Genomic DNA, 144,179 nt, shown 5'->3' on the forward strand with positions numbered 1-144,179 from the left:
TTCAGCCGATAGTTCTTATTTTATAAAATAAACTGTAAAAACATGTATTTGAGAGCATTTTAGTAAGTTTTTGAAGTTTTGACACCTCCAGATTTCATTCAGGTCTGACAACAGGCTGCTGCTGCCAAAAGGGCAGTAATGTCAAAACTCCTCCTCAATGTAGAAAATGTAACGTTTACTTGTGTTTGAACGAAGATTTAATTGTTTTAAATTATTCCCCACTGGAAAATAGAACATTTGATCATGTACATATGTATATTCACATGCATTGAGGTAATTTTTCTTTTTTGTAAGTAGTGAAGTAAGTCCTGACACGCACAATTGTGCGGGTGCTTTTTTTCAGATGTTAATTTTTATTTTGTAGAATAAACTAAAAATATATGTATTTAAGAGCATTTTAGTCAGTTTTTGACGTACAAACAAAAATTCACACCGCCAGTTTTCTTTCAGGTCTGAAAGGGATAAACAAAAAACATCGGACAGCCTTACGGAATGGGCAAACAAGAATTCCTTGAAGATTAACGAAACGAAAACGAAGGTTATGAAGTTCAGAAAAGGAGGAAAATTCCCACAAAGGTACAATTTTTACATGCGAGAGCTTTGTTAGAAATAGTGTCTAGCTTCAAATGTCTAGGAGAAAAACGCGCTAGACCACTGAATCAACATTCACTATGCATATGACAGAAAAAACAGCTGCAGAAAAAAAATCATATTTGATATCGCGAAACTACAGTAGGATCAGCGGTGGCTGTCTTCAAAGTAGTCTTAGTTGCAACCCACAAAATACAACTAATTTGACATAAACTCGCTGTACCTAACCTAAGCCAGATACAAAGCCTAAAAGCGAAATACTTAAAGCACATCGTAATCTCCAAATTTTCTGAAAACGGGCAATAACACCTTTTAACTAAATAAACTTTCTTTTTTCCAGGACATAAAGCAGCCTTCCGACTAGAAGAAATACCTGCTTCCCCCCACCGTCATCGAGGAAAAGATAGAGAAAGCGAAACAAGTAAAACGGGAAATCTCCGACACAGAAACTCTAAAGACAGGCATATGGAAGAATTCCAACTTCAAGTTATGACTTACCTACCTGCTGTCCATAGTTTCCATGGAAATAACTGAACGACTGGTAGATACAATAATATACCAGGAGACATCTGCAAATGCCAACTGTCCGACTTCAAGTGAATACAAAACTTTTCCAAATAAAGACAATTTCCCTTATTGAATACGCTAAGGACTGGTAATAACACTTCCTGTGCACATTGGACTTCGTAATACGTAATTAAATTCAGTCATGCTTGCAATCTGTTCCCATATTTTCAACAAATGCTGACAGATAGAAGTACATTACCAAAAACAGAAGTGATGAATTCATATAACGCATTTCAAAAGATTTGATGAATTGGAAATAATACCATGAATCTGTGTATATTATATTGGACACTGGTTGTGAATGGATGAAATATTAATTAATTCATCTCTAACTTGAATTTAGTGATGTAGTTTAGGTGACAGATTCCCTATCAATGATTTACTTTTTTTTGTTGCTTTTTGCTTTACGTCGCACCGACAAAGATAGGCCTTATGGTGACGATGGGACAGGAAAGGCCTAGGAATTTGAAGGAAGCGGTCGTGGCCTTAAGTCCCAGTATTTGCCTGGCGTGAAAATGGAAAACCACGGGAAACCATCATCAGGGCTGCCGACAGTGAGGTTCGAACCCACTGTCTCCTGGCTGCGAGCTCACAGCTGCGCGGCCCTAACCGCACGGCCAACTCGCCCGGTAATGATTTCCTTAAACTTTTGTTTACATGATTTCAAAGGAGTTAGAAATTTATTGAACATCTCTCTAGGTAAATTATTTCAATCCCTAATTTCTCTTCCTATAGAATAATCTTATTCTTCCTAGCGTTTTACCGCTTGTGTGGGGTCCGCTGTTTTAATCTTGGCTCAGCATTTTATACGATCGTGGCCATCATCAGGTCTTAAGTTGAGAAGTTTTCATATCAGCATTCACTGTCATGCTAGCGCTGCTTTGGACGTCAACGTGGTCGTTGCCCATTACTTGCAAAGGAGTGGATGAAATTGGCAACTGTTCTACGTGCAGCACGCAGGACATGACCATACCATTGGAGACGATTTTCCCGTGATCGGTGCAATGCCCATTTGCTGGCGGATGGTGTCGTTTATGACATGATGGAGTGTGATGCACATCGACCAACGGAGCATCTGCATTTCTATGGTTTGTAATTGACGCGCTGTAGCTTTGTCAGCTGGTCGACATTCAACTCCGTATAAAGCAACAGGCAGCACTATCATGCGATATATTTTGGACTTACGATGTAGTGACATCTCTCTGTCGCGGAGTTCGCCTGTGACCACCCTCCATCTCATCCATGCTGTCTTTATCGTACTTTTCACTTCATTACCTATCCCACTATCAGTCTGTCGACGAGATCCTAGATATATGCAGCTTACGGTCTTCGTCAAGGCCTCTTCATCGATTTGGATAGAGCCGTTGCTTGGGATAGTTTCGAGGTGTTCGCTCTTCCTATAAAATAATATTTGCTATAATTTATCCTTTTCAATGATGATCTTTCTTTAAAAAAATTATATTCAAATTTATTCGTCTACTAATGTACTTACACGTCATGTTTCGATATTGTGACACTTGTAAATGAAACACTGAATTTACTAGCTAATAAGCTGCTTCTTGGGATCAGTAGCAGAGTGTTGGGTACAAACCCGGCAGGAGTAGTCTGATTATTGAAGGATAGAAGAATGTACATTCAACACTTTGTCGTACAATGTTGGCATGCATAAGATCATTTGTTTCTTCTTTCTAGACTTTTTACAATTACTGGGGTCAGCAATAGATGTGGATTTACCCAGTTAATTGGCTATGCAGTTCGAAAAACGTTAGTGAAAGGTTCGAACCTCACAGTCGGTAGCCCTGAAGAGGTTTTCCGTGGTTTCCCATTTTCACATCTGGCAAGTGGTAGAGTTGTACCCATCATATTCTTGTAAAACTGTCACGAAATATTTCAGTACGTATAAGAATCAAAAATTAATATGCATTCTGATGATCATCTAAATATTACTATATTTTTCTCCTTACTGATGAACAGGAAAGACACTGTGGACGACCTGGAAAATATCGAAAGACGTATCCTCCGGAAAATTCATGGGCGAAGAGTGCTTCCGGATGGAACCTAGCGACTAAAAGCGAACTCTGAACTGTACCATCAGTGGGGAAACGGCGAATACTAGCATGCGATGTAGGCGGCTGAAGTTTTACGAGCACCTTCTGAGAATGGACAAAGGCAGGCTTACGAAGATGATCTTCTCACTCCTCAAAAGTTACAAGAGTGGAAAAGCATGTAGCTCAATAATTAAAATTAAAAAAAAAACTTAGGTTCTACTGGGATTTCTGATACTGATGTGTCAGACCGCCCCAAATTTTGTCAAATGGTAAACTTGTGGTCTCCTCTACCAAAGGTTGTTAAAAAAAAAAAAAAATAATAATAATAATTTTGAACAGGAAAACTGATCTAGAAAATATTCAGAAAAAGGAACGCAAGATCATTAGAAAAAATTTAGGCCCAAAACTCGTAAATGAACAGTACCGCCTTAGAGGGAAACAGGAAATCAAACAATTTTCTAACATTCACAGCGACATCAGAAAACGCAGATTAAGATTCTTTGGACATATAAAAAGGATGAACCCAGATAGACTTACCAAGCAAATAGTTGAATTTTATGAAAACCGAAGTAAAGCTAAAACGGACACAATAAAATGGATTGGCGAAATTAGAACAGATCTCAAACTGGCAGGAATTACACCTGAAGACATCCAAAGCCGGGTTATCTTCAGAACCAAAGTTCATAAGTGGCAAGTTGACCAAGAGGAAAAACCAAAGAAGAAGACCGGAACAACATGGTCTCAAGAGAGAAAAGAAGCACACAGCAAACGAATGAAGGAAGTGTAGGCACAAAGAAAGGCAAATGCCTGTCTCTAAGTACTTTGCGTAGTCCTAATGGGCTCATTCGCAATATATAATAATAATAATAATAATAATAATAATAATAATAATAATAATAATAATAATAATAAACTACATTCTTTGAAATATCGGAAGAAAGACAACAATGAAAATGTTTACCTGGTGCATTGGTTGTCTAACAACATAACACAGAGTAACAATTAATTTTGTATGTGTTCGGGACGAGCTATCCAAAATTAAACTTCAAAAAGGGGGAAAAAGTGATGCAAGGAGCGTTTTCCTTGTTTCTTGGAAAAATTCAATAAAAAGTCCGACTCGTTGGCTGAACGGTCAGCGTACTGGCCTTCGGTTCAGAGGGTCCCGGGTTCGATTCCCGGCCGGGTCGGGGATTTTAACCTTAATTGGTTAATTCCACTGGCACAGGGGCTGGGTGTATGTGTTGTCTTCATCCTCATTTCATCCTCATCACGACGCGCAGGTCGCCTACGGGGGTAAAATTGAAAGACCTGCACCTGGCGAGCCGAACCCGTCCTGGGATATTCCCGCACTAAAAGCCATACGACATTTTATTTCATTTTCATTCAATAAAAATATCTACAGGTGAAAGATAGATTACGGAGTGAGTTGGCCGTACGGTTAGGGGCGTGCAGCTGTGAGCTTGCATTCGGGAGACAGTGGGTTCGGCAGCCCTGAAGATGGTTTCCCGTGGTTTTCCATATTCAAACCTTAATCAAAGCCACTGCACCTTCCTTCCCACTCCTAGATCTTTCCTATCCCATAAGACCTGTGTGTGTCGGTGCGACATAAAGCCACTTTAAAAAAATACATTGATCAATATTCTCAAACATTTCTGTGCTGATTTTTTATAAGGCAATAGCTAGAAAACTGTAGTAGTTCACTATTTATACTCCACGCGGCTTTACTTCTAAATTGACGTTTCGCAAAACAAAAGAGCATCGCCTTACCTCTGTTGCCAGCGCGCTCCCACCACGAGAACGGCTGATGCAGTACGACCGCGGAAAACAGCCCTCGTAAAATATCATATCGCACCCAGAAAAGCTATTTAATCGGGATTGAAAATAAATTTACAAAAGCTACACTTACTAACAACATTCAACTCTAAAAAGAGAATACATTATGAAGAATAAAAGAGAATGTGGAAATAACACATCACTCACCGCTAATGGCTGGCCTAGGAAGGAGGTTATGGCCTACAAAGGGAACACTCCACTGATCTCAGTCACTTTCTTGCCACTTGTCTTTCCCGAACTACACTGAGAAATGCTAAACACGCACTAAGTGCACTAACCAATACATGGATGTAAATAAAACTACAGCTAGTTTTATACACTGACTTTTAAATCTGTATTGTGTCGGTGCGACGTAAAGCACATAGCAAAAAAAAAAAAAAAAAAAAAAAAAAAATCTGTATTGTACTAACTTTTGCTATGCTAAACTGTAAACTTTTTTTTTGCTAGGGGCTTTACGTCGCACCGACACAGATAGGTCTTATGGCGACGATGGGATAGGAAAGGCTTAGGAGTTGGAAGGAAGCGGCCGTGGCCTTAATTAAGGTACAGCCCCAGCATTTGCCTGGTGTGAAAATGGGAAACCACGGAAAACCATTTTCAGGGCTGCCGATAGTGGGATTCGAACCTACTATCTCCCGGATGCAAGCTCACAGCCACGCGCCTCTACGCGCACGGCCAACTCGCCCGGTAAACTGTAAACTACGCTATACTGTACTACTGTAGGCCTATACTAGAGAGATGAAGACTAATATGAAAAACACGAATTACCGAAGAAAAATGCAAAAGGTGTGAATGTAATGACAATTTAAAATTCCAAAATTCGTCGAAACCACGGAAAACTTACGGCGACGATGGACAGGACAGGGCTAAGAGTGGGAAGGAAGCTTCCGTGCCCTCGTTAAGGTACAGATCAACGGCCCCTCAGAATGGTGCTAATTGCTGGTACAGTAGAACCGTTGTATTTCTCATATAGCGTTACTAATCGAAAGTAACAGACTCACGGTGTTGCTCACATAGTGGTATTACTAACTGGCAACATCTAGACCTGTGGTGTTCCTCACACAGTGGTACTAAAAAATGAAATGGCGTATGACATTTAGTGCCGCGAATGTCCGAGGACAAGTTCGGCTCGCCAGATGCAGGTCTCCCGTAGGTGACCTGCACGTCGGATGAAGACGACACGTACACCCAGCCCCCGTGTCAGCGAAATTAACCAAATATGGTTAAAATCATTTTCCTTTCAACAAACAAGCAATATATTTATTGGTCATGGGATCATGCTATTTTTTTGTTTGAAATGCCCGAGCTAGTCATATGGACAAGGATATTGACAATTCACAGACATAGCACTCCCATTCGTTGGTGCTAGCCCTGGACCTCCAAAAAGAAACAAAAGACGGCACGAGCAGCGGAATACAACATATAGGAGTCCTGCACCTCGGAGAATAATGGACTCTGTCATGGAGGGTAAGAGAAGTGTAAGGAGACCAGGATGACGACGGTTAGACTCAGTTTCTAACGATTTAAAGATAAGGGGTATGGAACTAAAATAGGCCGCAGAGTTATTTTGCAAGTAGAGAATTGCGGATGCGTTCAGTTTATTCTCAGTGGCTTACAGACTAAATGCTGAAAGACATAAGAATCGAGAACGAAGATATATATGTACTAAAATATGCCAGGCTGGTAGGGCTGAGAGAATAAAGCTTTTAAAATAACGTATCTATTTTATTTATCACAAATTGAGATACTTAGTATTTTTTACATTTTTATTTTCTTATATAAAACATAATATATTATAAATAGGCTATATAAACATTTTATTCAACTATCTGGTATATTTGTGTACTTAGTAAAGTGCTCTGTCAGTATCTAAATATAGTGCTATATCATGTAACAATACATATACTATCATTGTCAAATAGGAATGAGATGAAAACGAAAGAAATATCAGGAATTCGAAGCTAGAGCGTCACGGTTTCAAGACATATTCCATGGTCATTTCTCTGTACCATCCATTAATGCGAGAACTGGGACTAGTGAGTGCCACAGGTATACTAAGGCCCACGAGAGTTGGAGTCTGACGTTGAGCGCTACCATGGAGAAAAACTTGACAAACGCTGCTCGAAAATTGTTTGTTTCCATGGTAACGATCCGAGCGATGTCACATTTTAAGGATGCTACCGTCACGTGCCTTGTCTTATGCCCGGGTGCACCATTCTCGGTAAATATCAGGCGTTACGAAACCGTGGTAAAACTCTTATCGTGGTATTTGTCACTAACCTGTTGCACCACTGCTAATCCTTGGTTTTGAAACCGCGGTTTCTTGACACTCGTTTTTTGCTATTATTCTCCTCGGAAGTAATTCAAAGTAGCATTCAGGAGGAAGTGATGTTTCGACAGTCACTTGTCTTTAATTTATTCAGAAGGCAGTGATATTCAGTTATGTGTCTCTAATTTATCCAGTTCCCAGTTGTTTACATTTTGTCTGGAATCGTCAGGTGTCTTTATTTCTAGGACGAATATTATTTTGTATAAACAAGTTTTATAATCATTTTTCTCGTTGTCCGCATCATTGTATGTCTTTTCACGAGAGTTTAATCCTGATGTAAACATGGTATGTCCACGCCTCCGCCAAAGAAAGAGTTGTGATTCGCTGAGCGTGTAGTACTGACTTCCAGCCCGTCCACATCTAGTGTTCGGACGTACAGGGCTGCGCATCGCATACGACAGTGCGAAGATCTGAACTTCTGAATAAACGACTAAACCTGGATTCTGTTCACTTAGTTTATTAAACACATTCACAATGCACTGTCTATGGTCACTTCTGAGCGGTTTTCCTCCTTTGTGCTTCACTACACGCGATGGTTCTACCTCTTGCTCCATTTCTCTAGCTATGAATACTGACACTGACTGCTGCTGCAAGATGCAACACCTTATCTCCACCCTGTACAGCTTGGGACTTCCCCCCACTACGAGAAGACTTCCTGTATTACACCACGCCTTGTGCCTTCATTTCTCGTTACTTAATCACTATTATATAAAACATATATATCGGCATAATGACAACCATTTGATTACATACTCTTCCAAACTCTGTAAATTAATCAATTAAAATAAAGTAAAATTAATGCCACGTACTACTTTCCTTCGAGCTCGCATACAGTCGAGTGAGTGCGACTGTTGCTTCTCCAATCAACTACGTCTATGTCCACATGCAAAGGCAACGTGCTCCGCCTATTTGTTTACATCACGATTAAACTTTCGTGAAAAGACATATAGTCGTTTTTATCACAGCTTCTATTACAGCCCATTATTCCTTAGATGAATTAATTATGTTTCGTTAGGTTAGTTTAGGTTAGGTTATCATCAGCCGATATGGAAAAGGAAGGGCGGACGAGAACGCAAAATTTTAGTTCATTTGAAACTGAAATGCTCACTTAGATTACTTCTTGGAGAAACAGGGTTATTTCTATGAGGTGGAAACACGAGCTGGTCACCTATTAATTGTAATTTCTTTTAATCACCCTCAAGATATTGTAGAAATACGATATGTGGTGTCAAATACATTTTAACGATAATATCACCGGCACTTAGGATGCATACAATGTGAGGTTATATAGCTCATTCACGACCGGTAAACATTTAAATCGGATCACGATATTTTTGACGCACTTAATATACAACTCACTCGTGAGGTTATGTAGTGTACATAGGCCTTAAATCCTCGGTTAAGCTGCTTAACCGCTCACTCACGCCGGTTAATTTTTAACCGCGGTAAAACGTGAGAAATTTCAAGACCCAGGCTTGATGCAACAGAAATTCGACTTAATCATGGTAAGATGACGCACCCGGGCATTAGCTTGGCTTACTCACAGCTGCTTTTGTCATATTACTGGTATTGGTACTGTGTTAGTTTTATTACTTTACGTGTTTGTTTTCCGAATAATTGCTTTTTGTTTATAAATCAGCGCTTAGTTTACAATGTTTCATAGTTTTATTCTTGAAGTGTGCCGTTACAAATCGGTGTTAAATAAGTTAATGAAAGTATCAGTGTGCGTGGTGTTATATTGTGTAAACATACGGGAAGTTCCTTATGACTGGCTGATCGATAGAAGACAGTGGTTCTCAAACTGTGTTGGAAGAACCAAACCCCATGGCATAACAGCCCCGAAGGGCTATGGCCTACCAAGCGACCGCTGCTCAGCCCTAAGGCGTGCAGATTACGAGGTGTCGTGTGGTCAGAACGACGGAACCTCTTGGCCGTTATTCTTGGCTTTATAGACCTGGGCCGCCACCTCACCGTCAGATAGCTCCTGAATTGTAATCACGAAGGCTGAATGGACTTCGAACTAGCCCTCAGATGCAGGTAAAACTCCCTGACCTGGCCGGGAATCGAACCCGGGCCATTCGGGTAAGAGGCAGGCAACCTACCTCTACAGCGCGGGGTCGGCCTTCAAGGGAATAAATGAAGAAAATTTGAAATATGAAAATAAATACAAGGAAAGTTGAATATGGATAAATGGAGCCGCGTTTCGCTTGAAAATTTCACCTGGACTACGACACGTCAGAAAAGTGTCACGGCATGCAGGCACACACATCCTATTGAAATTTTGATAGTTCACAATGTCTGAATTCCAAAATTAAGATCGGAAAATTTTCGTCCTTATTAATTAATTTGATATTCAGACTAAAATATCCCGGCCGGGTCGGGGATTTTAATCGCCTCTGATTAATTCTTCTGGCCCGGGGACTGGGTGTTTGTGTTTGTCCCAACACTTTCCTCTTCACATTCAGACAACACACTACACTACTAACCACTACAGAAAAACGCAGGAAAAAACGCGTCAGGAAGGGCATATGGCCTTAAAACAGGGCCAAATCCACATGTGTGACAGAGTTCGCACCCGCAACCCAACAGGTATTGGGAAAGCGGTAGAAAAAGAAGAATTTTGAGGCTAAAATCTGATGACATAAATTTCTTGTGGTGTGTTACAAAATTTCGCAATCTCGTTTTATTTACGATGTGTATTTAAAAGAATGGTTTAAAGTCAATTAAAAATGCCTTAATAATTAGACGGTTATTCATATTTTAAAACCTATTCTTTGGGGATATTTTCGTGGCGTTACATTGAGCCATGAGTGAGGGGTACAATTCTTATAAGTTATACGTTTTGCATTTGTTGATGATAATTATCAGCAGTTAATTATTTTGTTACTGATTGTGATATCTCATACTTATCGGCTATGCCGCGTTATGTCTTAGATCTTGAAATTATTAGCACGAGGTTAGCAACGGGTCAAAGTTTTTTGTATTCCATTAAGCCTACATATTTTATTAAGTATGGCAACGCAGTGCGTCTCGTAGTTACGTATTTCGCCGTTCATTGTCAAGACTCCAACCCCTATAGGTGCAACATAGATCAACAGAGTATTTGCCTTGAACTAGTCTTTGTTATCAATGTTTCCAAGAGTTCTGATTCCTGTTATGATAAGGTTCATTTTCATTTCATTCCTCTCTATATATTCTTATCCACTAGTAACATAAATATTATTCTCTGAAGATATACGAATTAAAATTGACACCCATTCAGAGTGCCAAGCAAATTTTTCAGATGCCAACCTTCGTTGCTCTGAAGTTCAGCACCTGTCATAATTAAGATATAAAGTGCATATTTTAAAACTGTTCACAGCATATATCCTAGTTTATAAGTACAGTAGGAACTCGTTTTCTTATGATGTATACATTACAACCTCTTACAAACTAATTAGGTCTATACAACTGATGTAAAATTGATCGATGAAAGAAAAATACGAATAACAACATTTACGCACAAGTAGAATGAATCAAATTAAAGTATGGTCGCTGCTGTGCCAAAACCGCGAATGTGGCAATTCTCTTCGTACAGACTACTTTCCTTAAGACTGGTCACGCCTCCCAGTCCATCAGAACACTTTTTTTCTTTCTTTCTTAATCCGTTTACTTTCCAGGGTTGGTTTTTTCCTCGGACTTAACGAGTGATCCAACCTCTACTGCCTCAAGGGCAGTGTGTCCTGGAGCGTGAGACTTTGGGTCGGGGATACAACTGGAGAGGAGGGCCAGTACCTCATCCAGGCGGTCTCACCTGCTATGCTGAACAGGGGCCTTGTAGGGGGATGGGAAGATTGGAAGGGGTAGACAAGGAAGAGGAAGGAAGCGGCCGTGGCCTTAAGTTAGGTACCATCGTGGCATTTGCCTGGAGAAGTGGGAAACCACGGAAAACCAATTCGAGGATGGCTGAGGTGGGAATTGAACCAGTTGATCTCCTGAGACTGAGTGGACCCCGTTCCAGCCCTCGTACCACTTTTCAAAAAGTTTCTGGCAGAGCCGGGAATCAAACCCGGACCCCCGGTGGGTAGCAGCTAATCACATTATTCACTACACCATAGAGGCGGACCATAACAATTTTCATTGAGTTCATTTTCCTACGCGCCTGTGTAAAGGAAAACGAACCTTACTGTACCGTGACATATTTACCCGCTCCTAGAGTACGATGTATTTAAGGTTCATTTTCCTTTACAGATCAGCAGGTAGGTAAGGGTTATTCTGCCCGAAGGCGAGTCCGAACCTCCGCAGAGGTGTTCCTGAGCCGGAGTTTACGTGCGGTAGGGTGGCCAGTTCCTTTCCGCTCCACCATTCCCTTATCCCCCACCAACAGCGCGTGGCAACCCATCCAACTCCTGACCACGCCCAATGTTGCTTAACTTCGGAGATCTCACGGGATCCGGTGTTTCAACACGGCTACGGCCGTTGGCACAGATCAGCATAGGAAAATGAACTCAGTGAAACTTTAATTCATTCTTTAGCCATAACTTTTTAGTTTTTAAATGAACATTACTTTGATGTTTTAGAACCTTATGTTTTCTGAAAACACTTCTCAGAAATTTGGGGGTCTTACTTTGATGTTTTAGAACCTTATGTTTTCTGAAAACACTTCTCAGAAATTTGGGGGTCAAATTCTGTGTAAAACAATGTTTTGTAAATTTTATAAATAGGCAAAGATATAAAATTTATAAAAAATAATTCAATGAAACTTGTTCTGATGGACTACATATCAAGATGTGGCTGGAAGGCGTGATCAGTCTTAAGGGAAATAATGGATAGGAAGAGCATTGTCACATTCGCGGTTTAGGCACAACAACGACGATATCTTATACTCGGTTATCCGGAATAACTGGTACCTACTAGGGGCCGTCCGGATAAGCGAACATCTGGCTAATCTAATACACAAATTTTATGGAATAAAATAAACATGCAATGGGTATATGGGAAACATTTATGGACAACTGAAGAAAGAAAATGGATAAGGGTTTGTTTGTTCGAAATCAGCTGAAAGGACCACAAAGTTGCTCAGGTGTTAATAGCTTCTTGTCTAACATTCATTGTCACTTCACAATATCCTCATTCGTATTGGTTTAAAAGGAAACTTTCCCTTCGAAACGATCTGACTTCATCCTGTGAATTAACTTCGGTAATATCATGGTCATGTCTGTAACGTTCAGATCTAAAATGGCGCTATTTCTTGACGTGAGCTATCAGTAGATTATAGTGCGCGGTGATTTTCCCGCTCGCAGGCTCGTTGTTGTTGTTATTATCATCATTAGGTTCCACTCCTGTAGCTAATTTCAGTTTGTGGATCTCACACAGGCTGTCCATCAGGAAGTCGTCTTGAAGGTTCAATGGGACTCTGTCCAGAAACGGGTTCACTGCCTTTAAGGATTCTGTGGACAAAAATAATTGATACAATTTTAGTTTATGAATCAAACATTCTATAACAATTTGAATGCTTTAATGTCCACCATGCAACATTATTTATATAGAATAGACGGTAAAGGAAATCAAAGAAGAATTTGGAAAGGGAATCACAATCCAAGGAGAGGAAATCAAAACTTTGAGATTTACCAATAACATTAATTTATGTGAGTCTGCAGAAGATTTGCAGCAATTGCTAAATGATATGGAGACAGTCTTGAGAAGAAGTACAAGATGAAAATAAATGTGTAAAACAAAAGTAACGGAGTGCAGTGGAATGAAGCCGAGTGATGCAGGAAATATTAGGTTAGGAAATGGGAAGTAGATAAATACTGTTACTTGTGTTAGAGAGTGACTACCGGTGGCAGAAATAATGAGGACATCAAATGCAGACCTAGCACAAGCAAGGGCAGCTTTCTTAAGGAAAGATATTTGCTCACTTTGAATATTGATAAAGGAATTAGAAATATGCTTCTAAAGACTTTCGTCCCAGGCGTGGCATTGTGCGTATGTGAAATGTGGACAATAACTAGTTCAGAAAGGAAGAAAATATACATTTTTGAAATGTGGTGTTTCATAAGAATGCTGAAGTTGAGATGGATGGATCGATTCTCGAATGGAGAGGTACAGAGTCGACTTGGTGAGAGGAAAACGATTTGGCAAAATTTAACCAGAAGAAGAGATAGAATGATAGGCCACGTCTTAAGACACCCACTACGTGTTCAGTTCGTTTGTGAGGGAACAGTAGATGGTAAGAACGGTAGGGGTGGGCCAAGGCATGAATATGACAGAGTCAAGTAGATGTAGGATGTATTAGTTAAGAAAAAATGAACATGTTAGCACAGCATAGGGAGGCGTGGAGGGCTGCATCAAATTAGTCTATGGACTGATGAACCAAATATCATGCAACATTCACAATCATTATACCAAGATATCTCCACCTCTTTATTTGTGTCATTATAGTCATCTGAACTTTTCAACCTGTGTTAGTTCCTGTAATGCCGAACTGAGTGGCTCAGACGATTGAGGCGCTGGCCTACTGATCCTAACTTGCTAAGTTCGATCCTGGCTCAGCCTGGTGGTATTTGAAGGTGCTCAAATACGTCAGCTTCTTGTCGATAGACTTACTAACATGTAAAAGAACTTCCGCTGGACAAAATTTCCGCACCTCGGCTTCTCCGAAAACTGTCAAAAGAGTAGTTAGTGGGACGTAAGAACAATCACATTAAAAACAATAGTTTCTATAAATCAGATCTAAGTTTGATGAAAATGATAGTCTTGTTCGAGAAATAAAACTCCCACCAGCCCTGCGATATAGGGGCTAGCGTGTTTGATTCTTACCTGCAGGACCCGTGTTCGATTTCCGCCGAGTCTAATGGTTTTTTATTCTGGACTAACGGATGGATCAGGATTCATTAAGCCTCGTGAGAGCACTTGAGAAGCTATTGATACGAGAGGAAGTCGACGCGGTCACGGAAGTCAAGCAATACGATTGAAGATTTCGTTACTCTGAGCACGTGGTGGTAGAATATTTGCAGCTGGGCAATAGTTGCGATATGCCTTACGTAAAATAAAAATCCTTGTCATATAAAGAACTTACCGAGCACCGGTTCAGTTTCTGTATGCATGTTTGTTTGGCGGGCTAAGTGGCTCAGAAGGCTGAGGCGCTGGCCTTTTGACCCCAACTTGGCAGGTTTGATCCTGGCTCAGTTCGGTCGTATTCGAAGGCGTTCAAATACGGCAGCCTCATGTCTATGGATCTACTCGCACGTAAAAGTATTCCTTCGGTGAAAAATTCCGGCCCGTCAGCAACTCCAAAACCAATTAAATTGTGTTAGTGCCACGCAAAACAATAACGTACTCTGTCCGTAGAGGGTCTACTATACCACAAAGTACTGCGCACGCAATTCTGTCCTTAATCAATCAATCAATCAATCAATACTGATCTGCATTTAGGGCAGTCGCCCAGGTGGCAGATTCCCTATCTGTTGCTTTCCTAGCCTTATCCGAAATGATTTCAAAGAAATTGGAAATTTATTGAACATCTCCCTTGGTAAGTTATTCCAATCCCTAACTCCCCTTCCTATAAATGAATATTTGCCCCAGTTTGTCCTCTTGAATTCCAACTTTATCTTCATATTGTGATCTTTCCTACTTTTATAGACGCCATTCAAACCTATTCGTCTACTAATGTCATTCCACGCCATCTCTCCGCTGACAGCTCGGAACATACCACTTAGTCGAGCAGCTCTTCTTCTTTCTCTCAATTCTTCCCAACCCAAACATTGCAACATTTTTGTAACGCTACTCTTTTGTCGGAAATCACCCAGAACAAATCGAGCTGCTTTTCTTTGGATTTTTTCCAGTTCTTGAATCAGGTAATCCTGGTGAGGGTCCCATACACTAGAACCATACTCTAGTTGGGGTCTTACCAGAGACTTATATGCACTCTCCTTTACATCCTTACTACAACTCCTAAACACCCTCATAACCATGTGCAGAGATCGGTACCCTTTATTTACAATCCCATTTATGTGATTACTCCAGTGAAGATCTTTCCTTATATTAACACCTAGAGACATAAGAAAACGCACACACAAACGTGCAAATCATACAGTGCACAGAAAACTAAAAGGAAAAAATATCGAGAAAAATATTACTTCAGTGTGGTGTTTCTTGGGTTGTGCTAAGTTATACATAAAATAATCAAATTACCTTTATTTCTTCCCACAACCCATGTAAAGTATTTTTGTGAATTTGTCCCACAAGGAGTTCTTTTAAATAATAATAATAATAATAATAATAATAATAATAATAATAATTTTACGTTCCACTACTGTTTTTGCGGTTTTCGGAAACGCTGAGGTGCCACAATTTGGTCCCGCAGGAGTTCTTTAACGTGCCAGTAAATATACGGACACGAGACTGACGTATTTGAGCACCTTCAAACCGGACTGAGCCAGGATCGAACCTGCCAAGTAGGACTCAGAAGATCAGCGCTCTACCATTTGAGCTACTCAGCTTGGCGCCAGTAAATATACTGACACAAGAGTGGCATATTTGAAAAGCTTAAAATACCACCGGACTGAAGTGGGATCGAACACGCGAACGCGTGCTTAGAAGGCCAGTGTTCTCTACCAACAGAGCTAGTCAGTCCGGCACGAAAAAAAGTGTATTATAATTTCAGTACAAGTAAATTTTTCTAAATAAACAATTTCAAAACTTGGGAGGAACTGCCTCGAACCTGGTCTACGCTGTCAGTATTAAAATCCATTCCTGAACGTGATGATAAACACTTCCTTAATGAATGTCCAGAACATAGCATCTAATTCCTTTACTCGGTCTTCTCGGACCGAGCTCGATAGCTGCAGTCGCTTAAATGCGGCAGTAGGTTCGAACCCCACTGTCGGCAGCCCTGAAAATGGTTTTCCGTGGTTTCCCATTTTCATACCAAGCAAATCCTGGGGCTGTACCTTAATTAAGGCCACGGCTGCTTCCTTCCCAGTCCTAGCCCCTTCCTGTCCCATCGTCGCCGTAAGACCTATCAGTGTCAGTGCGACGTAAAACAACTAGCAAAAAAAAAAAAAAAAAAAACTTTCTCGGATGTATTTGTCTAACTAGGAACTTGTAATGTGTGAAATATTTACTTACTACGAGTGTCGATAATAACGCTTCCTCCAAGTGCTAATCACACAGATGAGGAACTTTTAAAGTAATTCTGCTAATGTGTTGAAGTTGTTTGTTTTCCTAGCTTGCTAATGTTACACGTTATTCATTTCAACTGGAGACTCTCAAGTTACTGTTATAACAGTTAAAGAAATGAGCATCTACTAATTTGTTTCTCCTCCAACGTTATTTGCAAAACTATTACGTTACTGTCGCACTTGGTGAACTCCTCCTCGTCGACCTCCGGGTCTGTACGGGACAGTATTACAGGGTTATTCGAAATGATTGTCGGGGTTTCGTGAATTCTTTTTTGAAAACGTGGAACACGTATCATTTTTATTGTTGCAGTAACGGTTAGACAAACTCTCAAAAGTTTTGTTTTGCATCAACTGTAGGACATAAGTTACCACCAGATGGCAGTAATAGTAGTGTTTAACAAAATGGCGGTTAGCGATAAGGAGAAAGCTTTTTGTACTCTTGAATTTCATCAACACCGATCCGTTACCAGAGTCCAGTGCCATTTTCGGACAAAATACGGGAAGGAGCCTCCTTCCGACAACTTTGTTCGCAGATGGTACACGCAATTTGTGGATACAGGTTGTTTGTGGAAAGGGAAAAGCAGTGGGCGTCCCGCTGCCCGAAGCGGGCGTTACCGTTAGGTGCCTTCGTAACACACGCCATACTGTGGTTTGAGGAACATGCAGTTTCCTGCTACATCTCGTAGTTGATTTCTTAGGACTATCGAGATAAACGCCCTTAATCTGATTCACATCCGCTTCTGACACAGCGGGACGCCCACTGCTTTTCCCTTTCCACAAACAACCTGTATCCACAAATTGCGTGTACCATCTGCGAATAGAGTTGTCGGAAGGAGGCTCCTTCCCGTATTTTGTCCGAAAATGGCGCTGGACTCTGGTAACGGATCGGTGTTGATGAAATTCAAGAGTACAAAAAGCTTTCTCCTTATCGCTAACCGCCATTTTGTTAAACACTGCTATTGCTGCCATCTGGTGGTAACTTACGTACTACAGTTGATGCAAAACAAAACTTTGAGAGTTTGTCTAACCGGAACTGCAACAATAAAAATGATACGTTTTCCACGTTTTCAAAAAAGAATTCACGGAACCCCGACAATCATTTAGAATAACCCTGTATTATACAGTAAAACGTGCTCAAAGCGGAACTTGAATAAAGCGGAAACTTGTCCAGTATGGAATGCTTTCTCGGTCCCGGCGAACCTTACGACGTTATAATGTACTTTTGTACAATGCCGAATCTCCTCAACGTGAAAACGAAATATGAAAGACTTTTAAAAAATCTACTTGTACAATGTGGAAAATATTAGGAACTGATCTAGTTCTGCGTATATATTTGTATATTTCTGGTGCTGGTATGATCAATGTCGTTGTTTGGATAAATTGACGCACGCGTTTGGGGAGAGTGATAATACGGATGGTTGAAACGAATGAAGTGCTTGAAAACGCGCCGGCGATATCCAACGTGTGCCAAACAACAATCATTCCCTGCGAGGCAGAGAGCTTCATTCGAAGTGATGAACAACTTACGGCACACCACATTTTCGAATCAGCTACAGCTTTTCTAGCAATGAGAAAGGCCGAGAAAGAGGAGGAGACGGAAAAAAGAGGAGACGAACAAGATGATCAAGATCAAAACAAGATTCGAACCCATCAACAGGCCCACAGTGCTTTTGTGACGTAAAGCACCCTGCCATTACATGTAACTCTTCCACTCATCTTGAACTAATGTACTCAGCAAAGGACAGTATTCAGAAAGACACGATTAGAAAGAAGAAGAAACAAGTTTGTTTGATTTGTGGAAGAAAGCTTAGTGTTGTGAAGTAGTGTAATGCAGTGTTGTGATAGTGCCAAAATGATGTAAACCAAACCCCATGGCACTACAGCCCTTGAAGGGCCTTGGCCTGCCAAGCGACCGCTGCTCAGCCCGAAGGCCTGCAGTTACGAGGTGTCGTGTGGTCAGCACGACGAATCCTCTCGGCCATTATTCTTGGCTTTCTAGATCGGGCCGCCATCTCACCGTCAGATAGTTCCTCAATTCTAATCACGTAGGCTGAGTGGACCTCGAACCAGCCCTCAGGTCCAGGTAAAAATCCCTGACCTGGCCGGGAATCGAACCCGGGGCCTCCGGGTAAGAGGCAGGCACGCTACCCGTACACCACGGGGCCGGCTGCCACAATGATGTACTGTGTAATAATAATGAGCAGTAATAATGATGTATGTATGTTGAGTCCGTCAGCGATTCCGCTGGTTGTATCCTCAACAGCTCTGCCATCAGCTGTCATAGATGGCCTCGGCATCACTGAAGAGACGTACTAGGGAAATGAGGAGTGAGGTAGTTTCCCGTTGCTTTACTCACTGAGCTAGATGTTGCTATTACATATCAGTCTGCCAAGCCCACTGAAATGCATGCACCAACCGACCCTATGAGCAACATTTTCACACCATTCATAACAGGGACTGGCTACATAAGGAATGGCATTACTAGCATCGCTCATACCTCAGTCACTTTCATATCGTCAAAGCCAAGGATAAGATAGAAACAGATCAATGAAAGTAACAAAATTGCTCTAGCCCATACCAGAAGACATAGTGCACTGTAAACACTAGGTCCTGTCAGCAAAGGTAATAATAATAATAATAATAATAATAATAATAATAATAATAATAATAATAATAATAATAAATCAATATACTACAGTACTACGTACATCCATCTGAATAGCTGAGCGTCATGCGTAAGCTCAAAATAATATTTAAAATTCTCTATACTATTTCATGTTTTGTGTAACGGTGGTGGTGATTGGTGTTTTAAGAAAAATACGCTGTGTTGTTAATGGGGAAACTTGTCTAATTCGGAGAAATCTTTCGGTCCCTTGTGCTTCCGCTTTGAGCAAGTTTTACTGTATGTACCCGTCGGTCATTTCGCTAAGTCTTTTTAACATGGATGGGAGGTCTATCTGGAATTAAGTCATCATTTCCCCGACACTACTGTAACCGTGACAACCAGTGTTCGTCTATGTATACGAGGTCAGTAGCGTCATCTTCTCACTGTGCGCTTTCTTCCTGTAACTAAGAGCTTGAGTATCAAGTGAATACAGTTGTACTCCTCAGTTCAGAATTAAAATCCTTGAACTGACCTAAAACGAACCCAGGGCCTTGGGATAAGAGACAGGCACGCTACCCCGTCATCACAGGGCTGTCTAATGATAATTAGATTAATAACGGATGGGAAAAATGAGACTGGTTCGGAAAATATTTATGAGACTAACGGAGAATTGATCCTCGTTAATGATCAAAAGAACTGCTGTCACAGGAAATGCTGGAAACCGCGATTTCGAAGCACCAATCGGTTGCTGCCACGTGTCTGCGCGTGCGCATCTCCCGAGTATGTCGCTGTCTCATTACTAGACCAGGGTCCGACTCGTTGGCTGAACGGTCAGCGTACTGGCCTTCGGTTCAGAGGGTCCCGGGTTCGATTCCCGGCCGGGTCGGGGATTTTAACCTTAATTGGTTAATTCCAATGGCACGGGGGCTGGGTGTATGTGTTGTCTTCATCATCATTCCATCCTCATCACGACGCGCAGGTCGCCTACGGGAGTCAACTCGAAAGACCTGCACCTGGCGAGCCGAACATGTCTTCGGACACTCCCGGCACTAAAAGCCATACGCCATTTCATTTCATTACTAGACCAGGGATTTTAAGACAAATGCTTATTTTGTTCCTTAAGAAATAACATGAGATGTTTAAATATGTTGACAATTCATGTTAAATCTCTTAGATTTACAGAATTTTATAGTGCCCTAAAATGATTTGGACCGTTAGAGCCTATTTTAATATTGTAGTGCCTAAATGCCTATAATGGAAGCAAAATTTTCAACTCAACTAATGAAAATCGTAAGTTTAACATGACTGAAGTATTTATAAACTTCAGTGTTCAATAGGTAGGGGATAAAATATGGAGAAGTGGGCTAGTCTACTGCAGAAGAATCTAGATTATTCAGTGCTGAAAAGGGAAAAAGCAATGGATGGGGAAAAAGTAGACTTACTTAGCAGTTCCAGTAGTTTGTAATACGAAACCCAGGTATTTGAAGTTGGATACGAATTCTAAATGTTCTTCTCCGCATTTTAGTTGGTCCATATTAGATATTTTGCTGTTATATCTGTTAAGAATAAGTAGACCAAGTTTCTTGAAGTAAAAGAGAGATAACGTTACAGTTTAATTATATTGTAATATTTTAAAGTCTATTTTCTCTCTATTACACATTTTTAAAGCATATTTTAAGTGCCTATTTTCTCATTTAAAAGCCTATTTACTTGTTTTAAAATCCTATTTTAGGTGCCTTAAACTACATTTTTAGAGCCTAAAATCACAGGTCTACGCATTACGTATGAGTGAGTGAGAGTAGCAGACGAGTTCAATAACAAGTAGAATACAATACAAAATGGTGATGGTTTGGTAAAACCTCCAGCAAAGTGTGCAATGCAAAACTTTGTGGCAAATTGGCGTGAAAGGGATTCTGTAGCGAATAAAAACTCTAACTATCCGAAAAGAGTTCGAACATCAGAAAATATTGCTCGAGTGAAGGAAAGCCTGAAACGATGTCCGACGAAATCTCAGCGCCGTTTATCTGTGCAAAGTGGGAATTAAGAGATCTTCGTGTTGTCGAAAGATTATCAGAAAGGGACCTGCATTTGTGTCCTTACAAATTGACTGTTGTGTCTGCCTTAAACCGTCCAGACGAATCTTCGCGAGTTCAGTTCTGCTGGTGATTTCTGATTCAGGTAGAGTCAGGACTTTTGGATCCTCAGTTTTTAATTTCTTCAGATGAGGCCCTTTCCAGCATCTTCTGTGATGTTCATTAATATGGGTCAATTCTATTAAAATATTTTCCGGGACATTCCGTGGGTTTTCCATTTTCACACCAGGCACCAGGTCACGGCCACTTCCTTCCCACTTCTAACCCTTTCCTATCCCATCGTCGCCATATTTAGGTTAACTTCATGGACATCGCATTGAATTGCGAATCTCTACCGGCTGCAATCTAAAAAGGTGCCAGCTATTTAATCACATCTCCACGTACCGTCCTTGAGTCAACCATTGACAGTTTCCAACAGAGGAACTTTTCAGCGTTTTCCAAGATATTTTAACCGGAAGTACTAATGAATTTAAATGATGCAACGGATCTAAGGATTTTAGAGCCTTAATTTAATTTCATCATATATTTTACGTGTTGTGCACAGGTGCTTTTAATACCTTTTAAACCGAGCTCGATAGCTGCAGTCGCTTAAGTGCGGCCAGTGTCCAGTATTCGGGAGATAGTAGGTTCGAACCCCACTGTCGGCAGCCCTAAAAATGGTTTTCCGTGGTTTCCCATTTTCACACCAGGCAAATGCTGGGGCTGTACCTTAATTAAGGCCACGGCCGCTTCCTTCCCACTCCTAGCCCTCTCCTGTCCCATCGTCGCCATAAGACCTATCTGTGTCGGTGCGACGTAAAGCAACTAGCAAAAAAAAAAAAAAAAAACCTTTTAATGTCATTTGTGTATGTCTGTACATTGGTTTTAGTCATTAGGTGTGTTTGTACAGTTTTGTACAGTGTTATGTCTGATGATGGCCAACCAAGGCCGAAACTAGTTCCTAGATTAAAAATGTAAAATAAACATTGTATAATATAGTATTGAAAAGGTGAACCATTACGACATAAGTTTAGTTATTATTGTAATCACAATTCAATATGGATCAAAACCTTGAAGTTTATACCCTGTGAAGACACTTCTATGTACACAAAATATATTTCGGTACTCTGTCGACCATTCACGTGTTACTGACAAACGGTGCGCACTTCCGAACATGGTGCATGATGTTAGAAATGAACTGACTTCAAAGTAATATATGTCCTATACGTTGATGTTAATAGTCGATTACGGATAGTGGTAAAACGGCTAATGTAATAGGTTAGAGAAGATCTTCAAGTGCGAGTGAGTTTCATTACACTGAGAGATGGCAGGCTGGTAAATATTGATCTTAGCCTGGCGAGTACTCTTGACTGAGACTTGCTAGCACTTGCGAGCCCGTTTAACATAACGCAATTACTAATTACTATTACCACTCAGGGCACTGCCAACTTCCAGTACAGTCTCGTCCAAGACTCTCTCCGGTATACGACTGCTTCCCCAGTTACAAATAAACCTACTATAGTATTTTGTTATTTCCTTTTGTGGTCAACAAGTGTGTTTTCTTCCAATGAAAATTAAAATCCACAGCCTGTTTCTAGTCCTTCGACCGAGTCAGGGATGGAACGAATGAAGCTCCATCTAGCGGCGAGGATAGGAATTGTTCCGGCTCCTGAAGCCTGTCGCACTCCTCTGGGGCAATGATTAATGACTGAAAGAGGGAAGTGAAATGATACTGGAGATTATTGCTGGAATGAATGATGGCAGGGAAAACCGGAGTACCCGGAGAAAAACCTGTCGCACCTCCACTTTGTCCAGCACAAATCACACATGGAGTGGCCGGGGTTTTCCTAATAGACGAATTAATCCTATAGTGTCCTACGTGACGTATTTGTTATAAAGTTATTAAAAGTTATTGGATCATAAGTGGAATCTGATACAATATGAAGATTTTTTTTGCAAAAAAACTTACGAAAATTGATTTGGAAGAAAATAAAATAAAATGAAAATATAAAGAAAGAACTGAAAATAAAGTCGTTAACATTTATTTATTTTTGTACTTATTTATTTACCGGTATTTGGGAATTCAAAAACAGAGAAAAGCCGAATTACAGAGTACCCAGTGAGAAATATATTTACAATAAATTAGCATAATGGAAACTAAAAAAAATAATAAGAAAAATCAACTAATGACAAACGTATCGAAGAAAATTAAAAACTAACAAGATAACTGTAGGGAAACAACAATTAACAATAAAACTAACGGAAAATGAAAGGAACGAGGAAAATTAAAGATTGAAAGTAAAACTAAGAGAAGAACTGTAAAATAGATGATGGTAAAATATATATATCCCTAACTAGTTTGAATCAGGTGTACATAAATTTTAAAAATAGACTTTCATAGAATACAAAAATGGAAAGTTGTTGATCTAATGATGGGCGCCAGAGGTTGTAGATCTCTTCATGGTTATGAGAGATTTAAGTAAGGACGTAATGGAGGCGGCATATAAGTTTCTAGTAATACCCCTATTAGAGTAGGATTCTAGTGTGATTTTTCATTTTATATTATCTGAGGTCATATGTACATTGTAAATAAATACAACTGTTGTTTGATATGATAACTTAGTATATATATATATATATATACATATATATATATATATATATATGTATGGATGGATGGAAGGCCGGTTGAATCTTCAACAGCTCAACCATCAGCTGTCATAGATAGCTTAGGCATCTCTGAACAGGCGTACTAGGGAAATGAGGAGTGAGTTTGTTTTCCGTTGCTTTCCTCGTTGAGCCAGAAGTTGCTATTACACTTCAATCTGCCAAGCCCACTGAAATGCATGCACCAACCGACGCCTATGAGCAACATTTTCACACCATTCATAACAGGGACTGGCTGCATAAGGAATGCCATTAATAGCATCGACCATAGATCAGTCTCTTTCATATTGTCAAAGCCAAGGATAAGACTAAAGACACCGAGCTCGATAGCTGTAGTCGCTTAAGTGCGGCCAGTATCCAGTATTCGGGAGATAGTAGGTTCGAACCCCACTGTCGGCAGCCCTGAAAATGGTTTTCCGTAGTTTTCCATTTTCACGCCAGGCAAATGCTGGGGCTGTACCTTAATTAAGGCCACGGCCACTTCCTTCCCACTCCTAGCCCCTCCCTGTCCCATTGTCGCCATAAGACCTATCTGTGTCGGAGCGACGTAAAGCAACTAGCAAAAAAGACTAAAGACAGACAGATCAATGAAAGTAACAAAATTGCTCTAGCCTATATTAGAACCCACAGCGCACTTTAAATGCTAGGTATCGCCAGCGAAGGCACACTTAGTATATAGACACATCAATAATATATCAATAGTCATCCATAATTAGAAATTCACTTGGGTGTAGAAAATGTATATATCTAAAAATGAGTGTTCCGCAGACAATATAGGTGTGTGTAGGTTAGCAACTCTGACAAGATACTCCTGAAAATACAAGAAACTTGAAGATAACGGAACGCACCTACCGGTGAGATTATCTATAGAGTCGAATTCGTGACAGCTCTCCCGGATCTTGCAGTCGACGCTAGTAAAGCCCACATCGTGGAGTAAGGTAGCAAATTCCTCCGCGGGGTCTTCGGAGTGCTGATACGGAGAAACGAACCTGGATACATCCTGAAAATATAACATTAGAAATCATTGTATTGTGTGGAGATTTATATGTACTATACATGTTCAAAATATGTACGTACAGGGTGATCCCAAACATGTGGGAAGTACTCGGGGGGGGTGGGCTGGTTAACACAGCCATGAACAACACAAAGTCCCTACGAACATATGCCCTACAGTTAGGAGTTAATGTAAGACATGATCTTCATTGGGTTAATCATATTAACGAGGTTGTTAAGAAAGGTTACAAACCTCTTCACATGGTTATGAGAGTATTTAGGGATTGTAGTAAGGCTGTAAAGGATAGGGTGTGTAAATCTCTGAAAAGACCCTACTTAGAGTATGGTTCCAGTATATGGAATCCTCGCCAGGACTGTTTGATATGAGAACTGCAAAAGATTCAAAGGAAAGCAGGATGATTTCTTCTGGGTGATTTCCGACAAAGGAGCCAAACCAAACCAAACCCCACGGCACTTACCGCCCTTGAAAGGGCCTTGGGCTTCCCAGCGACCGCTGCTCAGCCCGAAGGCCTGCAGATTGCGAGGGGTCGTGTGGTCAGCACGACGCATTCTCTCGGCTGTTATTCTGGGCTATCGAGATCGGGGCCGCCATCTCACCGTCAGATAGCTCCTCAGTTCTAATCACGTACGCTGAGTGGCTCTCGAACCAGTCCTCAGATCGAGAGAAAAATCCCTGACCTGGCCGGGAATCGAGCCCGGGGCCTCCGGGCAAGAGGCTACCCCTACACCACGGGGCCGGCCGACAAAGGAGCAGTGTTACAAAAACGTATCAAACTTTGGACTGGGAAGACTTGGGAGTAAGGAGACGAGATTCTCGAACTATGTGGTATGTTTCGAGTTGCGAGTGGAAAGAAAGTGTGGAATGACATTGTGCGGATCATTTAAAAGTAGGAAAGATCATGATATGAAGATAAAGTCGGAATTCAAGAGGACACATTGGGGCAAATATTCATTTATTAGACGGAGGTAAGGGATTGAAATAAATTATATCAAGGGAAATGTTCGGTAAATTTTCAAGTTCTTTGGAAACAACTAGGTAATCAATTGGTAGGTTAATCTGCCACCTGGAAGACAGCCCTAAATGCTGATTATTGATGATTAATTACGAGTCACAGAATGTCCATCTCTGTACGGAAAGTATTGGTAATAGCTGGCAAAATCCACGTCGAGTAGCTGTTGCCATGTTGGCATACCAGCAAGGATACTGCACTCTAATATAAGAAGGGCTTAAAACGTCCACCATGCGGCTGGATACACCTCATTGACTGTCGGACATGTTCGAACACTCCAGGCATTGCATGTATTCAATGGCAACTTCGTTCCACACGCTGTTAAAGTACCGGTACTACAATGTCGGGAACGTCAAGCCTGAGTCCAGACTTAATCCTGAATACGAGCTGTTCCCTCATTCTAGCTAATAACTAAAAGAGGCGCAGATTGCAAAAATATAGCTTTAACCATCAAAACTCCTCTTTTTTACTTTGTAGGATCAACAAAAGTGGCTCAAATTACTGAATTAATTAATGTTTTTATTTTTTATTTCGTGTGGCTATTTCTAGCCTGGTGCAGCCCTTGTAAGGCAGACCCTCCGATGAGGGTGGGCAGCATCTGCCATATGTAGGTAACTGCGTGTTATTGTGGTGGAGGATAGTGTTATGTTTGGTGTGCGAGTTGCAGGGATGTTAGGGACAGCACAAACACCCAGCCCCCGAGCCATTAGAATTAACCAAATTCCCGACCTGGCCGGGAATCGAGCCCGGTACCCTCTGAACCGAAGGCCAGTACGCTGACCATTCAGCCAACGAGTCGGACATGGTAATTAACATTACCTTTTAATTTTGCTCTCATTTTTCCTCCGGTTCTTAATTCAGTCTGCTACTGAAGCAGTATGCCACAGAGTGATTTATACTGGCTGAAGCTACATTATAAATCACATGAGGCGTTAAGCACTTATTTAAAATTCACTATTTTGTCATGAGTTCCATCGGATTCTACGGTAGTTGAACATTTGATTTACCGGTACCACTTATTATCACACTAACTTTACAAAATTACCCAAAGCTTGGCTTTAAATAGCGCATCCTCTACTTTCATTTTAATGAGACTAGGTAACTTACTTTCAGGTACAGTAAGTAATCTGAGATTGATATTTTGGAGTCCTTGAATTGTTTTTAACCCTTTGCACTCGTATCGGATACGTTGCGACGTATGTTTAATCCCGGAACAGCACAAGTTAACGGCATCATTTAAGCTTTTAACAACTCATGGATGTATCGCATCTGTAAGTACAGTTTACTGTCTGTGAAATGTATCTTTTCAGTCAAGATGAGGAGTAATGAACGGAAAGCCACACTTCACCTAGACTTACAGTCAGAATATTACAAAAGGGCTGTGGTAAGAGCAAGAATAGACAGAACAAAGGAAGGGGAAGATAAACCCACTTCTTTAAAATCTTTGCAATGACTACACGACTTTATCGAGATGTTCCTTTCGAGATGTGGTATGCAGAAGGTAAAAGTGAGTAACGAAAGTATGCCTACAAATTCTTCAGATTTATGTAACCATATAGAGAACTTAGTTTCAATATCTGGGTTTTTCTTTCCAATGGAAAGTTTCATGATTCATCTTAGGGAACTAACTGTTTGTTTCAGCAATACGATGAAAAGCATCGCAGAACGTGTTAACTGTATAATTTTTGAAAAAAAAAATCTTCACCATAGATTTGTGACTGCAGTTTTCATTAATTAGTTAGTCGAGCCAGGGGATCTTAATTTGGGAGCGTGGATTGGCGACCACGGGGCCCTTGGCTGAGCCCTGGCATTATTTTCGCTCTTCACTTTCATTTATCCTATCCAACCTCCCGTGATCAACTCTTGTTATTTTCCGACCCTGACGGTATTACGCACCGAGGGCTAGGGAGTCTTTCATTTTCACGCCCTTCGTGGCCCTTGTCTTTCTTTGTCCGATATCTTCGTTTTTCGAAGTGTCGGATACCTTCCACTTGTTCCCTCTGTTTATTGTTATACAGAGGATGGTTGCCTCGTTGAACTCTCTCTTAAAACAATAATCACCTCCACCACCACCACTTCCCTCAGTGGATCAGTGGTAAAGTGTCGGCTTCCGATTCTCAAGATCGTGGGTTCAGACCCGACAGATTTTTGAAGGGCGGAAGATAGTCCATTCGACACTCCACAACGTACACTCTCAGCTCGTACAAGATATCTGGTGTCACATTACCAGGAGATATTCGGTTTACTTTGCCATATGCTAGTAAAACAGAAGTCCAAATTGAGGAGCACACAGCCAGATGGCGTCAAAATAAAATGATTACACACGGTAGCTGGGGGTCATACGATTATTATTATTATTATTATTATTATTATTATTATTATTATTATTATTATTATTATTATTATTATTCATTTTCGTATCCACCAAGCGAATTGTCCGTGCGGTTTAGGGTCGCGCAGCTGTGAGTCTGCAATCGGGAGATAGTGGATTCGAACCCCGCTGTTGGTAGCCCTGAAGATGATTTTCCGTGGTTTTTCATTTTCGCACCAGGAGCTGTACCTTAATTAAGGCCACGGTCGGTTCCTTCCCACTACTAGCCATTTCCTATCCCATCGTCGTCATAAGATATAGCCTATCTGTGACGATGCAACGTGAAGCTAGGTGTATTTAAAAAAGTCCGTGTCCGAATCAAATAAAATTTTTCCAGCGTGCAGCAAACGGTTGTAGATGTGGTATTTGTGACCATTACTGTACTTTTTCCGGAAGGATGACTGATCCGGAACGCAGTGGGCTGTATATTTCTCTAGAAACTGTTGGAATGCTGGACCCTTGACTTTCAAAAGAGGCATATCTGATACGATGAAACCACAACAAAGGTCAGTGTTGAATTCAACTTATTTGTTGGTACCAGTCGATTGGAATGCAAGAGTTATGTGTATGATATTTCTTTTCTTGCCAGCTTAGTGCTTAGCTGTAGAGAAGTGCTAATTAATAATAAAATTATCTATGACTTACTTTGACATGTATTGCAGGATAACACTGCCGCACCTGTTGCAAAATCTTTAACTTCACCATCATAATTTTTAATTTGACAACTATTATAGATCTGCTGTAGCTTCTGTAGGCAATTAGAAGCTAGCAACCTCCCGGGACAAGAGCGGAGGACCGACTGACAGGTATGGTTGATGCTTCGCAGTTAAGTGCGATTGTAGTGCTAGTGGCCTTCTATTGCTGGCTCAACGGGATGTTGTTTGCAACTATTCAAGTCACAGCCACTTTTACATCTCTTTGTCTTCTCAAAGATTTCACCTTCAGAAACTATTTTTGTATATGGCTATAAATTCTATCAGCATTGCTATAGATTTTGTCACTGAAAATGAAATGCAGAAGAAAACAAATGTCTATGAATATTGCATTGAAACTTCTAAATATGGAATAATATTTTTTCTGCATATGAATATGTGCTAAACCGAGAAATACTGTATGTAAAAATATGCACAATTACTTTTTGTAATTTGTATTACAAATAACATAACTGATAAAGATAAGTTAAGAATACACGACTATCTTTGTAACCCATCAGGTGTCAAGTCTATGTGGTCTGACACCGTGGTTAGCCGGTTCGAGTCCCATCGGTGGAAACAATTTTCTCTATTAGAATGTTGGACGGCAGGGTAGGAGAGATGGTGGCATACAATTTCTAATCACAAGATTGCATGTTAAAAGCCTGGATTACATTTCAAACCTTTCAACTGTGTTCGGGTTGAGTGAGAACATATGACGCTGTTGACGGTGATTCATCCGTCGGAGCCTAGAGCAGACCCCTTGTCGATATTTGACAGAACCGATCAAGTGTCTGCGTGGTTTGGGTCACTTAGCTGTAAGCTTGCATAGAGGGTTCGAACCCTACTGTCGGCAGCACTGAAGATGGTTTTACGTGGTTTCCAATTTTCATATCAGGCAAATGCTGGGACTGTACCTTAATTAAAGCCACGGTCGCTTCCTTTCCACTTCTATCCCCTTCCTATTCCATCGTCCCGTAAGACCTATGTGTGTTGGTGCGACGTAAAGCAAACTGTAAAAATAAAATAAAATGTATATACATTCGGCAGGAGTAGGCTATGTGCCCATACAGGGTTTCACCCTCTCGCCCACGGCCATCAGATAGAAAGACTTGCACCTGGCTAACACCAGCCGAACAACTCCATACGCTAACAACATGACTACAAGAGAAACAATTATTTACATTTAAATCCTAGCCCTGTTCTATCAAAGATGCCTCTGTGGATCAGTGGAAGAGTGTCGGCACCCGGATCCCAAGATAGCGGGTTCAAACCCGACAGAGGTAGTCGGATTTTTGAAGGGCAGGAAAAAGTCCATTCGACACTCCAAGTCGAACAGTGTCGGCATGTAGAAGGTCTCTGGTGACACATTTGGTGTTTACCCGACAAAATTCATTAAATCTCAGCCATAGACGCCCAAGAAATTGACGAGCAGACAGCCAGATGCCATCAAATCGAAATGATGTCTACACACGGTAGATGAGGCCATACGATTATTATTATTATTATTATTATTATTATTATTATTATTATTATTATTATTATTATTATTGTCCGCCTCCGTAGCGTAACGGTTAGTGTTATTAGCTGCCGTCCTCCGGGGCCTGGGTTCGATTCCCGGTACTGCCAGAAATTTAAAACTGGCAGGAGGGCTGGTATGTGGTTGAAATGGTACACGCAGCTCACCTCCAATGGGACACGAGTTTACTTATTATTATTATTATTATTATTATTATTATTATTATTATTATTATTATTCCATAAAGTACCGAAAAATAGACTTTGCTCCTTTAGTTACAGTACGTGTGGGAAAAAGTATTTATCGTTTTCATAGTTAATAGTGTTTTTTCAAATGCATTGAAGTTAAAAATTCCATGATACTTTTTTACAGGAGTATAGATCGAGTATAGAATGAAAGGAAAACATTTTTGCCGGAACAGTTGTTTCCTTAGACTTGATAACCTGCCTGGAGCATAGCTTGCAGAATAGAGAAAAATGAAATGATGTATGGCTTTTAGTACCGGGAGTGTCCGAGGACATGTTTGGCTCGCCAGGTGCAGGTTTTTTGATTTGACTCCCGTAGGTGACCTGCGCGTCGTGATGACGATGAAATGATGATGAAAACAACACATACACCCATCCTCCGTGCCAGTGAAATTAATCAATGATGGTTAAAATTCCCGGCCCTACAGGGAATCGAACCCGGGACCCCTGTGACCAAAGGCCAGTACACTAACCATTTAGCCATGGAGCCGGGCAGAATAGATAAGAATGTTTCAGACAACTCTTCATTCGTAGAGCTCCAATTGAAGATCTCCCCCGAATAAGGATGTAACAAACAAAACTAGTAGAGAGGAAAAATATTTGCGGGATCTATTTCATGGTATACACTAAACTTTAAACTTTCTTCAGCTTATCCTAGTTATTTCTGAGGTCGCCGGACCCTCCCAGGCTCATTTTGGTTCTGCCCCGGGGTTTTCCCTTCCTGACGCCACGTGATCTTTGAGATGAAAATCTCAACCCAAGATCGATCGGGATTCGAACCTCGGCCTTCTGGATGGGAAGCTAACAGCTAATCAAGCCCCCTTCCCATTCCACCACCATTTCATGGTATAGAGTACTTGAACCAATGTATATGCAAGTGTACACATGACTTCATCTATTAAAAACAATACTTTATTGTTATAACTTACGGTTTTAAAAATAATGTATGGATTGGAAGTGATGCAATCGAAAATAATCTTCAAGTACGTCTAACGTTTGTATAAAACAGAAGAGAAATCCTGACTATGCACTTGGAACACAAATGATAGCAAATAATATTAGTGTAATAATACAAACATCAAGAATAAAATATCAAGAAAATATTTCAAAATTCAAATTTCTAAATGATTTTTTAAACCTGATGATAAATCAAAACAAGCACTGTCCGTCATATCCCCTGTGGGTGGGGTAAGCAGATGAAGAATACACCCACGGTATCCCACGCCTGTCGTAAGAGGCGACTAAAAGGGGCGACCAAGGGATGATTGTATTAGAACCATGAAACTACTTGTTATTAGCACCATCACGCGGGGAAAACCATGGCTCGCTTTTACTTGCGAGCAGTACCACCATGTCAGGTACACAATAGGTTTGTGATTAGTAGCAATAGTGGATGGGTCACTATGGGTTTACAGTACCCGTGATTAGTACCACTATTTGAGCGACACTGTGGATCTGCGTTGCCTGTGATTAGTATCCACTATATGAGGTACATCACGGGAATACCGACGCCCGTGATTAGTACAACTAGGTGAGGAACACCATGGGTTTGGGTTGCCTACGAGTGGCGCCATTAGGTGAGGAACACCATGGTCCTGCCTTGCCTATGATTAGTACTCACTATGTGAGGAACACTACGGGATAGTGCGAGTCCCTATGATTAGAACACCTATATGAGGAACACCATGGGTTTGCGTTGGCTACGAATGGTGCCATTATGTGAGAAACACCATAGGTCTGCGTTACCTGTGCGACGTACAATACTTGCGATTACTACCATAACGTTTGGAACACCGTGAGTCTACGCTACTCTTGATTAGTACCGCAACTTGATAAATACCATGGCTCTACTTTGCTAGCGATAAGTACCATTATGAGGGGCCGTTGACCTGGATTTTAGACCCCTTTGGACAACAAGAATCATAGATTGAGTTGTGCTTTGTAAGCAGCCCCTTGGTCAGCAATACTAATTTCGATATTGTTTCTGGAAAGGTGACGCATTGCGGGTCGGATCTACCGATTGGTTTAAGTTCATAACCATTGTTCACAGTCGTTTTTTAATGCTAGCCAGTGGATCGATTTTGTTATTGCTTTTAACTTTCAGTATTTTGAGTTGGACCCACTTATTCTTTTAAATTCATATTTATCCTTTCATTCTTCATTATCACGTTTTGAATTCTAGTCAGTGGATGAATTTTGGACTTTTAAATTTCATTGCATTTCGTCTCATTTCGTACCATTAGGGGCCATGCGCCTCTAACTACACGACCAACTCACCCGGTGACCTAGATATTAGGCTCCTTTAAACAACAAGCATCATCATCACGGAGGTCAAAGTTCTGCTGGGGGTAAACCAGCTGGTGGAAGTTCAAACGTAAGATACAAGATGGCACCACAGCAGAGGCGTAATGATGCACCCTATTTTTACTGAAAACTCACTTTTTAAAAATTCGTTGATTAAATCCTTATTCCGAGGAGATCTTCTATTATTTCGGAACTTATCTAAAATGACTTAAATTATTAATTTTCTATTTCTGTTCCTAGGTGATGGGTTCATGTCTTGTTGATAATCCTTAATAAGTGAAGACTAACTTGTATATAAACATCGAGTGAAATGGCAATGGGTGAAGATTCATTCTATGCATGAACCGTGAGCAGGACAGACGTGTTTCTGGACCGTGCAAACTTTCATGATATTCTCACTTCCTTTTGCTGCCTGGAAGCCCCGCATTAGAACCTGAGTGTTCGCCCGCACTGCTGGGTCACTGGGTGAGGAGACTAGACCCTGAGAGGTCGCTTGCCTCTTCTTTTACATGCAATTTGGCTTTTGGAACCAGTCCTTCTAACCGTTGCCCCTGCAAGACCCGCTACCAGCACCAACAACTTCAGCATTGTTGGCAGAGACTGCGCTTCCCGTATTGTCACGGGAGAATCCACCTCGCTCCAGGCTCCGAGGAAATCAATCAACTTCTCAAGTTCTATCACCCACGCGGCGCGCTGTTTCGGGCCTTGTCGTGGGGACACCACTTCTAAAAACGATACCTGGCCCGACACAGCGCCCAGCTCGTGGCTTAGGGCCACCCGAGGCGCGGCGGCGCTGCCGTTGCTGTATCACAGTCTAACTCAATTTACACCTTACTGTTAAAAGATCACACAACATGGCTAAATGCGGCAATCAAGCCCCAGCAGGAAAAATCCCGCCAATACAAATCAGATCCGATAAAAGGTGGAGGGACCTAAGTTCCTTCATCCAGAAAAATGTCACCAACCAAAACTATGAAATTTCACCCACTAGAGAAGGTGCTCACGTAGTACTAAAAACACTAGAAGACCATAGCAAGCTCACAGCTGCTCTAGATGCACACAATATAAATTACTTTACCTATGCCACCAAAAAACGCATCGCTCACAAGCAAAGAGTCATTAGGGGATTACCCATAGATATGACCCCTGAAGAGATCATTGAAGATCTCAAGGATAAGGGCTTCACACCCACGCACGTTGCACAAATGCACAAGATAATCCCCCAAAGCGAGGGCAAACCAAAGAAAGTGTACATGCCACTATTCATTGTCACTTACCCAGACACTCAAGACAACGCTGACCTACCAAACTTGTCACACATAATGAAAATACCCATACGCACCGCAGAAAGGCTCCCCCCTACAGAGGCCAATAGGGTCGTACAATGCTACAATTGTCAGGGGTTTGGCCACTCACGAACAGGGTGTCAAATGACCCCGAAATGCGTGAAGTGCGCCGGCCCCCACAAACCTAAGGACTGCACAATAAGCAAACCAGAAGAATTATTGTGCGCCAACTGCGGGGGACAGGGCCACCCTACCTCACACAGACAGTGCCCTGAATACATCAAGTATGTTAACAAACGATTCCCTGCCAAACCGCAGAATATTGAAAAATCAGAAACAGTCTCCCAGGACACTAACACTAAACCAAGAAGGAACTCTACCTCATCTACATGCTCAATCTCCACCTCAAACAGATACTCTGCACTAGAAACCGATGACAATACCTGCTCAGAAGAACCTGTTAACACAAACTGGAAAAACATGCACCTTTCAGAACACGATTTCCCGGCACTCCCCGGCCAATCCAACACCACATCTCAGGCCAATACCACGTCTCTAAACTTCAGCAAAGTACTCAACCAGCCCACTAAACGAGACAAACGAACAAAGTCCCAACCTAACACCAGTAGCAAACAAGACAAACCTCCTCATACCGACCCTCCTACCATTACTACCATCACACATACAGACAATAATGCACTAACCACCTCCCCAGCCCCCAAACGCACACCTAACGCCACAACTACACCTGCCCACTCAGCTGCACCAACTATCACGAACCAATTCACAAAGTTAAAACTGCCCCTTAACACCCCTGAAGACATCAGATACTTTATAGAAGAAGCACAAGCGCTCGTGAACATACTAATCTCCACCACAGTAACAGCCATACAGTCCATTCTCAATACACTCTTACAGCTCTCAAACACAATTATAAACAAGCTCCATGGCTAGACAACCACTCAGGATAACTACATGGAACGCTAACGGCCTGAATAACCCTGCAAAGAAGACCGAACTCAAACAATACATCGCAGAACACGACATAGACATACTACTAATACAAGAGACAAACGATTCTCTATTCCACAATACATTACATACCGAACAGACAGAGATGGAGATGGCGGTGGCACCTTAATTGTATTGTGTATCTACAGGTGAAAATTTCTCTTCATGGCAATCTGTAGAGACTGGAATACAACAGGGGTCAGTGCTAGCGCCACTCCTATTTTCGATCTTCATTTCAGGACTAACACAAGTAATTAAACATTGTCAATATCATGTGTACGCAGACGACATACAGATATATACACATGCACACCCTCGTGACTTACCGACTGCAATAAATAATATGAACGACGACCTAGGAAGAATATGTAGGTGGACCGATGACCATGCACTAAAAATCAATGCCCAAAAATCACAGTGTATTCTTTTAGCTACCCAAAAAACCCACGCACGACTTACAGACATCCATACCCACTCAGTAACATTAAGAGGCACTCAGTTACAATTCAAAGACACAGTTAAAAACTTAGGGATGATAATGGATAAAAACCTTAGTTGGAACGATCATGTAACAGGTATATGTCAGCGAGTGTTTTATTCCTTACATTCCCTTATAAAACTCAGAGATCTACTCCCCCAAAATGTAAGAAAACTGCTTATCCGAAGTATGGTAATGCCAATATTCGACTACTGTGACGTAGTATACAGTAACCTGAATGCCTCACTTTCCATCAAGCTCCAAAAGGCACATAACGCATGCGTTCGATTTATTTCAGATATACCAAAGTTTAGCCATATTTCTCCCGCATTTGGTAGGCTTTCATGGCTACGCTTAAGAGAGCGACGAAATTTACACACTCTTTCCCTGTTACATCGTATACTGAACCTTAACACACCTGAATACCTTGCCACACAATTCCATTACCTAGCATCACCTTCTAGTATTCCTACCAGATCATCATCCACCACAGTACTAAGCATTCCCATTCACCGCTCAACTGGCTACAGCAGATCATTTATAGTCGCCGCCAGCCGAATTTGGAATTCCCTACCTGCTGAAATTAGGAGCGTGTCAAACCACCTCCGCTTTAAGAAACTCTGTCAAACCTGGTTAATAAATAATAATGATTTCTTATAACATAGTAGGATTAGATCATAGTTAAGTTTTAGATTAATTAAAACATTTAATTGCTACCTTAAGATATTAAACTGTAGATAATTTAGTGTATGTTTAACTCTTCATGTAGGTGTATGTATGGTCGGACAGAATAGCAGGCTTCAAAGCCTGAGTCCCGCCATATAAAACAAGACAATAAATAAATAAAATAAATAAATTAAAAGGCGCATTGCCCACAACCATATCTATCTCCCCACCACACACACACACACTAGAAGCCACGGCGATACAGTTCGACGACAGACACCAACGAATTACAATAATATCAGCCTACCTACCCCCAGACAAACGCCTTCACACCACAGACTTCGACTTACTCTTAGATTACGAACATGTTATACTGGCTGGCGACCTTAACAGCAAACACACAGACTGGAACAGTAAAACAATAAACCCTCACGGCATAAAACTACGGGAACACAGTATACATAACAATTACTTCATAACTGCCCCACTCGAACCCACATTCTACTGGACCCGCAATGGCATACTCCACTCAGACACCAATGACATTGCACTCCTCAAAAACATCCCCTACAATGCAAAAATAGACACTATACAACAATTACACTCAGACCACCGACCAGTACTGCTTGAATTAGGCATCAAAAAATACCTATGTAATACACGCAAAGTAATCAACACTAACTACATAAACTGGGACACCTACACCTCTCAATTAGAACACCTCCTAGAACTCAACCCCGTACCCCCCCTCACAACTACCGACGACATTGACACAGCAGTCACCTTATTCACTAACATCTTACTTACTGCAGCAAAAGCCAGCTACACCCCACAGCACACCAAACCCTACACGTTACCGCCACACCTAACACAATTAATACAAGAGAAAAACAGAGCCCGCACCACATTTCAAAGAACACGAACACTACAAAATAAAATTCACTACAACCGCCTACACGCTAAGACTAAAAAACATAAACATATCAACGATACCTGGAACAAAAAACTCACCGAAATAACCACTAATAATAATAATAATAATAATAATAATAATAATAATAATAATAATAATAATAATAATAATTATATAAACAACCTCTGGAAAACTGCAAAAATATTCACCAGATCTGACCAACCTACCCCCCCCCCCACTAACTAAACCAGACGGCACCAAAACAATCTCCGACCTTGAAAAATCTGAACTATTAGCAGACACTTTAAAAGAAAACTTCAAACCCAACACCAATAGAACGAACCCTCAACACGATAACATAGTAACCAACATCATAAACAACTTTTTACATACTCCAAACCACTCACCTGTCCCCCCTTCAAACCAACTGAAATCAAAAACATAATCAAGAAACTACCAGATAAAAAAGCCCCTGGACAGGACGAGATCCCCGCACCCCTGCTCAAGCACCTCAACACCGACATGATAAAATTCTTAACACATATTTTCAATGCCATGCTCAATCTTAAATACTTCCCACAACAATGGAAAACAGCCAAAATTATATGCTTCCCCAAGCCAAACAAAGACCCCAAAAACCCAGCCAACTACAGACCAATCAGCCTACTAAGCATCATCTCCAAAGTATTCGAGAAACTAATCTACTCACGCATCAGAAATACAATATACAACAACCTAATACACGAGCAATTCGGATTCCGACAGAAACACTCTACAACACAACAACTGCTACGCGTCACAGAACACATTACACAAGGCTTTCAACACAACCAAGGAACAATAGCAGTATATTTAGACTACAAACAAGCCTTTGACAGAGTACATCACCCCAGCCTCATTTACAAACTAATCAGACTACACTTGCACCCCACCTACACTAAACTTATACACAATTACCTACTAAACCGCACCTTTTACATCTCAATAAACAATAAAAACTCAACACCAAGAAACATACACGCCGGCGTCCCCCAAGGTAGTATTTTAGGACCAATTCTCTTTCTCCAATACATCAACGATATCCCCCGTACAGATAAAACACTAACAGCAATTTTTGCCGATGACACAGCCATTATGGCAAGAAGTTGGAACCCAGACATTGCCACCCAACGAATACAACAACACCTAAACGAACTCGAACCCTGGCTCACCAAATGGAAAATTGAAGTCAACCTACAAAAAACTAAAGTAGTACACTACACTCGCCGACGCAAACAACGCAACAGCAACTACAACTGTACAACCAAGCCATACAACAAGTCAGCAGCCACAAATACCTAGGGGTCACACTAGACTCACGACTCAACCTGCAAGAACACATCACGAACACAATACAATGCGCCAAACGAAACACCCTAATGCTCTACCCACTCATCCACAGAAAAAGTACACTCTCTCAGAAAAACATCAAACTCATATACACCACATTTATACGCCCCGTCCTTACATACGCATATCCAGCCATTGGCTTTCTACCTATCTCTAGTATAAAACGACTACAGAGAATACAGAACTGGCTATTACACTTAGCAGTTAATGACTACACCATACCTACAGTACAACTACACGAGATAACTAAAATCCCGTACATTCTGGATTACGTACACTCACTAACTACAGACTTCTACAACTCCACACAACAACACGGAAATCCACTAATAAACACACTTGGACAGTACGATCCACACAGAGCCGATACTATCTACCGACGACCAAAATACATTCTAATAATTAAAGACATACTTACCAACCCTGACTAAACTTTAGCTAGTAATAACAATACTCAAAAATAACACAATACACAGCAACTAACACACTTACGTTCAAAGCACACACAAGTTAAGGACTGTTCTTGCAACCTCTGCTCCCACAACGCCCCCATCTACCTGCAGCTAGGTCACCTGGGAATGGACCCTGGTCAGCGTAACAACAACATTGCCCCATGTGAAGCCCTTCTAAATAAACTATCATGCTGCCATTGCTGTTAACTACCATAATTCCACCCGCATAAACACTTATTAATCAGTTACAATGATAAATAAGTAAGCGAACTCATACACGATGCAGCGTTGCAAACCTCCTAACGCAACACCAGCTAGGATTGGATCTCATGGGAAACCAAGCTCCAATCCACATCGTACACTGAACTCACTGTGTCAGCCATTCAAAATTACGAAATTTTTCCCTGGACACTCACACACATACCAATAATTAAACTAATAAGAAGAAACTACACAACTCAGAAATAAATACACTCAACTACATATAAACAAACTTCACATTGCCACAAATTAACACTCCTCCAATCATTAAACGAGAATAAAATCACACAACGAAATAAAATTCCACAAAACAAGAAACCAGGATAAGGCCACCGAAAGTGCGACCTTATTCTATTAAAACTCAAATCAATACACCTACCAAAGACCGACAGAGGAGCTCCGAAGGAGCACCGGCATCGGTACCTCTCACACCACCTGTCTCTATGAGACAGGTGAATCTTACAGAATCTAGGGCAATGGGTGAAGATTGCGTCAGATTTCTGGGTGATGCAGGATTCTGGAAAGAAATTATAAAATTTATTTAATAATATTGTAACTAATGGGTAGGGCTCGGAAATTGAAGATCTATAAATTGCCTAAAGTATTAAAAAAAAAACGTTAGAAAATCCAAAAAGTAGAGGTGTGACAAACCGTTATTTTTTGTAACTGCTACAATAAAGTAGCAGTGAAAAGTAACAGTTGAAAATAACATCCAACGTTACTCACCTTTTATTGGTCATAGCCTAATCACGGGTTCAAGCTTCTCCTCCTTACAGCTGTGTTGCGAAGTCCCATTCATTCACTTTAACATGCGCGCACGCATCACTACACTGTTGAAAGCCGATGCAACAAAACACGCATTCCTGTTTGCTATAAAGTTAACGAGAGGCAGACAACAGATGAAATGAGCCCGCCTGGTAGCCATGATTGTTAAGGCGCTGAAGTCTAAAACGGTCTGACACCGAGGTTAGCTGGTTCGAGACCCATGGTCGAAAAAAAAATTCACCATCAGAACGTTAGCCGGCAGGGTAGGGGATGTGGTGGTATACAATTTCTAATCACTAGATTGCGTACCAAAAGCCTGGATTAAATTCCAAACCTCTCCGCAGTGCTCATATGGAGTGAGGGCATATGACGCTGTTGATGGTGATTCGTCCGTCGGATGGGGACGTTAAGCCTTGAGCAGACCTCTTGGTGCTATCCGACAGGAGTAGGCTATGTGCCGGCACCGGGTTTGACCCTCTTCCTACTATCATATATCACGTCATTCATTTAATCTAATTAACTCCTCTGATGAGGTTGACGTCAGGAAGGGCATCCGGTCATAAAAACCCGCCACGACAGATTCATCTCACCTCATACCCGATCCCGTAGGAGTCTGACAAAAAGACAGCGGATGAAATGAGAAGACAACCGTCTTTTCTGAAATCTAGAGGAGTGAGTTTGACAGTGCCCCGATCAAGGATAGAATACAAGAAAACATGATGATCTGTCTGCCAAACCTCGACTTAAACCGGTACAAGAGGATCGATTAAATAAAATGAAGTAATGTTATGTTATCTCTAATATAAATATGGATAGTTAGCATACTAATTTATTTATGACCGAGCTCGATAGCTGCAGTCGCTTAAGTGCGGCCAGTATCCAGTATTCGGGAGATAGTAGGTTCGAACCCCACTGTCGGCAGCCCTGAAAATGGTTTTCCATGGTTTCCCATTTTCACACCAGGCAAATGCTGGGGTGTACCTTAATTAAGGCCACGGCCGCTTCCTTCCCACTCCTAGCCCTTCCCTGTCCCATCGTCGCTATAAGACCTATCTGTGTCGGTGCGACGTAAAGCAACTAGAAAAAAAAAATGGTACAAGAAAAATTATACGGTTGAAACTTACAACAATATTATAATGTAGGTAGCGCTGCGCGATGTCTGAGTCAACGATTACCCCGAAGCAGTTGAATATGTCACAACAGTTTACACTTTAGTTACCAGATGACAGCAGCAACTTAAGCAAATACATATAGAGTATATTATACACTATAGTACTGTATATTTGATTTAAAGCAATCTCCTACGAAAGCTCTCTCACTTGTAAGAAATGCGTACTATCTGAACTCGGAAGGTCACGTTCTGTGTCTGTAAGCTGCTACTAGTGACAGTTCCCACTTCCACTAGCACTTTTTTCTGTTGTCGTTACTCGGTAACCTGCTATTTTTGTCCTCGGTAACATTGACAGGCATGTAACTGTGACAAAGTAAGTGCTACGTTATTTTGCAGCCATCTATACCAAAAAGGGACCTAAAAACTGGCAAAAAGGACTTAAAATGCGAACCAAATTCATTCACATTTTTAGTTTTAATTGCACATTTAATGAAGGAATATAATGTTTAAAAATACACAATTCTGGGGCTTTAAAATATGCAGTGCTAAAATATGAGTGGAAATACTTCTTTCAGACAGTAATTTAACATAATTTAAAGAAGGAATTCTGTGTTTGTTAAAAAAAGTACTTGCGAATTTAGAATTAGTTATGTGTGAATGTGTGAATGAATGTCTGGAGTAAATAGTTCCCAAAAGTTTACATAAATTACTGTTATATTATATGAATTAATTCAATTTAGAGTAGTTAATATTGAATTTATTTTTCTAATTTTAGACTTAGGATGTAATCTTTTATTTTTAGTCTATATTAAGTTATATTATTATTATGTTATATACACTGTGTTAAGTTTGAATATTAAGTTTGTATTCAGTATTAAGCCGCATAATGTGGTTAAGTGTAAGAGAGGGCCAAGAGCCCTAACTTCGCCACAAATAAAGACATCAGTAAATAAATAAATAAATAAATAAATAAATAAATAAATAAATAAATAAATAAATAAATACTTTTTCCCACCTACAATATATTTAGAGAACCCGCAATAGACATTCTGGAGAAAGAATGTGAAATTAGTATAACTGGAATCATATTTGGCTCAACCACACGAGGGTTACAGACATTGGAATTCGCAAACCCTAGCTCAGTTGGCTTTGCATTATGTCACAATAGTCATCTTCAGGTTCGTGTAAACGATCGTCGGTTTTCACACGGTACGTTGCGAAACATCGAGAAACTTCCCTCCACATCAACGGATGTTAAGGGTTCATGCTTGAATCAAGTGAGATCTTCCTCTTCAAGTAAACTCACTTAAAAATTTTCTACTTTCAGTATTTCACTTATCTTGCACATAATTTGATACCCGTGGGGTTTTAACCACTAGTTTCATTTTTGTTTCATTTAATTTTATATCTTTTTTCAGATTATGGTTCAAATACATGTATTTAGTAGAGAAAATATATTGTATAGGCTTTTGGGCGTATGCCGTGTCAAGAAAATAAGGTGATATTCTTTACGTTTCGCAGAGGACTGTAAGAGAACATATTAGAAGCCTTTCTCGTGGACAGTCGAGATTTTTCTTCTGATACACAGAGCACAGCTCTCTGCGAAACGAAAAGACTATGACCTTATTTTCTTGACACACCGGGCGAGTTGGCCGTGCGCGTAGAGGCGCGCGGCTGTGAGCTTGCATCCGGGAGATAGTAGGTTCGAATCCCACTATCGGCAGCCCTGAAGATGGTTTTCCGTGGTTTCCCCATTTTCACACCAGGCAAATGCTGGGGCTGTACCTTAATTAAGGCCACGGCCGCTTCCTTCCAACTCCTAGGCCTTGCCTATCCCATCGTCGCCATAAGACCTATCTGTGTCGGTGCGACGTAAAGCCCCTAGCAAAAAAAAAAAATATATCTTGACACGGCGTAAGCTCAAAAGCCTATACAGTATCGTATCTATAAGTAGGGGCCGTGAAAGCATCAATGGCAACGTTACAGAAAAGATGTTCAAGAGGTGGTGGATTAACTAACGATGATTCTAATTAAGAATGAACAGTAAATATGTAGTAAAAAGGGGAAATTGCAAAAATACCCGTTGAGACCTCAAAAAAGCTAGAAAAGGACCAATAAGGCAAGAAACGCCTAAAAAGGGCGAAAAAGGACAGATAAAACCCACTATTTTCTGGCTTACAATGACTCGGAATGAACATATATTATGTTGGGCCTTGTCTTCGCAATCTCGAGAGAAAAAATGATTTCTCCTCAACTTCCTAACACTACTAACGAGGATGAGATTCACGGTAATAATTACAGATATTATATAATAACTCTGAAGAACTTACAGAATATACATATAAATATGGTATATTATGTTGTTTTACGTGAAAATGACTGTTTATTTACTAGCTGAATGGTCATCGTACTGGTTCGAAGGGCTCCGGGTTCGATTCCCGGCCGGGTAGGGGATTTAAACTTTGTCTGGTTAATTCCTCTAGCTCGGGGACTGGGTGTTCCTGTGTGTATGAATACACATCTTCATTTACATCACATTACAAACCACCACAGAAATATGTAACGGTAGATACTTCCTACCACATAGGATTGCCGTCAAAAAAGGCTTCCAGCTGTAAAACTAGGTTAAATCAATACAAAGAACCGACCTCAGAAAATTAGGAAAAGGCCAAGAAAAGAAGAAGAAGGCGAAATGTACGGAAAGCAAAACTTGAACAGACGAATCAAGTTTTTCTGGAATATTGGATAAGTCTCCCGAAGTTCTTTGCGTAAGTTGTACCTACAATATTAGATCCTGTATTCATACATAAGCGATGGAAAAAGAAATGCAATGAGAAATTAGGCTTTTTCCGGATAATATTATACTGCAGTGTGTAGTAGCCTAAATAATTCACGGGTTATGAGCGATTGCAAGATGACGACATTGTTGTGAAATGGACAGAAAACAATGGTACGGTGGTGAAATGTCAGGTTGTAAGTTTCACCAAGAGGGAAAATCCCCTCAGTTTTAATTACTGTGTTGATGGGGTGAAAGTTCCTTACGAGGATCACTGTAAGTACCTAGGTGTTCATAGAAAGAAAGATCTTCATTGGGATAATCATATAAACAGAATTGCACTTTGTAAATAAAGGTTACAGATCTCTTCATAAGATTAGGGGGGTACAAGGTGTTGTAGTAAGAATGTGCAGCCACGAAGCTACTACGCTGGCGTAGCAGGGGGAGAGGTGATACTCCCACGTGGCGCGTCCCAGGTGGTGTACAGGGGTCCAAAAGTCCAATAGGTCTGTATTACAAGTGCGCATTTCATTACCTGTGAGTAGTACCATTCTGTGTGGAATACCTCGAGTCAACTCTGCTTTTGATTAGTACCGCACCATGACAAATACCATTGTTCTACTTTCCTAGCGATAAGTACCATTATGAGGGGCCGATGACTTGGATTTTAGACCCCTTTAGACTATAAGCACCATCGATTCAGTATTGTGCTTTAGAAGCAGTCCCTTGGTCAGTAATACTATTGTTTTACGTCAGTTTCTGTGAATGTGAGGCACTGCGGGTCGGATCCACTGATTGTTTTAAATTCATATCCATCCATTCATTATTCGTCCTCATGTTTTGAATTCTGTTCAGTGGAGGATTTTGGACTTTAAATTAGTCATAACATTTCGTACCATTAAGGGCCGATGACCTAGATGTTAGACGACTTTAAACAACAAGCATCATTATGATCATCAAGAATGTACAGGAGAGGGCATGTAAGTCACTCGTAAGATCACAATTAGAGCATGGTTCCAGTGTATAGGACTTTCACCAGGATCACTTGAGTCGGGAACTGGAAAAAATCCAAAGAAAAGCAGCCCGATTTGTTCTGGGTGATTTCCGACCAAAGAGTAGTGTTACGAAAATTCAACACATTTTAGGCTGGGAAGACTTGGGAGTAAGGAGACGAGCTGCTCGGCTAAGCGGCATGTTCCGAGCTGTCAGTGGAGAGATGGCGTGCAATGACATAAGTAGACGTTGATAACCTCTGTGTAGTAGAGGCTAAAGAACGTTCGCGTGATGAAATACGTCAGGAGTTTCAAGCCTTCTTTCGATTGGAGTTGCTGATGGATTTCATTAATTTATTTGTCAAAGAGTTGGCGTTCCGGGTGAGAGGTGTCGCGCACAGGGCTGAGGGCTGTGGATACGTGGGGCTTGTTTCGTAAGGGAGCATGTGTACAGGAATAGTGGCCTGTATATACATAAAAACCCTCTTTACCATGTTCTTACGCACTGTAAAATGTTAGAACAAAGTAACTTAATGACATGGTAGCTTAACAGACATATATATAATTACTAGCAAAACCCGACAGACGTTGTCCTGCCTGTGTACATTTATTTACCTCAGCATATACGACACTAATATCGATCGTTTTCGATTACTTTTAGATTTCATCCTATCCCCTTGGGCTGGGAGGGGTATCTTGCCCCCACACTATTTGATAAAAACAGAAATAAGTTTTAAGGAACATATCATAATCTTCACATACTGTTGGGTAGGCATCTCGCTGATCGAACTTGTCTTGCGGTTTGCTTATCTTCCCATATTTAATTTTTCACCCCTTAGTGCCGAACTACCAATCAGATTTCGTTAAAACCCCTTCATAATCCCTGTCAGATGTAATAAGAACAAACTGTGAAAATTTCAACGAAATCGGTCCAGTAGTTTTTGAGTCTATTAGCTTCAAACATACCAACATCCAATTATATATATAGATTACTGACCTGCATGTATTCCTTCCATTCAGGCTTCTTGGCGAGGGCTTCATACATCGTGTATATGGGGCAGCTCGCTAGGAAAACCAGTAAAGCTTCCCCATGTTTCCGTAATAACGCGTGGATATTCCGCAGAGCTCGTCTGTAAGGGAGAAATGAGATGGAACTGTAGTTACATGTTTAGTAGATGAAAAAACCCACAGTTCAGGCAAGCAACTCATTGTTGAAAACATCCTAGGATATGAGCTACAAATTTTAGGTAAATTTATTTATTCCTAAACATTACAGTCCTTTTCTTAATCATCGTTATCCGGTGGAGCGCAGCGAGGGGTCCAGTCGGCCGTGATTAGATTAGCAGTTTGCCTTTTTCTACCACTACGAGCGCTAATGTGAGCCAATGCAGGGATTCACTTAAGCCCTTATAACTACATTCGGTGTAGAAATTTCTAAAAAAAAAGATCCTGAGGGCATTGAACCAAGGACATCATTACAGAAAGAATTATGTAAGTAATGTAGCTACGATTTGAATTTAAAAAACGAGTAAAGAAACACGCGATTTTAGGCGGCTTTTCCGGAACTGCATTTAGGCCGGAAGTGATTTTCGAAATTTTTTTTTTCAGAGCTCTACAGAACTCACAATTTGAAACATTTACGGGCCCTTTGGCCCTTTAACGTTCGGCACAATTGAGGAAATTGTTTATACTAGACTTAACTAAAGTTGGCGTCTGACAGGTAAGGTTGGAGGGAGGAGCGGTGCACGTGCCATTTCACGATGTTGCCACATTCCAGCATTCTTTTCTACATGCTCGCTTCCGGCTCACTTGTTCCCTCCTTCATTTTGACCGCTGTGATCTGCTGTGGACTACCTGGCCAGGTGGTGTCGTCCCATTTGCGATCACTCTTATACAAACAATCAGGTTCTTATCAGTGACAGTGACAGGTTTGGCAACTCCCAGCAAGACGAGCTGCCCTGAAGTTTTATCTCCATGGCAACCACAGTCGCCCCACCCTCGTTTCCATGGCAACCACACAGCCACTCCCTTTATCCCGCCTCGGCAGGCAGTAAACGGATCTCCCTCTAAGAAATGTCATACACCAACTCTTGTTATTAGCAGTATAGTTTATGTTTTTCGTGGTATGGGGACCGCTACTTTGTCTGCTAAGTAATGTTTTCAACATTAATAATATTCAATTACAAAAATCATAGATATAACCAAAATGTTTCTTTGTAAAGCCATTAGCTGGTTTAGATCAGTGGTGCTGAGGGAGGGCTGAGAGTATTCAAGGGAGCGCAGTTATGATTGAAATTTTATAAAATGTTAAGAATTCTAGCTTTTTTATAAACAATTGTTATCATTCTCAGTACACTGAACCCGGGAATCAAGTTCTCTTTCTCACCTGTCATTCAATGCGAAGACAGTGAAAAGAACACCGTCCATTGGTGTGCACAAACGGACTTATTTGGAATATTGTTGACGATTGTTTTAGGACATGCATGAATGTAAAGCTTATTAACTCCAACCTTTGTTTTTAGTTTATTTTCATTCTAGCATTAGCAACGGGGGATATTTTGTACCCACCACTTCAGTTGTTTAGGGGCTGCCTGGCCGACGCGGTAAAGGCGGCCCGGAACGACGTGGGTTTGAATCCCCGTCAGGAAGTCGTAAAATTTAAGAAACGAGATTTCCACTTCCGGAGGTGCATATGGCCCTGAAGTTCACTCAGCCTACACCAAAATTGAGTACCAGGTTAATTTCTGGGGGCAAAGGCAGTCGGGCGTAGAGCTAACCACTTTACACCATCACGTGCCGAGGTTAACAATGGTGGAAGCCTTTACCTTCCACTCCTCCAAGGGCCTTCATTGCCTGTACGGAGGTGACTTTGCTTTTGTTTTAACTTCAGTTGTTTACGGTTTAGTCATGGTAACCTCTGTGGGTGGGGGTGGTAGAATAATACTCACAGTATCCCCTGCCTGTCGTAAGAGGCAACTAAAGGGGGCCCCAGGGTCTGTTAACTTGGCTCTGTGTGTGTGTGTGTGTGTGTGTGTGACCACGGGGCCTTTAGCCGAGTCTCGGTACTGCTTCCACTTACTTGTGTCAGCTTCTCCCTTTCTTCTATCCTATCCGACCTCCCTTGTTCAATTCTTGTTCTTTCCTGATCCCAGCGGTATTGGGTTTTCTACCCCCCTCTGTTAGTAGCTCAAAAAACCCAAACCAAACCCCATGGCACTACAGCCCTTGAAGGGCCTTGGCCTACCAATCAACCGGTGCTCAGCCCGAAGGCCTGCAGATTGCGAGGTGTCGTGTGGTCAGCACGACGAATCCTCTCGGCCGTTATTCTTGACTTTCTAGACTGGGGCCGCTATCTCACCGTCAGATAGCTCCTCAATTGTAATCACGTAGGCTGAGTGGACCTCGAACCAGCCCTCAGGTCCAGGTAAAAATCCTTGACCTGGCCGGGAATCGAACCAGGGGGCCTCCGGGTAAGAGGCAGGCACGCTACCCCTACACTACGGGGCCGGCTGTTGGTTGCTCATGTGTGTATTACAATAAAACAAAAAGGGAGGAGTGGACACCGTCGGTAAGATGGTGCGGAAATATTCCACAAAGGAGGGCACTTGAAGATTGCTAAAATAAATTTTTTACACACATTACGACATGGTATGTTTTCACACTAGATTTGCTGAGTTTTCCGAAGTGAAAGAAAAAGATCCTCATAAGTGAAGACTCTATTTACGAGAACTGGCTGTTCAACTCGTCAAAAACTGCATTGAGCGCGCTCAAAATACTGAGGGTGATTGCGGAAGTCAGTAATTTTGGCCATTCAAGAGATGTTAGACTGTAAGTTAAATCAGACAGCGAAGGCCAAGAAAGCTAACTGTGGAAGACGGCGTTGCCAACTTTGCACCAAGGAATGTCATTTCAGAAGGGAAAAATTCGACAAAGTCAAAGTCAATCGCATGTTCCAAGTGTGCTGAAGGGAGTGAAGAGTGTGATACATGATGAGTGAGATGAATAATTTATTGTCTGAACTTCTTTTTCCAGGATATAGAAAAATGGTATGATTTTGTTTACAACTGTTGTTAATTAAGTTCTCCTATTGTCCTTTGAGGTTCAAAATATATAAGATATATTTATTGAAGGTTAATACAAATCACACAAAACGTATTCAGTTTGGTGGTCAAAAAATACCCCTCTTCCTAGCCCCCCCTCCCCCCGTTGGTAGGTTGCGGTTTGAAAATAGTTTGGTATTGCTAGGGTTAAGTAGAAGCAATAATTTTATGGTGAAGAGTTTTTGACGTGCTAAGTGAATTTTATATTTCTGTGGCTTGGTTCTAAAAGGGCCAATGTCAAAAAACCTGTTTTTGAGCTATGCGCATTTGAAATTTTGCTTATAATTTTCCAATTATTTTTTTCAGCAACTAACTTTAAATAACTTCATACTTTCTTTGTGGAAGGCACTTATTAAACGCTAATTTTTTTCTATAGTATTCTTTAAAAATCGTCCGCCTCTGTGGTGTAGTGGTTAGCGTGATTAGCTGCCACCCCCGGAGGTCCGGGTTCCATTCCCGGCTCTGCCACGAAATTTGAAAAGTGGTACGAGGGCTGGAACGAGGTCCACTCAACCTAGGGAGGTCAACTGAGTAGAGGTGGGTTCGATTCCCACCTCAGCCATCCTGGAAGTGGTTTTCCGTGGTTTCCCACTTCTCCTCCAGGCAAATGCCGGGATGGTACCTAACTTAAGGCCACGGCCGCTTCCTTCCCTCTTCCTTGTCTATCCCTTCCAATCTTCCCCATCCCCCGGCAATTCAGCATAGCAGGTGAGGCCGCCTGGGCGAGGTACTGGTCATTCTCCCCAGTTGTATCCCCGACCAAGTGTCTGAAGCTCCAGGACACTGCCCTTGAGGCGGTAGAGGTGGGATCCCTCGCTGTATCCGAGGGAAAAGCCGACCCTGGAGGGTAAACAGACGATGATGATGATGATGATGATGATTCTTTAAAAATCGCCAGGTCTCTAATCTTTATTGGTAATCTAACATCATTGGCAAGGGCTTATTTAATTAAACGTTAACTGTTCGTTTAGTACTTAACAGAGACATTGGCCCTTTTAAAATGTTGCAAGCCAGGATAAAACGCGTTTGTACCAGTTAATATCTCAATTTCGATAAAAAATGACATTGGCCCTTTTAGAACCAAGCCACAGATTTATGGCTGATGAAGTGAATGGCAGTGTTTCCGAAACATGCACCGCATATAATTATGTTGATGTGAGTTTATACTTGTGAGAATTGACAAGGTGGACCAATACAACAGAATATATTAGTAGTTAAGCCTTCTTACTGATAGATGTATCGTCAGAATCATAGATTATTGGCTGATTCTCAGTGGCAAAAGTAGGGTCTGTCTGGCCGAGGCTGTAAAGACGAAAGGACGTGGGTTCGATTCCCCCCCAGGAAGTCGAAAATTTAAAAACGAGATTTCCACTTACGGTGGTGCACATGGCCCTGAGGCTCACTCAGCCTACACCAAAAATGAGTACCAGGTGGCCGGGCGTAGAGCTAACCATTCTACCCCATCAAGTGCCGAGGTTACGGATAGTGAAAGTCCTTACCTTCCACATCTCCAAGGGCCTTCATGACCTGTAAGGAGATGACTTTGCTTTGCAGTGGTAAAAATTGATCCCCTGAAAGTGATTCGTTGAGTGCCTTCTCTCGTGAAAATACTGAATGAATAAACAAAAGAATAAGATGTGAATTTAGTCGAAGGACAATCATCACACCTGATCCTGCTCTCGCCACTAATGTTGAGTAAAAAGGCGAAGTGATTATCCGAAACTTGACTTTACCAAACCGGAGGGAGTGACCGTGTGGTTTGGGTCACGTAGTTATCAGCTTGCATTCGGGAGACAGTGGGTCGAACCTCGCCCTGAAGATGATTTTCCGTGGTTTACCATTTTCACACCAGGCAATGCTGAGGCTGTTACTTAATTAAGACCACGGTCGCTTTATTTCCTATCCCAATGTCGCCATAAGACGTACCTGTGTCGGTGCAGCGTAACACATTGTAAAAAAATAAAAATAAAAATCTGTAACTTATTTATCACTCTATACAATGAAACATCATTCAAAATAGCCTTATCTGTAATTCCAGAAAACACATATGTGCAATGATCCTGACTTGCGAAACCTCTCTCTTAAATCATTACAGGATCAAGTTGACTCTGTGGATCAGTGGTAGAGTGTCGGCCTCCAAATCCCAAGATAGCGGGCTCGAACCCGGCAGAGGTAGCCGGATTTTTGAAGGGCGGAAAAGAGTTCATTCGACACTCCATGTCGTACGTTGTCGGCATGTAAAAATCTCTGGTGACACATTTGATGTTTACCCGACAAAATTCATTAAAATCTCAGCCATAGACGCCCAAGAGAGTTTCGTTTACTCAGTCTGTCATCTAGTGGGCATAGAGTAAAACAGAACGTCGTAATTGACGAGCAGACAGCCAGATGGCGTCAAATTGAAATGTCTGCACACGGTAACTGAGGCCATGCGATTATTATTATTATTATTATTATTATTATTATTATTATTATTATTATTATTATTACAGGATCAGATACTGCTTCACCTGCTCTAATTATCCTGAGTTCTATTTTCGTGGATGGACTGACTGAATTATAAAGAAACGCACATTGTGTAGTAGTAAACACAAATACTGACTAATACACAGAGCAGCAAACAATTCACACGCGATAGGCACTCGCTCAATAATAAGCTTGACTCGCATCCTAGGCCAGGACAGAGAAGCCCACATTTTCCGTACATTGAACTTGGCAGATGGATGTCATTTGGATGTGGTTTGTTCTTAGTTCGAATGCTCTTTGCGGGACATATTTTTTGAGTTTGGACATTTAGATATATGTTTAAAAAACATCTTGTAAAATTAACGTGAAAATATACTAACACATCTGAGGAAGTTTTTATGGAAGGAAATCCAAGTCAAGAAAAACATAATTTTATTTTATTTTATTTTCTATTGCAATCTTAATTTCCACGCTTGCTGAACCCCTACTACTCTCTCATAAAGCCATTAAATTCTGAGCAAGCTGAAGGAGGGAAACCTTGCCTTTGAATACAAAGAAAAGTAGTGAACTTGGAGTTTTCACTTGGACCGTGAAAGCTCACAGGAACTCACCTTTGCTCTTGTATCCAGTGTAGACAGAAGAAGGAGAAGATTTTGTGGAATCCTGGTCCTGCTTCCCGCCAGAGTTCCGACCTTTTCAAATGCTCCATTGCGATATCACCCTGTGGGGCAGAAATGAAAATCTAATATAAATTTTTATTGTTGATATGAGGATAAATCGGTATTGAAATAGAATATTTATAAAGCTTCATATTTGGAAGTAATGTACTAAAATTCTGGAGAAAATATGTATCCATGTTAAAGCAGTGGATACTCGGACATGTTCTAAGTTAACTCTTAAATACTAAATAAATATAATCGTATCACTGGTTTCCTTAACAAAACTCTCAGAATGTGTTGTATCTGTATCCTGTAGGCCTACGGGCTGTTTTGTAGACCATGAAATTAGACAAGTAGAGCACTATCAATGACGGGCGATGGTGTCCACTAGTCAGCAATATGAGGATGTAATAATGAGTTATTTGATGAAAAATGAATATGTGATTTCGTTGTAATCATTATGTTTCGTTATTGGTAAAGAAACATTCTAAGTATATTTTGTAAATCTCACGGAAATTACTCTGTGGCTGTGTTGATGAGTTAATCTGAGCATTGTCCCTGCTTTGCAGGACAAGGCTATTTATTTATTTATTTATTTATTTATTTATTTTATTTTCTTGTACTGGGACTTTTTAATTTGTTTTGACGATTTTGTGTGAATTTCCTATGCGATTGGTTGTAATTATGTTACACGATTCACGTGATCTTTAATTTTCAAATTTTCGTTTGATCTTTTCATGATTGGTTTTCAGTCCTCTGTATTTTGTTATCATTTAACATTGTCTTTCGTCTTTATTGTAATATTTTGTTTTCATGAAATTATTTTGTTATATTTTTAATTACATGTAATATATAGACGACCCTGCATGCCTGCCTCGGTCCCGTAGGCTCCGGGTTCGGTTCCCGGTCAGGTCAGGGATGTTTACCTTAATCTGAGGGCTAGTTCGTGGTCCTACGTTATACATTCTACGTTATTACAGTTGAGGAGCTATCTGACGGTGAGACAGCAATCCCGGTCTGGGAAACCAAGAATAACGGTAGTGAAGATTCGTCGTGCTGACCACACGACACATTGTAATGTGCAGGCCTTCGGGCTGAGCAGCAGTCGCTTGGTGGACCAAGGGCCATCAGGGTTGTAGTGCCATGGGTTTTTTAATTAATGCATGTGATAATTTATTTGTCGGGCTGAGAAGCTCAGACGGTTGAGCGCTGGTCTTCTGAGCTCAAGTTGATAGGTTCGATCCCAGTTCAGGTCGATGGTATTTGAAGGGGCTCAAATACGCATGCCTCGTGACGGTAGATTTACCGGTACGTAAAAACTCCTATGGGAATGGAATTCCAGAAACTTGACGTCTCCGATACCGTAAATTATTATTATTATTATTATTATTATTATTATTATTATTATTATTATTATTATTATTATTATTATTATTATTATTTCTAGTTCCGACCCTCAGTCAACGACCAACATCATGGACGAGCAAAAATATACACAATGCATTCTTTCTGTGCTGAAAAGGTACTTCAAGCATATTCCATACATTTAAGTGTAAAATAACTTTCAGATTGAAACAAAAATATACCATACATTTCTCAAGAGTGCATGTTCAAGTAAAAGAAAAGCTTGGCAATTTATGTAGCGAAATCCACAAGAACGACTGGCGTTCAAAGGGTTGGGCAAAATTGGCTATGGTAACCATGTGGATAAGCAGCTCACATGTTGTTCGTCAGAAGAGGAACAGAAAGCTACTCTGCAGCCTACTGCTGAGGATGACAGTGTTCGGTCACTGTGGTAAGGATTTCATGCAGTAACAAGACGGAATAAAAGCTAGTATAAAGAAACCTTTTGCTTGTACGACAGTTTTGCTACGATATTTGTACAGTTCGACCAATTATATCTCCTGTCATTTATGCAACTCTTTCTACTCGACCGTTCTGTGGGGAAGAGGATACTTGATTCTTCAGTAGCTTGTGTATTCTCTTTTATTGCCGCGTGACATTTCTGACCCGTTCGCCTAACTGGAGGCACTGATTAGGCCACCAGGAACCAAGTCTGGGTAAGTATTTTTCGTTATTAAAATTCACGAATATTACAGACAACAAAAGGCTTTTTCCTAGGAACTCTAATCTTGTGAGCTGTAGAGGTTGCCAACAGGTACCTACTAAGAGAGAAACATTATTCACTTATCTGTGCCAATATCCCCACATTCCGTCACTTTTCCGCCCCGGAGGGCTTCTGAGGCTGACGGAGTCTTCCGTTCTCAGATTCTTCGTGGCCTTTCCCTTTCATTTGCCGAAACCATAATTTTTCGAAAGATCGGTTCTCTTGGTTTTTTCTGTTTTAAGAGGGTGATCATCTAATTGTACTTCCTCGTAAACAATAATCACCATCTCTATTATTTAGTTCAGTCTATTTTTTAATACATCCACCTGTCTGGATATCCGGTGGTATTTGAATGTGCTCAGTTACGTCAGCCTCGTATCGGTAGATTTACTACCACGTGAAAGAACTGTTGCGGGACTAAATTCCGGCACGTCGGCGTCTCCGTAAACCATAAAGGTAGTTAGTGAGACTCTTATTACCTATCAAGCAACGATTCTTGTCATGTTCCTCTCTCTTTGATCCTTATTCTTATTCATACCCATTAATCACCACATCATTCTCTTACTTCACTATTCGTAAGTCTTTCTTTATTGAGAATATTTGGATAATTTCGCAAAATTCTAATAATGTTCTTTTGGTATTACATTCTGATTCTCAATCTCTTTCAAATTAATAGTTACTATCTTACTCAGTTTCAATCACCATCTCTTGCTACGATATTTGTACAGTTCGACCAATTATATCTCCTGTCATTTATGCAACTGTTTCTACTCGACCGTTCAGTGGGGAAGAGGATACTTGATTCTACTGATCAGTAGTATCTAGTATTCTAGATACTTAGATACTACTGATCTGCGTTTAGGGCAGTCGCCCTGGTGGCAGATTCCCTATCCGTTGTTTTCCTATTTTTTCTTAAATTATTGCAAATTTATTGAACATCTCCCTTGGTAAATTATTCCAATCCCTAACTCGCCTTCCTATTAACGAATATATGTTCCAACTTGTTCTCTTGAATTCCAACTTTATCTTCATATTGCGATCTTTCCTACTTTTTAAAACACCACTGAATCTTATTCGTCTACTGACATGAAACGGCGTATGGCATTTAGTGCCGGGAGTGTCCGAGGACAAGTTCGGCTCGCCAGATGCAGGTCTTTTGATTTGTCGCCTATAGGCGACCTGCGAGTCGTGATGAGGATGAAATGATGATGAAGACGATACATACACCCAGCCCCCGTGCCACCGAAATTAACCAATTAAGGTTAAAATTCCCAACCCTGCCTGGAATCGAACTCGGGCCCCCTGTGACCAAAGGCCAGCACGCTAACCATTTAGCCATGGAGCCGGACATTCGTCTACTGATGTCATTCCACGCCATCTCTCCACTGACAGCTCGGAAAACATCAGTTAGTCGAGCAGCTCGTCGTCCTTCTCCCAATCCTTCCCAGCCAACACTTTGCAACATTTTCGTAATGCTATTCTTTTGTCGGAAATCACCTAGAACAAATTGAGTTGCTTTTCTTTGGATTTTTCCAGTTCTTGAATCAAGTAATCCTGGTGAGGGTCCCATACACTGGAACCATACTCTAATTGGGGTCTTACCAGAGACTTATATGCCCTCTCCTTTACATCCTTTCATTTCTTCATTCTAAATACCTTTATTAAAACAGACCCCCATTTCTATTCTGTCTAGCATTCTATTCGACTTAATTACCCAGTAATCATCATGTAGATGTTTCATGTGCGTTAATACGCCAAATTCAATAATATTTTGCTGTGTGCAAAAGAAACTCCACGAAGGAGGAGTCAAGAAGTAGCATTTACCTGTATGAAATGTAGTCTTGGGTACTGATGGGTGCAGGCTGCGTATTGGACCATGTCGTGCGACACATCCACTCCCAGTACTCGCTGACAAGTGTGAGGTAGACCAGGTAACAACAAGGAAGCGGTTACGTCTCCTGAACCACAACCAACATCCAGAACAGTGTCCCCATTAGACCAGTTGATTCTGGCCATATACTCCTCCAACACTTCGGCAGCATCCTTCCTCTGCAGACCGCTCGCTGAGGAATAGAGGGCAGCTCGCTTCATACTGTGGGAAGCAAGAACGTAGATGGTAACAGTAATACAGTAGAATCTCATTAATCCGGACAGCCGTTTAAGAACAATACATAAATTCAATTCAATTCAGTTACGGGCGCAATGTTGTAAACTACGCAGAGGACGAGTATGATCAGGATATAGCAGGTGATATTATTAACCCTAAGACAAAACTTAATGAAATTAAAGACTATCTAAATATTATAACTGCTACAAATTGTAGTTACTATGTTTTGGACGTCAATGAATTTTAGAATTAAAGGGTTACTTCTATCCAACATAGTAATTCATATTGTTATACTTTTAATGTGTACATTATTACCAAACATGGACATATCATCATCATCATCTGTTTACCCTCCAGGTTCGGCTTTTCCCTCGGACTGAGCGAGGGATCCCACCTCTACCGCCTCAAGGGCAGTGTCCTGGAGCTTCAGATTCTTGGTCGGGGGATACAACTGGGGAGTATGACCAGTACCTCGCCCAGGCGGCCTCACCTGCTATAGTGAACAGGCGCCTAGTAGGGGGATGGGAAGATTGGAATGGATAGGCAAGGAAGAGGGAAGGAAGCGGCCGTGGCCTTAAGTTAGGTACCATCCCGGCATTCGCCTGGAGGAGAAGTGGGAAACCACGGAAAACCACTTCCAGGATGGCTGAGGTGGGAATCGAACCCGCCTCTACTCAGTTGACCTCCAGAGGCTGAGTGGACCCCGTTCCAGCCCTCGTACCACTTTCCAAATTTCGTGGCAGAGCCGGGAATCGAACCCGGACCTCCGGGGGGTGGCAGCTAATCACGCTAACCACTACACCACAGAGGCGGACCACATGGACATATACTGAAGAAAAATATTTTGTAAAAACAATCCAAATACGACAGGTCTTAACCTTGAGACAATTGTGTAGGCTGAAGATGCTTGTAAATAAAGCGAAACATGTCCCTGCAAATTCATGTTGTAATATCATGAATTAGCAACATAAAACCAATTTGTATTGAATAGATGGATTGAAATAATTACTATATTGTAAGCATTTATAGCAAATTTCAATACGGGCCTAATCATGAGATTAGTTACGTGTAATATCTAAATATTGTCATTAAATACGTTGGAGAAAACAACGATGAAAACATGAATGCATATTGTGAACATTTGAGGCATCTGCGTGAGTTAATTATTAAAGAAATTAATATCAAAGGGGGACAACGAAAGAACAGCTGTTTCTTCAAACCAGTAAACGGTCAAAATGAAGTGTGGTTAATGAAGGTGTGCCTTAATTGCCATCTTCTAAATCTGTACTGCAATAGTTATTCTGCATTTTGTAAGGCCTAATACTGTATTGCATTATACAGGGTGAAGCGTAATTCGCGCACTCGGGCGTCGCAGCGCGACTCCTCACATGCCAGCAATAAAGAAATGTATCTTACAAAATTTCGTCTTGCTAGTATATCCGGCAGAAAAACTACGTTGAAGAGTAGCAATCTGGCAACACTGTAACTACATGTAGGGTAATTACCTCTGTCAGCAGGAGTGGTACAGTACAGTTGGTGCAGTGGATAGAGTTTTGGGTTAGCATGCAGGAGGTCGAGTGGTCGATCCTGGGTTGAGGCGTATGTTTTTTATTTCGTAAATGTAGTCCAGGTGGTATGGTATCTGGCACCTTAATAGTCAACAGCGATTCCAGTGGGTCCTCTAGAAACCATTTGCACTTACATACTACGATCCTAGAAATGGACGAACAGTCGTTTTCATTGGTCAGCTTTGAAAGGCGCCTTTTCCACGTCGTGGGCGTGAATTTATTCGCACCACTTCATCTACTAGATGTGAAACCTGTTTGTTTCAGCTGTCTATTTCTTATTAGTCTAACCAGGTATTTGTTGTTTCAGCGTTACAAAAAGTTATAAATGTAGGATACATGTCACCTCAGAAACGGTGTCTTACTGTATTACAATAGGTAATGTCAGATGGAAATTAGCAAATAAAAAATGCGCCTCAACCCAGGATCGAACCATCGACCTCCTGCATGCCAACCAAAAACTCCACCCACTGCACCAACTGTACAACACGACGAGAACGTGTTGACAGCGGTAGTTACCCTACATATGGTTACAGTGTTGCCAGATTGCTACTCTTTAACGTCCGTTTTCTACCGGATATACTCGCAAGACGAAAATTTCTAAGAGACATCTTTTTATTGCTGGCATGTAACGAGTCGCGCTGCGACGCCCGAGTGCGCGGATTACGCTTCACCCTGTATATTGTATCTATACTAAATAACCTTTGTATTTCTTAAATTTAAAATATTGTACTGTAAACGTTATTTTAGTGAACAGAGTGTTTAAATATATACGTTGGCTCATTTCATAAGTTATTTTGTTTAATTCGGACAACTTAGAGCCTCGATTAGTTCAGATTAATGAGGTTCTACTGTAGTAATAATCGAAAGTGATCTTCAACATATTCTGGTATTTCTGGGAACCAGTGGTGCTTCCCTGACATATTTTGGGTTTTGGCGATTTTTTGAAAGCCAGAAGACTTTCTCCGCACCAGGATGAAAACTCTACGTAGGTCATCAGGGTCAAAGACACCTGTCCCACTGTGATACTCCGTAATACGGAATATGCCCTTTAAGAATGAACGAATGAACAACTAACACTGGTATAGTAATATTAACTTATTGGTTGGTTTCTTTTATTTTCTAATCGTAACAGAATATAGGCTACCTGTCGTAAACAGGCCGTTAGTTGGTGGTGTTACTGATTTCTGATCATACCTTTTATTGATGTGCCATTTTTTATCAGTAACCTTCACACATTCTGGTGTAGTCTCAATCAATAGCTCGAATCGGTCAAATACCCAACCGAATAGTGCTTGGCCGCTGAGTGCTCTAGAACGCCTACATCAAGACATAAATGCCGAATTCCATTAATAACCATCATAGTGTACAAAGGCTCTTCTGTTGCCTTAAAAAGAAAAAAAAACTTTTCATCTCACATGGTGGAATTTATTTGGTGATAGGACTAAAATAAGAGTAATGGAGTGGAGTCGAACGATGCAAGAAATATTAGATTAAGGAAATGAAGTCTTAAAGTAGATGAATGTTATTACTTGGGTAGAAGGACTAACGGAGGGAAAAGCAAGGAGGATGTATAATGCAGACTAGTACACTCACGCACATTAATGGTGTCCCGACATAAACAATCAACACTGCCCCACTCCAGTACTGAAAAGGAGGGGAAGGGAGTGAACAGGGAGTGCTGAATACACAGTGTGTGTATTCCGGCGTTATACTGTAACATTGTAATAAGATGGCTCTTATCCTATCGCAGGTGAATCGAGGCCGTATTATTGGCATGTGGGAGGCTCACATGGTCCTCCAAGCAATAGCAGAAGCAATACCATGCAGTCTTAAAACAGTTTGGAAATGGATAGAAATATGGCAAGAACGAGGTGAGGAAGGATTGGTAAACCGGATATAACGCAGCTACAAAATATTCCTAACTACTGTAGTATAAAATACTTTTCGGTTAAAAACCTCCTTTACCTCTTAATACTGTAATTATCAGAGTAGGTTACTTTTTTAATTGTTTATGTTAAAATGCTATTTGTTCGTGGCGTCGACCTATAGAGTTCTTTTGCCCCTACTTGCACAATATATGAACCTGCATGTAATTGGAATTGCGGAAGTGTTGAGTGTTGAATGTGAGGAACGTTGAAGACGACACAAACATGCAGTCCCCAGGCCAGGGATATTAATCATTCACAATTAAAACCCCCTGACCTGGCCGGGAATCGAACTCGGGGCGGTCGGACGCGTTGCCCCGTACACCGCGGGGCCGGACGAGTAGGTAACCTAATGCTGTACTTCAATACATTCGTCACTGTGCCCGTTTCGATCACAACAAAGTCTTGTAGCGGGCTGTCTGCATTCAGTCCATGCAGCAATGCGTTAAGCGAGAAGGTGAGTCATTGTGCCTTCGACACTACCCCTTCACTCTCTTCCCTTCTTTTCAGTACTGGAGTGGGGCAGTGTTGATTGTTTTTGTCGGGACACCATTAATGTGCACGTCTGTACAAGCGTGGAAGGCCTTTAAGGGCCGGTTGCATAAAAGTTAATCTGAGTTCAACCACCCAAAACTGATCTCCAGTCAAGCTGAACTTAGAATTTTGGTTGTATAAACATTAATCCAAGATCATGTCTTCTTGATGGAAGATCAAATCTGACTGGTCAATTTTCTCAGATTAACCTGGTTGAACTAAGTTCAGCAGAAGGAATATAATCATTATTTTTGTGAGAAATAAATCTGTTTAAGTGTCTATGACATAATAACAAAGAAAAATAATAAATAGGCCTACTGTTGATTAAAGTAAAATAAGTAGGCCTAATGCTAATTGTAATTATTTGAACAATAATCCTACTATTAACAAGTTGTTTGTTCTCCACTGTTTTATACTTAGGGCCTATAGGTTATGCTATTTTCAGATTTCAGATTACTCTGACGTTTCATCCGAGAATGGAGAGTTTGAACTCCAAAGAGCTGCTCGCGTGTTTCAACATAGAAGGAATCCCTTGTTAGAACTAAATGATCGACAGTTTAAAATACGGTTTCGATTAGGAAAACGTGTAGTTGAACTAGAACAAAGATTACATCTACAATTAAGGACACAAACTAAACGAAATCATGCACTGAATCCAATGTTCATGATCCTTCTCACACTAAAGATTTCACGCAACTGGAAGCTTCCAAATAGTAATTGGAGATGTATTCAATGTAAATAAAGGAACTGCAAGTAGGACTATACACAAAGTCACTAGAGAGATTGCAGCTCTAAAACCTCAATTCATCAAGATGTCTGCTGAGGAGGATGAAGTAAGAAGGACATATCTTTTTCCTCTTTCTTAAAATTTGCAGTACGCGTCTTCTTGTTACTCATCTTTCTTCTCCATTTTGCGGCTTTGTTTACGTATCTCAGACAAATGAATGTCGAATGGCGTCGAGAATTGTCGATCGTTTCTATCTAAATCGCATGTTCGATACAACTCGATTCGATACAATCGCAATTATCTCTCTTGTTTAGCGATGTTGTCAACTCTGTTTCGTCGACCTAAGATCAAAACTGAACTTGGTTCAGTGATCTCAGATTAGTGTTATACAACTCACACAGAGAAAAGAACGAAGTTCATTTCCGATCTTCGATCAAAACTGAACTACAGTTAGCGATTTTTATGCAACCGGCCCTAAGAAAAATAAACCCTCTCACTTCGAACATCGATATAGAAATTAGAAATATGTTTTTGAAGACTTCGTCTAGAGTTTGGCATTGTTTGGAAGTAAGCCATTGTCAATAACGAGATTAGAAAAATAGAGGTAATAGAAGCTTTTGAAAAGCGGTGTTACATAAGCATGTTGAAGGTTACGTGGATAGATTGAATCACGAATGAAGAGATACTGAATCGAATTATTGAGAAGAGAACGGTTTGTCTGAATTTGATCAGAAGAAGAGAGAGAATGTAGGAGACATCTTAAGACAGTTTTTGAGGTAAGTGTAGGCGGTAAGCATGGTAATGGTATCAGATCAAGGCATGACAAACAAATTGGAGTGAATGAAGGAATGGGACGGCGTGATTATCTCAGTGCTTGAGCTGCTGAGTTCGAATCCCGGCAGATTCCGGATGGAGATTTTCATCTCAAGAATCACTTGGCGTTAGGAAGGGTATCTGGTGTTGAACCCTCGGCCGAAACCAAAATGAAACTTGGTGGCTCCAGCGACCCCAGAAATAACTGGGATACGCTGAAGAAAGTATTAGTTGTAGTAGATTAGAGTAGATGTACGATGGAGTAGTTACGTAGTTATCAAGCTGCATCAAGCCAGTCTATGGAGTGATTACCCAAACAACACCACCAGCAACATCATCCCCGAACAAGTTTGCTTCGTTTAGCAGGAAGTAGTGGGTTCGAACCCCACTGTCGGCAGCCCTGAGGATGGTTCTTCGTGATTTCCCATTTTTACACCAAGCAAATGGTGAACCATTAAGGCCACGACCTCTTCCTTCCTACTCTTAGCCTTTACCCATCCTTCCATCGCCGAAAACAAGTAAAAAGAGATTTTTCGCAAATAATTTTGCAAATCATCATTCTTTTTTGTTTTGTTGTTGTTAGGGGCTTTACGTTGCACCGACACAGATAGGTCTTATGGCGACGATGCGATAGGAAAGGCCTAGGAGTTGGAAGGAAGCGGCCGTGGCCTTAATTAAGGTACAGCCCCAGCATTTGCCTGGTGTGAAAATCATCATTCACCACTGATCTGCATTTAGGGCAATCACCCAGATCGCAGATTCACTAACTACTTTTTAAAGCCTTTTCTTAAATAATTCCAAAGAATTTGGACATTTATTGAACACATCCGTGAGCCTCCGTGGCTCAGGCTGCGGCGAGCCCGCCTCTCACCGCTGGATTCCGTGGTTCAAATCCCGGTCACTCCATATGAAATTTGTGCTGGACATTGCGGAGGCAGGACAGAATTTTCTCGGAGTACTCCGGTTTTCTCTGTCATTCATTAATCATTGCCCAAGAAGAGTGCGACAGGCTTCGGCAGTCGGCACAATTCCTATCCTCGCCGCTAGATGTGGGCTTCATTCATTCCATTCCTGACCCGGTAGAAGGACTGGAAACAGACTATGGATTTTCACTTTCATTGAACATCTCCCTTGGAAAGTTATTCCAATCCCTAACTCCTCTTCTTATAAACGAATATTTGCCCCAATTTGTCCCCTTGAATTCCAATTTTATCTTCATATTGTGATCTTTCTTACTTTTAAAGACACCACTCACACTTATTCGTCTACTAAAGTCATTCCAGGCCATATCTCCACTGACAGCTCAGAACATACTACTTAGTCGAGTAACTCGTCTCCTTTCTCCCTAGTCTTCCCAGCCCAAACTTTGCAACATTTTGTAACACCACTCTTTTATCGGAAATCACCCAGAACAAATCGAGCTGCTTTTCTTTGATTTTTTCCAGTTCTGCAATCAAGCAATACTGGTGAAAGTCCCCGTGTGGGTGGGGGCGGTAGAATAACACCCACGGTATCACCTGCCTGTCGTAGGAGGAGACTAAAAGGGGCCTCAGGGGCTCGGAGCTTTGGAGCGTGGATTGGCGTCCACGGGGAACTCAGCTGAGTCCTGGCATTGCTTCCACTTGTGCCAGGCTCCTCATTTTCAACTATCCTATCCGACCTCCCTTGGTCAACTCTTGTTCTTTTCAGACCCCGACGGTAGTACGTATGGAGGCCACTGGGCGAGTTGGCCGTGCAGTTAGGAGCGCTCGGCTGTGAGCTTGCATCCGGGAGATAGTGGGTTCCAATTCCACTGTCGGCAGCCCTGAAGAGGGATTTCAGTGGTTTCCCATTTTCACACCAGGCAAATGCTGGGGCTGTACTTAAGGCCACTGCCGCTTCCTTCCTACTCCTAGGCCTTTCCTATCCCATCGTCGCCATAAGACCTATCTGTGTCGGTGCGTTGTAAAGCTACTAGCAAAAAAGAAGTATGGAGGCCTAGGGAGTCTTTAATTTTTATGCCCTTCGTGACCCTTGTTTTCCTTTGGCCGATACCTTCATTTTTCGAGGTGACGGGACCCCTTCCATTTTTTCTCTCTGATTAGTGTTATATAGAGGATGGTTGCCTAGTTGTACTTCCTCTTAAAACAATAATCACCACCACCACTGGTGAAAGTCCTATACACTCGAACCATACTTACAGTATATGGCCTCTCCTTTACATCCTTAATACAACCCCTAAATACCTTCATAACTATGTACAGAGATCTGTACCCTTTATTTACATTCCCCAGTGTAGATGTTTGCTTATATTAACACCTAGGTACTTACATTGATCCCCATAAGGTTCTTTCACCCCATCAACGCAGTAATTAAAACTGAGAGGACTTTTCCTATTTGTGAAACTCACAACCTGACTTTTAACACTGTTTATCATGATACCTTTGCCTGCTGTCCAACTCACAACATTGTCGAGGTCTTTTTGTAGTTGCTTACAACCTCGTAACTTACTTATTACTCTGTACAGAATAACATCATCCGCAAAAAGCCAAACATTATATTTTGAAATAAATCAGTCACGTGACAGATCCTTCTCAGCAAGTTCGTGCAAAATTTTATCAAATGTCATCAGTGGTTTAGACGGGAGACAGAAAAGGAAAGAAAGAAAGAAAGAAAGAAAGAAAGAAAGAAAGAAAGAAAGAAAGAAAGAAAGAAAGAAAGAAAGACATAGTTTTATTTTTATACAGGGTGCTCAGAAACAACTGGACCTGGATATATAACCGTTAGAGGATTGGTCATGCTGATAAGTAATTTGAAAAGAATAGATCGATATCCTATGCCGTTGTTATTTTATCAGATGCTGAAGTTAGTCAATCGGATCGCTTCGCGGGCGACTTCAAATGGGCTTTACTCCCTGTGGGTGGGGGACGCAGACGAAGAATACACCCACGGTATTCCCTACCTGTCGTAAGATGAGACTACAAAGGGGCGACCAAGGGATGATTAACAACCATGAGGCTACTTGTGATCAGTACCATCATGCGGGGGACACCATGGATCGCCTTTAATTGCGTGTAGTACGACTATGTTAGATGCACAATAGGTTTGTGATTAGTAGCAGCAGAGGGTGGTTCACTGTGGGTCTGCGTTGCCTGTGATTAGTACCAACTATGTGAGGAACACAGTTGCCTATGTGTGGTGCCATTATGTGAGAAACACCATAAGTCTGTATTATCTGAGCGACGTACATAACTTGTGAGTAGTTCCATACCGGGCGAGTTGGTGGTGCGGTTAGGGGCGCGCGGCTGTGAGCTTGCATCCGGGAGATAGTGGGTTTGAATCCCACTGTCGGCAGCCCTGAAGATGGTTTTCCGTGCTTTTCCATTTTCACACCAGGCAAATGCTGGGGCTGTACTTTAATTACGGGCATGGCCGCTTCCTTCCAACTCCTAGGTTTTTCCTATCCTGTGGTCGCCATAAGACCTATCTGTGTCGGTGCGACGTAAAGCCGCTAGAAAAAAAAAGAGTAGTAGTATAATGTGTGGAACACCATGAGTGTACGCTACTTTTAATTAGTACCGCAACATGACAAATATCATGGTTCTACTTTACTAGATTACCGAGCTCGATAGCTACAGTCGCTTAAATGCGGCCAGTATCCAGTATTCGGGAGACAGTGGGTTAGAACCCCACTATTGGCAGCCCTGAAGATGGTTTTCCGCTGTTTCCCATTTTCACACCAGGCAAATGCTGGGGCTGTACCTTAATTAAGGCCGCGGCCGCTTCCTTCCCACTTCTAGGCTTTTCCAGTCCCATCGTCGCCATAAGACGTATCTGGGTCGGTGCGACGTAAAGCAACTTGTAAAAAAAAAACAAAAAACAACAACAACAAAAACCTCTACTAGATTAGTAGCATTATGAGGGGCCGTTGACCTGGATTTTGGACCCCTTTAGACAGCAAGGATCATCGATTGAGGATCTATTCATTGTTTTAAGTTGATAATCATTGTTCGTCATCTTTATTAATTCTAGTCAGTGTATCGATCCATGGCTAAATGGTAAGCGTGCTGGCCTTTGGCCACCGGGGTCCCAGGTTCGATTCCCGGTAGGGTCGGGAATTTTAACCATAATTGGTTAATTTCGCTGACACGGGGGCTGGGTGTCTGTGTTGTCCTCATCATCAATTCATCCTCATCACGACGCGTAGGTCACCTACGGGCGTCAAATCAAAAGACCTGCATCTGGCGAGCCGAACTTGTTCTCGGACACTCCCGGCACTAAAAGCCATACGCCATTTCATCTCATTTCAGTGGATCGATTTTGGAATTTTTTAAACTTTCAGTATTGTGAGTTTCATCGACTGGTATTTTAAATTCATATTCATCCATTCATTCTTCCTCATCACGTTTTGAATTCTGGTCAATGGATACATTTTCTACTTTTAAATTACTTTACATTTCGTACCATTTCGGGTCGACAACAGGCGACGTCAAATGGGCTTTGCAAAGTGGTGTTGCTACATCTGCGCGTGGCTTGAGAGCGCCAATACAAGGAATATACTTGTCCATGGAGGGGTGTGAATTCCGAACCGACAGGATCGCGCTCTAGTAAGTACGCTACGGTGACACTGCCTGAGACCTACGGTATTTGATTACTGACTTCTTGCCATGAATTTCAAGCCGATCTAAGCTACTAACAGATTTGGCAACACCACGATTTGAATTCGCCCGATGTGGTTGGCTAATGGCGCGAGATATCGGATTATTAAAATATATATATATATATGTACTATCTGCGCACTTTTTAGTGATAGATTTACAGCCTAGTGCTGAATCGGTCGACTTCGGTTATCTTTGGAGATTCGTATTGGCAACCTATGAAACACAAACTAAGAATCGCTTATCATCGCTGTGCGACATCTGGCGTACACTTTACGTACTCGTGCTGTTGTTGTTTACACAGCAAAGCCAAACTATAGAATTCATGCTAGGAACACGTTTCGCAGCGGGAAATAATATATAGTATTATATATTGTGTGTGTGACACAGTTGTTGGCGTTAAGATAATAAAGGTTTAGAAAATTCATATCGATCGATCATATTACCGATTCAATTCAGATTTAATTTCCATTCAGTTGGCAGTATTTACCGGAACCGGAAGCGCTCCCTTCTTATTCCTCACCGAATACAAAAATCTATCACTAAAAAGTGCGTAGACAGTATTTATCAAGGTGACCAACCCTCTAACGCTCATATACCCGCTTCACGTTGTTTCCGACAATCCTGTGTATAGAGGTATGAATATGTCAAATTCGACTGTACTAAATCCAAATATGAGCTGGGTTTTCCTCTCCCACATGCTAATATTTCTAAATGCATGGAAGTGCAGTAAATTAATCTTGAATTCCGTATGGCACATGTGCTGTAAAATGTAACTTAATACTTCGGAACAATTTGATTTACGAGTGAAATTTATGTCACTGTTCTTAAAAAAAGAAATACAATTATATCTACACTTTAAAAAAAATATTTGCTCGGGGTGTCGACCTATAGAGATCTTTTGCCCCTGCTTGCACCATTTGATATGAAGCTGCGTGTAATTGGAATAGAGGAAGTGTAAAGTGTTGAATGTGAGGAAAGGAACGTTAAGGACGACACAAACACCCAGTCCCCAGGCCAGAGATATTAATCATTTACAATTAAAAACTGATCCCGGGGCCGCCGGGTGACAGCGGGGCCGGACATATCTACATTTAGGTCTTATCTTATATCACGAAGTGAGTTTTTTCTGTTCTTCTTTATGTGACCTTTGTAGTGACCAACAGAAGATAGCTATCATATTCATATTCGACTTGGCCCGATAAGGCTGTTCTTTTCTTTTTCATGCTAATGGTAACCTATATTTTATGTCCTACTTGATTCTTCCGTCACTGGTTATGTTACTTCTTAGCTATGACAGTTTCTCTACTTCCTTAATGATTTAATTTTTTAGTCTGTTAAGGCATAGTGTATTCCAACTTCATGCCAGTAAGTGTGAAGTGAATGTAACAACTTGTAGAATCATAATGTGTGGTGTAATTCGCTCAATACCAAAACGAAGCTCTGAAGATCTCCATCCGATAAACTATTTCGAGAATAGCATTCATGACTCTAGAGAATAGACGGACATGTTTCAAAACCCAGAACAAAGGAGAGCAGAGATAATGATCTGAAGACTCGACTGTCAATGGGCAGCCTGGGCAACATTTTTGCCTCAGTAATTCTAAAGATTATGCGCGCACTTCGTGCCCTGTCCTTGAATCGCATTTATTTCGACAAACCATTCTTTTCTCGTTTAGGACAATAGAGGACCAAAATATACCTCAAGGGAAAGAGTTTGTATGAATTCTTTGTGTTGTTAATTTGCAGTTCAAGGTAGAGGAGATCAGAATTACGAAATAGTTCAAATCACATCTTGGACAATAGGGTCGCATAAAGGGCGCTGTGCATTACGTAAGTGACTCCGTTATACATAATTCAATTCTTAAGAAATTACCCATCACTTAAACGTCAAATGCGTGGAGAATTAAGTTATTTAGAGTAGCTGTTTGCAAACAAGCTTCATAATAGACTCTTCCAACTGACGGCGAAGAATAAGAAATGACAAGAAGGGCCACAGTTCAAGGAGTGGAAATTTAAAACGTTAGATCTAACAGCGATATCTTTATTTTAAGGGGAGCAAGAGGTCCATGTGCGTACCACGTAAAATGTATAACATTTTAGGGATATTTCTGCAGAAACTATTATGTACTAATTCGAAAATTATGTACCATGTACAGTAATTTATTCTACTAGGTTTGATGGAATCCAATCTGAGCTTAATTTCCAGTTTGTATTATAAGTATTTTTCTCATTCTGAGTCGACTTTTAAAACATAGAGTTCCAGTCGCTTAAGTGCGGCCAGTATCCAGTATTCGGGAGATAGTAGGTTCGAACCCCACTGTCGGCAGCCCTGAAAATGGTTCTCCGTGGTTTCCCATTTTCACACCAGGCAAATGCTGGGGCTGTACCTTAATTAAGGCCACGGCCGCTTCCTTCCCACTCCTAGCCCTTTCCTGTCCCATCGTCGCCGTAAGATCTACTGTATCTGTGTTGGTGCGACGTAAAACAACCCGAAAAAAATAAAAAAAATAAAACAGAGTTATTACTACATTTCATCTGAACTAACTTAAACCGGGCGAGTTGGCCGTGCGGTCAGGAGCACGTGGCTGTGAGCTTGCATCCGGGAGATAGTGGGTTCGAGCCCCACTGTCGGCAGCCCTGAAAATGGTTTCCCGTGTTTTCCCATTTTTACACCAGCCAAATGCTTGGGCTGTACCTTAATTAAGGCCACGGCCGCTTCCTTCCAACTCCTAGGCCTTTCCCATCCCATCGTCGCCATAAGACCTATCTGTGTCGCTGCGACGTAAAGCCAATTCTAAAAAAATAAACACTTCTCCCCTTCTGACAGAGCTCCCTCAAGTTCATCCACACAATCCCTTTTGTCCATTTCCATTCATCACAGTAACTCGTACAATTCAGTCATACCTACTACCATACGTTCCTGCAACTCATTCTCAGCTGCATACACAATCCGAGGCTATTTAAAAGGAAATGTTTAATGTGTTACTAAAATCTGTAAAAAGTAGATCTAACGTATGCAAACAATAGTAATATTCAATTCTTAATTATCAATAAGAATACAAAATTGTAGAGGTTAAGTAAATTAATTTTAGTGATATTTAGAAATTGATTTTATGTACACTGTTCACATTATTCTATAAATTGTGTAACTGTGTTGTATAGTATGATTTGACACAATGGCAGGGTTCATAGCGTGAGCCCCATCATATAAGAAAGGCACTAAACTAAACTAAAACGGTTTTGTAAAAATTTGATTCACGTTCTTTTATATTCAGAGACATTCTCCTAAGGCCCACCGACCACTTAATTAGTAAACATATTATGCGTTTTTATACGTAGAAGTTCATGTAATTGAAAGGACCTAACGTAGTTGACTGCTTTAAGGGTAGCAGGGGTATTTTTGTGCCAAGGGAAAGTTACGGTAGATTTAACCTGGAATGGTCGCACTGTTTCCTACGTCGCGAACATGAAGTAGAAGTTCAGTGCTTAGTGTGTAAGAGGCATGTTATCTGCAAAAAGTTTAATGTTAGGTGCCATTATCAGCTGTATTATGCACATCAGTACAGTGTAGGAGGTTTCAGAGCCTTGATGTTGTGAAAGGAAAGTTGCAACACTTTTCCGTATCGTTAAGTGTTCAACCAGAAGACGCACCCCAGAATTTACAGTGCGTCTGAAGCAAGAGTAAAAATAAAGGGAAATTATTGACTTTTAAACCGAATACTTGTTCCATTACGCTTTACAAAACTCTGAAATTTTGCGGCAGAAATCCTGTCAATCTTTGGAAGAACTGACAGATGTGAACAGTTCTTTTCCAGGATGAAGATCAACAAATCTCGATTCCGATCTCGGCTAACAGACATACATCTCAATTCAGTAAAGAAGATAGTGTCTGCCAGCACCATCAAGCCTGACATTAACCGATTTCTTGTCAGCAAACGTTAGCAGGGCTCAGGCAATCGATGAATATAAATGGGTCGCTTTTAGGCATTTTTTTTCAGAGAAAGCGAAACAACGATGCCCAGGGTGTAGGCAAATGCTCATCGGAATGATTTTATGTTATTGAATCAGACCTTTGTTTCGTCAGCGAGAATACTTTTAAGTTATTAATTTAATTCATCTTGAACATGTCAGAATTTGATTTTTAATTTAATATTTGGTCAATGTGCGTAATATGTAAGTAGCCTACAATCCTATTGTCTTTGTATATGAATAATATGTTTTATTTTTTATGTAAATTAACAACTTACGGTGCCTTATTGGTGAAGGATAGCTCTGATTTTGAGATGGAGCACTTCGTTCGCAATGAAGGAACACATCTCCTTCGAATTTTTCCCCTGGAGTCAGCGTGTGCCATGCAAAACCGCACGGGAGTAAGGTCACGCTGCACGGTTGACGTACGCTTGACTTTGACATACTTGATCTAAGGGAATTAGTTGGATAAATATTTTTAACTCTTTACTAATTTGAAGTCTCCAGAGCCCAGTGGCGGTAGTGATGGTGGGGATTATTGTTTAAAGAGGAAGTACAACTGGATAACCGTCCTCTATTAACACTAGTCGAGGGAAAAATCGAAAACTTGGGAAATTAAGGTATCTAACAAAGACGAGAGCCACGGAGGGCGTAAAATGAAAGACTCCCTAGGCCTCGAGTGCTCTAATACCGTCGGGGTCGGAAAAGAACAAGAGTTGACCAAGGGAGGTCGGATAGGATAGATGAAAATGAGGAACCTTGCACAAGTAAGTGGAAGCAATGCCAGGACTCCGCTAAGGGGCGCGTGGTCGACATCGCATGATATCAAATTAAGATCCCCTGGGGCCCTTTTAGTAGCCTCTTACGATAGGCAGGGGTATACCGTGGGTGTTGTTCTACCGCTCCACCCATAGGATGTCCAAGAAGCCAGCCCATTGGTTGAATGATCAGTGTAGTGGTCTTAAGTTGAGCGGGACCTGGGTTTGATTCCCGGCCAGGTCAAGAATTTTAATTTTGAAGGGTTAATCTCTTTGGCTCGGGGATTGGGTGTTTGTGTTATCAGCTTCCCTGTAACTCACATGCCACACACAACACTATCCTCCACTGCAATAACACGTAGTTTCCCAGATGCCACCCACCTTCTTCGTAGGGTCTGCCTGACAAGTTCTAGTAATAACCACACACAAATATCAACCTGCAACAAATTTGTACTACGGGTCAGTATTTGAATGTACTGCGGGCAACATTCATTCTTCTCCAACAGTAGCCTTAGTAGCTTATGGTATTGAAGGCGTAATATGAACATACCGTTAACCATAAGCCACCATAAACGCTACTGTAGTGACAAGAAGGATCTTGAGTGTCCGTAAACTGGTATTCCGTCCATCAGATGCTTTTTACATGGAGAATGAAGGAAATCTCTCTCTGTCGACTGTCAACAGGCACAAGTGCTGCTGTGTGAGTTTTACGTGTGTGTTTGTGAACTAAACTTTGGAGGCCTTGGGTACATGTTACAAGTGAAGCGTAGAACGAAGCACTTGAAGACATCCTTATAGCTCAGGGCCTCTCAAACGCCCAAAATCTCACGCGTGCAGAGCGAGGCGCAAGAGCTCCGTGCACTGTGCATCGGTGCCGCTCGGTGCCGCTCGGTATGGCTCGGATCAACGCTTCGTCTCTGGGCTACTCGGCTATGCTCGGCTCTACTCGGCTATGCTCGGCTCAACTCAGCCTGGATTTGGAGCGCTACGGCGCAAGTGGGGGAGAGGGAGACAGGCGGAGCGAGCGAGACAGGCGTGAGGAAAGAGAGAGACAGCGCTATTGCTCCAAATCGAGGAGTGGGGGGTCTGCACTCTGGTCAACCAAGCCAAGTCGTCTTCTGCACCGTGCACAGTGCATGCACCACGCGCATGCATCCTGAGAGGCCCTGTTATAGCTGTATGAGGATCAGTGGGAATATTCAAAAGGACAAAACATTCCTCCTAGCTCTGCCCCAATTAAATGGGGTCAGCTTTCCTTATCAACCGAGCGAGTCGGACGTGCTGCTAGGGGCGCGCAGCTGTGAGCTTGCATTCGGGAGATAGTGGGTTCGAATCCCACTGTCGGCAGCCCAAAAGATGGCCTGTCCGGTTTCCTATTTTCACACGAGGCAAATGCTGGGGCTGTATCTCTATTACGGCCACGACCGCTTCCTTTTTACTCCTAGCCATCGTCACCATTCTGTGTCGGTGCGACGTAAAGCCAATTTGAAAAAGACTTCCCTTATTATAAGATGACATTGTTTTCATTCTTGTCCATTGCCTTTTCTTGGTATTGTATTTCGTGACATCCATGTAGATGGAGGTCTACCCTGTCTGGTGGCTATAGAGAGACACACCTCTTTCATTACACAATCTCCTGGTCGGCGTATTACATGACCGGACCATCTTAATAGTGTCTCAGTTAGCTTTACTATGATGGACACTGCCTTGAAGCTTCCCCACACATACTTGTTCCTTACATAATCTTTCAATGAGATTCCTATTGACCAGCGCAGCATCTCAGCACTGACAACTTTCTATTCCCGTTTTTTCTTAACTGCCGAATAGAGCACGGCCGGTCAAACGCCAGTATGATATACTTTTACTTTTCGATCACATAACAACACTCCGAGACTACGCTATTAAGTCAAAGCACTAAAAATCGCACTCGTACAAACAAGTCAGTGGCGACTAGTGCGTTTTGAGACTAAGGATTCTTTTTCTTTTTTACATTTTGCTTTACGTCTCACCGAAGTCGTGGCGACGACGGGATAGGAAAGGGCTAGGAGAGGGAAGGAAGTCGCCGTGGCCTTAATTAAGGTACAGCCCCAGCATTTGCCTGGTGTGAAAATGGGAGGAAACGGAAAACCATCTTCAAGGCTGCCGACAGTGGGGGCCCTAACCCACTATCACTCGGATACAAGTTCACAGCTGCGCACCCCTAACCGCACGGCCCACTCGCGCGGTGACTAAGGATTCTGTCAAAGTTACGAAAATATGCTATTCCGGCTGGGGCGTAATGTGAATATCATACGGAACTGCCTACCAAAATGAAAATTCGGGCCACCCTTGAATAAAATGTACCGAGCTCGATAGCTGCAGTCCCTTAAGCGCGGCCAGTATCCAGTATTCGATTCTGGAAACGTCCTGGCGAGCTTGGTGATCGACGCTTCTTTGTAAAGCGGTACACCACCCCAACGAGAGGTGTCATAATGTGATGTGCAATTTCGTACGATTACCGCTCTCTACTGGTGGGGATTGAACCCTGACGGAGTGGCGATGCATCCAGGAAATTTCTGAACAGTGTGATTCCCTTCCTGGTGCAGCTCGACAACCCCATGTTCCAGCAGGATAATGCCCGGCCTCACACATACGGGTATATGTGGCCTGCATTCGTGATATTAAAATTCTTTCTTGGCCAGCAAGGTCTCAAGACCTTTCACCCATCGAAAACGTTTGAGACCAGACTGAACGACAACTTCGAGAGATATGGATGGCCAGTTACGTTACCTATTGCAGGATGTTCCTTAGAAGAACGAGCAACGTCTCTATACTGCCATACCCGACCGTATCGCCACCTGACTCCGTGCTGTAGGTGATCCAGCCCCGTTCTAGGTGCATTCTGCAAGTGTGTGTTATCCCGTAATAAATGCTTAGTGTGGTCAATATTTTGAAGATTTCTTTATATTATGATGTCCTGTGCCTGTACCCATTTACGCGCCTCTGCGATTCAATGTGCAAATGAGTGCCTTTGGTGTATTAAAAGGGCCAAGTGTACAAAACCACAGTCCGGCCTACCCTCATGTAAGGCTTCAAATGTTGGGCAAGACAGAAAAAACAAAAAAACAAAAAAAAAACATGACCAACGAATGCATGTCATTCAGAGATGCGGATGGTGCGCATAACAAAGTGCGCAATGAGTATGTGCGAGGATCTTTCAAAGTTGTGTTTATCAGCGACAAGATGGAGGAGAAACAGTTCCGCTCGCATGGTCACGTCAGACAACGTGAAGAACAACATTTAGTACTTGCCATCGAAGAGCCAAAGAGAGAAAGTGGACGTCCTAACTGCTGTGGCCGCCTTAAGGAAAAGTAAAGTGTATTTAAATCTCGTGCAAGAACTTCGGTCATACTCTCTCCGCCTCAGACGAGCTGACCCTGAGTGAGCTCGGGAGTGATGACCGTTTAATGGGTACATATACGGCCAGGGAATAATAATAATAATAGTAATAATAATAATAATAATAATAATAATAATAATAATAATAATAATAATAATAATAATAATAATATTTGTTTTACGTCCCACTAACTACTCTTTTACGATTTTTGGTGCCGGAATTTAATCCTGCAGGAGTTCTTTTACGTGCCAGTAAATCTACCGACACGAGGCTGACATATTTGAGCACCTTCAAATACCACCGGACTGAGCCAGGATCGAACCTGCCAAGTTGCGGGCCAGAAGGCCAGCGCCTTAAGCCACTCAGCCCGGCAGGGAAGAAGTAGTGTATTTAGTGGTAATTTATGCATACTACTGCATCCACCGACTGTCTGAAAGAATGATCAAGTGGGCATACTCTTGTAGCCTACTTCCTTACGGTATACCCAGAGAAACGATGAATAGTTAGAATCCTAACCGCAGAAGTCACAGTTGGTAATTTCAGAAAGACCGAGTTCGATAGCTGGAGTCGCTTAAATGCGGCCGGTATCCAGTATTCGGGGGATAGTGGGTTCGAACCCCACTGTCGGCAGCCCTGAATATGGTCGTCCGTGGTTTCCCATTTTCACACCAGGCAAATGCTGGGACTGTACCAATCCTAGACCTATCTGTGTCGGTGCGACGTAAAGCAAATAGAAAAAATCAGGAAGTAGCGACACCGTGGGTATCTGAGCTGGGCATGGATTCTCTCTACTGTCATTGTCTTGTATACCTAACCTAAATGAACTTACGCAATAACATTTAAGAGGGACTATACATTTATCGGCGATGATAGTTCTTTGTTTCCAAATTTCCCCTACAGAATCACCACCGAGCAATTTGGCCGTGCTGTTAGAGGCAGCTGTAAGCTTGCATTCGGGAGGTGGTGGGTTACAACCCCACTGTTGGCAGTCCTGAATATGGTTTTCCGTGGTTTCCCATTTTCACACCCGGTACTTCAAGGCCACGGCCACTTTCTTCCTACTTCTAGCCCCTTCCCATCCCATCGTCGCCGTAAGACCTATCTGTGTCGGTGCGATGTAAAGCAAATTGCAAACAAATAGAAAATACAAAATAACCCTATGTTGACATGAATCTGTCTTATGGTTGGGGGTCACCCGAAAATTTGTGTAACGTAACGCGACAAAATGTGTCATGGAAGTGACGTCACATTAGTCGTTACCATAGGCTTTGGTCGCCGAAGATGCTGTGGCTGTGGATTTGTATAAATAGTGTGTGTTCTAATAGTCCGACTACCGAGCTCGATAGCTGCAGTCGCTTAAGTGCGGCCAGTATCCAGTATTCGGGAGATAGTAGGTTCGAAACCCACTGTCGGCAGCCCTGAAAATGGTTTTCCGTGGTTTCCCATTTTCACATCAGGCAAATGCTGGGGCTGTACCTTAATTAAGGCCACGGCCGTTTCCTTCCCACTCCTAGCCCTTCCTTGTCCCATCGTCGCCATAAGACCTATCTATATGTCGGTGCGACGTAAAAGCAAGTAGCAAAAAAATAAAAAATAAAAATAGTCCGACTCATCGGCTGAATGGTCAGCGTTGAGGCCTTCGGTTCAGAGGGTCCCGGGTTCCATACCCGGCCGGGTCGGGGATTTTAATCGCCACTGATTAATTTTTCTGGTCCGGGGACTGGTTGTTTGTGATTGTCCCAACACTTTCCTCTTCATATTCATACAACACACTACACTACCAACCACCACAGAAACTCGCAATAGTGATTACATCCCTCTATATAGGGTTGGCGTCAGGAAGGGCATCCGGCCGTAAAACAGGGCCAAGTCCACATGTGCGACACAGTTCGCACCCACGACCCCATAGGTGTGGGAAAAGCGGTAGAATAATAATAATAATAATAATAATAATAATAATAATAATAATAATAATAATAATAATAGAAAGTGTACCATCAGTGATGTCACATCAGTCGTTACCGTAGGCTTTGGTTGCCGAAGATGCTGCGGCTGTGGATTTGTATAAATAGCGTGTGATGAAATTACCGTCAGTGACGTCACATTATTCTTTACAGTAGGCCTTGGTTTCATTTATTTATTGAAAGAGATATTCCTGATCATTATCTTTTCGCAAAGGGAAAAGTTTCTTTTAATATTAATGGCTTTCATAATTTTTGAGCAGCTCTCTTCATTATAACAGAGGTGAGGGAGAAAGTTTGTGTGATGTTGCAATATACCATGTGCATTTCTTTAAAGCTCAATATTATGGACACGCCTTATATTTATTGAAACAGAAAATGCTTCGCTAATATCAGCCATCTTTCATTTCACTATTGCTTGCCACCGTTGTTGAGACAAGAATATAACTTTAGAACATTGAATCAACATACAGGGTGCTTTTAGCATATTACGAGACAGAAAGAAGTCGAACAAGAGCTACCTTCACTACATCATTTAATAATCAATGACTCATGTATGTGTTGTTCAGAGCAGCAAGAACAAAGCCCGACCTGTTCCTTCTCGCTGCTCAAGTTGTGTTTGTATTATATTTCTGATTCACAATCAAGTTTAAACTTAGAGTTGCTTCAACATAAGTTTTACTCAAGTTAAATTTCCTCAAAAGATTTGGAACAATAGAATGGCTGCTCCATTGTTTCACTCTCATTTATCAAACAATACAGACGCACAGAGAGCGCGCGTGCTGCACAAATATAAAGTTACTCTTCGAGCTTAAAACAAATGGATTACGCTATTAAAGAAATTGGCAGTGAGCTTTATAATGAGTACGAGGATTAATCTATTGTTTCTCATTTGATATTTCATCGCATTATTCTCTGCTGGGAGACAGTTTGTTTAGCCATTTCGTATAATTACGTCGTTCATGCTCTGAAAAGGACAAGCCTTGTCGCTACAAGCACAGAGTTCTGAATAGAGCAGTTCATTTTAGCTCTAAATAAGGGCTGCAGGTCATTTAGGTTTCCAACATTTTGAAATAAATAACTCTCTTATCGACAGTAGGCAATGGTATGATGATAAACGGAGTTAAAAGTCAGATTGTGAGTTTCACAAACAGGAAAAGTCCTCTAGGTTTTAATTACTGCGTTGTTGGGGGTGGAAGTTCCTTACGAGAATCATTGTAAGTACCTAGGTGTTCAACTAGAGTATGGTTCCAGTGTACGGAACCCTCACCAGGATTACTTTATTCAAGAACTGGCAAACATACAAAGAAAAGCAGCTCGATTTTTTCTGGGTGATTTCCGACAAAAGAGTAGCGTTAAAAAAATGTTGCAAAATTTGTGGGAAGACTTGGGAGAGAGGAGACGAACTGCTCGACTAAGTATGTTCCGAGCTGCCTGTGGACATGACATTAGTTTGAGTGGTGTCTTTGAAAGTAGGAAAGATCACAATATGAAGATGAAGTTGGAATTCAAGAGGACAAATTGGGGCAAATATTCGTTTGTAGGAAGGGGAGTTAGGCATTGGAATAATTTGCCGAGGCAGATGTTCAATAAATTTCCAACTTATTTGCAATTATTTAAGAAAAGGCTAGGAAAACAACAGATAGGGAATCTGCCGCCTTGACGACTGCCCTAAATGCAGATGTCAAAGGGTGTAGGGTCTGCTTTAACTCTGACTTTACTCCATGGCGAAAGAGGAGACCTATTTCAGCGCTGACAAGTAGAAACAATTGGAATTTGCGATCCGAATGAAAAACCGAAAACACACGGAAAGAATCGATTTTAACGATAGTTGACAACTATAGAATAATTCGGTAGTTTTCATTCGATAGTCCCGTCACTGTTTCGGATATTACCCCACACAAACACGGACATCTAGGGGACTTCATTTGACAGGCCTTTATGTACAGATTCCCGTTGGTGTCGGTCCTAATTTGAAGTTGTTTATAAAAAATATTTTCGGCTTCATTGGCACGTCATCTACCAATAAACTGAATGAATTTTTCTCTCGCACAAGGTTCAAGGACGACTCTCAATATCAAAATATCCTACTCGTTATTGGATGTCAAGTGGTTCAAATGGTCAAGTGATGGACATGAAGCACTGAAATTGGCGGGTGTGATAGCTATGTATCAATGTCAGCAATTTAGCAGCATGGAATGGATTCGTAGCCGGTTTCTTCTGATGTTTTCGAAGTGAAATACCTCGTTTCCATGGTTCACTAGGAGAATGTTTTCCGTAATTTATCAATCAATCAATGATCGGAATTTAGGGCTGTGTACCAGGTGGCAAATTTCCTCTCAGTAGTTTTATCTAGTATTTTCCGAAATTATTTCATCGAAAGTAATAATAATAATAATAATAATAATAATAATAATAATAATAATAATAATAATAATAATAATAATAATAATAATAATTTTGTTAGCTTTACGTCCCACTAACTATTTTTCCATTTTTTGGGGACGCCGAGGTGTCGGAATTTGGTCCCACGGGAGTTGTTTTACGTGTCAGTAAATATACCAACACAGGGCTGACGAATACCACAGGACTGAGCCAGCATCGAACTTGCCAAGTTGGGATCAGAAAGCTAGCGCCTTAACTGTCTGAGCCACTCAGCCCGTCCTAATTATTCCAGTCTCTAACTCATCAGCCTATAGATTAATATTTCCTTCCACTTATCCTCTTGAACCCCAACGTTATCCTCACATTGTAATCTTTCCTACTTTTAAAAGATCTACTCATACGTACTCGTCTACTAATGTAATTCCACGCCATCTCTCCAGTGACAGCTCGAAAGATATCGCTTTGTCGAGTAGCTTGTTTCCTTACTTCTATCTCTTCCCAGTCCAAAGCTAAACACCATGCGGTTAGGAGTGCCGCTGTGAGCTTGTATCCGGGAGATAGTGGGTTCGAACCCCCCACTTTGCGTAGCCCTGAAGATGGTTTTCCGTGGTTTTCCATTTTCACATCAGGGAAATTCTGGGGCCATACTTTTTTTGCTAGTTGTTTTACGTCGCACCGACACAGATAAGTCTTACGGCGACGATGGGACTGGAAAGGGCTAGGAGTGGGAAGGAAGCGGCCGTGGCCTTAATTAAGGTACAGCCCCAGCATTTGCCTGGTGTGAAAATGGGAAACCACGGAAAACCATTTTCAGGGCTGCCGACAGTGGGGTTCGAACCTACTATCTCCCGAATACTGGATACTGGCCGCACTTAAGCGACTGCAGCTATCGATCTCGGTGGGCCGTGCTTTAAGGCCACAGCCGTTTCCTTCCCACTCCTAGCCCTTTCCTATCCCATCCTCGCTGTAATATAGGTCATTGCCGGTGCGACGTAAAGCAAATTGTAAATCCTTGAATTACATGTCGATAAAAATTAGAATAAAGTGTAATCAAATATAAAATGCGAAGAACATATAATACTTTGCGCTTATTCCTTTTCTGAGTGACAATACGTCAAAAATGAGTAAAGCGAAGCAAAGTCACCTCCGTACAGGCCATGAAGGTCCTTGGAGGAGTGGAAGGTAAAGGCTTCCACCATTGTTAACCTCGGCACGTGATGGGGTAGAGTGGTTAGCTTTACGCCCGGCCGCCTTTGCCCCCAGGAATTAACCTGGTACTCATTTTTGGTGTAGGCTGAGTGAACCTCAGGGCCATATGCACCTCCGGAAGTGGAAATCTCATTTCTTAAATTTTACGACTTCCTGACGGGGATTCGAACACACGTCCTTCCGGGCGAACCGAGCACGCCTTTACCGTTTCGGCCAGGCAGCCCCTGTCAAAAATGAGTACACCACTAAATGCAGCTCATTCAACACAAGTAAAATCAGTCAAGCTCCACTTTAAAAGAAAGAAAGTTTTATCAATGTCTCCGCTATCAATAATTGCACGGAAAAAGGACATCATATCGTTTTACCATTCGAGAGTATCGAAACAGACGTACAGTATATGTGTTGTTGCGACGTAAAGCAAATACATATTCAATCTCATTAATGTGATAACCTCAATGAAGATATTTCTTTATATTAAAACCTAACTACTTAGTCATTCCCATGAGGAACTTTCAGCCCATGAACACAGTAAAAAAGTTAAAACAGAGGGAGGATTTCCCGCCTTGGTGGAACTTACAACGTGATCTTTTACACCGTTTAACATCGTACTATTGTCTGCTGTCCATCTCACAACATTGTCGAGGTCTTTTTGCAGTCGCGCACACTTCTATAACTGGTTACTCTGTAGAGTGTACTCCGCAAGAAAGTCGTATCTCTGATTCCCGTTATTACTGATATTATTTTATCAACATAAGGAACTGTAAAGGTCCAATGACAGTGCCTTGAGGGAACCCCTCTTAACCACGACAGGACCAGATAATTCTGAGTAAGCAAGACCCAATTCTTTCGCCGACTTAGTGACGTGAGTCGCTAAGGCGCGAGTGTTGTGGCCTGTCAACCAGTGTTGGTTTTGAGAGCCATATCATAATAGTGAATACTCCTGCGTTAATATTGGTGAAGAATTTGGGTTCGGAGTATATTTAGTCGTTTATTGGCCAGTATATGGCCGGGCGCATGTGCGCAATTTGTGCTTGTTAAGCATTTATAACATTGGTGTGAGAGTAAAGCTGACATGCGAACGTGGACCACCCATCCAGTGGGTGACCACGCCTGATGTTGCTTAACTGACGTAGCTGCTTGTTCCAGTGCTTTATAGGAGAAGAAAGCAGAGATGTTGTTTGCTTAAAGAGGAAGAAGTCTTAGGTGTGGTTAGCAAGAGGAATTGAAAGGTGAATTGGAGGGAAGGGGGGGGGGGGTGACTTGATTGTACTTGGTTTAGAGCGTGGTGGGTTGGCTGGCCAATTCTGGGTAGTGAGGAGTAGTAGTAATAGCTGGAGGAGGTTGCTAGGGTTTTGAGTTGAGTTCTATTTTTGTTATCTAGTCCTCATTTTCGTCAGAAGTCTTCCATGATCTACCCTATCAACAAACTTGGATAGATCTGTGGCGATACTGTTCCGTAGATCTATTAAATCGCCGGGTTGAGTGGCTCAGACGGTTGAGGCGCTGGCCTTCTGACCCCAACTTGGCAGGTTCGATCCTACTCAGTCCAGTGGTATTTGAAGGTGTTCAAATACATCAGCGTCGTATCGGTAGATTTACTGGCACGTAAAAGAACTCCTTCGGGACTAAATTCCGGCACCTCGGCGTCTCCGAAAACTCTAAAAGTAGCTAGTGGGGTGTAAAGCAAATAACATTATATTATGATCTATTAAATCTAAAATTTATGAACTCGGAATTACAAGTACTGTAAAACTCAATGTTCCTTTGTTCCATCATGTGTTCGCAACAGATCATGTCTGGGATTTTCATCATATTTTCAACTAGGTGTCGTATATCCATCAATGTTTTTGTAATTGCGGCATTAGAATTTGCTTTACATCGCACCGACACAGATCGGTCTTACGGCGACGGTGGATAGGAAAGAGATAGAAAAACCATCTTCAGGGCTGCCGTCAGTGGGGGTTGGAACAGTATCTCCCGATTGCAAGCTAACAGCTGCGCGCCCCTAACCGCACGGTGAATTACAGCATTAATGCCACCTGAAGAAGAAGATTATCAGCAGAGCGGAGAAAGTACTGCACGCCTCAACTAAGGACAATCTGTCAGCGTCATGGTAGGCATTATAGGCCATCACTCGAGTCCGGATTTTTATACAATAATAGGTTAGATCGCAAACTTATTGAAGCGAGTAACAAATATAGTCTACACTACACAACGGTTACGCTATGAGAGTTGCGGTATGGCGCATCAGAACCCCTGAAATTTATGTTTCTCTTGCTACATTACGGAACAGCGGGCTAGCCGACATTTCCTACTAACCAAATCAATTTGCATTCTAACGTATTACTGTAGCTAAACTCCGGGGTCTAGCCGTCACACATTTCCTTCTGGCTCGCTAATATTAGGGCACTTGAGGAGTACGATTTCTACCCCCCACTTTTGTGATTCCTTTTCGCCTCATTCGTAGAGTTATCGTTCCTTCAAGATTTTCTTTACATTTCAGTAGTCTTCATTATGATCCTGATCAATAGAGGCTAACGACCACAGGGTTATCCAAATATAAAAAAGAAACCATTTTTCCTTTGCGAAATTCAGATGATCATAAATATGTCTCCCGGTCGTGGCCATCCATTAACGGCTGCTAATTTCAGATGGCAACCTGCCATAAGACACAGTCTGCACGGTTGCTAGGTGACATTGTCTGACCATCCATCCATACCTTACAGCACTACCCGCACGGTTGCTAGGTGACATTGTCTGACCATCCATCCATAGCTTACATCACTGCCTGCACGGTTGCTATGGTTACACTTTCGTTACACTAATTTTCAGATGACAACCAGCCATAAGACATGTATGCCAAAACAGCGATGACAAAAACCACCACCACCACCACCACCACCACCACCACCACCACCACCACCACCACCACCACCACCACCAGCTGCACCACCATCATCGCGTTGATCGATGTTTCCACGTAAGTCAAGCAACTAAATGTCGGCGATTGAGTGCTAGGAAGCCCTGACACGGCCTCATATCTGTCCAGGGCTAATGCCCACTTCTCTCACTGCAGCTGTGGTGGTGTAAGGACGCATACCTTGATTTTTTTAAAAAATACATTACAAAACATTCGAGTGATTTTAAAGTTTCTTTGGAAGGTAAATATGTGTTAATTGGTGCTATGTGGAACAGAATTCGTCCTCGAATCAAGTAATCCTGGTGAGGGTCGTGCACTTGAATCACACTGTTATTGGGGTCTTACCTGTGACTTAAACGCCCTCTCGTTTACATCCTTACTACAATCCCTAAATACTCTTATATCTTTAATCTTTATTTACAATCACCGAGCGAGTCGGCTGTGCGGTTAGGTTCGCGTAGCTGTGAGCTTGCATTCGGGAAATGATGGGTTAGTATCTCACCGTCGGCAGCCCTAAAGATGGTTTTCCTTGATTTCCCATTTTGCTATTGTCACTCCAGGCTGTACCTTCATTAAGGCTACGGTCGCTTCCTACTCAATCGTAACCCTTTCCCAAACTTGCATCGCCAAAAACCTTCGATGTATTAGTGCGAGGTTTAACAACCAGCAAAAAATTTAAAAAAATATTTATTTACAACCACATTTAAGTGATTATCCCAATATAGTGACAACGTGAGCAATATTTCATTCTTCTATATTTTTTTTACGGACACGTAGAAGAAAAACGGAAAATTACCACGATATTCAAGTTAAATTGCGTATTAGAAGAAAAGTCTAATGATAAAATTGTTAGTTATTCAAGGCAATAATTTGATTATGAATATTCTGTCTGTCATCAACCTAGAGCTCGGTTGGATCCTCAAATAACACCACTTTAAAGGAAAGGGCAAAAATCGACGGCGGTGCCATACGAGGCGTACTAAGCAAGATAAGGAGTGAGGTAGTTTCCCATTGCTTTCCTCACTGGGCTAGAAAAGCCTGACTCTGAGTAATACCTTTCATTACACTCAGACGCGCTGGTCGTGCGGTGAATATCATTACTTAGCACCATCCATGTTGTCACAGTCATCGATGAGATTGAGAATTCGGTAAAAGCTACATTTTCCTCTGGCCTGTGCCAAGAGATAGATGAAAAATACCGCATCCACCAAGAAATAACCACACTCGGATTACGAATATTGGGTTTCGATTATAGCAAATTATAGATGTAAATTTACATCCTATTTCAAATGTCATCCAAAGCTGACTCAAATGATCTAGACGAACTATAGAATAAGCGTTCTCTACAATATCTTTGTTCATTACAAATTTGAAAAATATCCATCAACAAGCAATTTAAAGTCAAGAAAACGCCCTACAGGGTGCAACAGCCCTGAAAGGCCATGGCCTACTAAGCGACCGCTGCTCCGCCCGAAGGCCTGCGGATTACGAGGTGTCTTGTGGTCGGCACGAAGAATCCTTGGCTTTCTAGACCGGGGCCGCTATATCACAGTCAGGATAGCTCCTCAGTTGTAATCACGTAACCTGAGTGGATCTCGAATCAGCCCTCAGATCCAAGTAAAAATTCCTGACCTGGCCGGAAATCGAACCCGGGATCTCCAGGTTAAGAGTCAGGCACGCTACTCGTACCTCACGGGACCGGTAAAGTTAATAAAAACCTTGAAAAATCCATTCGTGGGGAAATCTAAAAATGCTGACATGCATAGTGTTCTTCACCAGTTTCATGACACGGACTGGAATTTACAAATATTTGTCTTCTGAAAGTAAGTACACAATTATCATAATAATTAATATTATTGGCTTTGTGTCTCACTAACTCCTTTTACGGTTTTAGGAGATGAGGTACCAGAATTTAGCCCCGCAGGAGTTCTACCGACACGAGGCTGACGTATTTGAGAACCTTCAAATACCACGGATTGAGCCAGGATCGAACCTACCAAGACTTCAACCGTCTGAGCCATTCATTCCGGCTCACATTTTTCGTTTTGACAACATGCCAATGCTTTGGCTGTACCTCAGTTAAAGCCACGCTTGCTTCCTTACCATCCTAGCCTTTTACTATCCTACCGTCGCCGACCTATCTGTGTCTGTGCGACACAAGGCAAATTGTAAAAAAAAGTACACAATTAAATCATGATCCTAATATTTTAGGAAGTAAGTATTTTTATACAAACTGAAAGCTCATTTCCTTCGCGTGAACTAATAAGAAAATATTCTGTTTATTAATAAACTTGAAGTATAACATGTCATAAAATGAAAAATATGTTAATTCTAGTTTCAAAGATATTTTTGTGTAGCTTCTCTTTAAAAGTAACGCAATTTACTTTACACAACATTGTTATTGCAAGTATAAAATACAATAATCAAATCCACCTTATAGAAATACGCTTGAATTTTCCTTAAACAACACAATTCTTATCATTTACAAACACTGAAATTCAAAATAATTCAATCAATTTAATAATGAAAGTATATCTGTCGTTTAATTTAAATGCTACTAATTTTACATGCATGAAGCAGAAATACACATTAAAAACTGGATCTGACTATGATGTCTTAAAAGTGTATTTTCACCAAATAATATCGTCTAGAATATCCTTAACGTTTCTCTATCTTTCTTTAGTTGAATCAATCGTGAGAAGAATATAAGAGCCGCAGTCCTCAAATGTTCTCTTGAATTGCATAACTTTAACGCTTTCGTATCTTTATAATTATGTTTATGATAGTAATTTTGTCTTCCAATTCAACATACATGGGTTAAAAAAGGGAGTGTAAAACTGCAGTATTTATAGGTTTCATCTAAAGAAACAATATCTACCACTGCACAGAATGTTTGAACGAAAAATTATTTCTATTCAGTCAAAATGAACGCAAATCTCTAAGCACACTCTTTGAAATACATTTAAATGTATTGTATAGCTAATTATCTAATCCGTCTTGCTTGTGATAATTACTTATTTTTAGATGAACACCGGTAATTGAAAAAAAACCAACAAGTTTTTAGGATACTTCCAAACGAATCTACGACTATTTTTAATACTTCCACAAATCAAAATGTGTTTATTTTTAAATTCTTACATCCCTATAAACCAACTATATATATCTTAATTATAAAAAAAGCTGTAAATGTTTTAGCGACAAAAGGGGATCTCCAAGAAAATGACTTGTTGATGAACTGAGAAATAAATGTCTAGCTTCTCATAAAAAGCTATTTAACGTAATTAATAAGTAAATACAAAGAAAACCGCTACCTGTATATTTTTTAACGTTCAATAAATATTGCATGTAATGACATTCATTTTTAACATGCGTATTGACGTAAATTCTCTAGTCAATAATTGAGAAGAGTCCACCCTTTTCAATACAAGTTGTATTATCTTTGAAAGAAATACATATTTCAACTTATTTAAAATACAAGTAAATGTTTCATCCATCTTCAGCTTATAGTGGATACATATTCCAAAATAAATAGCAAATACGTAACAAATATACACACTAAAATCATGTATAAAAGTTTGATACACTGCGTATTATATAACACTGCTTTGAGCATTTTAAAATTTGCAAATTTTTTTTTGCATTAATGCACAGTTATTGTATTGTATGTCTTTTGCTAATGAGATTTAAGTTCGTAAAAGGTGATGCAATATGATAACATTTAAAATTCGATCAATTAAAATCTTGGAATTAGTTTGTTTCCGTACAGCGGTCAAATAATATTGAGAGGAGTTCCGCGTGATAGCATAATAACAGCAACAAACCCATCAAAAATTCAAGACACTAATATTAAGTACAAACAAACACATTTAGAGACGAGATTTTAATTGAACAAATTATAAATTTCATCATATTGCGTCATATTTTCAAAACTGAATTACCAATAGCATAAAACGTACATTGCAAGAGCTCTGCATTAAACGGCAGAAAATTTCGCAAAATTTAAAAAGCAGCGTTATATTATACGCAGTGTTTCACACTTTTTTTAGATGATTTTAGAGTGTTTATTTTATGTGTATTTGCTATGTTTTTTTTGGAATATATATATTCTATAAGCTCACGATACCTCTCATAAGGGATGAAACATGAACTTGACTTGAAAAAATGTCTTTCTTTTAAAGATAATAAATTATCTGTTATTGAAAAGGGCGGACTCTTCTCAATTATTGGTTTGAGTTCAATAAACAGGGTAAAATAATTTGAACAAATATTTGTTATTATTTTCAATGGATCTGCTAAACTCTTCAAACCCTTGTACAGGACAATACAGCTTTTTAATGTGTACTATTGAACTAAATATTGAAAATATATGCATAATTTCATGGACTATAATGCTTAATATTATATGAAGTTTTGCGACATGCTTTATTCCTTGTACAAAAAGGATCTGCAATGTAGTAACACAATATTCAGCCATCTATCGTAAGAAAATTGAAAAATAATTACCTACTGCGTTGTACTTATTTCTACATTCACTCCAGGGCAGTGTCTTCAATATTATATGATCATATTGATGCAAATCCCAGAACAATTATAAGCTCGGTTTTGGCAGAAAGAAAATGGCCCTTAGCATCTTGTCAACTGTGTGCTAGGTAATTGAATGTGTGTCACGACCACGTAAGCTCTAATGTTGGTAGTACTGTGGTACTTACGTGATGGCTGTGGGGAGTTGATCGCTGCTCGGCTGTCGTCTAATCACTGAAACAAATGCCTCCTCGGAGAGCTGTATGTAAACCCCACTCAGACCTCCTCTACTGCTTCCAAAGACAGAATTATTTTTATTACCAATTCAGTAATACAGTAGCTAGTGAAGTATTTAAATCCTTTCTTCTCTCTCCACTGATAACCTTCAATATTTTTCGTGTCATTTTTACTATGTCGTCTTTTTTGTTCTTGCACTCACTCGCACACACACATATGTAGAGGATGCCCTAGTAAGACCTGGTCCCTTCTGCCTGGCTCCACATAGCGGACCGGCGATAAAGAACAACCGCCCACAGTACAACTATCAACCAATAAAATGCCGTAATCAGAGTGGGAGTGCGTTTCTATAAGTATGAGAGAAACAAGTACAACACAACTACATGACAATGATGCGCAAAGATTATCTCTTAATTGTAGTAATACAATTCGCTTTTCCATGCTAAATATGGTTACGATGTTGTTAAGGGGTTGTAGTAAGGATGTAAAGGAGAGATCATGCAAGTCTTTGGTGATACCACAAATAGAGTATAATTTCACTGTGTTGGGGCCTTACCAGGATTACTTGATTTGCGAATTGGACGAAATCCAATGACAAGCAGGTTGATTTGCTTCGGGTGATTGCCGACAAAAGTGTAGCGTACGAAAATTTTGCAAATTTTGTGCTGGGAAGACTTGCGAGAAAGTCGAGTTGCTTCCAACTGTCAGTGTAGAAATGGCATGGAATGACATTAGTAGACGAGTAAGTTTGAATGAATGAAAACCTACAACCTGTTTTCCAGTCATTGGCCGTGTTAGGGATGTAATGAATGAATCATATATAGGCTATTAGTACGATGGGGTCGCCACTCTCAAAGTGATTTAGTAATGACTGATAGATGCTATGAAATGAGAATGGAGAGCGTTGCTGGAATGAAAGATGAGGGGGAAAACCGGAGGACTCCGAGAAAAACCTGTCCCGCCTCCGTCATGTTCAGCACAAATCTCACATGGAGTGGCCGGGATTTGAACCACGGTATCCAGCGGTGAGAAGCCGACGCGCTGCCGTATGAGCCACGGAGGCTGCGAGTAAGTTTGAATGGTGTTTCTAAAAGTAGGAAAGATCAAACGTTGGAATTCAAGAGGAAATACGGGGCAAATACTCCTTTAGAGGAAGAGGAGTGAGTTATTTGAACAGTTTGCCAAGGAAGATGTTCGATAAACTTCCAAATTCTTCGAAATTATTTAAGGAAAGAGTAGGTAAGCGACTGTTAGGGAATCTACCACCTGGGCGACTGTCCTAAAAATGAGGCTGGAGCGAAGATGGAGGGAGGAACTGTACCGAAACATGAGGACGACCTCCGAAGAAATAAGACTCCAAAAGAGCAAGATTTGTCGGAAGTGTGATCAGGATCGATATGGGAGACAATGGGTAGGACGATAGGAAAGACAGGAATTAGGTGGGCTGTAAAACTCCGGAAGGATTGGAATGAGAAGGGGATCAAGGTGGAAGACTTGGAGAAATATACACCAACCAATATGCCAGAGTTCAATGACAGAGAAAGATACAGAAATAGGATAGAGAAACATCAGTGGGGGAGAAAATAGAAGAGGATTCTGAACATATCAGCTGAAGAACGGGAGAGAAGAAGAGAGAGGATGGAGAGGTTTTGGGAGGAGGAGAAGAAAAACAAAGCTGCCCGTGGTTCTACAGAGACCGTAACGAAATACGAGTAAGAAGGGTAAAACTACTTACGTTGGACTCCTTAAGACCATTGACGTGAATTGGAAGGAAGATGATCTAGAAAATTTTCTTACATGAGAAACACGTTCATTTTAAAGATAACTATGAACTTAAAATGAAATTGTCTATATTAGAGACAACACTATTTTACATTTTCACAAATTCTTCAAAGGTTCATTTTAGGAGTAGATTCACCTACATTGAACTACCTGTGTTATAAAATTGAAAAATAAACCAATGATTTTATAAGAACTATATAAATTATTCTATAGACACTCATTAAAATATATATATATTTTTCATTTTTGGCCCCACTTTGGCACACGGCTCTTTGTAGATAAGGTGGCAAAATCACGCATCGCTACTGTTCCAGAGCCAAGCTCCCAGGAAACAGGTTGAATTCTCAGGATGGTACACTTTTTTTCGCCTTATTCTCTTTACAGTGAAATCATACGGCCGCATACCTACTTGTTCCAAATAGGTGAACTGTTATCGTAAAGGACCGTCTTTATCGGATGTTACGACTTGATCTGTAGGTCTGCATATTCCCTGCATCAAGTGCTCGAAAGGTAGACCGCCTTGGTTCAGCTCGGCGCTTTAAAGACATCCTTGCTTGTTGTTAACATGTGAGGTGTAACAGCTTGGCAAGCCTCGGTGATCAGTTGCCGAAGGTGACAAGGTTTTTCAGGCTCCTTTGCGGTACACTCCTTGCTTAAGTTACCCCGATGAAAGAAGTGAAATGGAGTAAGATATGGTGATCTGGCGGGCCAGGGAACGAGTCCTCCCATTCCTACCCTTTTATCAGGATATGAAGCATTCATAATCGGTTAGACCGAGCTCGATAGCTGAAGTCGCTTAAGTGCGGCCAGTATCCAGTATTAGGGAGATAGTAGGTTCGAACCCCACTGTCGGCAGCCCTGAAAATGGTTTTCCGTGGTTTCCCATTTTCACACCAGGCAAATGATGGGGCTGTACCTTAATTAAGGCCACGGCCGCTTCCTTCCCACTCCTAGCCCTTTCCCGTCCCATCGTCGCCATAAGACCTATCTGTGTCGGTGCGATGTAAAGCAACTAGCAAAAAAAAAAAAAAAAAAAAAATAATCGGTTGAGCAAAGGCACGTTCCCTATCATCTGCGGGAGTTCAATTTGAAGAGATGGAGGTAGCGTGCTCCCGTCATATGGCCCTTGAATATACATGGCCCGATCAGGCAGCGGCCCAAGATCCCACACGAGACATTTACTCCCCACTGCACTTGAAATGCGTCCTGTCTTACGCACTGGAGTTTCTCCACGCTTCAATATTGCACATTGTGCCGATTCAGAGTGCCATTGTTGCGAAATCGTGAATCATCTGGAAACAGGACTCTTCACGAAAAGGTTGTATCATTTGATCGTACCACATAATGCCCGTTGACAAAACATTACTCGAGCACGAAAATCACCTCCGTGGAGCTGTTGGTATACGTGCAGATGGTACGCGTGACATCCATTGACATGCAATATTCGCTAATGTTGCTCTATAGTGCAAGTGTCCGTGTACTAATATGAGGATTAATCCGGACAGCGTCCAAAAATGACTTTATTTGGACCGGATGTTATAGGAGCACCTATAACAGGAGATGCCCTTCCAAGTGTCCTAGTTGTCGTCCAAGGTTTCGGAACGTATTCCACGAACCTACTAGGCTGGCGTAGCAGGGGGAGAGGTGATACTCCCACGTGGCGCGTTCCAGGTAGCGGATACGGGGGTCCTAACCCGCTTGCCGGCGGACTTGAGTGAAATAAAATAACTCTCGTGGACCAAACACACATCCCCTCAGTGGGGGGGGGGGGGGTACGCAGACGAAGAATAAACCCACGATATCCCCTGCCTGACTAAAAGGGGCAACCAAGGGATGATCGAATTAGGACCATGAGACTACTTGTAATTACCGTAGTATCATCACGCAGGGAACACCATGGGCCGCCTTTACTTGCGAGTAGTACCACTATGTTAGGTACACAATAGGATTGTGATTAGTAGCAACAGAGTGTGAATCCGGGTGGGATTTACACTACACCGTGATTAGTACCACTACATGCGGAACACCACGGACTTAAGTTGCCTGTAATTAGTACCACTATACGAGCGACACCGTGCGCCTGCGTTGCGTATGATTAGTACACCTATGTGAGGAACATCATAGGTTTGTGTTGCCTGTAAGTGGCGCCGCAATGTGAAAAACACCATAGGTCTGCGTTACACGCGTGTATTACATTACCTGTGAGTAGTACCATAATGTGTTGGCCGTGCGGTCAGGGGCGCGCGACTGTGAGCTTGCATCTGGGAGATAGTGGGTTCGAATCCCACTGTCGGCAGCCCTGACTATGGTTTTCCGTGGTTTCCCATTTTCATACCAGGTAAATGCTGGGATTGTACCTTAATTAAGGACACGGCCGCTTCCTTCCAACTCCTAGGCTTTTCTTATCCCATCGTCGCGATAAAATCTATCTGTGTCGGTGCGACGTATAGCCACTAGCATAGTGTATGGAACACCGCGAGTCTACGCTACTTTTGATTAGTATCGCAACATGACAAATACCATGGTTATACTTTACTAGCGATAAGTACTCTTATGAGGGGCCAATGACCTGGATTTTGGACCCCTTTAGACAACAAGCATCATCGATTCAGGGTTGTGGTTTAGAAGTAGTCCGTTGGTTAGTAATACTATTGCTTTACGATAGTTTCTGGGAATGTGGGTCATTGCGGGCTGGATCCACTGGTTGTTTTAAATTTATATTCACCGATTCACTCTTCATCACGTTTCGAATTCTGATTAGTGGATGATTTTGTCATATTTCGTAGCATTAGGGGCCGATGACATAGATGTTAGGCCCCTTTAAACAACAAACATCATCATCATCATCATCATCTTCGGAACCTTTTGGTAGGAGGCCTATATTGTATACAATAATAAGTTAAAGGATTGTGAGCGACTGAAGAAAAGACCTCGACAATATTATGAGACAGACAGCAGACAATGGTATGATGGAAAACGGAATGAATAGCCAGGTTGTTTCATCAGAAGAAAAAAATATCTCAGTTTAAAATTACTGTGTCGATTGCGTGAAAGGTGATCACTGTAAGTACCTAGGCGTTAATATAAGAACAGATTTTTTTTGAAGTAGTCACGTTAATGAAGTTGTAAATAAAGGTTACAGACCTTGATAAAGTTACGAGGATATTTAGAGGTAAAGGTTAAAGGAGGGGGCGTATAAATCAGTTGTAAGAGCCCAACTGCAGTTTGGTTCCATTGTGTGGGAAGCACGCCAAGATTACTTGATCCGAGAATTGGAAGAGATGCAAAGGAAATCAGCACGATTTGTTGTGGGTGATTTACGATAAAAATGCAGCGTTATGAAAATATTGCAAACTTTGGGCTGGGAAGACCTGGGAGTAAGGAGATGAGCTGATCGTCTAAGTGGTATGTTCCGAGATTCCATTGGAGGGATGCTGTGAAGTGACGTTAGCGGACGATTAAGCGATGGTCATAATACAAAGTTGGAATTCAGGAAAACAATTTGCAGCAAATATTTATTTATAGGATAATAATCACGGAGTAGAATAATTTATTAAGGGTCATGTTAGATAAACTTCCAAGTTTCTTGAAATCCTATCGGAAAAGATTAGGCAAAGCGTTGGTGCGGAATTTATCAGGTAGGTGAAAGCCCTAAATATTCATCAATGATGATTGATTGATTAGACTGAGTAGAAATTGTTTGTGAATTTGTATTCTACGGTGCTTAATATTTAATTTACAATCTTAAGCAAGTAGGAAGTCATTTTACTCCCAATATGCAGTAAGTCATGTTAAGGCATTGGAAATATATAAGATGAGTATGTGTGTGAATTTATATACGATTGTGTTGTAACTATTATTGTGGTTCAGTATTTGTAATGTAAAATGTTGTAAATTGTGTCAATTTCTAAGTGTCTACGTTGTAATTTAGTAACGAAATATAAGGGAATATGAGGGAAGATTGTAAGTTATTTCTACAAATTTCGTCTGAATTTCGTTGGGATTGCTTATAATCATTGTTAAAATAGTCACACGTTATTGTTAATTGCCAGGTCTGTCTTGTGTTCATTTATTTCTTTTTATTCTTTTTCCGGTGTCGTGGAATTTCTTGTCAATCTTGTATGCATGTATGTTGGGTATTCAGTCCGAAGGCTGGTTGGATCCTCAACAGGTTCACCATTAGCTGTCATAGATGGCCTAGGTGTCACTGAAGAGGCGTACTAGGGAAATGAGGAGTGAGGTAGTTTCCCGTTGCTTTCCTCACTGAGCCAGAAGTTGCTATTGCACATCAGTCTGCCAAGCCCACTGAAATGCGTGTACCAACCGACGCTATGAGCGACATTTTCACAACATTCATAGCAGGGACTGGCTGCATAAGGAATGGCATTACTAGCGTCACTCATACCTCAGCCACTTTCATATTGTCAAAGCCAAGGATAAGACAGAGACAGATCTATGAAAGTAACAATTTTCTTCCAGCCCATACCAGAAGACATAGCGCACTGTAAACACTACATCTTGCCAGCAAAGGCATGAATGAAGTACAAAATTTTAAATATCAACCGTGAGAACCTAATAATATACACATCAAGTGTAAAACACTTTCGGACCAAAGAGTTTTTGACTCATAAAAAGTGACTACACTCAGGTACCGTATTAGCATTATTTATTGCCCAACTAACGAATAAATGACAGCTTAAACGACTACACAGCTTTGCTTTCTTAACTTGAGTTACTGAACACTTCATATCCAGTACCTTTAATTCTTTTTTTTTTTACAATGGACTTTGCGTCGCGCCGACACAGATAGGTCTTATGGCGACGATGGGGCAGAAAAGGGCTAGGAGTGGTAAAGAATTGGCCGTAGCCTTAATTACGGTACAGCCCTAACATTAACCTGGTGTGAAAATGGGAAACCACGGAAAACCATTTTCAGGGTTGCCGACAGTGTGCAGTACCTTTAATACTGGATAACGCGTCCCCTTGCATTGGCCGAATCGTCTTGGCGTACTGTCCATTAGTTTATCAAGGTAATGTTGGTCCAAATTGTCCCACTCCTGAATGGTGATTCGGCGTAATCTCGCAGAGTAGTTGGTGGGTCGTGACGCCCATAGAGTTCATATCCGGAAAGCGTGGCGGTCACGCTATTCGAGCGATATCGTGATCACGAAGGGAGTCATTAACGAGAACATCACGATGGATCCCCGCAGCAAGACAAATTCTACCCCAAAATGTCGGTGATACGGCGTCACTGTGGGTTGGAAGATATCGTCGCTGTATCGTACAGCCTTGACATTTCCCTATACGACACGCCACTCCAATACACCAGCTTGTTACTCGTGTTGAAGAGTGTGTGTTCGGTACGTGAAGCCTGAAACGATTGCCTCCAAATAAGTTTCTGCCAGGAACAAGGCTCATCGAAGAAAAGGACTTTATTCTAATTGTGAGGAAACCACTCAACATAATGCTGGGCCCATCTGCACCGTGCTCCATGATGTCTACGTTTGGGTGTTGCCCTCGTCATTGTCGTCGAGTGTGAAGTTGTGCTTCGTGCAACTTGTTTCTCACATTTTGAGTTGGAAAGTGGCCACCTGTGGCTGTCCGAAGATCATAATTCACCACAGGTGAAATTTAAAGGTAACGGTCATCACTTGGTCCAGCTGACCTGGCTGGTAGACCCTCATATAGGTCCCTTGCCACGGTTACGGTGAAGACCTCAACGGCACCACAACCGCACCATTTATTTTATATCTAACGCCTGCAAAATAACACGTATTATTTGCAGAAGAATAGAAAGACAAGTTGAAATTGAGTTGACAGAAGATCAATTTGGCTTCACATAAAAAGTAGGAACAAGTGAGGCAATCCTGAATTTACATCTGATCTTAAAGAACTGAATTAAGGACAAGCCCGCATATATAGCGCTCGTAGACTGGAATGCAGTGGTAGGCCGAGAAAGGGATGGTAATGCAGTAGGAGAATTCGGATTGGGACAAAGGAATGAAGGACGAAGTCGGCTGGTTGAATTCTGCACCGATCATAATTTAGTCCTCGCTAATACTTACTTCAAACACCACAAACGACGGCTGTATACGTGGACGAGACCTGGAGTCACTGGACGGTATGACATAGACTTCATTCTGATTAGTGCAGAGATTCAGAAAACTGTTAATGCATTTGCAAGACTTTCCCAGGAGAAGACGTGTGCTCTGCCCACAATTTTTTAGCCATGAAATGCCGTCTGAAGTTGAAGGAATTGAAGAAGGGAAGGAATGCAGGGAGATGTGATTCAGATAAGTTGAAAGAAAATAGTGTGAGGGATTGTTTCAAGGAACATGCTGTACAAACTAAATTAAAAGGCTGAAGGAAACACAGTAAAGGAGGAATTGACAGTCATGAAGAATGAGATCAGTAGGGATGTTGAAGAAAGATTAGGAAGAAAGGAGAGATCAACTAAGAATCAATGAAAAACTCAGGAGGCACTAAACCTGATTGAAGAACGACGAAAGTGCAGAGAAAATGAGGAAGGCAGGAAAGAATACAGGTGATTAAAGAATGAAGTGGATAGAAAGTGCAGGCCAACTAAAGAAGAATGGCTGAAAGAGAGAGCAAGGAAGTTAAGAAGGTTGTATGGTCCTAGGAAAGGTACATGCCGTATACAGGAAAATAAGGAAACCTTTAGAGAAAGGAAAACTAGGTATATGAATATTAAGTGCTCAGGTGGAAAAGCATTTCTAGGCAAAGAAGACAAGGAAGAAAGACGACAGGAACATAACCAACAGTTGTATCAAGATAATGAATTAGAGGACAGTGTTCTGGAACAAGAAGGGGCTGTTAATACTGATAAAATGGGAGACCCCCATTTTAAGGTCAGAATTCGACAGAGCTTTGAGAGACATAAATGGGAACAAAAACCTGCAATTTATGGTATTTCCTCTGGATTACTGACTGTCTTAAGAGAAACCAGCAAGGCGAGGTGATTCCATTTAGTGTGTAAGGTGGATAATACAGTCCCATACGATTTTCGGTAGAATATTGTTATACCTATTCCCAAGAATGTCGGTACTGACAAATGTCAAAACTACCGCTCAATTTGTTTAGTATGTCACGCCTAAAAATTTGTAACACGTATTATTTACACTAGAATACAAAGACAAGTTGAAAACCAGTTGTGAGAAGATCAGTTTTGTTTCAGAAGAAATGTAGGAACACGTGAAGCAAACGTAACTTTACGTCTGATCTTAGAGGATCGAATTAAAGACAAGCCCATGTACATGGCGCTCATGGATCTAGAAAAGGCATTCAGTAATGTTGAGTGAACCAAGGTATTTTAGATTCTGAAGGTCATCGAGATCAGATACGGAGAACGAAGAATTACCTGCAATCTGTATAACATAATTCTGCTGTCATAAGATTCAAGGGCCTTGAAAAAGAAGCAGCAATCCAGAAAGGAGTGAGGCTGGGCTGAAGTTTGTCCTGCTTTTTCAATGTTTATATAGAACAGGCAGTAAAAGGAAATCAAACAGAAATTTGGATAGAGAATCACAATCCAAGGAGAGGAAATCAAAACCTTGAGATTTGCCGATGATATTGTTATTTTATCTGAGACTGCAGAAGATCTGGAGAAGTTGCTGAATGGTATGGACATAGTCTTGCGGAAGGAGTACGATATGAAAATAAATCCAAAACAAAAGTATTGGTGCGCAGTCGAACGAAGTCAGGTGATGCAGGGAATATTAGATTAGGAAATGAAGTCTTAAAGGAAATAGACGAATATTGTTATTAGGGCAGTAAAACAACTAACGATGGCAGAAGTAAGGAGGACATACAATGCAGAGTAGCACACGCAAGGAAGGCCTTTATTAACAAAATACATTTGCTCTCTTGGAACAACGAAAACGAAAAATAATTCATGCAATAGAGGGTTAAGACACTCAGGACTTGTTCGGTTGGATTTTGAGGGAAGTGTAGGTGGTATGAATGGTAGGAGGAGACCAAGGTATGAATATGACAAGCAGATTACAGTAGATGTAGTAGTTACGTAGAAATAAAAAGGTTAATAATAATAATAATAATAATAATAATATTTGCTTTACGTCCCACTAACTACTTTTACGGTCTTCGGAGACGCCGAGGTGCCGGAATTTAGTCCCGCAGGAGTTCTTTTACGTGCCAGTAAATCTACCGACACGAGGCTGTCGTATTTGAGCACCTGCAAATACCACCGGACTGAGCCAGGATCGAACCTGCCAAGTTGGGGTTAGACGGCCAGCGCCTTAACCGTCTGAGCCACTCAGCCCGGCGAAATGAAAAGGTTAGCACAGGATAGGGTGGCATGGAATGCTGCGTCAAACCAGTCTATGAAATGATGACGCAAAATACAACGAAAACAACAAAAATTGAAAAAAAATGAAAACACAGTGGTGATTAACTTTTTTGATACGTATATATAAAGTGGAGAAATACGTGCCCACAAAGAAACTGCAGTCAATAGAAATTTGGTCTTAATGAAAGTATTCCATATTGCCGTGAAATTTACGCTGATATGCATAAAACATCATCTGTATTTAACGAGCCTTTTAACCGTGGATCGGAAACACAACCTACGTGCAATAACAATAGAGTACAGTTATCACAGTGGCGTAGTGCATTACCGATGTTACCCTCAAGCTACTCGTTGCAGCAGAGGCTACTTCCAATATAGGGGGCTTAAACTAGGGAAGGAAATTTTATCCACCAAGCGAGTTGGTTGCGCAGCTGTGAGCTTGCATTCGGGAGATAGTGGGTTCGAAACATACTGTCGGTAGCCCTGAAGATGGTTTTCCGTTTTTTCCCCATTTTCACACCATGCAAATGCTGGGGCTGTACCTTAACTAAAGTCATGGTCACTTACTTCGCACGCCTAGCCTCTTTCCTCTACCGTCGTCGCCATAGGACCTGTCTGTGTCAGAGCGACGTAAAGGAAAATGTGGGCATTTGCACCGTAGATATGCAATAAGGTTATCTGTCTGATCCCTCTCTATGCATACAACGATCAAATTTTAAATGAGAAATCAACCCTTTACTTTTTCTTCAGTTAATTGCAGTACGTTTTTATACATTTGGTCAGGGGTTGCAACTGTTATATTGTGCCTGGTTTATTTAAAAATAATCTACTATATGTTATATGTTATATGTTGTTGTTGTTTAGTCATCAGTCCATTGACTGGTTTGATATAGCTCTCCATACCATCCATCCTGTGCTAATCTTTTCTTTTCCACGTAACTGCTACCTCCTACATCTGTTCTAATCTGCTCGTCATATTCATACCTTGGTGTACCCCTACCGTTCTTACCGCCTACACTTTTCTCAAAAACTAACTGAACAAGTGCTGGGTTTCTTAAGATGTGCCCTATCATTCTATCTGTTCTTCTCGTCAAATTTAGCCAAATCGATCTCCACTCACCAATTCAATTCAGTATCTCTTCATTTGTGATATCACCTCACCTTCAGCATTCTTCGGCAGCACCATATTTCAAAAACTACCATTATCTTTTTTTCGGAGCTAGTTATCGCCCATGCTTCACTTCCATACAATGCAACACTCGGAACGAAAAACATCTTTCTAATTCCTGTATCAATATTCGAAGCGAGTTTCTTTTCTTTCCTTAAGAAAGGCCTTCGTTGCTTGTGTTGGTCTCCATTTTATGTCCTCTTTACTTCTACCATAATTAGTTATTTTACAACCCTGTCTGTCTGTTAGGTCATCAGCCCAGAGGCTGGTTGGATCCTCAAATAGCACCACCAAAAGTTATGCGGTTATAAGGAAACCACAAAAACCAATGGCAGCACCAAAATGAGGCGTACTAGGCAAGACGAGGGGTGAGGTAGTTTGCCATTGCTTTTCTCACTGGGTCAGAAAGTGCTATTGCAGCCCGACTGACCCTATGAGCAACACCTTTCATAACACTCATGCACTAGTCGTGCTCTGAATGTCATGTCATTACTCAGCACCACCCATACCCCAGCAGCTTCCATATTGTCACAGCCTTGGATGAGACTGGGACTTCGGTGGAAGCTACACTTTACTCTGGCCTGTGCCAAGAGATGGATACAAAAGTACTGCATCCATCAAGAAATGGCAGCAGGCCTATTTACAACCCAAGTAACAATATTCATCTATTTCGTTTAAGACTTCATTTCCTAATCTAATATTCTCTGTATCACCTGACTTCATTCTATTGCATTCCATTACTTTTGTTTTGGGCTTATTTTCATTTTGTACTCCTTACCCAAGACTCTGTCCATACCATTCAGCAATTTCTCCAGATCTTCTGCAGGCTCAAATAAAATAACGATATCATCGGCAAATCTCAAGGTTTTGATTTCCTCTCCTTGGATTGTGATTCCCTTTACGACCTGTGCGGTTTAAACATGTATGTTGTATATCTCACAGAATACTGTGTGGAACTCCTGAACACAACAAAACTTTGTTCTAAATTATCGCGCCGGACTGAGTGGCTCAGACGGTTGAGGTGCTGGCCTTCTCACCCCAACTAGGCAGGTTCGATCCTGGATCAAATACGTCAGCCTCGTGTCGGTAGATTTATTGGTACGTAAAAGAATTCCCGTGGGACTAAATTGCGGCACCTCGGCGTTAGTTAGTGGGACGTTGGGACGTAAGAACAATAACATTATTATTATTACTAAATTATCCATACACAGTCAACGTGTCAGAAGCATGTGTACAGTGGAAATAAAATGTAGTTGATACGTCTTATATTAACGGTGGGTTTAATAGCATAATGATAAAGACATTCAAGCTCTTAAGGTTTTTTAAATCGTGAAATTACCTACTTTTCACCCCACTGTATCAGTGGGCTCGTTATTTGAATAGCTACACCTTTCCAAAACGCTAGCGGCTAGTGGGCCGTTGAATCACCACTAGAAACCTCCTATGTAGGACAGAGCAGTGGCGGTGCACTAAAGGAAGGAAGTGCGTACACTTGTATAAGAAAATGTGCAGTCGAAGTAATTAAATTATTGTCTCCTTCTGGGAACTTAAGTTTTTGATAAGAATATGTCGTATGACTCGGGGTCATCCGAAAATCTGAGTAACGTGGTGCGACAAAGTGTGTGACGGAAGTGTAACCATAGCAACCGTGCAGGTAGTGATGTAAGGTGTAGATGGATGGCCAGACAATGTTACCTAGCAACCGAGTATAGGCTACGTCATCTTCTGTGTCTAGTTATTCTTCTCCTCCTTACCCCTGTGGGTGGGGGACGCAGAGGAAGAATACACCCACGGTATCCCCTGTCTGTCGTAAGAGGCGACTAAAAGCGGCCCAAGGGGCTCTCAACTTGGGAGGGTGGGGTGGCAATCACGGGGCCCTTAGCTGAGTCCTGGCATTGCTTCCAATTACTTGTGCCAGGCTCCTCCTGTCCGATCTTCCTTGGTCAATTCTTGTTCTTTTTTCTTGCTATTGGCTTTACGTCGCGCCGACACAGGTAGGTCTTATGGCGACGATGGGATAGGAAATAGCTAGGAAATGGAAGAAAGAGGCCGTGGCCTTAATTAAGGTACAGCCCCAGCATTTGCTTGGTGTGAAAATGGGAAACCACGGAAAACCATCTTCAGGGCTGCCGACAGTGGGATTCGAACCCTCTATCTCCCGAATACTGGATACTGGCCGCACTTAAATTATTGTTCTTTTTAGACCCCGACGGTATTAGAGCATTCGAGGCGTAGGGAGTCTTTCATTTTCGCGCCCTTCGTGGCCCCTGCCTGTCTTCGTCCGTTACTTCATTTTTCGAAGTGACGGATCCCTTCTTTTTTCTTCTTTTTTCTCTCTGTCTACCCCCCTGTGCGTGGGGGATGCAGACGAAAAATACACCCACGGTATCTCCTGCCTGTCGTGAGAGACGACTGAAAGGGGCGACCAAGGGATGATTGTATTAGAACCATGAAACTACTACTTTTGATTAGTACCATCACGCGGGGAACACCATGGGTCGCGTTTACTTGCGAGTAGTATCACTATATTAGGTACACAATAGGTTTGTGATTAGTAGTAGCAGCAGCAGAGAGTGGTTCACTGTGGGTTTCCAGTACCCGTGATTAGTACCATTGTGAGAAACACCACGGATCTGGGCGTTGTCTGTGATTAGTACCCACTGTGTGAGGAACACCACGGGCATACTGGCGCGCGTCATTAGTACACGTAGGTGAGGAACATTATAGCGTTGCCTGTGAGTGGCGCCATTATGTGAGAAACACTATAGATCTGCGCTCACTGTACGACGTACAATACTTGTGAGTAGTACCTTAATGCGAGGAACACCGTGAGTCTACGCTACTTTTGATTAGTACCCCAACATGACCAATACCATTGTTCTACTTTACTAGCGACAAATACCATTATGCGGGGCCGTTGACCTGGATTTTGGACCCCTTTAGACAAAAGGCATTGTCGATTCAGGATTGTGCTTTAGAAGTGGTCCTTTGGTTAGTATTACTATTTTTATGATAGTTTTTGGGTCGGATCCACTGATTGTTTTAAATTCATATCCATCCATTAATTTTTCATGACATTCTTTATTTTGGTCAGTGGATGATTTTGAACTTTTAATTTCTAATTTAATTTCGTACCATTAGGGGCCGATGACTTAGATGCTAGGCCCCTTTAAACAACAATCATCATCATCATCATCATCTACTTTTTTTCTTCTTATTGTTAGTATTAAGACGCCGTCTCCATACGGAGTTTGATGATCCACGTAGTCACCTCTGATCTTTGCATTGTACTCAGCCATTGCTATATGTATTTATAGCGATATCCTCGAGGATAATGAATGCAGTGGTTTCCCATTGCCTTCTGCATCCTAATGCCGTTGAGCGAAATTTGGTTCCTCCACATTTAGGGAAAATTTCTTGCCCGCAGGACAACAGGGTGCCCTAACCTATACCTGCTCATCCACTCTCACTGTTGGCACTTGGTACAGGGGATCTCCTTATACCGGGAGATATTCGGTCCCTACGCAGTTTTCCCGCCCTAAAAATGGCTGACTAAGTAAGGGCAGAAAGTGTAGATAAACAATACAAACTCTGTGGCCTAGGGAACACAGAACAAGAAGAGTAGAGTCCCCATCAGTATCATGGTTTCCATGGCTATAGTTTTAACGCATGCAAAATGGCCGACACATGGGGCAGTATGATCGATAAAAATAATACATTGTTCTTCTAACTGTTGTTATCCGTGGATTGGTTGTATGAAATCAAGATGTCGGACAGTTAGGGCATAGACATATAACAAAATATGTCCCTAAAATCACTGATAATAGATCATAGTCACAAGATAACACCAACACACGGACAGCACATACTGTATAATCAGACCACAAATAGCTCCTAGAACCTACAACTGAGGCACAGTTCTTCTTAATATTTCGATATATTACTCAGCACATCTACACCAGATCTTATTCAAGGCCTGCTGTAGAAAAGAATAGCAGCCGTTGATTGATGGCCATGACCGGAAGACATATCTATTTAAGATCATTTGCTTTTCGCAAGGGGAAAAGTGGTTTATTTCTTTTTTTAATGTTTTATTTTATTTTATTTTATTATTTTGGCTTTCGGTCTTATCAACCATGCAGCCAACTACAATTTTGTATTTTTCTTATTATTACCTGTGAATTGACTTGATGAATTGAACTTACACATTTAAGACGCACACAAACATTCAAAAGCTAAAATAAAGTTGCTGTGAATTTGAATGGACATTTCTGCGATAAGAAAAATTGAAAATATTCAATCGTTATTAATGTCCGTATTAAAAAAATCTTACTTCGACTGGAAAATTATATAAATAAAATAAAATATAAGGAAAGACATTCATTGGAGTAAGCACATTAAAGGGATTATACAGCAATTGGCTTTACGTCGTACCGAGGCAGAAGGTCTTATAGCGTCGATGGAAGAGGAAAGGCCTAGGAGTGGGAAGGAAGCGGCCGTGGCGTTAATTAAGGTACAGCCCCGGCATTTGCTTGGTGTGCAAAATGGGGAAAATGCGGAAAACCCTCTTCAGGGCTGCCGACGGTGGGGTTCGAACCCACTATTTCCTGAAAGCAAGCCCACAGCTAACTCGTTTGGTCCTAATTAGTGTGTGGATCTAGTGTATGGGACTCCCATCAGGATTTCTTGATACAAGGACTGGAAAATATTCAAAGGAAAGCAGAACGATTTGTTCTTGGTGATTTCCCACAAGAGAATAATGTTCGAACATGTGGCAAACTTTGGGCTGGGAAGACTTGGAAGTAAGGAATGAACGGTTCGACTAAGCGTAATGTTTCGAGCTGTCAGCGGAGAGATAGCTTGGAATGGCATTATTAGACGATTATAGCGTCTTTCATATAAACTAAGACCGTTGAAGCGGAGTTTTTACTCTCCGATACTTGAGCTGCAGTATGAGAGGCGCGCGCATAGTTCTTGACCTTGGAAACAGCCTGCACGTGTTCGACCTGGCAAGCATCAGTCGCCAATCTGAATATCAGTTGTTAACATGTGAGACAGTTATTATAGCAACACCATATTTTTGTATGGAAAGTTCTGGTTTCATCTTAATGGACCTGTGAACTGTCATAACTCTCGCTATTGATGTGCAGAAAATGCTAATGATGTTTATGAAGTCCCTCATTATGATAGAAGAAGATTGCTGTTTGGTGTGCTGTTAGTGCAAGACGAATAATTGGGCGTATTTTGTTCGAGACGACAGTAAATGCAGAGATGACATTTTGACGCCATTCTTCCATCATTTAACAGAAGAAGAAAAATCACGTGGGTGGTTTCAACAAAATTCAGCTCCCGCTCATACAGCAGAAGATTCCCTTCTTACAATCTCGAAAGTTTTCGCAGACAGTGAGATCATTGCTGATCTATTTCCCCCTTGTTTTCCAGTTCTAACGATGTGGGATTTTTACTTGTGGGATAAACTGAAAGAAAAAAATATATCGAACAAATCCTCACACATTGGAGGAACTGAAAGAAAACATTACGAATGAAATCAGGAACATTACAGGGGGAGAACTTACTTGCGTCAGCCAGAATCTGGTTACCAGGTAAAATGCCTGTGTAACCCAGGAAGGCAGGGCGGCCGCGCGCGACTTGAGGTCGGCTGAGGCAGCTGCCGTGGCGCAGAGTACAAACATTGTGCGTTCGGCCTTAGTTTATATGAGAGACTCTGTATGCTTCAGTAGAGCTTTTGAAAGTAGGAAGTAGGAAAGATCAAAGCTGAAATTCAAGAGGAGGAATGGGGAAAATGCTCATTCATAGGATGAGGAATTAGGGATTGCTGTAATTTACCTAGGGAGATGTTTAATAAATTTCCAACAACCTGGAAATCATGGCAAACAACTGATTGGGAATGTGCCAGCTGGGTGACAGCACTAAATGCAGACCAATGGTGACTGATTGAGGATATATCCGCGAAATTAGTGGAATTAACAGTGGATTTGTTTGACTCAGAAATTTGAAAGTAAGAATAAATTCAGCTGAGTTTAGTAATATCTACCTGAAGCCTAATTTAGTGTTGGGCCTGCCAACTTATGCCCTTTAATCTTACCGTATGATTTTGGATACCATCGTCATAAATTTATACCTCGGATTTGTAGGTGGTAATAGGTTAGAATGCAAATTAATTTGATTTGTAGGAAGTGTCATGCAACCCGTTGTACCATAGTACAGGAAGAGTAGCATAAATTCAGGCAGTTCTATAGGCTGTACCCCTAATTTCTATGCAAATCTCATAGCATAACCGTTGCACAGTGTAGGGCATACTTGTTACTGGCTTAAGTAAGTTTGCATTCTAACCTATCAGCACCTAATAATCCGGACTCTAGACTCATAATCATGATCCGCCTCTTCAGCAGTTGGATCAAGTGCCTTCCTCTGCCACGTTTGGAGTCACTGAGTACGTGAGTACTCTCGCCACACTGAAGAAGTCCTTCTCCGCCCAGAGTACCATTCAGGTCCTCTTCGTAACCTTGGTAAGTGGCCCTTACAAGGTTCTGCTGGTCAGAGACTGTGCGTGTTACTCCATTTTACAAGCGGACTTGATACCGGCAATGGTAGAAGATCCTTGACGCATTCCTGGAACTAAAGAATAATATCTAGGTGGATTCTAAGATATGTAAGCAAAATAGTGACATGGATGGAACACAAGTACAACATGGTGTCAATTGTTTTTACTCTACAGCTAGGCCGTACCCAGGGGGGCTGGGGGGTTAGGTGGGTTCAACCCTCCCCCTCCTCCCGAAATAAAAGTGAACTTGACAAATTTAAACAGCATATACAGGATTTGAAACAGCCTTCAAAAAAATTGAAGTATTATAAGATCAAGTATTTGCAAATTTACAGAAAACATAAATGAAAATTTTAATTTGAGTGAGATATACGGATTGTTTTTAATGTTCTTAATACATTTTGCACCCCAAAAATCAATTTCAATAAACATATATAAATATTGTCTTGTTATCGAGCCTCTACAAGATTTAAAAAGTGGAATCAGAACTCTAAATAATTTAAATACTTACAGTGAAACTTCCAGCTTTCGTGGCTCAGGCGGTAGCGCGCCGGCCCCTCACTGCTGGGATCCCTGGTACAAATCCCGGTCACTCCATGTGAGATTTGTGCTGGACAAAGCGGAGGCGGGACAGATTTTTCTCCGGGTACTCTGGTTTTCCCTGTTATATTTCATTCCAGCAACACTCTCCAAAATCATATCATTTCATATTTCACTCATTAATCATTGCCCCAGAGGAGTGCGACAGGCTTCGGCGACCGGCACAATTCCTATCCTCGCCACTAGATGGGGCTTCATTCATTCCATTCCTGACTCGGTCGAATGACTGGAAACATGATGTGGACTTTCTCAGTGAAACATATTGTTACCTCCAATTTTAAACACATGACAAATCTTTGTGTCACACCGCAAGTACGTGTTAAAGCGTATTTTGCCCAGCAAACCGCTATGAATTTGCCTTTCTACTTCATCCGTTGAGTTGTAAAAGGTGCTGCTTTAAAACTATTTCAAACTTCTCATTCTGTAAAACCTATTTAATTTTTTTTTAAAAAGTTGTTACTTTAGTTTTTGCTTTCGGAAGCATCCTTCCACCCCCCCCCCCAATCACCACAAAGTCCTGTGTACGGCCTTACTCTATGTAAACTTTCTGGTGATGCAATACTATACTATGGAGGTGCCTGCGTACTTTTCATACTACAGTTTCTCGTAATGTTGGTTAAGCTACGTCGCTGCGACGTTGCTACACCTGGAGAAGAACCGCACTAGCTGATAGATTACTTTATTCGACTTTGTTTCCGTACATTGTATTTAAGGAACTAAGTTGCTAATATTGCACCTTCCTCTGTAGAAAAACACACGTATCACTTAATTCCTAAGTTGCTAATATTGCACCTTCCTCTGTAGAAAAACACACGTATCACTTAGTTCCTAAGTTGCTAATATTGAACCTTTCTCTGTAGAAAAACACACGTATCACTTAGTTCCTAAGTTGCTAATATTGCACCTTCCTCTGTAGCAAAACACACGTATCACTTAATTCCTAAGTTGCTAATATTGCACCTTCCGCTGTATAACAACACACGTATCACTTAGTTCCTAAGTTGCTAATATTGCACCTTCCTCTGTAGCAAAACACACGTATCACTTAGTTCCTAAGTTGCTAATATTGCACCTTGCTCTGTAGAAAAACACACGTATCACTTAGTTCCTAAGTTGCTAATATTGCACCTTCCTCTGTAGCAAAACACACGTATCACTTAATTCTTAAGTTGCTAATATTGCACCTTCCTCTGTAGAAAAACACACGTATCGCTTAGTTCCTAAGTTGCTAATATTGCACCTTCCTCTGTAGCAAAACACACGTATCACTTAATTCCTAAGTTGCTAATATTGCACCTTCCTCTGTAGAAAAACACACGTATCGCTTAGTTCCTAAGTTGCTAATATTGCACCTTCCTCTGTAGAAAAACACACTATCACTTAGTTCCTAAGCTGCTAATATTGCACCTTCCTCTGTAGAAAAACACACGTATCACTTAGTTCCTAAGTTGCTAATATTGCACCTTCCTCTGTAGAAAAACACACGTATTACTTAGTTCCTAAGTTGCTAATATTGCACCTTCCTCTGTAGAAAAACACACGTATCACTACGTATTTACAATAACAAGCAACTGTAATAACTGTCAGGCGTTTGGCACTGGAAAAATAAAAAAAACTCAAAAAATATTTAACGATCTCATGAATTGAAGTACGAAGGGAGTACTATATTGTTTTACTCTTTATTTTTTCTGCCCAAATGAAGTACATTACACATCAGTTGTTACGTCCTTCTCAACATAATCTGCTTGTAACTGTATGCACTTTTGCCATAGATGTGTTGTGGCTACTCCAACCACTACTCTTATACCTTCATATCTTCCACACAATATAAATAACATTTGTTTGAGCGCCAGTTGCTTTTTTAAGAAAAACAACAAAATTCGGTAGAGCATACCTTTTATATCAATTATCTCAAGGCGTGAGGTGATAAACTCACATTTTTGGCAATATACAGGGATATGGATCAGGAAAATATTAAATTACTGTTGCATTTCCACAATTGAGGATTGTACATGGAACTGGAATCACTTATTATAATTAAAATAAAACTGAGTTTATGACTATAATTTACGTCACAATGAACAATCATTGACGTCTTTTAATTTCACAAAAAAAAATATATCGTGAGATTTGCGGTACTAATAAAAGGAAAATTTAATTTAAACAAAAAAAGCTATTGGCATGAACTTGAAGTGAGATGTGATATCCCCGCTGATTACATTCTTCTTCATGTTATGAATGCATAACATGTCTGATGCTTTAATTACCTGATGTCGGCATACACCGCTGTTGAACTTGAAATTCTTGGGAAAACCTCTGAGTTGAAGTCGGGAGCCGTCTGCTGTTATCTTCTTATATAACACGGAGTTGGCCTACATACCATGTACGCGTGTAGGGAGCTCCAATGTAATTACGTCCACTCAATATATTATAAGAAATTTGAAAATATTATTGAAACATCTTGTGAAGTCCATCCTCACAAGAAGATGATGTTTCTTTATCTGCATAGTACCCGTCTCTGCTCGGATACAACCACCACTTGTAGACCTCCTCGATTATTACTTCTTCAAACACCACTCTTAGCTCTGACCATCACTCTAAGACCACTTCTTCCATTTGATACATCTGACTGTTACATATGATTTGCACGATATGATCTGAACGATATGAACTGAATCTGAACAGAATACCTCTCCCCACCGTTGCATTGACTTATATATAACCTCGCGATGACGACTCATCTCCCTACTCACTGTTCATCCCTTCCACTTCCACATACAGTAGCTGGCGAATACTGACACTTGGTCGCAATCACGTGCCCACGCACTGATGTCATCAGTCAAGTGTTGTCTAAGCGTACCCAAGCGGATTGAGAATGACTAAGCTGAATGCGTCACCGGAAAATCTACTTGCACAGTTAAACATAGCCTCGATTGCAAAATACTATGCCAGCTCATCCAGCCAGAGTTACAAGCCACAGCATGACAATATGAAACCAACAAATCTCACTTACTACAATACAGAATAATTACAAATAAATTTCACTTAACCTATGATTAAATACAATAATATACGTGATACCTAATTATTACAGTCTAAATGATGAGAAACAGAATATATAAAATCTAATGAATCGGGTTAATAATAATAATAATAATAATAATAATAATAATAATAATAAATACTGAATGGAATCTGTAACCCTGTTGTACGGTTACAGTGTCAGTCTCTCCAGACCTTCCTGAAACCATTCTTTGGGAGTGCTGCGTACCCATGCCTTGACAGCTGTGTCCAGTTCTGCAAAATCCGCAAAACGGCGACCACGCAGAGGTTTCTTCGTGTTCCCGAACAGGTGATAATCACTTTGTGCCAAGTCGGGACAGTGTGATGGGTGTGGCAGCACCGTGAATCACATTCGTTGTCTCCTTTGTGTCTAATGGTAATGGAGCCATGTCTCATTACCAGTCACAAGCATAGCCATGAAGTCGGCTGGATCTTGATCATGGCGTTGCAAAAGTTCTCTGCACACGTCCACACGCCTCTGCTTTTCGTCTGCAGACAAGAGTCTAGGCAACCACGCGGATGACATCTTCCGTGCACGATCCGATGCAGGGTGTTTCGGCTAATTCCCGTGGGTACCTCAGTTTCCGTAAATCTGATGCATTTGTTTGCTTGGATGGCCTGTTCGACCTGGGCAGTGTTGGCTGGTGTTGACACTGTCACATTCCTTCCAGAATTGGCTCCCTTCTCCACCGATGTGCGACCTGTTTTCCAACCTTCTTTTCCTAGGAATCAAGTCTTATAGCGCTGTCCCTGACGGTTGCTTTCCATGTTGTCTGCTCCTAAGCTGACAGTGTTGTTATGAAATTGCTATGACGAGTGCATTCGTTGGCCCCTGTACGTGTGACCAAACGGTGGAACAAGACATTAGTTACACATCACCACCTTCAAAAGTGAAATGTGAACCATACCCGGACGCACAAAAAATAAAGTGTAAAACAATAGGGTATGCCCCTAGTAATATCATTCTAATGACTTAAAAGTTCATCATGAATAGTTCATTGCTGGGCTGAGTAGCTCAGACGGTTGAGGAGCTAGTCTTCTGACCCAACTTGACACGTTCAATCCTGGCTCAGTCCGGTGGTATTCGAAGGTGCTCACATACGTCAGTCTCGTGCCAGTAGAGTTACTGGCACGTAAAAGAACTCCTGCTGAACTAAATTCCGGTTCCTCGGCGCCTCTGAAAACGTTAAAAGCAATTAGTGAGACGTAAATCCAATAACACTATTATTAAAATAGTCTGTTCAATAAAATCAAGAAATTATCCACTTCCACTCTGACAGCAGGAGACTACTAAATCCCATTCTCCATCATCTTCGTCATACCGGGCGAGTTGGCCGTGCGTGTAGAGGCGCGCGGCTGTGAGCTTGCATCCAGGAGATAGTAGGTTCGAATCCCACTATCGGCAGCCCTGAAGATGGTTTTCCGTGGTTTCCCATTTTCACACCAGGCAAATGCTGGGGCTGTACCTTAATTAAGGCTACGGCCGCTTCCTTCCAACTCCTAGGCCTTTCCTATCCCACCGTCGCCATAAGACCTATCTGTGTCGGTGCGACGTAAAGCCCCTAGCAAAAAAAAGTAGCATCTTCGTCATACCTACGATTTGCATAATCCTGGAAATATTCTTTCTCTTCTTCCCGGAGTATTAACTACTGTAGAGCATGGCTTCAGTGTATGGGACTCTCACCAGCTTTACTTGATTCGAGGAGTGGAAACAGTCCAAAGAAAAGCAGCTCGATTTATTCTGGGTGATTTCCGAAAAAATACGAGGACTGTGTATTTTTCAACATGGGCTACAAAAAGACACATTGTCATAAAAGCATGATTTTATCACTGAAAGTTTAATACTTTCATACTTATTTTTCTACATAATCACCAAAGCGATTTAGGCAATTGTCGTATTGTGACACCAGCTTTCCGATGCCGCCTGCAAAGAAATCTGCCGCCAGTGAGGTTATGTGCGTCTCGACAGCCTCCTGAAGTTCTTCTTTTGTACGCCACAAATTGAGCTTTACGATCAGTGAACTTTCTACAGCAATCCCAGACATTTCAAGGTCTTCTCTATACGCAATTATGACTCAACATTTATAATAATGGAAACTTTGTTCACGTTGGGTCGCAACAATATTAAATGACAAAACTCGGCGCATGGCGTCAGCTGTAATGTTTCTCACGCGTTACCATAGTGAGGAGGAAGAGTTTTTAAAGCCTATTGTTACTGGCGATTAAACTTCGGTGCTGTATGACACTCCCGAAACCAAAGAAAAGTTTAAGCAGCGGATGCATCTTTATTCTCCAAACAAGCCAAAAATGTTTAAACTGACACTGCGGTACAGGGAAACAATTATAATTTTTTTTGACCATAAATGTGTCTCCATAAGGAATCATAGTGGTCTTTGGACGACATCCTCTACACCACTTACCAAACATATGCCCATTGGGATGACCATCACGCTCAAACAACCCAAAGAAAATGCGCCGAATAAAATAACCAAAAGAACTTCCAGACAGACAGACGTTAATTCCTTAAACAACAACACTAGAGCAATATATGAAGCTAATCAGCATATAAAAGCCAACACCATAAACCGTGCGTTGGTAACGATACAAGAAGCCCTAAAAGCTGCAACCATCCCGGTCATACAAAGGAAAGCCAAACCATGGTTCGATACAGAATGCTAACTGCTGCGAAACGAAGTTCTGCAAACCCTAAATGAGGCCAAACTACATAAAGAAAGGACCGTTAGGGAAACATACGCAGTCAAACGTAAAGAGTACAAAGCCATGCTGAAAGCGAAAAAAGCTCTATATGTAGAAAATCAAGCCCTTAGGGAGGCAGAAGAGGCACTTAAAGACCCTTTTGTAGCCACCAGGAGAAATTCCAATAGAAAACAAGCGGAAATCCAAATGGAAGTATGGGAAAAGCACTTCTCACAGATTCTGAACCTACCACAATCGCAAACTGCATACAACACCACCCACCACACAGGAACTAGCCCAATCTCACAATTCACAACAGAGGAAGTGAGAGCAGCAATAAAGGAGACAAAAGACAGGAAGGCGACCGGTCCAGACGGGATCTACAACGAGATGCTAAAAGACTCAGCAGAAACAGTAAGTGAACTATGGACAGACCTGTTCAATAAATGCCTATCATCAGGGGAAATACCAGATGAATGGACGAAATCCACGATAAAAGTCATCTACAAAGGTAAAGGCGAAAGCAACGACCCACACTCATACCGTAGTATTGCCCTGGAGAATACCATTTTCAAAGCTTTTACAAGCCTAATCCTCAAGAGAATTACTGCGGCACTAGATCCAATGATCCCTGAACAGCAATTCGGGTTCAGGAAAGGAAGATCCACCTTGCATGCCGTAAGGAATTTATTAAACGACATAGAGGAAGCTCTGAGACATCCCAAAGGAATATTTCACACAGTATTCGTAGACTTCACAAAAGCTTTCGACTTACTGACCAGATCAAAGCTTGTTCAGAAACTAGAGCATATGCTAACGGAGGACCACGGATTCACACGGGTAATAAGGAACATTTTGGCCTACAATAAAGTGGAAGTATATGACGGAATATCGACCTCAAAAGAAATAATCCAGACAAATGGAGTTCTACAAGAGGACCCACGGAGTCCCATTCTGTTTAACGTCACGACAGCAGACATCACAATGATTCTAGAGGAAACAACTTCAGTTTCTCTCTATGTTTACGCAGACGACATGGTCCTGGGTTCCCCAAACCGGCAAGAGCTGCAGAAAGTCCTAAATAACCTTCACAATTGGGCAGTTGATAATGATCTCAACATAAACCAGAGAAAGACAGTGTACATGGCTTTCCGAAAAGGGGGAAAACTAGCAGCGGAAAACAAAATGACTCTGGGCGAAGAAGAACTCACGACGGTCAACACCTACAAATACCTCGGCGTCACCCTGCAAACAACGTGCCACTCTTTCAGACACCACATAAAGGAACGAGCAACAGCTGCCATCAGAGGAATATACGATCTGAAGAGCATAACCAAACTCTCACTACGAACAGCAATGACACTCTTCCACGCCAAAATAACTCCCACTATCTCATACGGCCTAGAGATAATATGGGAAAGGCTAACCACAACAGACCTCACCACGATAGAAAAAGTGAAAGCACGATTCCTTAAGAGAGCACTGGGCGTGCCAAGATCGTCACCGTCCAGACTAATCTATGAATTAGCAAGGGAACCTTTCTATATAGAAGACCTCCTATTCAAACTACACCTGCCATCTACCCTGCAAATGGAGAAGGTACTTGAGCAGAAGCATCTGAAACAACAGGACATACCACTGGATTTTTACGCAACGGAAGCAATGACCGATAGGCGATGGACACAGGAAAATCAGGAACTAAGAAACGTAATCAATAGACTCGCCGTACACGGCTTCTATCACAAAATTTGCAAAAACAAAAAATGTCATGAACCGAATAAAGAATGTATATGCTCTCTGTGTGAGAATCCATGCGACAAATACCACATAACACTGTGTAGTAAAAGGGAAAAGAGCATAGTTGACTATGGCAAAGATTAAACCGCCTCGAGCATCTGTGAATCGCAGTATGTAGTGTGACAATATTTCCTGCTAACTTTGTAACCTTGAAACCTATTGTTGTATCCCATTATACGGCCATCTGGCTGCAATAAATTCTTATAAATGTGTCTTTTTGATGGACTTCAAGGTGCAGGTAGCTGTCTAGACGCACGTCACCTCACTGACTTCTTTGCAGCGGGCATCGGAAAGCTAGTGTCACGATACGACAAATGCCTAAATCGTTTTGGCGATTATGTGGAAAATAAGTAGGAAAGAACTAAACTTTTAGTGATAAAATTATTTTTTGTATCAATGCGATTTTTATAGCCCATCGGAGGTTGAAAAAAAACACAGCCTTCATAGTAGCGTTACGAAAATGTTGCAATGTTTGGGCTGGGAAGGCTTGGGAGAAAGAAGACGAGCTGTGCGACTAAGTGGTATGTTCCGAGCTGTCAGTGGACAGATACCGTGGAATGACATTTGTAGACGAATACGTCTGAGTGGTGTTTCTTTAAAATGAGGAAAGATCACGATATGAAGGTAATTTGGACTTCAAGAGGACAAACTGGGGCAAATATTCGTTTATAGGAAGAGGACCTACGGATTATAATAATTTACCAAAGAAGACGTTCAATACACTTCCAAATTCTTTGCAATTATTTAAAAGAAGACTAGTTAAACAACAGATAGGGAATCTGCGACTGCCTTAGTTGAAGATCAGTGGTGATTGATTAAAAAGAAAAAACACATTTCGAGTCCTCCTTGGCCCCGCTTCACGAAGACGCCACCCCTCCATTTTTACGTTCCTGAAGGTGAAATACCTTCTTTATACCTGTTCTTACACTTAGCCGTAGATATTTTGTTGTTAGCCCTAATACCGATCACGGGGAATGGAAGGATACCCCTGCAATCGTACATATTCCTTCTCATGTTCATAAGTCTTAAAAATCGTTCTTAACAATTCCCACACCTGGCTATTTAAAAGGACACCATGGCGTAGTTCCTCTCTAAAAACAGGGGTATAGGGGATGTCATCGACCCAGAAGACGGTCAGAGACGTGGAGTTGTAATACATTCATGGAACTTCCTGGCCACTCCATCTGATTTTCCACCCATACCATACTTCAACTTATTTTTGACTTTCTCTCTGCCAATATATTTTGGCTAGTTGATCTTCCTCAAGGAAAGGCAGCTCGTATTAAGTTTCAAAAAGAAATTTCTCGTCAATGAGATTTTCTCAACCAGAGGTGGAAAATATGGTCTGAGTGTGGATACTATCAATTCCAAGTGTCTCACAATAACATCAATTACACTGCTTTGTAACATTTCTTCCTTTCCCGCAGGAAATTGTACTATCTATCGATCAAGTCAAGAGTTACAAATACTGCACGTGAGTTATACAACAGTGAAGATATACTTACTAAATTTCGTATAATGGTCTATGAACTGTGTGTGTACAATAAATTTTTGCTCTTTAAGTACTTATAACTTACATGGACTGGTAAAGTTTTCTGCTCTCCTTTATTTTTCATTAATCTTCGATTTGTGCCTTTAACCAAAATGCATTTTATAGAACTCTAACGACTTTGCCTGTCGCGCCGATGCGCCGAATTTATGAGCTCCAATCTTCTTTCTTTGAACTGTTCGAACATCTGTATTGCGTGTGGTCAAGTTGCCTGGACTGTTGTGTCATGGCTACTCCTGTAAACAGTGTTCCGTTATTTATTCATTGCGAGTTTTTAAATGGCCAGTTCTCCTTTATTATTTGAAGAAGGAAACTTTACCCCTCTGGTTATCGATCTTTCGTGTTTTCAGGTACCTAGGCGTTATTATTCTATCATTGTTATTGTTAAATGTTTAAAATGTAAATTTTCTTTAAAGATGTGCTAGCCCTTTCGATCATTACCTCTTATTACCTATTCTTTGATCACATTTATCCTCCCGGTGAGGTAATTTATTAGTCGTATGTATATTACAGTTCAAACTGTTTTAAATGTCCACAAACCTACTACGCTGGCGTAGCAGGGGGAGAGGTGATACTCCCACGTGGCGCGTCCCAGGTGGCGGATAGGGGGGGTCCTAACCGGCTTGCCGGCGGACTTGAGGGAAATAAAATACCTCTCGCGGACCAAACACACAACCCCTGTGGGTGGGGGACGCAGACGAAGAATACACCCGCGGTATCCCCTGTCTGTCGTAAGAGGCGACTAAAAGAGTTGACCAAGGGATGATTGGATTAGAACCATGAAACTACTTGCAATTAGTACCACCACGTGGGGAACACCAAGGATCGCAATTACTTGCGCGTAGTCCACCATGTCAGGTACCAAATAGGTTTGTGATTAGTAGCACGCAGGAGCACCGCGCGGTCAGGCTTTTACGGTATCTGTGATTAGTAGCACTTTATGAGCGACACCAGGGTTCTGGCTTGCCTATGATTAGTACCCACTATATAGGGAACACCACGGGTTAGTACGAGTCCCTGTGGGTAGTACACTTATGTGCTGAAAATCATAGGTTTGCGTTGCCTGTAAATGGCGCCGCAATGTGCGAAACATTATAGGTCTGTATTACATGTGCGAATTTCATTACCTGTGAGTAGTACCATAATGTGTGGAATACCACGAGTCTACGATACTTTTGACTGGTACCGCGCCATGACAAATATCATCGTTCTACTTTCCAAGCGATAAGTACCATTATGAAAGGCCGATGACCTATATTTTGGACCCCTTTAGCTTGCAAGCGTTATCGATTCAGTATTGATCTATAGAAGCAGCCCCTTGTTCAGTATTACTGTTGTTTTCCGTGAGTTTCTGAGACTGAGGCATTGCGGGTCCGCTCCACTGATTGTTTTAACTTCATATCCATTCGTTCATTCTTCGTCCTCACGCTTTGAATTCTGGTCAGTGGAGGATTTTGGAATTTTATTTTGTCATTGCCTTTCGTCTCATTTCGTACCATCAGGGGCCGATGACCTAGATGTTAGGCCCCTTAAAACAACAAGCATCATCATCATAATGTTCTTAATGTCCTTATTTTCTGTTAAAAAGAATTGTTCCATGTTAAAAACACTCATGATTGTTATTAATTAAAGTTAATGATCGTTGAAACATTTCTTTCATTCCTTTGTATGTTCAAGGATCCCTTCTGATATCAAACGGCCCTGTAAATACTTATATGCTTCCACCCCTTTCTTTCGAATATTCCTGCAATTATCCGTCTATTTTATCGTGCCCCCCTCTCTATGACTGTGTTGACCACAATAAATTGTGGCAAGTACTCAAGACTATGGGAGTACCAGATCATCTTATTTGCCTTATGAGAAATCTCTGCTCTGATCAGGAAGCCACGGTGAGAACCCTATATGGAACAACTGAATGGATCAAGATTGAGAAAGGTGTACGTCAAGGCTGCATATTGTCACCTTATTTATTCAACTTATATGCAGAGTATGTGATGAGGAATGCCAAATTATATGAAACAGAAACTGGAGCTAAAATTCGTGGGGGGCATATAAATAACCTTAGATACGCTGATGACACCACCCTGTTGGCAGAAAGTGAAGAACAACTTAAGTATCTACTAATGAAGGTGAAAGAAGGAAGTGAAAAAGCTGGACTAAGGTTGAATGTCAAGAAAACAAAGATCATGGCAACTAAATCTATCACCTCCTGGCATATAAATGGTGAAACAATGGAGGTTGTTCCTAGTTTCATCTACTTGGGCTCCAAAATAACTGCTGACTGCGATTGCAGCCATGAAATTAAGAGACGCTTGCTCCTTGGGAGGAAGGTAATGGCCAACCTTGATAACATTTTCAAGAGTAGAGACGTAACTTTAAGAACGAAGAATCGTATCGTGAAGGCTATGGTCTTTTCAGTAGCAATGTACGGAAGCGAGACCTGCACAGTAAGAAAGGCTGAGCGTCGAAGAATAGACGCATTTGAACTATGGTGTTGGAGAAAACTCCTTAGAGTTGCGTGGACTGCGAGGAGGAAATCAACCCAGGCTGTTCACTGGAAGGTCAAATACTCAGACAAAAACTAAAGTACTTCGGTCATATTATGAGAAAACATGGTTCACTGGAAAATACCTTAATGCTGGGGAAGACTGATGGTAACAGGAGAAGAGGGCAACAACGGATGAGGTGAATTGATGGCATCAAGGAAGCCACGGCTCTCAATTTAGAAAGACATCGGAAAATAGTATACGACAGGAAAAAATGGCTCACTTTGGTCTATGGGGTCACGGAGAGCCGAAAGCGACTAAACGACTAACAACAACAACAACCTCTCTATGACATATCTAATCTTACCATACACCTCAATTTTGATGTCCGAGCTCGATAGCTAGTCGCTTAAGTGCGGCCAGTATCCAGTATTCGGGAGATAGTGGGTTCAAAATCCACTGTCGGCAGCACTGAAAGTGGATTTCCGTGGTTTCCCATTTTCACACCAGGAAAATGCTGGGTTGTACCTTAATTAATGCCACGGCCGCTTCCTTTCCACTCCTAGCGCTTTCCTATCCCATCGTCGCCATAAGACCTATCTGTGTCGGTGCGACGTAAAGCAAATTGCGGACCCCTTGGCTTATCGTCGCGACCCGGCAGGGGTTCGCGGACCATAGCTTGTCAATGGATGCTCTAGAACGCTGCACCTTGTGTCAAATAACTCCGCTGGATTAGTAGCGTCGATTAAAATATAGATCAAAATCGCGGTATTCGCGAAATATTGCAACAATCACATCAGAGTTGTGAAAGTTCATAACATTTCAAGATGATCAGCAAAACGGCTAATAAATATCTCCGAAACGTCCGAAAATGACAACGGGAGAAAATAGAAGCTCTTGGCGAATCCAAAAAACTGAAAGGGAGTGAGTCGAAGTCCGACGCGTGGAGCCACGGTCGAATACTTTTTGAGCTCACGAACGTAATGGCGCATTGTGAAGCGAAGGGAACTATGTATCGATACATTGTTTGGTTGTCATTAGAGCCAGGAAGTTACGCAAAATTCAGTTTTAAAAAATGTGGTTGGATATATCGAAATATCAAATGGACGCAAACAAGTGTGCGTACGTTTAGGAGCGGTAGGACTACATATTATTTTGCCTTTTTGCTTAAATTCCTTTCCCTCTTTGAATGTTTAATGCCTATTTTGAGTTATGGATATGTTCTGCCATTATTTACATATAAAATTAAACAGTGGAAATAGAATATAAAATAAAATTCCATTATATTGTATTAATAAAAATAACTAAATTTATTACAAATATAAAAGGTGCTCCACATGAACTTAAAATTGATATGAATAAAATTGCAATAGTAAGGGAATTTAAGTATTTACGTGAATGGATGTCTGAAAATGGCAATGCATATAAATCGGTAGCTTCAAGAATTCAGGGAATGAAAATTGCTTTTCTGTTCATAAGGAATGTTCATGACAAAAAAAAAAAAAAAAAAAACGCTTGTCGTGGAACGGTAAAATTCGTCATCACTAAACAGTGATCAAACCTGAGGCTCTTTATGCTTCAGAAACACTCAGATTACATCATGAAAACTTAAAGGAACAATTGGAGATTAAATAAAGGAAAATCATGAGAAAAATGTTCGGGCCCAGAATTAAAAATGATATACATTACCCCAAACCCAACTCGGAGATATATTTAAGAATATTTAAAGTTATCGAAACAGACTTTCAACGTATTAGGTCGTGTTACGTACATGTAGTACGTGTTGAAGAGATGTTAAGTACAGAACAAAAATGGTCAGCCGGACACCAGTGGGATCCGAACCCACAACCTCCCGATTTCGCGTCGGTTGCTCTACCAATTGAGCTATAGTGGATAACACCAGACTTACTTACCGAATATACACATTTTTGCAAATTTTTGAAAAATCGCCCGGGGATGCAGATATAGAATACACCCGCGGTATTCCCTGCCTGTCGTAAGAGGGGACTAAAAGGGGCGACCAAGAGATGATTGAATTAGAACCATGAAACTACTTTTGATTCGTACCATCACGCGGGGAACACCATGGGTTGCCTGTACTTGCGAGTAGTACCACTATATTAGGTACGAAATAGGTTTGTGATTCGTAGCAGTTAAGAGCCTGGCCTGGGGGTTTCCAGTACCCGTGCGTCGTACCCATGTGAGCAACACCGCGGGTCTGGGCGTAGCCTGTGAGTTGTACCGCTATATGAGCGACACCGTGGGTCTGCGTTGCCTGTGATTGGTGCCCACTATGTGAGGAACACCACGGGAATACCGGCGCCCGTGATTAGTACACCTAGGTGAGGGGCCTCATCGGTTCGCGTTGGCTGTGAGTGGCGCCATTGTGTGAGAAACACCATAGGTCTGCGTTCCCTGTACGAAGTACAATACTTGTGAGTAGTACCATCTTGTGTGGAACACCGTGAGTCTTCGCTGCTTTTGATTAGTACCCCAACATGACAAATACTATGGTTCTACTTTACTAGCGACATGTACCATTCTGTGGGGCCTTAGAAATGGATTTTGCACCCCTTTAGACATCAAGCATCATTGTGCTTTATAAGTGGGCCCTTGGTCGGTAATACTATTATTTACAATCTTTTTTTGAGTCTGATCCACCGCTTTTTTGTGTGTTTGTTTGTTTGATTTTTGTTTGTTTTTTGTTGGGTTCATGTCTATCCATTCATTCTTCATGACTAGGGCCCGGATTTTTTAAAAATGCATATGCGCATATGCAATTGCATATTTTGACATATTTTGAGGGTTAGTGCATATTCTAGACGTAACAGCATATTCCGGTATATAATGTCTGAATTTAAGGACAATTACAAGAACTACTAAAATAAATCTGTTTTGTACATCCCATGCTAGTTGCCTATTTTATGTGCATCCCTAGCTAGTTGGTATTTTCGACTGTCTGTGTAAGGGCACTTTACTTTCACAACTGACAATGGCAGCAGATAGCTTAGGTGTGTGTAGGTAGGCTGGACTTCCCTGAATTCCTTTCTCTACCACAGCAGATAATAATCTCAGGGGGCTGGGCACTTGGTCAGGACAGAAGTATCTTCAGTTCACTAGTTACGTTCCATTTTTTTTTTTTTTTTTTTTGCTATGGGCTTTACGTCGCACCGACACAGATAGGTCTTATGGCGACGCGTTCCATTTTATTGCCCTGCATCTCATTTCTAAAAGTGTTAGTTTTTAAAAAATGCCTAAGGAAAAGAGCAGCAGAAGAGATTTACTAAATCAGTGGGTGTCGGGTAATAGGGACTATTCAACAGATGGTGTCATCGTGTACTGTCAAGTTTGCTCAAAGGAAGTGAAATGTGAAAAGAAATTTCAGCTTGAACAGCATTCGAAAACAACTGCACATATTAAAGCAAAGGAGGAGAAGAACAGCACACCACAACAACTACTTCTTACACAGGTAAAGCCCAAGTCCTGTACTCTTAATACATTTTCAAATGATCTTTGCAGGGCTTTCGTATGCAGCAACATTCCATGGAATAAATTAAACAATCTAGTTCTGCGATTATTTCTCGAGAAATATTGTGTAAATCAAAAAATACCAGATGAATCAACTCTTAGGAAAAATTACCTACCTCCGCTATATGAATCTACCCTGGAATTGATCCGTTCTGATATCGGAAGGAACTGTGTCTGGATATCGGTGGATGAGACAACGGATTCGTGTGGCCGTTACATAGCAAATTTCGTGGTTGGTAAATTACATCCAGACGAACCCGGTAAGCCACATCACTTCTTGCTTGTAAAGTACTGGAGAAAACCAACCATATCATAATAGCAAGATTTGTAAATGATTCTCTGCGACTATTGTGGCCATCTGAAATTGAGACTAATTGTTGTAAAGTGCTTGTACTGCTCACAGATGCAGCTTCGTATATGTTGAAAGCAGCAAAGGCCCTCCAAGTATTTTATCCAAAACTCATACACGTAACCTGTTTAGCGCACGGATTACACCGCATTGCAGAAGAAATACGCGCACAGTTTCCAGCTGTGAACAATTTAATTGGATGTGGGAAGAAACTGTTTCTGAAAGCACCAGCTCGTGTCCAGTTCTACAAAGATTGTCTACCTGAAGTTCCTTTGCCACCTGAACCTGACCTGACTAGGTGGGGGACATGGTTATCTGCAGTATCATTTTATCAGGAACATTTTAATGAAGTGAAAGAAGTGGTTACAAAACTTGAAGATGAACATATTGCGTGTGTCCGTGATGAAAAAGTTGTGCTTGAAACCGCTACTGTTTATCAAGATGTGAATTTCATTCATGCACATTTTTCTAGACTTCCAAAAGCCATTGAGAGCTTAGAATCTTCTGGTACTCCCCTCCATGAATCACTTGATCTCGTTGAAAAAGCTGCATCTTCGTTGAATTACGCTCCAGGCGAAATTGGAGAGAAGATTAAATGCAAGTTAGAAAAGGTGTTGAATTCGAACCCAGGACTGAATAAGATTAAGTTAATTAGTCAATACTTGAGTGGAACTAGGGTATCCTTGCCAGATGTATGCTCCGAAACGTTGGTGCCCATGTATAAGTACTGTCCAATTACGTCAGTTGATGAGAACGATCATTTTCAGCCTATAAACTCATTTTGACGGACAACAGACATAGTTTGTCTCCAGAAAACATTGAAAAACTACTAGTTACCTATTGTGATGCTTCTTTTTGCAATAAATGATACCTGTAAATAGGTAAGTGAATAAAATTGCATGTTTTTAAGAGCATATTTCCTTATTTTCCGCGCATATATTCTAACTTTTTAGTGCATATTTGCATGCATATTTTCAGGTTTTTTAGTGCATACAAATCCGGGCCCTATATCCTGACATTTTAAAATTTATTTTGGTCAGTGGATGAATTTGTACTTTTCGTTATTTCATTTCGTACCAATAGGGTCCGATGACCTCGACGTTAGGCCCCTTTAAACAACAATCATCATCATCATCATCATCATCATCATCATAAAAAATTCACCCCCTATTTAACTTCCCCTTAATTGTATTTTCCGAAAACAAATGCGTGTTTCTTTACTTTTACAGGAGATCCCGAATACCATTTTCACGTCTGTAGAATGTTACATTTTTAGATATACTTTTCATGTACTCTTTTTAAAAATTTACCCTATTTTCACTTGTGTTCACCCCGTTAATTTTCCGAAAAAAATACGTGTTACTTTATTTTTAAAGCAGATTCAAAATACCAATTTTCATGTCTGTAACATATTCAATGTCTGAGATATAAGTATCCTCGTAAAAGGTATCAAACACTTTTTCACTATTTTTCAACCCCCCTTAGGGGAATTTTCGGAAAACAAAAAATTACGTGTTTCCTTATTTTTAAAGTAGATTCCAACCCAACTTTACGTCTGTAAACTATAAAGGTTTTCAGGTATAGATGTCATCATTTAAACAATTCAACCCCCTTTTCACCCCCTTAGCGAAGGAATATCAAAAAATCCACCCTTAGTGATGAACCTTATACATACATACATACATACATACATACATCATCGTTATAGACTGTTATGCCTTTCAGCGTTCAGTCTGCTAGCCTCTGTGAATTTACTAAACGTCGCCACAATCCTCGATTTGCAACTAGTGTTGTGGCCTCATTGAGTTCTATACCTCTTATCTTTAAATCATTAGAAACCGAGTCTAACCATCGTCGTCTTGGTCTACCTTTACTTTTCTTACCCTCCATAGCAGAGTCCATTATTCTCTAGGTAACCTATCCTCCTCCATTCGCCTCACATGACCCCATCACCGAAGCCGGTTTATGCGTACAGCTTCGTCCATCGAGTTCATTCCTAAATTAGCCTTTATCTCCTCATTCTGAGTACCCTCCTGCCCTTGTTCCCGCCTGTTTGTACCAGCAATCATTCTTACTACTTTCATGTCTGTTACTTCTTACTTATGAATAAGATATCCTGAGTCCACCCAGCTTTCGCTCCCGTAAAGCAAAGTTGGTCTGAAAACAGGCCGATGTAAAGATAGTTTCGTCTGGGAGCTGACTTCCTTCTTACATAATACTGTTGATCGCAACTGCGAGCTCACTGCATTAGCTTTACTACACCTTGATTCAATCTCACTTACTATATTACCATCCTGGGAGAACACACAACCTAAATACTTGAAATTATCGACCTGTTCTAGCTTGAACCTTATACTGGAATATAAATCTACCCCCAAAATTTCATATGTTTATGTCGCGTAGTTTTGCCTGGGAGTTGATTACGGCCAATCGGAATTAGCCATTTATACATAGAGAAATCATAACTTAAACATAGTAGTTGACCCGCACTGCTCCGGAGCATTCGTTATAAATAGGTCACATAACTCGTCTTGATATGTCTTAGTCATAGTCATATGGTTTTACCTTCCCTTTTCAATGGTTTTATGAACATTTATAAGAACGGCGTCGTCATGCAGTCTGTTTGGTAAAAATCTATCCTTATATTCACGAACGAGATCAAAATTGTATAAGCATGTAGAGAAAGACCTCACTCAATTAGTATCACCAAATCTGCAAGACAATATAATCAGGAAAATTGTTCACACAAGGAGATTTGAGACAGATGAGAAGAAGCCAACACGGCGTACTTGGTCGGAGGAACAAAAATTACTACAATTGATGAAAATGAAGAGCTATCGGGCAAGGAGGAAAGATCAACAAATGTTGATTCCACGTGGTCCTAAGTGACGCATTCGCATACATACTGTTGCTTCATATTGATTGCTCTGTCCGTCAATAGAACTAAAGACAAGGTATGGTAAGATTGAAAGAGTTAACAGCTTCAAATACCTCGGTAAGAGTGTGCAGATGGAATCTAATGAAAGAGAAGCTAACAAAAGAAGGCAAGATAGGAGGCCGCAGAGTATCGCAGAACCCACGACATATACAAGAAAAAGTCAATTTCAATGTAAGCTAAACTCAGACATTGCAATATGGTGATTAAACCTGAATATCCTGTTTTTTTCATTACTTTCTTTACGTCGGACGGACACAGATAGGTCTTATGGTGACGGTGGAATAGGAAAGCCTAGAAGTAGGAAGGAAGTGGCCGTGGACTTAAGGTACAAGTTAACCAAGGAAGGTCGGATAGAAAAGATTAAAGCAAGAAGACTGGCACAAGAAAGTGGAATCAATGCCAGCCTCAGGTACAGAAGCGTGCTCGCCAACACACGCCCCAAGATGAGAGCCCTTGGTCTCTTCTTTTTTTACCAGCTGCTTTACGTCGCACCGACACAGTTAGGCCTTCTGGCGACGATGGAACAGGAAAGGCCTGGGAGTGGGAAAGAAGCATCTGTAGCCTTAAGGTACATCCCCAGGATTTGCCTTGGGTGGTGGAAATGGGAAACCACAGTAAACCATCTCCAGGACTGCCGACAGTGGGGTTCGAAGCCACTATCTTCCGGATGCAAGCTCACAGCTGCGTGACCTTAACCGCGCAGCCAACTCGCTCGGTAACCTGAATATCTCTTTGGAAGTGAATGCCTCCGAGTTACTGGAAAGGCTGGTCTGAGTGAAGCTGGGAAGATTGAGAGGAAGAAGACGATAATAATAATAATAATAATAATAATAATAATAATAATAATAATAATAATAATAATAATAATAATAATAACTTTACTTCCGAATATCTACTTTTACGGTTTTAGGAGACGCTGATGTGCCAGAATTTAGTCCAGGAGGAGTTATTTTACGTGCCAGTAAATCTACCGACACGAGGCTGACGTATTTGAAGAACTTCATATACCACTGGACTAAGCCAGGATCGAACCTGACAATTTGGGTCAAAGGCCAGCGCCTCAACCGTCTGAGCCACTCATCCCGGTTAGAGAAAGATCCTTCGAAAGATAATGCGCCCAAAGATCATGCCTGGACAGTACAGGTTGCGAGGATGAGAGGAACCATATCAGAAAACCGACCGAATGTAGGAATTCATCAAGAAATGACGACTCAAGTTCTATGGTCACCTGTTTAGAATGGATGACAAGCGGTTGACTAAGAAAATGTTTACCATACTCGAAAGCAGACCTAACACATCTGATAAGTGGTTCACGGAGGTCAGGAAGGAACTCAGAACATTGGACTAAATCGTGAACACATTATTGACAGAACCAAGTATTGACAGCAGATCAATAACTTCAAAGACCTTTGTGAAGAAGTACAGCGAGTGGAAAGTAGACAGGCTGCGAGAGAGAGAAAGCTACGATACTGGGCTGTGAAGAAGACTTCTAAAATTGTGTCATAGCTGCCGTAAACGTAGTTACAAGTAATAAAGATAACAATTACATTTTAATTTAATTGATAAACAGTAACATTTGCACAAACGATATTTTCCTATTACACATCTCTCTCAGAGCCAACTGGTCAATAGGACTCTCAGATCATGTACCTACTAGGATATGTTACAGATGAGTGTTAAGTAGCTTATTACTTTAGTGCACCTTTTTGTTATTTTAAAATGCCACTTTAATTATTTACTTGCGTGCCTTGCTTAGTCAAAATAAATGTTTGAAATTTCGGACTTTAGTTATCATGGAGAGGCCGTGAGATGAAAAGTGACGTTCGCCTATACCATAGTTCCGTAAGACCTGCCGACGCCTGGGAAATGAAACCGGTGTTTAACTGTGGTTGCTGACCTCTGAGTTGTTGGTCTTGGAACTGGTTCTGCCTGTTGTTCGTGGCATCTTGAGCTGATGGTCTTGGAACTGGTTCTGCCTGTTGTTCGTGGCATCTTGAGTTGATGGTCTTGGAACTCGTTCTGCCTGTTGTTCGTGGCATCTTGAGTTAGTCTTGGAACTGATTCTGCCTGTTGTTCGTGGCATCTTCAGTTCATGGTCTTGTAACTGCTTCTGCCTGTTGTTCGTGGCATCTTGAGTTGATGGTCTTCGAAATGGTTCTGCCTGTTGTTCGTGACATGTTGAGTTGATGATCTTGGAACTGGTTCTGCCTGTTGTTCGTTGCATCTTAAGTTGATGATCTTGGAACTGCTTCTGCCTATTGTTCGTTGCATCTTGAGTTGATGATCTTGGAACGGGTTCTGCCTGTTGTTCGTTGCATCTTGAGTTGATGATCTTGGAACTGGTTCTGCCTGTTCGTGGCATCTTGAGTTGATGGTCTTGGAACTGGTTCTGCCTGTTCGTGACATCTTGAGTTGATGGTCTTGGAACTGGTTCTGCCCGTTCGTGACATCTTGAGTTGATGGTCTTGGAACTGGTTCTGCCTGTGGTTCGTGGCACCCTCAGTTCATGGTCTCGGAACTGCTTCTGCCTGTTGTTCGCGACATCTTGAGCTGATGATCTTGGAACTGGTTCTGCCTATTGTTCGTGGCACCCTCAGTTCATGGTCTCGGAACTGGTTCTGCCTGTTCGTGGCATCTTGAATTGATTGTCATGGAACTGGTTCTGCTTGTTGTCCGTGACATCATGAGTTGATGATCTTGGAACTGGTTCTGCCTGTTGTTCGTTGCATCTTGAGTTGATGATTTTGGAACTGGTTCTGCCTGTTGTTCGTGACATCTTGAGTTGATGATCTTGGAACTGGTTCTGCCTGTTGTTCGTGACATCTTGAGTTGATGGTCTTGGAACTGGTTCTGCCTGTTGTTCGTTGCATCTTGAGTTGATGGTCTTGGAACTGGTTCTGTCTGTTGTTCGTGGCATCTTGAGCTGATGGTCTTGGAACTGCTTCTGCCTGTTCGTAGCATCTTGAGTTGATGGTCTTGGAACTGGTTCTGCCTGTTGTTCCTGGTATATTGAGTTGATGGTCTTGGAACTGGTTCTGCCTGTTGTTCGTGGCATCTTCAGTTCATGGTCTCGGAACTGCTTCTGCCTGTTGTTCGTGACATCTTGAGTTGATGGTCTTGGAACTGGTTCTGCCTGTTCTTCGTGACATCTTGAGTTGATGGTCTTGGAACTGGTTCTGCCTGTTGTTCGTGACATCTTGAGTTGATGGTCTAGGAACTGGTTCTGCCTGTTGTTCGTGACATCTTGAGCTGATGGTCTTGGAACTGGTTCTGCCTGTTCGTGACATCTTGAGCTGATGGTCTTGGGGCTGGTTCTGCCTGTTGTTCGTGGCATCTTGAGCTGATGGTCTTGGAACTGGTTCTACCTGTTGTTCGTGACATCTTGAGTTGATGGTCTTGGAACTGCTTCTGGCATTGCATTCTTCGTTAAAGCAATTAAATTAGAACAGTAGTGTTGAAAGTAAACTGCAGTAATTATACATTTAGGATGACTGGAGCTAGGGCAAATGTAAATCTATGGATATAGTGACGAGGCCAGTGGGTACATGATGTTGAAATTCTCCATTGTACGATCACATAGCCTTCTTCACCTAGACAGTTTGCGCTATGTCGTAGTTAAGGAAAGGATTTCATGAAAATCCTGGAATATATTAATTTCGATAGGAAATGTATGATAACTTGTTTCTGTACGTATATAGTTTGTAAGAATTTCTAATTGTGATTTGTCTGGTTTTTAATGCTTCTGACAGTAAAATGTAAACGAATCGCTTGTTTGAGAAACGACACAAGTCCTGATATGTCAAATTTTCAGGAATTCAACCACAAACTGGACAACTAATGCATGTATTTGTTACATCCATTGAAAGTATACCTAAAGACAAATTACAAATCATAATTTGAAGAAGTTTATTCTTATACTTGTAACGATATAAGCCAATTTTAAGTGGACATGTGTTGTTTGTCAAACAAATATAAATATTCGAATGTATGTCTTGTTAAGAACGTTTAGTATTTACATACTACATAGTAACGCATTGTAAAAGACTTGATAGTGGTAAGTTTCATACATACATCAGGGTATGCTCCACGTAATCACAAAAAATACAAAAAACACTGCTATTTTGTCCTTTTAAACAACAGTACCACTGAACAGAATAAAATGGAGGGATTGCATTTTGGCTTATCACTCATATTCATTAAATTCCTAGGCCTACGCTGAATCCCAAAAAACACTACTCTCTTCTCCTTTTAAACAATAATACCAAATGAATAAACTAAAATACATGGATAATATCTTGGTTTATCACTCATCTTCATTTGATTCCAAGCTGCCTCTGTGGATATGTGGTAGAGTGTCGGCCTCCGGATCCCAAGATAGCGGGTTCAAACCCGGCAGAGGTAGTCGGATTTCTGAAGGGCGGAAAATAGTCCACTCGACACTCCATGTCGTACGATGTCGGCATGTAAAAGATCTCTGGTGATACATTTGGTACTTATCCGACAAAATTAAATAAATTTCAGCCATAGACGCCCAAGAGAGATCCGGTTTACTCTGTCTGCCATCTAGTGGGCCTAGAGTAAAACGGAACGTCGAAATTGACGAGCAGATAGCCAGATGGCGTCAAATCGAAATGTCTGCACACGGTAGCTGAGGTCATACGATGTTTTTTATTTGATTCCTTGTCCACTGTGGGCCAGGAGAGTATCTCTTTAAAAAACTCTTGAATCTCTTTATCTTCAGGCGGGTACTTCATTATTTTCTCTAAGTCCTGAATTTTCTTGATGCTGGTTGGAATACAGTCCTGTTCATATGCTTTGGAGTTGGGAAAAGGTGGGACCGTGTTATGAGTTTGCAACTTGAATGTGTGCATTACTAGTCCCTCTATATAAGTTCTTGCAGTCAAAACACCGTTATATTCTCTTCTAAAAGTGAAGTGATTAAAATGACTTATCTGTAGATACATTTTTCGGTCTTTTGCCACTTTCTACCTTGCGATTCAACTGATAATGTTGTCTTATTTTAATACCGGGGCCATCATTGCTTGAAGTCCACCGAGCTCGATAGGTGCAGTCGCTTAAGTGTGGTCAGTATCCAGTAATCTGGAGATAGTGGGTTCGAGCCCCACTGTCGGCAGCCCTCAAGATGGTTTTCCGTGATTTCCCATTTTCACACCAGGCAAATGCCGGGGCTGTACCTTGATTAAGGCCACGGCCGCTTCCTACCACTTCCTAGCCCTTTCCTATACCATCGTCGCCATAAGACCTACCTGTGTCGGTCTGTGCGACGTAAAAAAAAAGCTTGAAGTCCTAAATATCTCTTCCTTATACCATAGTCACTGAGAAATGATTGGCAGCACTAGCTGATATTAATAGATAGCCCCACATTTTCTTTAGGTGTGTACATTCTGTCAATTTTTCTTAATTTTCTCTTGATAACACCAAAGTATCTATCACAAGACATAAATGAATGTCCACGGATGGGATAATAGTGATGTATGGTGTTAAATCTTCCCTGCGCTGCCATCATGAGCCACATTCTTAAAATTGTGTGATTTTTATATTGAACAGGGCATGCATCAGAAAATATATGCAACTCCTTCACATTTTCATGTGTATTTTTATTTATTTAGTCCGTTACAAGTGAATAAACCTCGTTAGGGCCCTTGGTACCTATTCCTTCATGATTGGTGTAAAAGTGTGCATGTCCGGTTTTATGGTCATGGATACAAAACACATTAAATGTTAGTTGCCTACGATAGAAGGTTTATTCCACAGGAATTTCTGGCAACTGTAGGTTTTGCATGTAATCTATGCTAATACATGCAACATCATCTCTCTGAGTCATTAGTTCCTCCATAGACTTAACTTTAGTGAAAACCTTTTTGGCACTTTTTTTTATGAACGGTAAGCTTTGCAAACGCAACCTTTTAGGCATTTTCATTTAATGTTTTACTTTTTACCTTCATATTTGCAACATGTGTCGACTCGAGGACGACCAAATGAAAGTTCAAAATGTTGCAAGAATATCTTTCTGTAGGAGCAGTAACTTATTTTAACATCACTATGGGCTTCAGTAAACAACTCATACATAATCTTCCGGTTCAATTTCTCGTCAAGATATTCCCGGATTTTAGCAGAGTAATGACTCTATATGGAAATGCCGATATGTGCTTCTTCGCTAGTAGTATAGTACCCCCAGTTTTTGCATTGCCTGGCACCATTTCCCCACGTTTATCCATAGAAGATTTACCTTGTGTTAACAAATTACTCAGACGCTGGTTATTCCATGCAAAGCCAAGAAAACAGTTTTACATACCTTGATATCCCCAGACTGGGTTGTAGAGACTTTGTAAGAAAATGTATTACTTTTTTTCGTACTTCTGTCCCCTTCTTCTATTCGAGGTATTCTACGTTGCACTGGCATTACTTCCATAAAATTCTGAAGACACGCATCCTGTTCATTTTTCGCATCCAATGAATACAATACATTGAATATCTCTAATTATTCCTCTTCTGAAACTTTGTCAATGCACTTCTTTGAAGAACTACAAAATAATAAAAAATTATAAGTAAATAACAGAATATATTCGATATAAGAGTTCATAAATAAGAAATGGAAATACTTTTTGAATAGTTATTTATATTGACTGCAGTGAAAAACATGTAAAAATATTGATTTATTTTAATAGAAAATATTGAGGTTAGTTTTACTTACACGCATTGTCTCTGAATTTCCTTTTTCGGAATTACAGTTCCTGCAGAATTAACATACTTCAAACCCTTAATACGTGCTTTCTTTATCTTCTCGCAGGCATATTCCACAGCTTCAAAGCCTTGTTTCCTTTTAATAGGAGAGGTAGAAGGACTGCTATCAAACACCATGATTACAATTTAAATCAACTGTTGTAAAATTGCAGCGCACACAAGCAATGGTGGCAGGTTTAGACACTACTCTCCTGGACATGTGTTATCTCCTAGACATGTGTTATTTCTCAAACAAACGTAATTTTTAAGCAGTCATTTTGAAGAGGACTTGTGTAATTTCACTGTAAAATGGTGTATTTATACTTGAAATTCATTAATGTATAAAACCAAACCAAACCCCATGGCACTACAGCCGTTGAAGGGCCTTGGCCTACCAAGCGACCGCTGCTCAGCCCGAAGGCCTGCAGGTTACGAGGTGTCGTGTGGTCAGCACGACGAATCCCCTCGGCCGTTATTCTTGGCTTTCTAGACCGGGGCCGCTATCTCAGATAGCTCCTCAATTCTAATCACGTAGGCTGAGTGGACCTCGAACCAGCCCTCAGGTCCAGGTAAAAATCCCTGACCTGGCCGGGAATCGAACCCGGGGCCTCCGGGTAAGAGGCAGGTACGCTACCTCTACACCACGGGGCCGGCCATGAATGTATACATAACTCAATATAGCAAAAAATGGACTTTTACAGTTTCTCAAACAAGCGATTCAAATATAATAATATAAGCGAAATTAACCTAACGTCCCAATCAGTAAATTATTTCACTTCACATCCGAGTGCTAAAACACATTAATACACATACTCTACGCTTTAAACCTTTGCACTAATATCCCGACAGAACACATTATTCTTTTTTTCGGAAATTATTTCGAAAGTTAGTCCAGTATAATCAAATGCTTATCACGTTTGATGGGTAAATATGTTAAACAATTTCAGTGGAGTTAAGTGATACTGCCTCGTTGTAGCGGTAGCGAAGGGGTGTCAGTTGTTCGATATGAGAACATTGGTTAAAGCCTCGAGGCGATACAACATCCATATCCTAGGATTATGATAAAATAGGCTCACAGGGGCAGGCTATGCAATCTGGTAATGCATCCTGGTGTGTATAGATCTTGCCAACAGGTTAGCGACTTAGTCGTGCCTGCAGAGTTCCTCATACCACAAGTGGCCCCATATATCGCTGTGGTCAACATTTTGTGCTGGCTTGTAATTCACTACTCAGAACTCAAACACCAAGAAAGAATTGGTCATTTGAGTTGATTTGCGTACTTGCCTATTTTATTCCTGTAAAACGAAAGGTAGGCTTTTAGGATATAAATCCGTTTTAGGCTCTTTTTTTAAGCAAGAATTTGGTGGTTTTATTGTGCCTATAAATGTCTATTTGAGGGGGCTCGTGCCTATTTGTGGTATAATTTAATGTCTTTTGACAGTCATTTAAATAATTTATATTTTCTTCCATATTCTAACTGCCGTGTTCGACAGAAATATTTTCTTGTTTCTCATCATCTGTGTACCGCACTAACAAAAAGGAGAATTCTCGGAAGTCTCCAGAAATAGCGCTTGAGGAATTTACTTCGGGACAAACAAGAAATAATTTGACATCGAAGCCTTCCTCGCTTCCCATCTTTTAAGATTGTATGCGAGAACCAATCAACGTCGAACTATGTCGTACACACCCATATCTCCTACGTTCCTGCAAATTTTTGGACGCTTTGTTATGAGATCGTGTTTAGATCCACTTTGAAGAAGTGTGTTTGGCAATGCCTAAAGAAAATTCTTCTATGTCCTACTGACTGAAATAGTGGAACACTGGAGACCCCAACTTGCATACCGATGGAAGGACACTCTTCTGCCAAGACCACCTGTGGGTGGAGAACGCAGATAAAGAATACACCTACGGTACCTCCTGCCTGTCGTAAGAGGCGACTAAAAGGGTTGACCAAGGGATGATGGATCTTGAACCATGAGATTACCTGCGATTAGTACCATCACGCGAAGAACACTATGGGTCGACTTTACTTGCGATTAGTACCACTATATGCGGAACACCATGGATTTACCTTACCTATGATTAGTACCACTATGTGAGGAACACCACAGATCTGGGCGTTGCCTCTGGTTAGTACCACTATGTGAGGAACACCACAGATCTGGGCGTTGCCTCTGATTAGTATCACTATGTGAGGAACACCGCAGGTCTGGGCGTTGCCTCTGGTTAGTATCACTATGCGAGAAACACCACAGATCTGGGCGTTGCCTCTGGTTAGTATCACTATGTGAGGAACACCACGGTTCTGGGCGTTGCCTCTGGTTAGTATCACTAAGTGAGGAACATCATGGTTCTCTTTACCAGCGATTAGTACCATTATGAGGAGCCGGTGACCTGGATTTTGTACCTCTTTAGACAACAAGCATAATCGATTTAGGATTTTGCTTTGGAAGCAGTGCCTTCTCCACTTTATACCATTGTTTTAAGATATTTTATGGGGAAATGAGGCGTTGCGGGTTGGATCCACTGATTGTTGTTAAGTTCATAATCATTGTTCATCATCATGTTTTGAATTCTGGTCAGTGGATGAATTTTGGAATTTTAGTTGTTACTGCATTTCGTCTCATCTCGTACCATTAGGGGCCGATAACCTAGATGTTAGGCTTCTTTAAACAACCATCATCATCATCATCATCATCATCATCATCCTCTGTCAAGCTTGAAGTAAGGAGTTCTATTTTATCCTTTTGTGAGTGAGGATTACGATTGTATTTCATTGTAGCATTTATAGGCCTATTAATTTGTCTTGTTGCAACACTATTTAATTTAGGCCATGGACGATGGGGATGTTTTCTGTAAGAGAAGCCAAGAAATTCGTATCATGCCCATCGGGTCGATCAGATTTGGCGTTCCTTGAGGTGACTTCAGCAAGCTGTCGAGAACGATCACAGAGTTCGAGAGAAGTGGTATCGAGTCCTTTAGAAGTGGGAAAGTAATTAAGGGAAGTCTTGAGGAAAGATATCTACCAATAATTATATAAAAAATTGACTACAAAAACTTGGTTTCGAGTATTAAATAATATTACGTTTTTATGCTTGTAAATATGTTGCTTGTTTAAATTGAAGCAGGCAAGTATTAAATCATTTAAGTCATTGAAGGCAATATCAATGTTACAAACCATTTAAGTGAATATATACTCCTTTCTCTAAATGTATTCCAGTCGATGTACATTTTGAAGGAGGTTCACAATGAAGCCTGCTTAAATGTTCGAAGTAACAAGGACAAATCTTCGAAAAATATTCGTGATAGAAAAACATCACGAAACAAGAAATGTAAAATCTGACATGTTTCGCTATGAGTTTTTACAAGTTTCGCCACCTAAATAGTGGAAGGTATGGATTTTTATAATTATCATCACAATAAAACCACACATTTTTAATGATAACTTACAACGTGTGGACAGCCTTAGATGTTTGGAAAATGGGATGTAAAACTTAGTGGCTCAGAATTAGGGTATCAGTTCAGACATACACTTTGTTAAAAGCCAGGAATTCATTCGGACGTTAGGAATCAATTCAGATGCAGCCGGACAATTCACACGATCAGCCGCAGATGAACCATCCTCAATATAAGAAGTAGGCGTACAGCGCAGCTTTGTTGATTTATGACGTGAAGTGATGGTCCATCAAATATATCAGCTGTCACAGTGTCAGAGATTTCTGATAATAATTGGTCTGTGATCTCTAAGGACTGTATTGCTTGCTATCCTCGTTAACTAGCAGCACATTAAGTCATCCGGGTCCGCGTCACGTACCGAGTTCATAAGAGTGCGTTGTTGCTATTTTTCCTTACATGCTTGTATGGTCATTGGTTGGTTAAGCAGAAATGTAAATGGAAGACAATTCGTTCCTAGTTCTTACTTGTCTAAGGCAAAAACCTGTTGAAAATAACCATGGTTGTTGCTGGACTGTACCTTAATTAATTATTAATTAATTAATTAATTTATTTATCCTAGCCCTTTACCATCCTTACATAGCCGAAAACTTTCGATCTGATAAACCACTAGCAAAAGAAAACAACAACAACAACGAAAAAGTACCAGTCAATTAGCTGTTGCAGACGCGTACAGTTCTCGAACATGCCGGACTAGAAGCAGCTGTTGTCGCAAACACCGCTATAAGCTTCTCAGTGACACTGAAATATTTCAACATTCACTCCACTTGGAGCAGATATCGTAACGTCAGTACATCACTGCTATTGGAGGACAAGGCAAATGCATGCAGCTTATTGGTGTGATAAGAAGAAACAGGTTCCGCTGCTCCGCTAACATTGCCCTTGCTGTTACCAAAGGCCGTCCGATAGTTACTGACCGGGCGAATTGGCCGTGCGGTTAGGAGTGCGCAGCTGTGAGCTCGCAACCGGGCGATAGTGGATTCGAACCCCACTGTCGGCAGCCCTGAATATGGTTTTCCGCAGTATATTCAGTAACGATCTATTATTATATACTGCACCTGTAATACGTGCACTTGTTGGCCGACAAGCATCTAAGGCAGAGCCTCTCAGGGTGCATGCACCAGTGCATTGCGATGTGCAGGGTGCAAAAGACGACTTCGCTTGGTTGACCAGAGTGCAGACCCCCTCTCCTCGATTTGGAGCAATAGTGCTGCCTCTCTCTTTCCCCACGCCTGTCTCGCTCGCTCCCCCTGTCTCCCTCTTCCTCAGTTGCTCCGTAGCGCTCCAAATCCGATCCGAGTTGAGCCGAGATTAGCCGAGTCGCCCCGAGACGTAGCGTTGGGCCGAGCCGAGTCGAGTGGGAGCGAGGCACTGTGCACAGGTCCTTGGCGCCTCAGTTTGCACGCGTGAGATTGTGGACGTTTGAGAGGCCCTGGTCTAAGGTGGTGATGGTGTTTATTTTTTAAACAGAGAGAGTAGAAAGAATATAAGCAGCAACCTTCAGTAAATGTTGGCAGTGGCACAAATGTTTGTAGATCTAACCCGCTGAATGACCGTGTGGGAAGATCAGTGCGTCATTTAGATTGTTCCTAGAGACTCTCAAGAAACTTTAGCATAAATTCAAGCGATTCTTGCACCTCAAAATGTTTATTTGCCTGCCAATAACTTTAATGCGGGTAATAACCACTCTCGATCAACACATGGAAAGATATCAGCTTTAGTGATGAATCGTGTGTGTTTTTTTTTTAGGTCAGCAATAATCGTCGCAATTGTCCCACAACTCCGTGGGCCTAGGCCGGAACGATCTTATTCCTGAGAGGTACAAGAAGCCAACACCAGGCATTTTGATCTTGGGAGCTATTGCCTTTCATGTGAGATAGAAACTGTCAACTTTGAAGGACAATATGACAGCTTGTCAGTTTGTTGACTGAATATTCAATTCTGTGGTCCCCCCCCCCCGCCTCCCTCCATAGCGAACGTTGCCTTTGGAATGTTTCAACAGATCATTGTCCACGCTCACACAGCACAGTTCTCCAGGCAAGATCTCCACATCTTAACTTCACAATTGGCTACTAGCGCCCGGAATTTGAGCCCTATTATCTGTGATATAGAGGGTGTATATAAATATTTGTAACAAACGTCGGGGCGTGAATCCTAGGATGAAGGCACGAAGAAATCTTCGCCCTCGTACATTTTCTCCGCTACACGTGGACATGTTTGTGGGCTTAGCAGACGAGAGAACGAAGATTCGTTTGTTGTTCACGTGTTGCTTGTCCCTCACCATATGAAGGGGTACAAATAATGATTCCATCCACAGAGGAGATGGAGATAGAGGGTTCCGGTAAATCGAAGGAAAAATTATTGTATCCACAAAAGAATCGGAAGGCTCACGAACTGTGAGAAAATAAACGACATTCTACGACGCGTGAATATAATATTAATCATATTATTACTCATTTATTTATTATTCGCTAAGCGGCCAACTGTGGACCACGATAAGTTTCGTTATACATTCTGGCGTTTACTCAATTCACCAGTAGGTTTTCATTAGCTGGGCCGGGCGAGTTGGCCAATCCCCACTGTCGGCAGCCCTGAAAATTTGCTTTCCATGGTTTCCTATTTCCACACGAGGCAAATGTTGGGGCTGTACCTTAAGGCCACGGTCGCTTCCTTCCCATTCCTAAGCCTTTCCTATTCCATCGTCACCATAAGACCTACCTGCTTCGGTGCGACGTAAAATAAATAAATAAATAAATAAATAAATAAATAAATAAATAAATAAATAAATAAATAAATAAATAAATAAATAAATAAATAAATAAATAAATAAATAAATAAATAAATAAATAAATAAATAAATAGCTTTCGATTCTTCGTCACCATTTATATGGAGTTCATGCCATTTAACATGGTTAATTGTAACCTATCATTTTTTTAAACATTAATCTTTTTATCTTCCCTCAAAATTGTTATTGTGTATTATTCTGTGTCTTATGGCAAATCTAGGGTGTCCTGGATCAGACTAAATAAATAAATAAATAAATAAATAAAAAGCTTTCGATTTTTCATCACCATTTATATGGAGTTCATGCCATTTAACATGGTTAATTGTAACCTATCATTTTTTTAAACAATAATCTTTTTTTCTTCCCTCAAAATTGTTATTGTGTATTATTCTGTGTCTTATGGCAAATCTAGGGTGTCCTGGATCAGACTAAATAAATAAATAAAAAAATAAATAAATAAATAAATAAATAAATAAATAAATAAATAAATAAATAAATAAATAAAAAGCTTTCGATTTTTCGTCACCATTTATATGGAGTTCATGCCATTTAACATGGTTAATTGTAACCTATCATTTTTTTAAACAATAATCTTTTTTTCTTCCCTCAAAATTGTTATTGTGTATTATTCTGTGTCTTATGGCAAATCTAGGGTGTCCTGGATCAGACTAAATAAATAAATAAATAAATAAATAAATAAATAAATAAATAGCTTTCTGTGTTGAGCACACGACACCGTTCATCCGACCACTTTGCACAGTCGTCCACTTCACATCCCGGAAGGTCCCAAAACTCATGATGCTTGTTCCGAAAAATTCTCGTTTGTGCAAGTCTTCTTGTCGTAGGCCCATTTCTTCGAGGTCTTTCTTGCCGTTAACGGACCAGGGAATTGTTTTTGGTTCCGAGTCAAAATACTTAAAAATGCGTTTTGTCTATCGAGCGTCGTAGGTGACAGTAGAAGCGAGCCCTTCATTTGTGCATTGTGTTCGTGAATTTCTCTATCTTAGAGTAGATTTTTTGTCTGGATTTTATTATGTACTGTATATTCCGTTGTTATAGTTTGCACCAAGAATGCTGTGCAGAATATTTCTCTCTATTTGCTCTAACTCAGCAAACTCCCATTTCTGAGGGAGGATAAGGCATTCTGACTCATAGAGAATACCGGCTTGACGACAGTGTTTTAATGATGAACTTCGAATTTATAGAAACGTACCTTTTGTTATCTATGTTTCGGGTGGTTTGAAAAGTTACCTCCATTTTCCTTGCCTCTGGCCGCTAAGGCCTCTGTATCTAGTCCGTGTGGTTCGATCCACGTACCACGCACACGGTTTATTGTTCCATATTTGGTGTTCACTTGGGTCGTGTTGTCTTTAATGTCTGACATTATTTCCGTCTTTTGAAAGGATACCTGCGAGCCTGTTTGTTTTCTGCCTTTTTCAGCACATTTATTTCTTCTGTTGCAGTTTCAAAATTATCTGTTATTATTATTATTGTTATTATTATTATTATTATTATTATTATTATTATTATTATTATTATTATTATTGATACGGGGATACCCGTGGAGCAGAAAGAGGTTAAAGAAGGTGCCGGAGTGAATGGGTCTATCTACAATATCAAAATTGAATTTAAAACTTAAAAAAAGATTATATTTATTTAGAATTTCAAAAATTAACAAATAACAACATGGCAGGTACAATTAGCAATCTTGAAACAAGACTTGGAGTAATCCAAGATTCAGAACTTTAACAACTTTGGGCTTCAAGCCCCTAGTTTTACAATGTCAGAGATACCGGATCCAGTTTACAAAAACTTTCATTCAAACCAAAGAATCATTTGTTGAAGGGCAGAAATCCCCTAATTCAAGAGCACTTGCTCCCTAAATACAATATCAAGCCTTCCAGAGGCACTCCTTACTATTCTAAAAACCTGGAAAAGAGCTAACAGGTTCTCAGTTTCTTACAGCCCGCTCAAGGCACTAGTACCTCCTAATGTTACACTCTCTGAATTACAAATAACAATAGTTTAATACAGGGCTATCTAGTACCCAACCTACAGGGTCTTTGCGAAAAAGAACAGGTTAAATAAAAGGCCCGAATACAAACTGAATGGAGGCGAAAACTGCGCTCCGATATAATGACAAAAAATTAAAATCCTACATGGCCCTCGGTCGATGAAACAGGGGCTATTCCCAAACTACTGAGGTGGCTCGCATGGAAATTACTTCAACACATTACAGGAGAACACAGTTACGAAAACTTAGTCACCTCAAACCAAGATGAAGGGGAGCTCGAGAGGGTAACTCACTCTCTATGCCCAATTTACAGTTAAAGACTTAAAGAAGTTTTATGAAGTTTTACATTAGCCGAAAGAAAATTTACACTTTAGAAAAGTATGTTACATGGTTAAAGATTCGGACCTTCCCCTCGGATTAATTTGCGGATACAGCGAGAAAGATAGAATTATGTGGCCATTACCTTGTAGATGGTCTGCTGGCCGAAGAAAGAGGCGGCCCCGCCTCCTGCCTTAACACAGACACAGAAAGACGATGATCAATTGACAAGGAAACATGAAAAGCCGCAGTTTATAAACCCTCAGGGAAAGTTCGAGATCATTCAAGACTAATCAGGACACACCCTCTTAACTTTTATTGCCAGATTCAAAGTGAACAAGAAATGCGGGATTGGTTGAAAATTAATTACCAAACTTTATGATTGGTCCGATTCAAAACTGGCGGAAAGAAAAGGAAGTGTTGTCAATCCAAAACTAAATGAACATAGATTCAGTTACGGACAACCTAGAAATACAAAACTTCTTTAAATTATAAGTTCTTTCACCTTGCACCAGAGTACATGATCAGAGTTTTTGGTAGCGTCATCTGTGGAAAAATGTCCGAACTTCTTGATATATAGCAGAACAAAACAAGGAGAAATTCGATCAGTTTAGGAAACTACACAGTTACAAAATTACTTAATATTTCAGTGGTGACATCTGATTAAAGTTCCAAGTTCGTGTAGTATCAGTTTCACCTTTTGATCAATAGAGGAGATTCTTAAGGCGCTGATTTTGAATGAACGGAGAAGAGGTGTACCTCCCGGTACAATTATTATTATTATTATTATTATTATTATTATTATTATTATTATTATTTATTCAATTTTGGCCACCTAAGGACCACGGAAAGTAACCCTGTGCATTCATCTTCTTCCTTCTTTTCTTGTGTCCAGATGTTATTATTACCTTTCCTCTTTTACTTCTCTTGGAAACCCTTGAAGTTTTGTATCAATCTTCTGAAAGTTGTTCTCTCTTATATTACATCGTCTGTTATTCCAAACTCCTTGGATCAACTGGTTACCATTCTTGCTCTTGTAAACTTGGTTAAACACTCAATTGTCAACCTGCTGTTATCCATCCTCATTATTTGACCAAAGAATTTAATTCTCCTCTTTTTGATCGTGTCTAACAGCCTTTCATTTTCTTCATTCTTGTATAGATCTTTACTCCTATGTATAGACTCTCCTTCCTTCGTTTTCGATAGTCTCCAAATTTTCCTCAAATTTTCCTTTCTTTTTTCTCTCTCTCTTCTATTTTACCACTTTTCATAGTGAACATGCATTCTGTGGCATACAAACTCTCTGGTTTGATTACCGTCTTGTAGTGTTTGATTTGAGTTTTCCTTGAGAGATTCTTCTTATTGCAGGTATCTTTAGTCAGTTGGTATGCTAGTTCCAGTTTTCTTGCTCTTGAACTGTTTGCTTCTTTATCGAGTCCATTAACCTGAATTATTTCACGTAGGTATTTAATTTTATTATTATTATTATTATTATTATTATTATTATTATTATTATTATTATTATTAGCCAGTCCTGTGGTGTAGAAGTAGCGTGAATTTATCTTATTCCAAGGCCCTGGGTTCGTTCTCCGGATAATACAAAGATTTTAATTGTGGACTGTGAAGTAGAACAGGATTCACCGGATACGAAATTTTCTCAAGCTCTTAGTTACAGGAAGAAAGCGCACAGTAAGAAGATGACGCTACTGACCAAGTGTACATAGAGGAACACTGGTTGACATGGTTATAGTAGTGTAGAGAAATTGAAGACGTTAATTCCAGATGACCAAAATTATATCCATATTGAGGCGACCTGCATGTCGTGATAAGGATGAAATGATGATGACAACACATACAACTAATGATGGTTAACATTCCCGAACCTTCCGGGAGTCGAACCCGGGAGCCCTAGGTCAAAAGGTCAGCGTGCTAACCATTTAGCCATGGAGCCGGACATTATTTTAGTATTCTATTTGATAAAAAATAAAAATACAAATAATTATTACTTAATATTACCTATCCTAACGTAATTAAATCGAATATGAACAAATCTAATCCCATCTGTCCTGTTGTTATGGAATTGGGAATACAAGTAATTCTTCCAATACAGTTTAATACATTGAACTTAAAGTGTAGAATTGATGAACATAGAACATCTAGTTTACACCATCGGCTTACAGGCAATAAAGACAGAGCGAAACAAAAAGATACAAAAAAAGCTAACAACGAATATCTACTATATCTCTCTTAAAAACTACTTAACTAGATACCCTAAGTGGCACGCCGCACGTGCGGAATACCAGACACCATGCACTGCGCCACCCTTCACTAAATCTACTGATCTGCCTCTAACATGGGCGGATATCCTAACCGCATATTAGGGCAACCCCTACATCAACTCTAACGTTCTACTATTTATTTTACTACCTACAAATAATTAACAGAAAAACTGACTAGTCGCGGTATCGCCCTGCTAAAGAAACAGCCCGTCCAGCCCGTGATGCCACTCCAGCCACACCCTGTGGGTTAGATGTCTTCCCCCACCTACACCTAGTTGGCAGTGTGCTTCCCTCCGCTCCTTTGCGTGTCTCGTCTCTTGATAGAGTCTTTTACTAATATTTACAGGCTTCTTGTTATTGTATCTAGATTATCTATAATATCACATATTTATCAACTCATTCTCATCCCTATCTAGCTATTACCAACTTGTTACTTAATACCAATATCTACCATTTTCTTCTTTTGTCTAAATCATCCTCATCCTTATCTAGCTATTACCAACTCGTATCTTAATGCAAATATCTACAATCTCTTCTTATTGTCACTACATTCACTGTACATAACACATTCGACAACACCTTATTCACTCCTATCTAGATATCGCCTTTTCTTCTCTTAATACAATCTCCTAGCAACATCTACGATTTTCTTTTTATAATACATTATTTTCCAGTATATACAGATCTCTTATTATATTTACATTATATATAATCCAACAGTTTCGTCTACCTATTACTTCCCATTTCTCTGAAACACCATTCTGCCTGTTATTCCCTTAATTTCTTTAAAAATCTAGCTCTAACCACATTTAAATATTTTTGATATATTTGTTCCTCTTTTCCACTCTCTACACAGCCATGATGTCATATTATAACCCTTTTCCTACTTTTTCTATCTCTTTCTGATTCAACACTTTATTTTTAATCTCTTCTAGCGCACTACACTGGTTAAATATATGCAGGTCCGACCATCCCTCCCCAGTTAAAATACATCTATACATACACTGACTGACAGAGCAAATGCAACACCAAGAAGGAGTGGTCAGAACTTTATGCCAATTGCAGGGTAGACTGACGTCACTGAGGTATGCTCATGATGTGAAATGCGCCGCTGTGCTGCGCACGTAGCGAACGATAAATGGGACACGGCGTTGGCGAATGGCCCACTTCGTACCGTGATTTCTCAGCCGACAGTCATTGTAGAACGTGTTGTCGTGTGCCACAGGACACGTGTATAGCTAAGAATGCCAGGCCGCCGTCAACGGAGGCATTTCCAGCAGACAGACGACTTTACGAGGGGTATGGTGATCGGGCTGAGAAGGGCAGGTTGGTCGCTTCGTCAAATCGCAGCCGATACCCATAGGGATGTGTCCACGGTGCAGCGCCTGTGGCGAAGATGGTTGGCGCAGGGACATGTGGCACGTGCGAGGGGTCCAGGCGCAGCCCGAGTGACGTCAGCACGCGAGGATCGGCGCATCCGCCGCCAAGCGGTGGCAGCCCCGCACGCCACGTCAACCGCCATTCTTCAGCATGTGCAAGACACCCTGGCTGTTCCAATATCGACCAGAACAATTTCCCGTCGATTGGTTGAAGGAGGCCTGCACTCCCGGCGTCCGCTCAG

General features: G+C 41.1%; 1 protein-coding gene across 2 annotated transcripts; it reads right to left on the reverse strand.

The window, feature by feature from the left end:
- Positions 1–8,184: 8,184 nt before the first annotated feature.
- jhamt (juvenile hormone acid methyltransferase) lies at positions 8,185–88,149 on the reverse strand. Of its 2 annotated transcripts, none has more exons than XM_067154140.2 (6): positions 88,068–88,149; positions 56,288–56,555; positions 52,309–52,418; positions 46,129–46,261; positions 24,729–24,876; positions 8,185–12,797 (listed from the first exon to the last, which is right to left on the reverse strand). In XM_067154140.2, exons 2-6 carry the CDS (start codon positions 56,552–56,554, stop codon positions 12,592–12,594), a joined length of 864 nt encoding a protein of 287 aa, XP_067010241.2. In that variant the 5' UTR covers position 56,555; positions 88,068–88,149; the 3' UTR covers positions 8,185–12,591. The 2 variants fall into 2 exon arrangements, with proteins under 2 accessions (XP_067010241.2, XP_067010242.2); XM_067154141.2 differs by having other exon boundaries at positions 24,725–24,876.
- Positions 88,150–144,179: the final 56,030 nt, after the last annotated feature.

The sequence above is a fragment of the Anabrus simplex genome, chromosome 9 (genome assembly GCF_040414725.1).
Source record: "Anabrus simplex isolate iqAnaSimp1 chromosome 9, ASM4041472v1, whole genome shotgun sequence".
NCBI lineage: Eukaryota > Metazoa > Arthropoda > Insecta > Orthoptera > Tettigoniidae > Anabrus > Anabrus simplex.

Excerpts from the sequence above, each read along its gene's own strand:
- jhamt (XM_067154140.2), bottom strand. The coding sequence starts at position 56,554 with ATGAAGCGAGCTGCCCTCTATTCCTCAGCGAGCGGTCTGCAGAGGAAG. Across the intron at positions 52,419-56,287 it reads CAAGACTACATTTCATACAG|GGTGATATCGCAATGGAGCA; the intron begins GTAAATGCTACT and ends TCTGCCCCACAG. Across the intron at positions 46,262-52,308 it reads CACTGGATACAAGAGCAAAG|ACGAGCTCTGCGGAATATCC; the intron begins GTGAGTTCCTGT and ends TCTCCCTTACAG.